This window comes from Gobio gobio, assembly GCF_949357685.1.
Source record: "Gobio gobio genome assembly, chromosome: 4".
Lineage (NCBI taxonomy): Eukaryota > Metazoa > Chordata > Actinopteri > Cypriniformes > Gobionidae > Gobio > Gobio gobio.
Window position 1 is genome coordinate 42412680 of NC_137100.1, and position 144179 is coordinate 42556858.

Genomic DNA, 144179 nt, shown 5'->3' on the forward strand with positions numbered 1-144179 from the left:
AGCAAATGAAGGGGAAAACTGTTTACACTTTCTTGTCATACCCCTGCAGCAAAATCTCCCTCTAATACTGCAGCACCATGATGACACACACACACACATCAATGGGAACAAATGGAGGGCTATTCTGATTGTGTGTGTGTGTGTGAATGCTCTCTCAGCAGTCTGCACGTCACTGAGGAAAATGAAAGGATTGCAGCAGAAGCCTAAGATGGAAAGTGGACGAGTGAAGTGGGGTAAAGTTGGTCAATTCAGGCTCAAATAGCCTATAAAGTTCACATGGGCGGATGAGTCAAAACAGACAGAATATTAGCCCCCCTTGACAAGACAAAAAGTGTCATGAAAATGTCAAACTGGAAGGGAAAACAAATATTGTAGCACCCTAGTAGCCCAAATTCACCCTATAATCTTGCTCAATAATGAGTATTAGAGTGAATCTATTTTATTAATTACTGATGCAGGTATAGAGTGCATTTAACACTGTATTTATTTGTACAAAATATTCCTAAAAAGTTTGTGGTCTGAATTTTTTTGAAACATTGTCTCTTATGCTCATCAAGGCGCAAAGTGACTTTTTTCTATTTAAATATATTTTAAACTATAAGCCGTTACTCCAGTCTTCAGTTACATGATTTCTTATTATCAGTGTTGAAAACAGTTTGCTACTATTTTTCAGTTTTGTGGAAACAGATTTTTTTTAAGATTATTTGATAAATAGAAAGTTCAAAAAAAGTAAAAAAAAAACATTTCTAGAGTAATCAATTGGCAAATTTCTTAACAAAGAGCAAAATCTATATTAATTGATCCAACTATTGAGATCTTTAAAAGTGCAAGGTGGCAACCTTTGTAGGCCGCCGCTTCTCAATTTATCAATCAGCTGGCTGACCTTTGAACTTTGGTCAGGTTCATACATGGATTCTATTAAGGGGTCAAGGCTTGGCTGGTTAGGGCAGTTGCCGTAACTACCGTAACTGCAGTTTCTGTAGTTTCTGCAGGAAACAAAGCTATTTCTTCATTAATGACTAATGTTTTAACAAAACAAGTCTTATGTTTTGTACAAACCATGTCAAACTAGTATAAAAGTATAAAATAAAAAGACCAGCATTTTCAGCACATAAGAAAAAAATATATAAATATTATAACATATTACTATGACAATATTATGATGTAAAACTAAAAATTATGACAGAATTCATAATGACAAATTAAAAATTGACTTTTATATTATAATTATGACGGTATCATTTCACCTTTTAATTTCATTACAATTTGTCGATTTTTTTTCTTATGTGGCAGAAATGGGCTTTCATATAAACTTAGACCAGTGTGGATCTATAACTGACGCTGGTCTAATCTTGCCTTTTTTGTGTGTGGACAAGACAATGGCCTTATTCATAATATATTTACAATTGTAGTGTACATGAGGTCGATCTTTTCAAAAAACCAAGATGGTTTTCCAAAAATGGAAAAGTCACTAATGGTGGTTTTAGAGCACATTAGAGTTGTATTTTTATTCATGTATTTAGCTTACACATTATATACAGATGGTGTCTTTTTCAGTTTATTTGGTAAATTTAATATCTACAAAAAAGACGCTCAGTGCTGTGATGTGCTGCAAATAGCTTCCCACGCTAAGTGGCAAAGTCACACTTTTATCTGAACCAGAGAAGAAACACTCTGTTTGCTTTTCCCTGCTAAATATAACACACCAAGGTGTATGCGCCACCATGAATGAAACTCAAACATTGCGGATAACTCTTCAGGGAACTATCACAGGCACACACCTGGATGTTTGTGTATCTGTCAGTGCTTGGTGTGCATGTGTGTTACTGTTTCGCAACACAGTTGGGTGTGTATTTGCTTTAACAGCACAGATGTGTAGAAGTACATTTTTTGAGATGACAATATCCAAAAGCCAGCAACCAGCATGTGGCCAGAGTGAGACTGTGGAGTCAGATGAAAAAAGCAACAGAAATTGAAGGAGGCAGACTTTCAGATATCCGTGTTACAGTGTAATTATATGTTTGTTACAATGTAATTATACATTTGTTACACTATAATTATACATTTAAGTACTGAGTAATATTAATAAACGACATGTTTTACTATAGAGTTAGGGTTAGAATTAGGCTGTGATTGCGGATTAGTTGCATGTAATTATGCACAATTCATAGTAATTACTAGGGATGCCACAATTCTCAATATAATATTGAACCATTCGGTACGGCATTCACGGTTCAATATGCGCTTGTGAATTGCGGGGTTTTTTTCGGTTTTGCATTTAATACATTATTTTTCTACAAATTCTATAATTTGCCTCCATCCCAATATACTGAACAACGCGACATACATTCACATCACACGTTAGTGGTAGAGTTATACTCACGGAACACTATAGTCATTCACAATCGCAAAAGTTCATTATTTGCATGCGTTTTACAGCCTTGCCGGTTAAACATTTAATTTGTGTGTTTATGCACGGTTTTAACATGCGCTTTTCCAATCGCGCGCACTAAACGCCTGTCAAACACGTAATTACTGGACTAAGTAGTCTTCCTGCGCTAATACTGTCAAATACACACAAGGTTAACATAAACACAGTCGGTTATGTCTTAAGTGAAAGTAAATTCGGCATGTGTCTGTATATTAGATAAATTGACAGCAGCCTAGTGAACACGCTGTCCTTAAAGGGACAGTTCACCTCTAAAATGATGTCATTATTTACTCACTCTAATCATGTTGTTCCAAACCTGTATTCATTGATGACAGAATTTTCATTTTTGAGTGAACTATCCCTTTAATGTTAATACAACAACAAAAGACAAAGAGAAAATCACTCACTGCTCTTGACTGAAAAACTAACACAGTAGCTTTAATAAGAATCAATGTATATTTTATAGTGAAGTCTATGTAGTGTTTTATTTTTACATTTATTCATATAAATTCATACTTAAATACTGCTGTAGGCTACTGCTCTGAGCTGCCAGTGTAAACCTTTATGTTTCTTTTATATTATACAATACACTAGGAATGTGTACAAGGTTTTTTTTTTTTAAAGTAAAGTTTTAAGTTTAAGTAAGGGTTTTCAATTCTTTTAAGTAAAATAAAGAAAGAGTATTGCAATAAAAAATAGTATTTTTTCTCCTTAACCTCTTGCTATTCCTGTCGCTTAAAAATAGAATAGCAAAAAACAGACATCAGAACCGAACCGAACCAAAAACCGTGGTTAAAAACCGACGTATGTATTGAACCGTGGACTAACTGTGTTGTTGCATTCCTAGTAATTACTATAGTACCTACAGTAACGTGCAACAAGGACACTGTTGTTACCAACTGTGTTTATTAGACAGAAGAGAGGAGCAAAAGAGACCATGACCAAACCAAAGAGAAGGAAAATTAAATCTCTGTACCTGCCACAAATTCTATGAAATAAAAAAAAAAAATAGAACATAACGGCCCGGTTTCACAGACAGGGCTTAAGGCTGATTTACTTCTGCGTCAGACCAACGGCGTAGGCTACGCATCGGTTTTCATTTATACTTCTGCGTCGTTGTCCGTGTCGACGTGCAATTACACATGCAGACCGCTAGTCAGCAGTGTCCACGGATATGTTGGGGGTGTAACCCACAGTATCAAGGCAAAAGCTGAAGAAGCAGCAGCAGCTTGTTGTGTATGTTTGTCGGAGAAGCAGCAGCAGTGATGGTGACAAATAGACAGCAACTTTTGTTGCAGCTTGAGTTGTTGTTTTTTTCGAGGAAATGTCACACTATTGCAGATTTTTTTTTGACCTGAGCGCTTGCAGTCCGCATAGAATTGACACGTTATTACATTTTTGGAGAGGTCCATGTAGGGCTACGCCACAAGCTACGCGATCTACACACAGCCCACAACATAGTTACGGCGTCGGTTCGACGCAGAAGTATAAATCAGCCCTTAGACCAGGGGTCTCCACACTCGGTCCTGGAGGGCCGCTGTCCTGCAGAGTTTAGCTCCAACCTCAAATAAACACACCTGAACCAGCTAATCAGTGTCTTACAAGGCCCTAGTTATACATTGATTAGCTGGTTCAGGTGTGTTTAAATGGGGTTGGAGCTAAACTCTGCAGGACAGCGGCCCTCCAGGATCGAGTCCTTAGACTAAGCCAGGATTAGGCCTTGATTCAATTAGGGCATTTAAGTAGCTTTTATTAACATGCTCTAGGAGAAAAAAAAAATCATTACTGGTGTGCATCTTGAGACAAAACAATGGCACTGACATATTTTAAGATAGCCTATGTCATGTCAGTGCAAGTTGCTTTCTGTTAAAACAGCTCAAACACGCATTTTAGTCTCAAACATGCATTTTAGCCTTATCCAGGGGAAAGAATATAACAGAACAGATTTTTACATTTTCAGAAATGGTGCTTGTCCATCCAAAACTAGGATGTTCTGGATGGTTGCCAGGAGGTTGCTATGCAGTTTCTATGGTATTAAGGGGGCAGTCACACTACACTTCTCATTTCATTGACTTCCATTCATACACATACGAATGCATCAGCAAGTGTAAATTTTCGCATTTCGCTGCGTTCCAAAGTTCAAGTTTGGTGACCTGCGAACTCGCATCACGCGAAGACCTGTGACCAGTAGAAGATACATACGTCATGGCGTGACCTCTTGGCTAAATTAAAAGAACAATATTTTTGCAGTAAAGTTGAGTAGATTATTTGTACACGCTTGTTGAATTCATGTTTATAAAAAAGACACTGCAGAGCTTGATGTCATATCACAATCGTTGTATTGTCCGAAGACATTTTTAATGTTCAAAGTCTAGTGTGACCACGACTTTAAGCACAGGTTGTTGTTTTTGTTTTGTTTTTTGGGGGGGGGGGAGGGGCGGGGGGGCTATGCTGTTGCTAGAGTGCTCTAGGTGGTTGCCAGGGTGTTGCTATTCAGATTTTCTGGGTGGTTGCTAATATGTTGCTATGCAGTTTCTTAAGTGGTCTGAGTGGTTGCCAGGACATTGCTGTTTCTATGGTATTCTTGTCACAGTTATGTTCTGTTTTGTTCATGGACTTTCAGTGTGTTTTCATTTGTCACATGTTTCTTTGTTCAGTTTCCCGCCACTCATCTGTTACCCTTGTTAGTTTAGTTCTGTTCAGCTGTGTCTTGTCAATTAACTTGTTTCTGTTTGCTATTTAGTTCTCCTGTTTCCTTCAGTCTGTGTCCGGTCTCTTTGATGTATAGTTGCTATCTACCTGTATGACTCACCTGAGTATCCTTTTTCATTAAACTTTGTTTGAGAATTGTATTTACCTGTCTTCGCTTTCCTGCCTGCACACACCATGACAGTTCTAAACTGCATATAGATATTCTATTGCTATAGGTTTAAGTTTATTTAAGGTTTGACAAGGCAGGATATTGCAGCACAAAACCCAGAAATGTGTCAAACACAACACATTCAGAAACAACCATTATATTCCTGGTTTAAAACAAGCTAAAAAGAAAGTAAAATCAAATAATTCTGACATAAGAAGATATCTGGTGTCGGAGCCACAGACAGGAAGGGTAACACTTTAGAATTATGGTCCGTCATTAATAGGTTACTATGCAGGAAGTAATAGGTACTAGTAGGAATACTAGTGATATGGACCATTATTTTAAAGTGAAAAAACATCTTTTTCACTTTAAAATAATGGTCCAGATCACTAGTAGTTCCTGCATAGTGACTAGGTAACCCTTGAATAACTAGTGATGCATTTTATGACTTTATTCAGAGTAAAAAAGATGACTGATTACGTCTCAGACACACAATAATGTTCTTTATAATTTGTCAGTTAGTAAATAGTTATTAATGAGGCTAATCTCATTCAGTAAGTATTGATTACTTAACAAGGTACTATCTCCTAAATTCGATATTACTTACTGATTAGTCAAGATTTTTTCTATATTAGTTAGTAGTAGTAGCTGAAGTGTTAATGTAGTACTACTCATTAGTCCTGCATTACTTCCTGCATAGTTACCTATTAATGACAGACCATTATTCTAAAGTGTTACCACAGGTGAACTGTCCTTAATTAATTTAGTAAAAGTACGTAAGGTGGCTTCGTCACGTCTCTCACTCAGCGATGGGAGCGTTGATGTCGGAATACCTATTATCCGGCAGCAATGTTTTAGGTGGTTACAAGAATGTGGCTATGCATCTGTGGTATTCTGAGGGATTTTTAGCATATTGTTATGGTGTTGCTAGGGTCTTCTAGATGGTTGCTAGGACGTTGCTGTGCAGTTTCTATGGTATTCAGGGTATTTTTTTAGCATATTGTTATGCTGTTGCTAGGGAGATCTATAGGTGATTGCTTACTGACTAAAGTCAAGATCACTTCATCACGTTTTAATGCAGGTTTTATTCCTGACCATCAGTCGGATCATTTAGAAAAGTAACCAAACATTTATGCCTGTAGCACAAACTGTGAAGGATGAATTACACGTAAAAATGTAAAACTTAGAGTCAGAGGTTCTGTACAGTCTAGAAATAGTCTTAACAAGCAGCACTAATGAGAGAGAAGGTGAAGAACAGCAAACAGAGAGAGAGAGAGAGAGAGAGAGAGAGAGAGAGAGAGAGAGAGAGAGAGAGAGAGAGAGAGAGAGAGAGAGAGAACAGTGTGTCCTCAGTGAAGACGGATGCTGCAGATCTCAGAGCGTGATGAAGATGCCTGTTTCTAGGGAGAGTATATGATGACAGCCGCTTAACGCATCACAGAAACGGCACCACACCCTCCTCAGGGAGTTCTCCCTCTTATACTTGTCTGAAATACAGCGAAATACCTGCATTAAAGACCCTCACACTTGGTGTGGGATGCAGCAAGATATGGGGTCACGCTGTCAATGAAGAGTGCATCTGGTGGTTTATTAGTGATTATGTCAGGATGACCCGTACAGACTGATGCAATCTGTCAGTGTCTAAACGTTCATTCCCTGAGCGAGAGCACTCACTGGTACCCCACAAAACACACATGGTGGATCGTGCTAAAGAACAGATTGCTTCATTCCTCACTGTCCTCAAATCCAGCAACACACACAGCATTGCATAACACACATTGCAGTCCTGGGTATTTACTTTGTGAATTATTACAGATTAAACACATACATAAACTGTATACCAGAGTACGACAGCATGCTGAAGTTTGTATGAGACACATTGGAAGCATTATTATTTCCACAGAGTGAAGAAAACATTCAATTTTGCTGCTCAGTATCACCATCATCATGTAGTGAACTCTTATATTTGGATAAAGAATGCGAATAATTGATTGGATTTATATCCATTTTATAGAGACATTTTTGTGGCAAATGTAAATAGAATGTCATCAATCACCAATCTGATTAATCAAGATGCATGTCACTAAGTGTAAATGGTAAGGATGTACAATATTATAATTCTGGCTGAAACAATATGGTGATGATTATTATTTTCATATTATGGCCAATAAAAATAAACATACAATATTACACTACCGTTCAAAAGTTGGGGGTCTGTAAGAATCATTTTAAAAACAAAATAACACCTGTATATCCAGCAAGAATGCATTAAATTGTTCAAAAGTGAACATTTACAATTCATAAAAGATTTCTATTTCAAATGCTTTTTTTACTTTCTATTTATTAGAAAATCCAGAGAATTGTATCATGGTTTTATTAAGCAGCACACCTGCTTTCAAAATTGATGATAATAATAATAAATGTTTCATGAGCAGCAAATCATCAAATTAAAATATTATTTTAATTTGAGGGATCATGTGACACTGAAGCCATATCAGGAATAAATTACATTTAAAAATTTTTTTTATAGAAAACAGTTATTTCAAATTGTAATAATATTTCACAATATTACTGTTTTTAACTGTATATTTGATTTTGATCAAATAAATGCAGCCTTGGTGAGCACAAGAGACTTCTTTCAACAACATAAAACAATGTTACCAACCCCAAAGTTTCAAAGTGTAAGTGTTAGTGTAAGTCTATATTACTTTGTCTAAATCAATTATAAAACACTAAAAACAAAATCAAAGCAATCATTTTAAATGATACAGGTGAATTTAGGCATCACAACGTTATAACATACAGTATAAAAAAAACAAAACTATTAATTTTGAGATTTCATAAAGACTTTTTTAGAGTTAAAGGTTAAAGGGCTAGTTAACCCAAAAATGAAAATTCTGTAATTAATTCAGCCTCCTCACCTTCATGTCGTTCCAAAACCGTAACACCTTTGTTCGTCTTCAGAACTCAAATGAAGATATTTTTGATGAAATCTGAGAGCTCTCTGACCCCTCCATAGACAGCTATTTAATGAACACTTTCAAAGCCCAGAAAGGTAGAAGAGAAATTGATAAAATAGTCCATATGACTCCAGTGGTTCAACATTAATTTTATGAAGCGCCGAGAATACTTTTTGAGCGCAAAACAACAAAAAAAAAAACTTTATTCAACAATTTCTTCTCATCCGTGTCAGTCTCAGACGCTGTTGACGTAGAGTATAATACGCTGTTGACGTAGTAAATACAGTACAGCGCTTCCGAGTTACGTCAGATACACCAGCACGCCATGCGTTTCACATGAGTGACACGACGTATTCGTGTGATGCTGATACAGGAGCTGACCAACGTAAAATGTGTAGAAGACTGACACAGACGAGAAGAGATTGTTGAATAAGGTTTTTTTTTTTTGCGCACAAAAAGTATTCTTGTCACTTCTTAAGGTTGAACCACTGGAGTCACATGGACTATTTTAACAACCTTTCTGGGCCTTGAACGTGTTAATTAAATAGCTGTCTATGGAGGGATCAGAGAGCTCTTAGATTTCATCAAAAATATCTTAATTTGTGTTCCGAAGATGAACTTATGGGTTTGGAACGACATGAGGGTGAGTAATAATGACAGAAATTTCATTTTTGGGTGAACTAACCCTTTAACTGAGTGAGCATTGGGTGGATGGATGGATGCTCATGACAGCCACAGCTCTCTCTCCATTTCTTCCCACACTGTAAAAAAATAAATCCCCATAAAATTTACAGTAAAAAAAACGGCAGCTGTGGTTGCCAGAACTTTACCGTACAAAATACAGTAGCAATATTATAGGATTTACAAATTTAAGTTAAATTAACTGTATTTAATTAACCGAGATAAAGTTAAATTACCAACCTATAGAAATACTAATATCTGTTATGTCCCGTTGATATATAGGCTACTGCACCACAGTGTCTTTCACACAAACACTAAACACCATCATGGTAACACACAACATTTTAAAAATGCAATAAACATTAATTTCACAACATTAAATGTAACATAAAACCCTAATGTACATAACTGAATAGAAAAAAAACTAAGAAGAAACAGTTATTTAAATGAAAATACATCAAATCTGAAGTGTACGCATGGAATTCTGGGAATGTCAAACACAGTTCTCTCGATAGCACGAGCACGACAGTCCAACTAACGAATATATTACAATTATGACCAGATCAGAGGGTTATATCGATCACGAAAGAGGAACCAAAGGAAACAAACATATATTATTATCTTACTTTTCGGACACACTTTGCAAGCTGACACTTGAAACAGACAGGTGCAGACGATATGCTGTGGAAATGATGAATGGGTAATTATCAAAGCGGAAGTGAACGATCGCAAATGGACAAGCAAGCAAACATGACACATGAGCATATTCAAGCAAAAGCCAGCATATATTAGTTCTGTGAAACAAAACAAAATCAATGTTACTCGCCTATCAAGAAGAAATAAAGCAACCTCGGCCTTCACTCCATGAGTTTTCTCCAGCGCTGGAAAGCTGATACTTCTTGCCTGATCGTAAGCATTCTTTTGTTCCACAGACATCTTCCACATTAGTTTTTTATCTGGCATCTCTCTCTTTCTTTCTGCCCTCGTTCTGCTAATAGGACTTTAAGCAACAGCTGCGAATAGAACGGCTATGGCGACCGGAAGTATGCTGTCACACGCCGTAGCCAAGAACGTAATGACTAAGGCTGTTTCCGAAATCGCCCCCTATACCCTCATTCACTATTCCCTACATTAGTCCACTGATATAGTCCACTTCGAAAACGAGTGAGTGATTTCGGACACTAAGTGCGCCGGAAAGGCTGCCGTTTTTGCAGTTTGTGCTTGCTGTTTTGCAGCTCCAGTAATAATGAAAAGATTTATCCTGAACTCTGCTACGGAAACTAGCATGTAACCATAATCAAACAATATAATAATCATTTTAAAAGGATAATTTATACCTGTATGTATGATATTTGTCATATATTAGAATGATGGTCTGTATCTTTAAGATCTAAGTGCACTATGCATTATGGGACCGGATGTTAAGTGTATGAGGGGAGCAGAAAAGAAGTAAAGTTGCCATGCAGAAAACTGTCAAGTGTGCGACTGATTTAATTCAGTAGAGCTTATCTGAGACATCAGAACAGATACAACAATATTGGGCTGGACCAGTGCGGTTCGGAAGATGGATGGATGATTGATTCAGCTGTGGGCACTATTTGAGGGAACAGCCATTTAGTGGTGTCCGAAACCATAGTGGACGTTATGAAGTGCACTCATTTAATCCCACAATGCACCACAATAACGAGTTTGCAACCGATGTATGCTCGACGACTATAGAATACCCATAATGCACTGTGAGAGTCGCGCCGTGCATTGAATGAATTCCCGCGTTTCGCCAGGAGATGGCATCGACTCACACTTTTTAAGACAAATTATATTGGACCCACTCACTTGTATCGTCTCTAATTGAGCACGTCTGTTTACATACCCTGATAAACACTGATAAACGCGTTAGAAGCTTTATTTTCACTTTTCTAATATTTTCTTCATATTCATAGAAAATAAATTCCTTTCCGATTCTGATATATGATGGAAAAAAGGATCAGTGCGAGTTTGGCGAAAGGCGGTTTCGAACCTCTGATCAACTTGCATCAAATCTGAACGCAATGCGTCTTACCCCTACACTATTGCTGTTGATAAGGATTGTGTATTCCGTATGTGTCTGGTCCTCAACCAGACGTTTAAACAAGCCGATATATTTAAATATATTTTTTGTAAATTGCATCTACTCCAGTAAAATGTTTCTGTTAAAGGACCCACCAAAATTTTTTTGCTTCTGACGCTCATAATATAAATAGTAGCCTACTATAAAGTATGAAATATATAGGCCTACTATACTATACAAATATTATTGTTATTTTTTTTAATTAAATGCTTATTAGTTACTTTATTATTCCCCTTTCCAAGTAAGTTCAGTGCCACACAAGTAAAGAGTTATAGGGTTAACTTTAAGCTTGTTGGCTCGTTTTTGGAGTAGTGGAGTAATGGGGAATGAGGGTACATAGGGCGAATCGGACAGCGGTAAGTTAATTCATTCAGGGCGCGACTCTGTGCGTTGAGAGTACACTGTCTGGTTGAGTGAGAGGAGTGCTGCGTCCCAATTCGCATACTATCCGTACTAAATAGTATTCGAAAAAAGAATTAGTATGTCCCAAATCGTAGTATGTTGAAAAAAGTATTCCAAAGATTCCCGGATGGTTTACTATTTCCGGTCAGAATCCGAAGTGCAGATCGATGCGCACTCTAACGGCTGATATTGCCCACAACCCATTGCGAGATGGACGAGGATTCGATTAGAACTACAAACGCGGATAAAAAGTGTTTAAAAAACTACAAACATGAAGGTTACGCGAGTCTGACGGTTAAGTGGAGAGGATTAGATAAAGTGGTTTGAGTGAGCAATTATCAGTATTTAACCGGACGAAAAGATATTTATTCAATATTATCCACATTATATTTCTCCTTCAGCAGCATTGAGAACTTTTGTAATGATACGTTTGGCCATTAACTTTGCAAACACATGAGAGGAGTCTAAAGACCCACGAAAGGCAGATCAACGAGCGACTACATTTCTCTCCGATACGGTAGGAAATTAAATTGAAAGTGGGGGATTTGAACTGTGACGATGATTGACAGTTTAAACGGTGACGGGACTCACGGAAGAGTGACGAAGTAGTATGTCCCAAAGCTTGCATACTCTTCTGCTACACACTCAAAAGTATGTACTTTTTCTTCACAAAAAGAGTACATACTTTTAGGACGTAGTATAAGTAGGCGAATTGGGACGCAGCCAACGATTCAAAAGCATAAAGAGTTGTTTCTCGTTTGCTCTCGAAATGCTCTCGCGGGACTTTGCTGTCATACGCCGCTCGGGGATCGAACATATGGGGCGCCGTTTGTAAAGCGACTCACGCTGAAAATAACAGCAACATTTTGACACATTTAGCTTCAAACAATGTTTAAAAAACTGGTATGAATTTTTGGGGGTCACTTTTTTAGCACATTTACAACAATATTTATCAACTTAGAGATATTTTAAATAGTTAAATCTAAATGTTAAATCTAAATCTAAATGTTAAATCTAAATCTAAATGCTAAATCTAAATCTAAATGTTAAATCTAAATCTAAATGTTAAATCTAAATCTAAATGTTGAATCTAAATCTAAATGCTAAATCTAAATGTTAAATCTAAACGTTAAATCTAAATGTTACATCTAAATCTAAAATCTAAATGTAAAATCTAAATGTTTAATCTAAATACAAAATCTAAATCTAAATCTAAATGTTAAATCTAAATATAAATGTTGAATCTAAATGTTTCGGGTGAAACTAAATATTTAACTAATATGCAAATTCAGAATGCAGATAACCGGTTTTAAAATTTAGATTTAACATTTAGATTTTACATTTAGATTTAGATGTAACATTTAGATTTAACGTTTAGATTTAACATTTAGATTTAGCATTTAGATTTAGATTTAACATTTAGATTTACATTTAACATTTAGATTTAGATTTAGCATTTAGATTTAACATTTAGATTTAACATTTAGATTTAACATTTAGATTTAGATTTAACATTTAGATATAACATTTAGATTTAGATTTAACATTTAGATTTAGATTTAACATTTAGATTTAACAATTAACATTTAGATTTAACATTTAACATTTAGATTTAACTATTTAAAATATCTCTAAGTTGACAAATATTGTTGTAAATGTGCTAAAAAAGTGACCGCCAAAAATTCATACCAGTTTTTTAAACATTGTTTGAAGCTAAATGTGTCAAAATGTTGCTGTTATTTTCAGCGTGAGTCGCTTTACAAACGGCGCCCCATACGAACAAGCATATTCTCCAGCGCGTACTACTGTACACTCGTTATTGCGGTGCATGGTGGGATTGAATGAGTGCACTCAAAAACGTCCACTATTGTTTCGGACACCACTACAAATGGATGTTCACTCAAATAGTGCCCTATTTAAGGGTATAGGGGGCGATGTCGAACACAGCATAAGTAACCGTAAACAAGACGACGCAACGCGGATTTCATTCATTTATTGAACTACAAAAAATGTCATACAAAAAAGCAAGATAAGGGTTGGTTTTGGCATCAAATAATAATCTATTGTCAGAAGAAGAGTTTTTACTCTTGTATGATGTGAATAAGTCTAAAAACCTAGATTTACCTGGTAAGCAATACTTGCCTTTTAACCTTGATTACATAGAAGAAGACGAATGCCTAAACGAATTTCATGTCAGAAAATGTTACCTTCCAATTCTGGATGATGTTCCAACGAGACCGTTTGTGATCAGAGAAGTGTTGTGGGAGGAGTTGAGGCGCTGTGTATGCCGCTTAAAAGACTGACATACCCATGCCGGTATAGTGATATGAAACATTGTCATTTCCTTTAAAATGGATTAAAAATAAAAAAATTAATTATATTTTAACAGAGGGAAAGAAGCATGACTCAGTAATGCTGACAGAATCTGGACTATTGACACTACTGGAACATCATGCCATGTCTGTAGATGGTCATCCAGTGTGTGTACGGTGACCCAGCATACCCACCGCGTGTGCATCTGCAAGCCCCATTTCAACATGTTCACTCACCCCTCAGATGATGGAATTTAACAAAAGAATGAGTGAAGTCCTGTCTCGTATCTTTTAAATAATGATGTGCACTGAGTGCTCTCTTATCACCGTCTTTAGTAGACACTCCCCTTACTGCTGATTGGCTATAAGTTTGTTTTGGTACTCCGAGACACTTTCCAAAAGCAGTTTTGAAATACTTACCCCAACTTTAACTGTAGCATTTTTACAGTCTTTTACTGTTAAAATCACAATATCTCTTGATTAAGATCTCCAGTTTAAGATTTGTAACGCTTTATTTTTATAGTAAGTTACCTCTCTTTCTCACTTTGCATTCTCCCTTTCTGCTTTTGCATTATGACCCCAGCAGACACTTCCGTGACGCTGAAGCAGAGGCTGTTGGGAGAGCTGCCCACAGATATGCAGCAGGAGACTGACTGAGAGGGATTTGCCGGATACAGTTGAGAGATTAATCCTCTCTAGTGAAATGGAGATGGGAAAAGTTATGAGACATCACAAAAATCTCAGGTAAGAACGAAGGCTAAGAGGGAGCAGCGAGGCTCCTTTTCCCCTTACTCTCGCATGAAAGTGATTTGTATTCCTATAACACTCCCTTAAAGGGATTTATCAGCGCACCAGGTATAAAGTCTACAAAGAAGAAGAAAAAGTGGGTCATGATTAGTCAACCTAAAAAAAGCAAAAATAGTTTTTTTTTCCCCTGGCCAGTCTACGACCTAAAATAATCACGCAAAAAAAAAAAATTCATCCAGTCCATTAGTCTTAAGAAATAGTCAAGTGTCCTCTTAATGGTAGCAGATGTCATAACTTTCAGGGATCGCACTGAAGTAACTGGGCCTGGATTCAGTATAGCTTTCCAATGCTTTTTCTTCTCTCACTGCCATTTTTCCTGACATGTTAATGGGAGGTTTTGAATTACGGCCTTATCTCTGGGACGCTGGAGAGAAACGGAGAGAGCGCACACAACCCTCTCAGACTCACAGACCTTTTCAATTTATATACCTTTGATTTCATCTAACTGCCCAGATTCATCCAAAGCTCTTTTGAGACGGCCAGCCAGTGGCGTCTACTCAATGTGTCTCCAAGGATTATCTCTAATGTTCTCTCCACCATTTTAAAGCAGTCTGCTGTTTTGTTAGTCATGGTTCTTTTTTTTAACAGGCAGACACCCTGTAAATGGAAGGCTATGTTCACTCATGCGGCGTACGGAAACGTTGCTTTGTAACCTCAGACATGACGACGACTACAGGCCCTTCTGCTAAGATTACCCTAAAGAAAAGGTTCACTGTCCATCTATTCATAACACTGTGAATGAATTGACATGTCTTCTGCTTGGTAAGCAAAGACCACACATCAAAACCTCAAGGTTTCTAAATCTCGCTCTGGTTTTGTTAAGTACATACTTGTAAACCATTATAGCATGTGGGCACACTGCTGAAATGTGGATAAGCATCACCTTATGTTCAAAAAATATTTTTTCTTAAAATCTATCAAATTAAAAACAGATAAAAAAAGAAAACATTCAGGTACACATGTACTAAGGTGGAAAAAAATAGAGGTATTCACTGTCAGTACAGTATTAAGAGCTTCTTAATATTGATTAAATACTGCCACCTAGCCAAGTGCTGTAGTACTACAACTGACCAGCAGCAAGGAGCAAGGAAAGACATATCAGCATAAATTAATCTTCTTATCAGTGTTGTTGACTGTTAACTAAATATAAAACTTTAAAATCGTTTTCATTCTTTAAGGCTAGACACTACAGGCAAAACCAATGTTTTTCATGCATCTGTTAATTTTGATATTTGCCTTTTTATTTTTTTATTTTTTTTGATGCTCAAAACAATACACATGTTGTAACAAAAAAAACAACAGAATACGGACAAAACAAAACAAACAAAACAAAAAAATATATTTTGAAAAATAGATATTTTGGCCTTTTTATAAAGTGTTTTCAAACTAGTAAAAAGAAAACATCCTAAATGCACCTTTAACTATCTTTTCAAGCACTTTATCTATTTGTGTCTGTACATTTCAATTACAATATATATCTTTAAAGGCCGTTTTCTCAAAATTATTTTTTTCTCCAGCTCTGAGCCAGAAATCTCCACTTCAGCAGCACTTACATACACCAAACTTTAGTTTTATTCCTTTCTATAGTCTGAAGGTTTTAAGAGATGTATTTGTTCATACATAATTTTCCAGATTATTCATTAAAAAATTGTGAATATTTTTGCTGACAGAATTTTCTGATTTATGGATGTAAAAAGAAAAGAAAAAAGAAACAGGATTTTTGAATCGGACTTCATCCAATGTTCAGATTTTTGTTCTAGAAATGTATGCAAATTAGTACTTATTTAATTAGATAATGCCTCATTTGCATAAGCAACATTTCAGAAACTTGGAACAGAAACAGAGGAAGTATGATGATATCTCTTAGTTATGTTTTATCCTATTCACCTGGGGTGTCTTGCCTTACAATGAAATATAAATATTGGATGAAAAACTTGAAATAAAAAAAAATAAAAAAAGGGCAATTTTGCCTTAGCAATAACTGAAATAAAAATAAATTAAAAGTTAAACAGAAATAATTAAAAATGAATAATAAAAATGACAAAAGCATATAATCTTACTGAAACCTAAACCAAAATATAAAAATAAAATCTAAACACTGCTTCTTGCATGAAAATTAGGATCTATTCATAAATGTTGCCTAAGATTATCACCAATACTAGATTATTTATAATGTTGTTATCAAGATCAATGGTTTCAGGATTATGAAGCTGCCTAATAACAGTGTCATTATATTCATGGTCAAATAGTTTTTATTTCATCCTTTTGGTTGCCATGTTATACAGCCAACAAGAAGAAATTATTTTTTATTCAATGCAAAACATATCAAATCTAGCAATACCAAGTAAAAAATGAAGAAAAAGACGAAGAAAGATGGAGGAAAAAAAACAAACAAACTTGAGCGCATTGACACACTCAATTGCATGAACACTTCTAAGATGGCCCTGCAAGGGATGAGGTCATAAGAGTAAATGGACTTCACAGGAGCGACGAATGACCTTTCACAGTGTCTCTGATTAAGAGGTGTCCATCTGAGGGGATTCTGAAAGAAGAAATAGAAAGTGGATGTTAATATATTGTAAACAGTCAATTTTACACCTTAGTACATTTTTAAAGGGTTAGTTTACCCAAAAATAACAATTCTGTCATTAAGTACTCACCCTCATGTTGTTCCATTTATTATTTATTTATTTATGATTTAATGCCATATCAGCAGCAATGGCTATATTCATGGCAATCAACAGTATCACTTCAATACATTGTTTACAATAATTTAACAATTTTGTCCTAAAAACAATCACTTTACAAAATCAGTTATATATACCAATAACAACAACAGCAATAATAACACCAATTACATAGAATCTTTCAATTTAATATTTGACAGGAATTCTAAAATTACTCCAGGAGAAACCTTTTTCTCATGTTGTTCCAAATCCGTAAGACCTTCGCTCATCTTCGGAATTAAGCTCTCTGACCACTCCATAGACAGCCATTTAATTAACACTTTCAAGGCCCAAAAATGTAGTAAAGACATTAAAATAGTCCATGTGACTCCAGCTGTTTAACCTTACATTTTAAAGGTCCCATGGCATGAAATTTTCATTTTATGAGGTTTTTCAACATTAATATGAGTTCCCCTAGCCTGAATATTGTCCCCAAGTGGATAGAAATGTTGATCGGTGTAAACCCGAGTTCTGGCTGTCTCTCTCTGCCTTTGAGAAAATGACAGGCCAGACGAGCCAATCCTGAAGTCTCCTGGTTTGACGTCCAAGCAGGAACGGTTACCTCCCTTTCCTCCACCCAGAGAATCTGGCACGCCCATGCAAACGCTCGCGAGATCATGGGTTGTGAACGAGTGAATGCTGGCAGTTTCTCAGTGTTTGGATGTACAAATGAAAACAGAAGTCTTTTTTCAGTTCCTTCTGATCTGTGATCAGTGATTTCTGATGTGTAGCTCATTATTTATTATTCGTGCACACAATGCGGCTTCTCTCTCTCCAGACAGAACGGTGTTTTAGTGTTTTCTATCTTGTGAGTCAGTGTTTTTGTACGTCCTCGTCGCGTCTATCGGTTCTAAAATGTGCATACAGTCATGAGTTTCTGCTCAACATCGGCATCACACACGCCGAAGCTCGGGCTGCACTGGCCGGTGGCCTTCAACATCCCCGACCCCCAGTACTGCATCTGGCCCACAGCGGAGGCACCAAACGCGGCGTGAGATTAAGCAGAAGGGGGGTAAGCGTGAGCATATTCGGGCTAGCCAGCCTAGCCCCACAATAAACTGGATTACATTCGATTACTGCTGTTGTGTCTTTGTTTGCGCTGTGTACTCAACGCGCGTCACTGACGCTTTTATTTTATTTTAAAAATAATGCTATTATCAACACTTACTTTTAACTCGTTCATCTCGACAGCTGTACTTGTACTTTGCATGTGTTACAAAGTTGGTAATAATGATGAAGACGGACTCGGTGTGACTGGGACTCGTGTTTATTCAGAACTCTCAGATACAAACACAATAAACTCGCGCTTACTGACAGCGCTCTCATAACTTAGTAGTTACTATAAATAACTTTGTTAGCAATCGCTGAGCTCCGTCTCTGGTACATTAGTGATGTCCAGTTCGCGAACGATCTTTCTTTTGAACCGGTTCTTTTTAGTGAACCGAATCAGTTCACCAAATCAGACTGAATCGTTCTAAACGGTTCACGTCTCCAGTCAGCGCTGATCCATAATTTACTAAAGTTACTAACTTTCTGACATGAGTGACAGTCCCTCCGACTAGAAATAGACTAATAACCTGAAGTATATGCTGTAACTATAACAGTTCAGACATGCTGAGAACTGATGTGAAGTGAACTCAGGTCCAGCCGTCTCTCTGGCAGCAGCTCGTGACTGCTCGTGCTCGTGCCTCGTAGACCTCGTTAAACCACGCCCCCTCCGCTCATTTAAAATGCAAAGATGTCAGCCAATCACAACAGTGGGCGTTTTTACTGAAGTCTCACAGCAGACACGCCTCTTGAAGCAGGACATTCAGCCACAGGGCAAACAGCAGTATAGAAAAAATGCCTTTTATTTCTAAATTATGACATTTTATGATGTAAAAGTCATACTAACAATATAAGTACACCTCAGGACACATTATAAAATAATAGAAAAATGTGCGAAAAAAAAAAAAAAAATTATTCAACCATTTCTTCACGTCTGTGTCAGTCCCCATGCCGTTGACGTAGTAAATACAGTACAGCGCTTCAGAGTTACGTCAGATACGCCAGCACGCCATTGGCCGATTCAGTTCACGTGAGCAACACAACACATGCGCGTGATGCTAACACAGGAGCTGGCCAACGTAAACGGCATAGAAGACTGACACAGACGAGAAGAAATTGTTGAATAATGTCGTTATTTTGGTTTGTTTTTTGCACACAAAGTATTCTCGACGCTACATAAAATTAAGGTTGAACCACTGGAGTCACATGGACTATTTCAACAATGTTTTTACTACCTTTCTGGGCCTTGAAAGTGTTAATTAAATAGCTGTCTATGGAGGGATCAGAAAGCTCAATGAAGTTCTTATGGGTTTGGATTGGAACGACATGAGGGTGAGTAATAACTGACAGAAGTTTCATTTTCGGGTGAACTAACCCTTTAACCCTCTGGGGTTCTTCAGGTCAAAAATGACCCGAAGTGTTTTATATAAAAAATGTAAAAAATCGTAGCTTCATCGGAATGGTCTGAAACTTGGTGACTTTATTGGTACTTGGTATATGAACACCCAAAGGAAATGAATGTGAAATTGGCAAAAATATGAAAATACATTTTTTTTGTGCATACAATCTACAAATCAGCCAGGATGCAGAAACAAAGGACTCAACAGTGAAGGGGTGAATCTCTAAAACATCAAGAGTGCAAAACAGACAAAAAAAACTCACACACACACAAAAACACAATTAGCTGTTGGAATGGCACGCGTTCATTTGTGTGTGCGTGTGTTTTTGTGTGTATAAGTATGTGTGTGTGTGAGTTTTTTTGTCTGTTTTGCACTCTTGATGTTTTAGAGATTTACCCCTTCACTGTTGAGTCCTTTTTTCCCGCATCCTGGCTGATTTGTACATTTTATGCACAAAAAAAACCCTCTGTATTTTCATATTTTTGCCAATTTCCCATTCATTTCCTATGGGGGTAATTTTTGACCTGAAGGTCCTGAGTGTGACTTTTTTTTTACGACCACTTAGACTTTTCAAATCCTGACCGCAATTTTTTTGGGTGTTATCATATACCAAGTACCAATATACCAAGTCATATACCAAGTACCAATAAAGTCATATACCAATAAAGTGACCAAGTTTTGGACCATTCCGATGAAGCTACGATTTAAAAAAAAAAAAACATTATAAAACGCAAGATCCACTATGGTGGTAAAAATGTGCTATTGCGTGATAAAAATGCTCAATGTGTCCACCGGATGGCACTGATCTCATTTTAAAAAAATTGCTTTCATGAGGCCTAGGCTTGACTCTAAAATGAAATACAGCTTTAATAAACAAATAATATATATTTACACATTTTTTATTATATTCAATGGGGGAAAATGGGTATAATTATTGCATAAACATTAATTATAAATCATAGAACTATCTCAAAACACCAAAAAATAAAAGAAAAAACATTATTGAATAAAAATATATTTCATTGATTTTACTCAAACCTTTTTTTATTTTAATCCCGCCCTCCGGGACATTTTGAACCCGAAGGTCCTGAGTGTGACCCATAAATGAAGAACCCCAGAGGGTTAAGCAATATCACACTCACTATTGTGCTTTGCACAGCAGTAATTTGGCTGAGATGAGGCTGACATTCAGTACAACAGCAAGACAGCGAGTGTGATATTTCTTTTATACAACAGTTCTATAGACAAGGCTGTTTGAGAGCAGCTTACATTTTAGATATAAAATGGACATTTCAGAGACAATATGGGTTTTTGTGACTCCACAAATAAAAATAGTTCCAAAAGAACGAAAAGCAAGATTAATTGGGGAATGTAACACAAAGACAAGTGGCATGAAAAGCCCTATTGATGTGGGACTGTATAGTATCCCTCTTGGAACACTGCTTGTTCAATCAAATTATGTACAGCTTCAAAATACCATTACGCATGCTGTAAGACCCCAAGGAATCAGGGGCATGAAAAGCAGAGAAGAATCTCACGTGTTTCATTGAAGAGGAAGGAGTCCTGGTACTCTTTCATGTACTGTGAGGACCGGGACTCATCCAGGAAGAGAGAGTAGACCCTCTTAATGTCCTCCACTTGGACTTCAGTGCCCTGTGAGAAATGTACAACCACGGTCAGACCAAAAATGCTACTTTATTGTATTTGCTTGCAGCACTGGCCATAATATTTGTGTGTTGGCATTACCCGGCGTTTGCGGCACACCAGGCCTGCAGTACTGATGAGCTGGATGGCATAACGGAGCGAAGTCTCCTGTCCGATACGTGTTAAAACTGTGTGTGCCTCATCACTGAGCTCGACATCCTCCTCCTCACAGCTGAAACACAAAACACACGTGTGCAAAATGAGAAGCAAGACAAAACTCTCAAAACTAGATACGATATGATAGGGCTGCACGATTAATCGAAATAAAACCGAAAACGCGATTAGGCTGTGATTTTTAATATAATTGTAATACTTAAATGTATGCACAGCGTTTCACAGTAAAGAGTGGCAGTGTGATCAGAGCGGCTCGATTTCTGCAAACGCTGTGAGTTCGAGTCACTTATGATGTGCATTTGAAAAGCAAAACACGCAAAACATTACGTTATAAAATCAGTCGAGTGCTTGAAATTTGTGATGTGCAGTGGATTTTTATCACAGAATGAGGCAGACAATATATATGATTCTATAATTTTCTATACTGGAATTAATGCTATGTTGCTTAGCACTGCATTATAAATATACTCACCGAATCTTCAGGATCTGCCTAGTCTCTTTCTCGGTGTAGGGAGTGGTAGCAATGATCAACAGACGGTCAAGCATGTCTATGGGAATACCATGAGGACTCTGGTAATTGGTGCCTCTAATACTGTAAAAATGAAACAACAGTGAATGAGGAGAAATTATCCTCAATATCATCATGTATAAATGGTAGTTATTGATGCCGTGTTTGTGTATATACCGGGTGATGCCACGATTAGTGGCCATGACGAGTACAGGTGAAAGATCACTCTCTAGGGCTCGATTCAGGAAAGAAAAGCATTCTATGTCCAACATGTGGACCTCATCAATGAAGAGAACCTGCAACCATAAAAAATGCCTGTACTGTAATGTCTGTACTCTTACTTTTTTCTTAAAAACTAGTCAGGTTGTCTTCAAGAAAAAAAAAGCCTAAAGTAAAAAGTTTGTCACACTTTCTGTGGGCTGGTTCCTCCACCTTATTTTTTCTGGCCTGCTTACCCCAGGAATGATCTCAGCTTTGCCTTCTTCTCTCCACTCTGATACTTTAGCATTGATCTGCTCCCGAACCTCTGACTTAATCTCTCCTGTATCACCTGCAGAACAGACAATCTAACATCAACTACAGCAAACATACAAACATATACAGAGCCATTTCATTCTGAAAGAATAATCAAGGATTCGTTTCTCTGAGCATATCATTCTCTAGTTTGTCAGTTTCAAAAAGCTGTGACAAACCTGAAAATAAGGCCAGGAATCCCTGAGTGCGGCTGTTAATGACGTCAATTTCATGAAGAGAGACGGTGTGAACAACCTCCTTCCGTTTCTGCAGTTCTCCCTCGGGACATTGCACAAACTGTGTCTGAAATAAAAAGCAACAAGAGTATATAAAAAACACTCTCAGGAAAATGTTGTCTTTGATTGATGAATTCATTTCACAGAGAGAGAATGTGTACCTGTGACCCCATGGCATCGTAATCTCTTGCCCGAGTAAAAGACCTTCCCAGCTTGCTAATCTTTCCTGTGGCTTTATCAATGGTGATCACATCTCTACAGAATATGAAATATAACAATGTGTCAGTACTTAGACAGTTTAAGCACGGGAAAAGCTGAAGAAAAAAAAAAGTGGTTTGACTTAAGTAGGGGCCTTTGTATGACTTGTATGTATGGGTAATCTGTTATCAACATTATATACACATTAAAAATTATTAGTAATCATTACAGTTTCTACTAATAAGAGTAATAATGCAACATATCCAGGGCTCATTACTGGAGTCCAGATAAGACCAAACCTCAAGTGTTTTGGTGGTTAAAATTACACACATAATTTTGTGGGAGGAGCTGAAAGGCAGTCCAGTCTGATCCATGTGTTATACAGAAAAGAGGATCACATTTTTCAGTTTTTTAATCTACATACCCAGCTTGTACTCTCTCTTTACTGAGGCTCTCAATCATTTTGGTCCCCAGGTCATAGATGGTTTCCATCTCTGTCGTCTTCAGCGTGAGTTTACCCACTTTTGCACCCTTAACACAAATACAGAAAGGAGAGGAAATTATTCATGTCTAACGGAGTTCACTTAGGGACAGCTTCTATACAAGCATAGTCATATTGAGAACTAATATGTGCCCGGAGCCCTACACTCAACTTATCAAGGTAGCTGAAAACTAATTTCTCACTTTCATAATAACAAAAAGTTAATTTCCTACTGAAGAATGATAAATATCTTTAATAATATTTTCCAGCCAAATAGATGAATTGAATTAGAATGCATTGAGGAATGTGGGTTATGTGGTGAAATTCTTATTTTCTTCAGCTTCAAGGTATTTCAAATGTTAGTCACAATGACATTTTTTTTTTTAAATGGAAAACAGCAGTTTATTATTAAGTACACACAACATTCTTTATAAAAAGGCGCCCTCATAATATTTAATCAAAAACATTACTGTGCCCACCCCCCTCACAACATGATATCTTCTCCACAACAGCTGAGCAATATTCTCTACCCTCCAGAAACCCGTCACTCACATGAAAGGCAGCAAAAATGTCCCACCCTACATTTATTTTTTTATTGTTTATGTCGTTTTACTGAAATATACATCACAACAGGGGAGAAAAACTATCAATATATTCTGTTTAACCCCTTTTTTGTCTGAGTGACATATACAACTTTAAAGACTCATAACTCCAAAACTATAGTAAGGAGAGTCAAATGGTAGGTATCATTTGTTAGCAAACATTTTATATTTTTGGAAAATATAAATTGTATTATATTTGGACAATATATTGCTGAGAAACTGCTGATAAAAGGGAATATTTTAAAATATTTTTTAAATAATTTTATAAATATTTCTTATTTAACATTCAATAACTCAGGAAGGAAATAGGGCAGCAGAAAATTCTTTTTTGGTTATGTTCTCCTATATGTGGTCTGCATCTGGATCAAATTTTGTGGCGATATCATAAAGTAATCAAAAGTTACAGCATTTAGAACAAAGGTAGCCTTTTTGTTCAGTCCTTGACATTTACAAAACTGTTGTTTTCTGAGAGAAATACACAAATTTAAAGACTCATAACTCAAATTATAGCAAGGAGAGTCAAAAAGTATGTATTATTTGTTAAAACACTTTTAATATTTTTAGAAAATATAAATTATTATTACATTTGGACAATCTAATAATGAGAAACTGCTGATAAAACATATTATTACAATATTATGTATTATATTATATATATTATATAATAACACATAATGGGTATCATTTTAAAGCTTAGAATCTCAGCTTTCCAATGAATCTATCATTTTTTATATGCTCTTGACGAGCGCTGAGTTATTCATCTAAACCGGAGTGTACCGCCCCCGGGCGCCCTCTAGCTGCTAAATAACGTAAATGGCCATTTTCTGCCAAACTGCACTGATCACCACATCATCTGTGAGGAATATCTCGTGATCGACGCAATGGATTATGGTGTCCTTGGTCTCTTTTTAATCGTGGGAATCTCCTGCAAAGAAGAGTGTGCCATGTTTAACGATCGGAGAAAGTTTCATGAAGCTACAAGCGTAAACGCGACTTTAAAGCTACTGTTTATTAGCGTATGTGCTCCTGTCAGGCTATAATGTGTAATAATTCAATGAGTGATATTTTCTGATTCGAGTGACGGATTGTGGTGTTCTTGGTCTTTTTTTAATCGTGAGAATCTGCTGTAAATAAGGATGTGCCATTTTCAACGATCAGACCCCGTTTCACGAAGTTACAATGATAAACGCGATGTTAGTGCAACAATAGCTTATTTAAGAGTATGTGCGCCTGTTAGGTTTTAATGTGTAATAATTCCATGAGTCATATTTTCTGATCCGAGTGACGGATTATGATGTCCTTGGTCTCCTTTTAATCGTGGGAATCTGCTGTAAATAAAGGTGTGCCATTTTTAACGATCGGAGCTTGTTTCATGAAGTTACAAGCATAAACGCGACTTTAGCACAATGTTCGCATATTTAGCATATTTGCGCCTGTGAGGTTATAATTCAATGAGTGAGAACTTTGGATGAGAGTGACGGATTGTTGTGTTCTTGGTCTCTTTTTAATCGTGTGAATCTGCTGTAAATAAGGGTGTGCCATTTTTAACGATCAGAGCTTGTTTCATGAAGTCACCAGCAGTGTTGGGAATAACGGCGTTATAGATAAACGGCGTTACTAACAGAATTACTTTTTTCAGTAACGAGTAATCAAACGAATTACTGTTTCTTCCGTTACAACGCCGTTAGCGTTACTGAGAAAAAAAATGCAGCGTTACTATAATTAAGCTCACTGAAGCGTTTTTCATCCCAACAGGCTCGCTGTCAGTCGGACCTGCAACGTGCGTGTGTGTGTGTGTGTGTGTGTGTGTGTGTGTGTGTGTGCGCGCCCCAGACATGCGTGTTGGGGGGTGGGTTGGGTGCTACACATAACTGATGATGATTGGTGGGTGGGAGACAAGGTTGAGGTTGATAGGTTGAGTTCACACACACACACACACACACACACACACACACACACACACACACACACACACACACACACACACACACACACACACACCTATGACGCACACGCATAGGCACAGTCAGCGATGGCAGTCCAACGACTTCAGGTAGTTTTCGCAAACTGGAAGTATAAGCGCTACTTTTCCCTCGTTGAGGTGAAAGGTAAGACATTTTATGTAAAGTGCAGCTTATGCCCAGGAAGAAAGAGTCTCTCCACGTCGGTGGCCAGTAATTCTAATCTAATGAAGCCTCACATCATCACAGCCACAACATTAGTGGCTAAAAAAAAACCAGGTGATAACGTGAGCTCCACTACCAGAGGAGTAGTAAAGAAGTACTGATACTATTTACACAATATTTAAACTATAGTAGTGATTTTGATATTTGTGATATTTGAACATTTGAAAAAATAAATAAAAGTAACACAGTAGTTACTTTCCCTGGTAATTAGTGACTTTTATAATGACGTAACTCAGTTACTAACTCAGTTACTATTTGTAAGAAGTAACTAGTAACTATAACTAATTACTTTTTTAAAGTAACGTGCCCAACACTGGTCACCAGCAAAAACGCCAAGTCTAAGCAACTGCTATTTTTGTACTCCGCTCATGTGCTTTTGTGATGTTTTCTGTGTGCCATATCTCAACGAGGGATATCTATAGATCTAAAAGACAGATTATGGTGACTTTGGGCTCTTTTTAATCGTGAGAATCTGCTGTAAATAATGATGTGCCATTTTCCACGTTTCATGAAGTTACAAGCGAAAAACGCCACATGAATGCTGCATCAGTATATTATTTACATATGGGTCTTGCAGGACTTAACTTACAAAAACTCGCAAAAAGTTTAGTCAAAGCCCAAAACAATTAGGCTTGTTGTATTCTGCTCCACGAGACCTTTCAAATGACATATGACACATGACTATCTGAGCTGTATGATGTGATTGACACATGGCAGAACATAATAATCCCCCCCCCCCCCCCCCCTCCATAAATTATGATTTTTTTTTTTCCATTTTATCAGCAAATAACTCATCACTACTTTGGAGATAATCATAATGGCTACATTCATTGTAAAGTTTAGACTCTAAGCTTTCAAATGACACCTATTGTGTTGATCAATGCAGTAGTTTTGAAAAATATGACAATTAATTTTTTTCACAGCTAGGTGGCGCCCTCGGGCGGTACACTCCGTTTTAGATTAATAACTCCGCGCTCGTTTTGAGTATCCCAACATGGATGGATGCTGAGCATTGAAAAGCTGAGATTCTAAGCTTTAAAATGATACCTATTTTATGTTATTACATTCAGTGGTTGCTTAGTAACCCCCCCCCCCCCCCCCGCGAAAAGGGGCTGGGACACTTCGGGTTTAAGGGGTTAATGCTGACTTTAACCTCTTGATCATTTAGTTTCAAAAAATTATTCTCTTAAAGATTTAAAGCAGTTGAGTTGAGTCTGGTGCCGAAAGAACAATGGTAACAAAACAGAGGTTAATTCAGTGAAACTGGTCAATGGAGAGAGACGAGCAAAGACTCACAGTTCCTGTAGCCGGTCTGTCTATCTGAATCTCTACCACCTCTCCTTCAATGATCTCAGTCTCCTCTCTGCCAGACGACAAACATAGAAAATGAGCAGTCATGCCATACTTTCTTAAGTATTAAACAAACTATATTCTAGAACTGTCAAAAAAAAAAAAGTAAAATTGTGAAAGAATGGACGGGAGGGAGCATGAAGAATCATTTCCACACATGAATTGGCACCTCTGAGTCCTGACCTTAAATTCATTGAAAGTGTTTGGGATATGCTGTAGTACACTTTACAGAGTGCTTGACTCTTGCATTGTCAATACAAGATCTTGACCAAAAATTAATGCACCTCTTGATGGAAATAAAACAACATTTATTTTATTTAAAAATACGCAAAAATCTAACCTTTCATTTAAGTAAAAGAATTGAAAGTGGTGGGTAAATCGCAATGAAACAAATGCTTTTCTCCAAAACACGTTGGCCATAATTATTGGAACCCTTTTATTCAATACTTTTTGCAACCTCCTTTTGCCAAGATGACAGCTCTGAGTCTTGTTCTATAATGCCTGATGAATTTGGAGAACACCTGACAAGATATCAGAGATATCAGACAAACCCTTCCATTATAAGATTTCTAGCAGAGGCCATCAGGTACATTTTTTTAATCTGTTGGTATTTGCTAGAATCCATGATACCATGTATCTGAAGATGATGTCCAGGACCTCCAGCAAAAAAATAGGCCCACAACATTAAAGATCTAGCAGTATATATTTAACCGTGGACATGGGGGGTACTTTTTATCCCTGTTTGCACCAAACACATCTGGTGGGTTTTCTGCCAAAGAGCTCTTTGTTTAGTTTCATCTGACCACAGAACCAGGCCCCTTTTGAAGTTCCAGTCGTATCTGACAAGTGAATATGCTGGAGTTTGTTTTTGGATGAGCAAGGAAGATTTTTCTTGAAACCCTCCTAAACGAATTGTGTTGATTTATAGGGGTTGTTAGAATTGTTTTAAGGCTTTCTGACCCCGAAGACTCAATTAATCTCTTCAATTCTCCATCTGTGATCCTTGGAGAGTCTTTGACCACTCAAACTCTCCTCCTCACCGTGCATTAGGACGATATAGACACATGTCCTCTTCCAGCCAGATTTGTAACATCTTTAGTTGATTGGAACTTGTTAATTATTGCCCCAATGGTTGAAATGGTTAATTATTGCCCCAATGGTCGAAATGGGAATTCTCAATGCTTTAGCTATTTTCTTACAGTCACTTTATTTTTGCGAAGCTCAACAATCTTTTGCTGCACATCAGAACTATATTCTTTGGTTTTACTCATTGTGATGGATGATCAAAGGAATTTTGCCTTTCTGTTTCCTCATATTTCGTAGCTAGACAATTTCATGCTCAGTCACCCTGGTGAGCTAAAAATGTTTTAAATATTAATGGGAATATACTTGAGAGATATATTACTCATAAATTTTTTTAGGGATGCCATTAATTATGGCCAACGTGTTTTGGAGAAAATAATTTATTTCATAATGTGATTTACCCCCTACTTCCAATTGTTTTACTTCAATGAAAGGTTAGATTTTTGTGCATTTTTTATGTTTTTTTACAGCCATCTTTGATCATATTTATGATGGGTGCCAACAATTCTGACCACAATGGTATGCATGCATATATGCATATATACATACAGTGAGGAAAATAAGTATTTGAACACCCTGCTATTTTGCAAGTTCTCCCACTTAGAAATCATGGAGGGGTCTAAAATTGTCATCGTAGGTGCATGTCCACTGTGAGAGACATAATCTAAATTAAAAAAATCCAGAAATCACAATGTTTGATTTTTGAACTATATATTTGTATGATACAGCTGCAAATAAGTATTTGAACACCTGTCTATCAGCTAGAATTCTGACCCTCAAAGACCTGTTAGTCTGCCTTTAAAATGTCCACCTCCACTCCATTTATTATCCTAAATTAGATGCACCTGTTTGAGGTCGTTAGCTGCATAAAGACACCTGTCCACACCATACAATCAGTAAGAATCCAACTATTAACATGGCCAAGACCAAAGAGCTGTCCAAAGACACTAGAGACAAAATTGTACACCTCCACAAGGCTGGAAAGGGCTACGGGGAAATTGCCAAGCAGCTTGGTGAAAAAAGGTCCACTGTTGGAGCAATCATTAGAAAATGGAAGAAGCTAAACATGACTGTCAATCTCCCTCGGACTGGGGCTCCATGCAAGATCTCACCTCGTGGGGTCTCAATGATCCTAAGAAAGGTGAGAAATCAGCCCTGAACTACACAGGAGGAGCTGGTCAATGACCTGAAAAGAGCTGGGACCACCGTTTCCAAGGTTACTGTTGGTAATACACTAAGACGTCATGGTTTGAAATCATGCATGGCAGGGAAGGTTCCCCTGCTTAAACCAGCACATGTCCAGGCCCGTCTTAAGTTTGCCAATGACCATTTGGATGATCCAGAGGAGTCATGGGAGAAAGTCATGTGGTCAGATGAAACCAAAATATAACTTTTTGGTCATAATTCCACTAAAAGGGTTTGGAGGAAGAAGAATGATTACCATCCCATTCTAGAGTACCATCCCAAGAACACCATCCCTACTGTGAAGCATGGGGGTGGTAGCATCATGCTTTGGGGGTGTTTTTCTGCACATGGGACAGGGCGACTGCACTGTATTAAGGAGAGGATGACCGGGGCCATGTATTGCGAGATTTTGGGGAACAACCTCCTTCCCTCAGTTAGAGCATTTAAATGGGTCGAGGCTGGGTCTTCCAACATGACAATGACCCGAAGCACACAGCCAGGATAACCAAGGAGTGGCTCTGTAAGAAGCATATCAAGGTTCTGGCGTGGCCTAGCCAGTCTCCAGACCTAAACCCAATAGAGAATCTTTGGAGGGAGCTCAAACTCTGTGTTTCTCAGCGACAGGCCAGAAACCTGACTGATCTGGAGAAGATCTGTGTGGAGGAGCGGGCCAAAATCCCTCCTGCAGTGTGTGCAAACCTGGTGAAAAACTACAGGAAACGTTTGACCTTTGTAATTGCAAACAAAGGCTACTGTACCAAATATTAACATTGATTTTCTCAGGTGTTCAAATACTTATTTGCAGCAGTATCATAAATAAATAGTAAAAAAATCATACATTGTGATTTCTGGATTTTTTCTTTAGATTATGTCTCTCATAGTGGACATGCACCTACGATGACAATTTCAGACCCCTCCATGATTTCTAAGTGGGAGAACTTGCAAAATAGCAGGGTGTTCAAATACTTATTTTCCTCACTGTGTATGTATGTATGTATATATATATATATATATATAATTATTAATCTATTATATAAAATTAAAGGAAGTTAAAAAAACATTTAAAAATGAAATGAAAATCATTTAAATCATAACACTGTTTGATTATGACTATTTCCAATATAATGAAAGCAAACTGGGAACAACATATGAGGGTAAGTAATTAAGTAAAGAATTCCTTCAAATCTATAGACCGTCCATTGCCCTCCTTAATTGACGGATTATAAAGACAAAGAAACAAGCATGTTGATATTTGTGGAGGTTGGTGACCATGCTGCTTCACCCATAAATCATCCTCACTCACTTTATCCTGACTCCTATGGCTTTACGGAAGGCCTGGCTCAGAGCCTCTGTCTTGCCCATCTCCAGAGAGAAAATCTCACTCCCAGCCATAGCAGTGAAAGGTGTGTCAGGGCCAAGGGACTGAGCAATACCTGTACAATAAACAGCTCTCAATCATGAGTGGGTCTTGTGCTGTTTTCAGAGTTTGCTGTAATGTCACATTTCCATATAATATTTTATAATGGCGTTGCAATATAATAAGCAACATAATGTCATATATATATTAGGGGTGTAATGGTATACGTATTCGTACCGAACCGTTTCGGTACAGGGCTTTCGGTAAGATACACCTGTGTATGAACATCTGAAGGTATGTTGAGGATACATTACAACTTACTAGGTGTGTTTACATGGAGCACTGCAAATGCTTCATATAAAAACCTCAATCGGAATAAAAATGGCCAAACCGAATAAAATTGTAATCAGTTTGAGAGGGGTGGGATAAACCTTTTCATGAACTGATCAAACGAAAAATTCCCCCATGTAAACGACCTGATCCGATTACTTTGAGTGTACGTCTTTCTGTGACGTGATATACAGCGCGCGCGCCGCCCTCACACCAGGCTAATGTTGACAAGAGAGGAAAGTTAATTTTTCTGAGGTATTAAACTTTTTATTTTGTAACATGTTATGAACATAATGTTGGAATAATTACACAGACATAGCCTGGCTACATCTCATCTTGACAGCGTTTGTCCTATAGGCTTCAACTGCGCCTGACAGAAGATTTTTTTTTTCTGAGGTGAATATTACACTTTACAACAAATAATGAATAGCTTTTATAAAAGTTTTTTATAAAAGTCCTGGTGGCCATTGACAGTTGCCATTTCAACGGGGAACATTCAAGCTGCTGGAGAGGAGGTGTCGACATTTCTCTGTTTCTCGTAGCTAAGTTAGATATTAAAAAAAAGTTCAACAACTGCTTCAAATTGGTTAAGTAACATTACCCAGTCTACTTTAATTACTTTTGTTAATATTTATACCTTTGTGATTATGGTATCTTTCCTTAATCATCTGAAATATCTATGCGTTTAGTAATGATGCGGAGCACGTCTTGAATGCTTTCATTCATGTTTCACCGTACATCCTATGTTTTTATTAATAATTTGGGTGCATTTTATTGTTAATTTTGTGCTTTTCAAAATAAATGAATTGAATTCATTTTGATTCCGCATTCATCATTCACAGCTGTTGAAATAGCCATTATATAGGACATAAATTAGTTAAACTACTGCATGTCTGCCCACAGAAAAATAAATAAATATAAAAACGACCAACACAGAGCTATTGATCCACGATACTAACGTTACGAATCTGATGCGGCAGACAAACTGTGTGCGCATGTCACAAATTGATTCCGACTGAAAGTCAGCACATGTAAACACCAGATCGGTTTAGATAACATCTCATGTAAACAGTCCCCCGAATCTTTCAATCGGAATTACAAAAAAGTGTGCATGTAACCGTGGCTACTGTCAGGTATCGTATGTGGTGTAATCGCTCAATCAGTGTTTCACTGACGGAAAGACGTCAATATAACTGCTTGTAAACTAAACAATGTCATGTAGCATCACATTTATCTCAGAAGTCATTCAGTGTCCACAGCTGAGAGTTCACTAGAGAAATCAACTCTTTCACTAAATATATGCACTAACTATATTAGCCTATATATTCATTATATTCTACTTAACCTGTTAGTGATTATTTAATGTATGTTTAAATAAACCTGTAATGAAAATGACAGACACTGTGTATAAATGATTATATTTCAACAACGAATTGGAGAAAAAAATATTTTATCATTATATTTAGAAGTTATTGCAAAAACTGCCTTATGTGAAGTTTACATGTTTGCGTTCTGTGTTATTTGAGTGTTGATTATTAAACCTAAAAATAAATAGCAACTGAATTTAGGCTAATAGTTTGGGCTCTGTTGTTAACCTTTGATATTAATATGCAAGTAAGGGCTCCCTATATAGTTTACAGCAATATCTTCAATAAACTTTTAGTTATAATTAGAGATGCTCCGATCAGCATTTTTGGGGCCGATCACCGATTACCGATCACCAAGATCATTATCTGCCGATTGCCGATCACAGAATGGCAGGGGAATGGGAATCTTTTATCTATAATCTTGCAGAGTTTGCACCATTTGTAGAAATGACACTAACTCTAAATTAACTGAGTCAAGATCTTGAAGAATCACCAAGTGTTTATTTTAGAAAATGAGATAACTTAAGGCTACTGTAGGCCATCTTTCCCAAATAAATGTAAATAATAAATGTATATAATTATCTCACCTAAATATTTGATCATGCAGTGCATTTTTGTTTTTAAAAACAATTTTTCAGGTAGGTCTAACATTAGTATTGAGGTAAGAAATACTAAAGACATTTAATAAGAAATAAAATGTAAATTAATATTGGTCTTCTCTGAATAAATTAAATTAGATTAATCCTTACACTTAAGGTTGCAAAAGTTAGTCATTCAAGAGCAGTGAGTGTCATAAAGGTTCATCAAACAACACAAGACAAAGAGAAACTCAGAGACAGCAGCAGTTTATTCGACAGCTGTCACTTTAAGAGCAAACACGGATACAGTTACATGCAGTTGCACAAACGTTCACTCGCGAGTCACGACAGGGTTTACGTGCATACTCGTCAAGACGGTAATTTAGTACATACATTTGTGTGTATCTGACCATTTCAGCGCAATTTGTACTCGCAAGCTTTTTGTGAGATGGCCTGTGTGTGTGTGTGTGTGTGTCTCTCCAGACCGTGCGCGCGAGTGCTGAGCGGTTTGAACACTGGCAAGACTTAAAAATAAATGCACATGACAAACTTTAGTGACGATGCGACACTGCCTCGATTGTGCAAAGTGGCAAATCCTGTGTCAACTGTGCAGCTCGATTTTAGTGCAGATGCGATGCGCTGATGTGAAGCCATTTAAGCATTTTGAAAGGGAGAGAGAGAGCGCGCGCACGCGGTGATTCACGCGCGCTGTTTGTGAAATTACGTCCCACAGAAAGTTTTCAAATGACTGCGTAAGTTATTTAATATAGAAATATGAATTGTACCTCACCTTCAGCATAATAATTATTTTACCTGTGCTGGAAAGAGAATGAGACTGTGTCGCTGCATATCATGCCCTAGCTCTCACGGCAGGTGCGGGTTTTATGTGTCGTCAGCATGCGATCGGTTCATGAGATCGGCCTTTTTGGAGACCGCTGATCAATCATCCCAAAGCGATTATCGACCGATCGAGATCGGTTGCCGATCGATCGGAGCACCCCTAGTTATAATTTAATTCATTTAAGGACAGACACTTTTTTTCAGTAAACCACTGTTTAATAAAAATAAATAAAAAGCAATTTTGTAAAACTGCTGTACCGAACCCATACCGATCCGTGACTTCAAAACCGAGGTAAATACCGAACCGTCAGTTTTGTGTACCGTTACACCCGTAATAGATATATATATATATATATATATATATATATATATATATATATATATATATATATATATATATATATGTGATAATCATGATAAATATGTATTCAAAAACTTACCCATAGCAATAGCAGTCTTGCCCGTTCCAGGTTGGCCAGCAATGAGGACTGCACGACCAGCAATTTGGCCATCTTTGATCATTTCAAGAATCAGCCCGGCTGCCCTCCGAGATGCCAGCTGACCCACCATCCCCTGAGACACCTGGGAGAGTGAGGTTCACCAGTTTTTGTCATTATGTGTCAAACATACTGTGAGCAATATTTAAGGCAACGACATGTTGTCACTGACAAATCAGTCATATACATTGAACATTACCTGTCGTGCCTCCAAGGCATCATCCAACCCAAGGCCACGAATGTGAGAGTGTGCACCTGCGACAGAAGTCAACATTTAAGGCATTTTTACTTCCATACATTAATTCTGTAAATAAAATGAGCTGTCTTGAGCTATATATAAAATGTATTGTAATTATGTAATTAGTTTCTCACCAATCCTCTCAATGCGAGTGATGTCTCGCACTTCCGGAACCTTCGTGGTTGCAACCTTTCATAAATGAAAAGGGTAAACATAATTTATTAAACAAATATCAAGTTGTGATTTAATGCTTCGTTTTTGTATGTTTAATGCTTAGTTTTGAACTAATTTGATCAGTAAACAACCGTTAAGCGCGTGCGTTGCCATAGTGACACACGAGCGCAACACAGTTTCCAGATAGTTGAACGTTTAGCAATGCTACAGTCAGTAATGTGTAAACTGTAAGATGCGGCATCGTAATTTTACTGCCGCGTTGACAATTTGTCGCAAATGGGCAAATAATTCAGTTTACATGCTGGAGTTTCATATTCCCAATACAACAGTGATATGGAGGCTAAACAATAACATTAAACACAAGCTATTGTCGCAGCCTAGTAAAAAAACAGCAACTAAGAGGATATCTGAGTATCTGGATAAAAGCCATTTTCATGAATGCACTTTAAAATCTCAAAGCTCTGGATTATATCTGAACTATTATTGCAATAAATTGAAGCACATGTGCTAAAAAGCGGTAAGCCCACAGACGTAATGTTATTCACAAACTATATCAAGGCCTTGAAGACAGGTCACAATAGTGGTAAATACATATATTATATTGTATATAACCTGAGAAAATCGCAAATTTGTCAATAATTATAAAATAAAACGTTATATATTACACTTACCTGGGCTGCCATGTTCTCTCCCGTAAGGCGGTTGTATCTGAATGGGTGCGCAGTGGAAATCAGTCCGGGTGGAACACGTGACCTCGTGCCTGGGTTCTGTGTGTTTGCATGTGCGTGGTACCCGTGGTACCCGTACCAGATAGCTTGTCACCATCAAGGTTATTTAATTTTCTCTTTGTTAATATTTTTTGTTTATTTATTTTATATAAATTTTTGTTATGCTGCTGTTTTGAACTTTGGAATTTGATTAAGATTGTTCTTATACCTGTTCAATTGGCTTTTTGTTTGTACTTATAAGCAATAAAATAAAAATAAAAACCTTGTCACCAAGGTAAAATTAGCTTGTGAATAGGCCTAGGCCGTTACTCAATACTAAGTACGAAAACTTCGGATTTGCCATGTTCAACAGGAAAACGAACTCCCGAGGACGGGAGGACGCCGTTAATTCTGCAAATGGAACAGAATTAGTTAAAATGGGCTCAACGTCATAAACAAATCAATAATGTTTTGTCATGTACGCTATAATTTTCAGCACAAGAGAATCTATGACTGTCTATCTAGCTATTATTTCAGATTTCATTTGCATTACATAACTATACTTAGTCTAATGTATGACGGGGAAAAAAACGTTTCTTTCTTTCTTTCTTTTCAGTTGCATTGCAGCTCGCACTACTAGATTATCAGTAAGTAAATGTGAGTGTAAGGGGGAAATCTGTAAAAATGTATTTGTTGAACTTGATGCGGATGTGACTGCAACCAGAAGAGGTCACTCTTGCAATATTTCTGAGGTTACTTGTCATTAGGACCATGACATCTTTATAATAAACTAAAATGTTTCTGTTCTATGTATGCAGCATCTGTACACCGTTTTTCCAATATGTCAAATAAATAATTCAACAACGATTTAAACAAGACTTTTATTATGTTATCATTAATGCAGACAAAATGACCCACATAAATCACATTAAAGATTTACTGTAAAAAGAGCCAGATTAACCTTCACAATCATTAAACAGTACAATCAGTCAAATGTAAAAACAATCAGTTAAACAGTAAAATGGACAAAACATTACATTAAAGATTTTACTGAATTTTTTTACTGATTTTAATGAACTATAACATGTTTAAATATTTTTATAATTTCATATAACTTTTATTTTTGTAATTCATACTTTATATAATCATATTCTTTGATATGTTAAAGATTATACTTTCAGTATAAATGCACTAATTGTGATTTGTCAACTTTATCAGAAATTAATTCAAAAACACACAAGCAATTAAAAAAACAAAAGAAAAGAAAAAGAAATAATGCCCTCATATCCCATCCAGTTAAGCCATTTACACCTGACAAATAGTAATAGCAGACTCATACCACACCCAGAAGCCAGGATATACCGGCTCACTGAAAGAGGCTTTAAACTGATGAATAAGTGACATAGACTCAGACACATTGTAGAATGAAAGAGTGCCTCCTGCACAGTCCAGGAACACCCCGATACGGGAAGAGTAGGGTGCATTAATCTCAACCTGGTCTTTGTTGTGTCGGGCTGAGTAGCTGGAGTTGGAGCAGAAGAGACTCCAGGACTTGCGGTTGTAGCCAATACGAGCTGAGTCCCCATAACCTGTCCTCTTGATACCTTTAAAAGTGACACCAACGGAAGCGCCTTCTCCGCTCCACTCCACCTCCCAGTAGTAAGCACCTCCTGAGAGAACCTCTTTACACAGGACCTGAGGCAGGCAGTCAAATCTCTGGTTGCTGTCACTGTAAGACTGAGGGTCTCTCTTTAGTGCTGCTTTCCTGTTGTTTCGGGAGATGTAGAGCTGTCTGTAGGCTGTGTTGGAGTCGAGAGTTAGCTGGCAGGCATCTTCAAAATAAACAAGATAGATGAGAGATGATCAGGATGGGTGAATCGAAACTTGAATGTGAAAGTGTAAAGACAAAACAAAGTTTTGTTAAAATTATGAAGACACCCCCGTTCAAAATGAATCTCTGCCTACTTTGTATACAAGTATCTTGATCCATGTACATGTATGCTGCATTTTTGTTCTTTAAAAGCTACATTTTTGTTTGAGTCTGGATAAGTGATTTTGTATGCATTCAAAATACATTTGTGCATGGGTGAAGTTAAGACACACAAGACCAAAAGTTTTATAGGACTATAATGAATTGTAAAACGTAAAATAATGAGTTAAAAAACCACATCAATCATGTTAGCAGTATCTAGAATCAAAGTTTGTTTTAAAGAGAAACACAAAATGACAAGACGGACATCACTGTACGTTTATCTTAAGCTACTAGGCTAGGATTGCTGATCTTGGAACAGTTTTGCAAATTATGGTCTCCAAATATAGATTTGAGCAAAACTGATCCTTGGTCAGCATTTGTGATGTTAGGTGACGCATGTATGTGGACAAATCACCTGCCTAGTGGTTGAGTCTGCACATTGGCTCTCAGAGCTGGTTGGACATTTGGTGGTGGTTTCTGCCAGAGGTGCGTGAACGTCTCTGATCTAGAGGGCCGAGAGTGTCGATACACATTTAAGATACCCTATATCAAACCATGTAACTTTGCATAATAATTAGTTGTCTTCTGAATTACACTATAGTTCAAAAGGTTGGGGTTGGTAAGAATTACATTTTTTTTTTTTTAAATAAGTCTCTTATGCTCATGAAGGCTGCATTTATTTGATCAAAAATACAGCCAAAAATAACTCTTTTGAAATATTATTAAAATTGACCACAACTGTTGTTTTGGACTGTCTATTTTATTATATTTTAAAATGTAATTTATTCCTGATAGCAAAGCTGAATTTTCAGCATCATTACTCCAGTTTTCAGTGACACATGATCCTTCAGAAATCAGTCTGATATGATGATTTGCTGCCCAATATTTTTTTTTTATTACCATTATAAAGTTTAATTATTGCTATTAATATTATATTATATTATTATTAGCTTGAAAACAATTGTGCTGCTTTATTTTTTGATAAATAGCAAAAGAACAGCATTTGTTTTAAATATAAATCTTTTGTAACATTATAAATGTCTTTACTGTCACATTTGATCAGTTTAATGCATCCTTGATGTATGAAAGTATTAATTTTTTAAACATCGTAATGACCCCAAACTTTTGAACAGTGGTCAATGTAGAGTGTTTCTGTCCTCTAAAAGATCACAGCTGACTCTTCTTAGAAGAGAAGACGAAATGTCTAAAAGTTTGAAGGATGGCAGTTATCGTGAATCACCCATACACCCACTCACTGAGCAGACTAAGCCTGTTCTTAGAATATGGTTGGACACAAACTTAGTATGTAAGGAATGATGTTAGACTACTCCCACTAGAGTTTGACTCCCATTTAACAGGACAGAAGCCAGCAGGTTTTCTTAGCACTTTATGCAAGGTACTAAATGTATAAAAATTGACATAATATTTTGATTAATCATCATCAGAGGTGAGAATTCTGCTGACCTTGAACTTTACATCCTGTTCATGTTATCGCTACGACAATGTCCTCTGGTCTTGGGCATACACGTAAAAAGGAAATTCTTGTATGAAAATAAACTTACACTGGAGGAACTCGTCCCTTGTCCGGGGAGTGTTGCTGGGGCTCTTGTACATGTCAACATCATCAGCTAGAGACACAATAAAGAGAGTCAGAATAATGTCAAACATCTAATCGTTTAATTAATCTGATCATTTACAGCAAACATATTATGTTACTGGAAAAAAAGGAGGGACCTTTAGGTACTTTCTGGATAGGTACTTTCACATTAAAGGTGAGAATACAATGACAAAGAGGTTACACTTTATTTCGATTGTTCACTAGACATTCTAACTATAAGTTACTTTAACTATATGTCAACTACCAAACATTAGAGCTTTAGTAGACTGTCAATGCTTAACATCTGCAAACACTTTATTTTGATGGTTCCCGAACAAACATTCTACTGACTAGAAGTACAACTGTGCAAGTACACATCAACTTATTCTACTTACCCGAACCCTAACACCTCACCCTAACATAACAGTCTACTAACAGTATAATACAGTCTATTAATATTAAATTAAGAGATGAGAGTTAGTTGACATGTAGTTGCAAAGTTACTTAGAATATCTAAAGTAGACTATTGAAATAAAGAACTAAGTTTGAGGTCTAAGATTAAAATAATAATAATAATAATATTACCTTTATTCAGCAAGGATGCTTTTAATCGATCAACAGTGACAGTAAAGACTTTTACATTGTGACAAAATAGTTCTATTTCGAATAAATGCTGTTTTTTTTTTTTTTTACTTTCTACTTATCAAAGAATCCTGGGAAAAAAATGGAGAAAGTTAGAATGATTTCTGAGGGATCATGTGACACTGAAGACCGGAGTAATGATGCTGAATAATTATAATAAATTAAATTTTAAAATATATTAATATCGAATAAAATTTCCTAAAATGACTGTTTTTATTATATTGTTGATCAAATAAATGCCAGTACCTTCAAATACATTAAAAATCCCCAGACTTTTGAACAGTAGTGTATGATCGACTAAATGGGAAATTAAAACATCCATGATGTGTGTGCATTTCATAGAAGAGATCAGCTAGTAAATATGTATTTTAATGTGATGTCGGTCTTAAAATCATTGCTTAGCAACCAGTCAGCAATTTCTTGGAGCCCAAAACGGACTTTTGACAACAGGACAGCTAAAATTTCCCATTTTCATTAACTTACACTTCATAGACTTTTTCTTCTTACGGTCCTCTAGCTGGCAGAATGGCATCTTGTTCACTGGAAGAGAATTGAGAGTTATGAAGGAAGTCAGTTTAAAGATTAAGAAGAACCATAATGAACTGATTTGTTTAATCATTCTCATGGAACAAAAATGGACTTCATAAAGCATTTCAAAATGGGTATGAGACAGCTAATAAAGCAAGGATGTCTCTGAAATGTTTTAGGTACTAATACATTGGATTACATTAGACAAAAAATCCTTTCAGACTGGACCATACCTGTCTTTGCCACCTTGACCAGCTCTTCATTGCTGAACTCATTTAGATGTTGTTTCATCTCAGAGACGGTCTTAGTAACAGCGCCGAAGGAGAAGTAAGGGTTCACAGTAACAGAGGGCAGCTCCTCGGCATCAGTCTGGGCAATCAGCATATGGTAACTCTGCAACGACAAACAGAAGAAATCTTAGTCTTATTTTTCCTTACACTAAATTGCCCATGGCTGTGTTTCTCAAAAGCATTGAGATCATTAGTGTCAATGGTTCTACGATCTACTTAGGCTTACGATGCATTTGAGCACACTTATTTTCTCACATACTGATGGCTGTAGTAGAAACAAAGAATATTTTGCACAGTATTTCAATTTATCATCTGTGAAATAGTAGAAAAACATTTTTTACTTGTATAAGCAATAGATCCTGTGTGAAGTAACACTAACATCTCTCCACGTATTGCGCTGCTTTAGTTTTGCGAATGTTTATTGTGTTCGGCAGACTGCGCCTCAGTCACCTGGATGAAATGGATGTGGTCCTCAGTGCGAGAGAGCTGTGTCAGCTCATCGTCTCTCCTCTTCAGGTCAGCAATTTCATGCCCCAGGCGCTCCATGTGGCCCTCAGCAGTGTTAAGTGCAGCCTTCTTATTGGTCGAGATGAGTTTGACCATTTCCTGTTGCATTCTTTCAATGGAACGAAGCATGTCACCGAACAGCTTTTCACTCTCCTGCAAGGCCCGTTGTGCCGAACTCTGAAGGAACAATTGTAATCAGTATTCCATTTCTAATTCTAGTTCATTTTCTTTCTTGGAAATTCATAACCTATTGTATTTTACGCACACTTCTATTTACAAAACATTCCTAGTTATTTCTGAGTAAGAACTCGTCACACCAGAGCAAAGTAGACCAATAAATATTTCTGCAACATATTCTTGCTTACCAGAGATATAATATTGATCTTATTACCTTACATTTTTATTTATAATTTATTGATTACAATTATTATTACACATTTCCGTTCAATCTCCAGACAAACCTTAAGTGCATCCACTGCTTGTTTTAACTCTTCCATTTGCTTCACTCTGTCATGGATCTTCTCCTGGATTTCAGCTTGGGTGGCGCCCAACCGTTGCTATAGACATTTTAAAACAACAAATTCATGACAATGAGGTGTAAAGACAAAGGAATGTTGGAAGTACAGCATCCTACCACACCTCAGCCACTTCCACATGACAATATAATCACTTTTGGATACTCTATTTAACTCTTTGTGTACTCAATATGAAACATTCTAGCCATCTTAAAGCATATTAATTAAATGAAAACCACTTATATCATTAATATGTGAACTGATGGTTTGTTTACTAAAATATTGCTCTATTCTTTAGCATTTACACCCAACTTTGCGAATAATGTCTGTGTAGAAGAATTGTTTTCTTTACTCTTAACAACGTAACCCTTCCTCACTAGAACACTATAAAAAGGTTGTAAATAAAACAAAGATTACAGGAGTATGTTTTACATGAAAATACTATTTCAGTCTTTCTCATTTATTTTATTCAGTGTCTTACTTGCCTATTCTTTATTATTTGTGAAATTTAACAATTTCTGAGTGAAAAATCTTTCTACACCATTTTTTTTAGTGTAGGCCTACTACTACTACTATGTTTGTTTTCAGGGGTTGGCTAATCTTATACTCAATCTAGCATATTCAAACTTTTTTTTTTTTTTTTGCATGAATAGGTGCATTGTTGCATACAGGAGGTGAAAGGTCGAACAGCCTTTCATAATGTTACTTCTGCTGGTGATTATCACCATTTAATCTGTTGTCATAACAGCTTCACCAGTCTAATATTTCCAAAGATAAAAATATGATCACACTTGCAGTTTTGTAATGCACATGATGGAATCTTACCTGCATTTCCGCCCTTTCCTGTTCAGCGGACACCATGTCATGGCCCTTGTGCTCTTTCACTGTGCACAACACACAGATACACATCTGGTCCGTCCGGCAATAAAGCTCCAGACCTTTCTGGTGCTGAGGGCAGATCTGACGATCCAGGTGTCCGATCTCATCGACCAACTTGTGCCGTTTGAAAGTAGATGATTCGTAATGGGGCTTCAAGTGCTTCTCGCAGTAGGAAGCAAGACACATCAGACAAGACTTGACAGCTTTGAGCTTCTTGCCGATGCAAATGTCACATCCCACATCTTGGGGTCCGGCGTAGTTGTAGTCGGGGGCCGGAGGAGCCGGTGGGAAAGAGTCTGAATCCCTGTTTCTCAGGGATGACGACGAATTGCGTGAGGACTGAAAGCGGCGTGGATTAGGCCTCTTGTTGTAGGCGACCCTGCACTGGGGACACAGGTATTGTCCAGTGTGGTCTGCATGGTCCCAGTAGGTCTTGATACACACGGAGCAGAAAATGTGACCGCATGGGATGGAAACGGGCTCCCTGAGATCTTCCTTGCAGAGGTAACAGAGCTCCTGGTCAAGCGACATGGTTAAATCCCCACAGATCTCAGAAGAAGAAATGTGCGTTTGAGTGCGAGACAGGAAAAGTGAGTCTAAAGTGCCACCACAGCAAGTTATATAGAGTAAACAGGGAGGGAGGCTAAACTGGTTATGCAGAAACCAGAAAATGAATGGGGGAGTGGCTGTGGCACAGGTGAAGAGAGCGATTGACAGAAAGAAGAAACATGTATCATCAGATGTCAATGTAAATGATAACAGTGAAGAAGAGAAACATGAATGAAATGTATGATCTCAGGGCATAAGATTGTTGAAAATTTGCTCTTGCATCACACACACTTGCATTTCTTGCACATGCATTTCTTTTATCAAGTTTGTCTTGTGACCACTGCTTTTCGATCTCATCGGTTGAGTGTTTATGGGCAGTTTTTGGAGCCTCATGCTGGCAGACACCTCAACGTTGGGTATACTGCGGAGGAGCTGCCTGATGGATGAGTGCTTAGAGACCAAGCATACAGTGACCTTTGGCACATGCCATCAAAGCTGGAGGGTAATTTATCTGAAGGGAGGATAGTTTGGGGTTTTTTTCCTCCCTGAAAGATTTTTGAGTGAGAAGAAAGTATGTTTTTTATTTAAAGTCCTTTAACCACCAGACATTTGAGTTGTGTGTATCTTAGTAGGTGAAAGCTGGGATAGATAGCATTAGGAGAGTCACTATCAGTTTAACCATTTAGAACTTAGTTACATTCCATCCTCCTGAAGTGAGTCTCAGTGAATGGATATAAAAGGACAAAAAACATTTCTGAGATATAAAAATCAACATTTCACTTCTGTGCAATAATTTGATTTGCAATCTTTCAGGTTAATGCTTGTTAAAACACTGAACATGTATCATCTCAGTAATTACAGATAATTGATATAAAGCATCTACTTAAAACTTTTACATAAATGTAAAATATATATATAATTTATTGATTTTTTTTCTGTGAAGGTATACAGAAACACACTGTCTGTTATACACTGTAAACCCTAATGCTCAACATAATTAATTGGTTTGAGTAGGTAAACTTAAATTAAACATATTAGTTCAATTAACTTTTATGAGTATATAGAACATTATTTTTCTTTTGAGTTCACAAAACTGACAAACTTTAAGTAATCTGGATTGTTTCATTCATTTCAACTTACTCCTTTTAATTTAGACAAACTTAAATGTAACTGAAACTGGGCTGGGATCTCTATTTCCCAGCATGCTTTGCCATGAGACTTGAAAGGGAGAGTAAATGCTTAAATTAAGTGTTATATAATGTTTTTTGTACAAGATTAATGTTAAGTTGGAGAGTTAGTGTTTAATGTTTAGCTATGCTAATTTAGAAGAGTTTGTTATGTTGGTTTTTTTTGGGGTGTTACCATCATGACAAGTGGAGCATTAGCTTAATTTGAGTTGAGTTAGCTTACTTAAATATTTCAAGGGCAATTAAAATGCACAAGTACAAAATAAAAATCTGCTAGTTACTCAAACTTTGAATTTCTTAACTTAAAAATGTTGATGTAACTTTTGCCAACTTATTCGGGTTTACAGTTCATATAATTGTAAAGACCATGTTTTATGTATTTCTTCAATCGTTTATTCACAGTTTTAGATTTTTTAAAATACAGTACAGTGGAGTTGAGGGAAGGGGTTGATCTAAAAATAATTCTGAACAAGAAATAAATTAATGTAGAAAATTTTAACTCTGTATGGGGAAGCTTGTATGACCAGCTTTCTTATATTAAATTTACACAGAAAATGTGTATTTTAAAATAACTGCAGAAGTGCAGATTAATTTGGGAAAATGTTATCAAAGTTCGATAAACACACACAACACACACACAGTTACAGATGTTAAAGCAAAGAGTGTTACACAACCATCCTAAGCCTGGCAGTGAAACCCAACTGACATTTCAAATGTATTTAATAGCCTACTGCAAAAAAGTACACAACATATCATACATTTTTAAATGTACAGTAACAGCTATAACTGAAGCAGCAGCTGCTGTTTCTTCCAGCAATGGCAAATCCATTTTCCTATGAAAAGGCGTTTATTCCTGCTCAAAGAAGATGGAAATAAGTGTTTGTTTTAGATTAGCCTCTCTCATCTCTCTAGAGCATACATCCTCTGTACAGCACAGTCCACAAAGCACCAGGAATCTCTGTTGCAAAACAGGAAGTGGAAGTGAGTTTTCCGTGGCTCACATTCAGTGTGATGAAAAGCTAATGTGAACATTTCTACTGGGATTGCAAATCCACCCCTATATTTCTCACAAGATCTGATTCCTTTCTTTCATTTTACCAATGGCAATTGTTTTTTTAAACATTATTTTATGATTTTTTAATTTAATTTGAAGTTTTTATTTTAATAGAAACCTACATAATTAGATAATATCCAAAACCAAGAATGAAAACTGACATGGGAAAGAGCAAAGATGTATGTCCATCTCAAACTAAACTCAAGATTCCTCTTACTTAAGACGGTTACCGACTTGTAAGTTCAACAGCGAGAGCAAAAATGTTGCCAGGAATGCACTCTGACCTGATAAGTGTGATAACAGCATGTCAAGAGAGGCCTGCAAAGGTGAAAGTTTCCACTGTTCGAGAGAATAGCCAGACTTCAGCAGGACATGTGGTCTGACAGTGTCGGAGAGTCTGCAGCCAATCTAATGACGTGTATCTGACTCCGGATCATTGTCTAGTCTGTGGTCATAGTTCTAATGGACTTCAGCTTAAAAAAGTTGATCAAATTTGACCTTTATATGACAGAGAAAATTTGCAGTCTTAAAATAAAACTTTAATTAATAGTTATGATGGGTCACTTTGAGAATAGCGTTTCAAATACTTCGATATAAAAAAAGAGCTTTTATTTATATTTACATTTGTTAAAATCCTCTAAAAACCCCAAAAGGCTTTTCTAATAGTACATTTATAAAATATTTGTAAAATAGCCAACAAAACCCTTGACCTAAATGGTGTGCAGTGTGGTCAGTGTGCACTACTGCATGTAGAGTATTTTTAGATGGCGGATCTTGTCTTTCCTGATCGCTCTGTAACTGAAACTGCCTGTCATGCCACAGTGACACGTTTGTAAAGAAATGTGTAGATGTGAGTGTAACGCAATAATAGAGTGGCATATTTTCATGTCTCTCATATTTGTTCAGCTGCAAAAGCTGCATGTTCAGAATACATTTCACAAACCTTTAGTACATCAGCATAGTGATAAGATTTTTACAGGAAGCAAAAGAAGAAAAGCAATATTTGGGCTTCAGACATTATTTCAGTTATCGTGTGCTAATATATAATCCCGTAACCAGACATTCTTCACAGTCAAGCAAAGGAAAAGTTTTCACTGTCTACAGTGAACTCACACGAGGCTAAATAATATTTTTTACGATTGCTTTCAATGCACAGGATTCACTTGTGAAGCTCCATGCATGCTTTCTTTTGAATGGTGGTATTCTTTTGTGGTTTTTGAGAATTTCGTTCTGCACAGCCTGTTCAATTTTACCTGGCAATACGCCAGATGAGCAGCCAAACAAACAGACACACACACACAGTACACTCAGCCCTTCAGCCAAGACTCACAAAGGTGACCATTGTTCATGGAAACACTTGTAAATACCTTGTTTCCACGCACTTCATGCACTGACCAATCAGATTGACATAGGCAACCCCTTGGTTTTTACAATAACCACACACACCTATGCAAGCTCTTTTTTCTCTGTCACCCTCCATCGGGCACACTCCCCTTAATCAGGTAGTTTAATGAAACTTGTCCTTTGACCCTTAATATACACAAGGAAACACGAGACCTCTGGCAGGCTTACTCAAGTATGCAGCTCCTTCAGTAGAAAAAAGGTCCCTCATGAACCAACGTGAACTCAGTGGGGTCAGCATGAGGGTGTGGAGAACAATAAAGGTTGTGTTAAAGGAACTGATTTCTTTTGTATGGTTTACAACATTTCCTCTCTAAGAACTATGAAGACCATGAGAACAATATGAGGACCGACACTCCATGAATAGGCCCGTTCCTCCATTTTAAAATCATTACTTCATGCTGCTGTTGAAGATAACTGCAAAAACTGATGTCAAATGTGCAATTAGAGGCCTAAACTAGCATGCTAGCCGAGTTAATGAGTAATCGCAGCCTATACCTTGTACTGTAACTTCTGGAATCTGATCAAAACAGGGAAAAGGGGAAGAGAAACTGGCTTATCAGAGTGCAGACCATATAAGGAGAGAGGTGAAACTATTTATGAAGTGATGCAAGATTTGTGTTTGGGGCAGAGCTGATGGCAGGACCTTGTGTAACCAATCAGCATGTAATAGGTGTTGGTTTCTGTCACTGTGGTGTCACCTGGGCTCTGGCTGGACCAATGGCTTTTGGTCTTCATCTAAAGCAAAAATAGGTAAATAGTTTAAAATAAAATCAACCACAATGCATGCATTTTCCTCTCAACCATAAATCTGATTTCCCCCAAACAACTTAAAACGCATTTAGGAAAAAGAGACAGAAAAGGCTTCTTTGGAAAAAGCTAATAAAAACAAGTTGGTTGCATAATGTCCTGTACATCACCAACATTGCAGGTGGTGACAAAAGTCACATGGAAGATCACATTCTACAAAAACTTGGCCTAAGTTCATTCATGCCCTGCCCCTTACAGACTCACAGGATATTTAGATTCAAAACATGTGAAACTAACTCATCCTAAAGCATAAAGAACTGAGACTCTTGAGGTGAAAAGCACTTGAGACCAGGGTGCAAATTACTACGGGGTATTGGGGAGGGAGGGAACAAACAAAAACAATTTTAAGATACAATTTTCAGAATCACTAAAATGGGTCATCCTTTTTTCTGAACATTGTTGTGCATAAGGTGACAGTTGACCAAAAAAAGTAAAACATAAAAGATATTTTGAAAAATGTATTTTTCTTTACACAAACAATGGAAGTTGATGGTCACCGAAAACTGTTACCATTGGTTACTAACATTAATTTGACTAACAATCAAATATTATCTTCTATGTTCCACAGAAGAATGAATAGCTGCGTATCTAGTACCCTTGAAATTGCGCAAATTGAAATTGCGAATTGAAAATACGGCAAATGAAAACATTAACATTTTTGCAAAAACTCCCATATATCACAAAAAGTTTTTACGTTTACAAAAGGGTTTTTTCCAGGTGATTGAGAGTTCTTTACTAAACTCCTAAAAGAAAAAGAATTATGGGAATACTGGAATCTGTAATGGACACCAGGCTACAGTTCCTCTTTGAAATCGTGTATATAACCTCCAAGAAACAACTCATTTGTGGCCGCTCCCAAGTATAAGGGGCTTTCCTTTCATTAATGCTTGGATAACATGTCTCCGCCTCCTTCGATTAAAAATAATGGCTAGTGCGGTGTAAACATACCAACATGCATCACCATGATTTTTGGAATTACTTATCGCGAGAGGAAAAAATTATGTTTTCACAATAGTTTTTTTTAAATTAACATTTAGAAAATATTATATATATATATATACCAGGCTAGTATCATACAGGTTTGGAACGACATGAGTGTGAGTAAATGAATGATTTATCCCTTTAAGTAGTATAATTTTTTAATTACCCTGCATGATGTATTATGGTGTTATAAAATAATATAAAATTATAAATTATATTATTCTGCTTCCAAGTTGTACCTGTAACAGTGCTTAAAAGAATTTAAAAGAGGTGTGTGTGATTTCACACATAGGCCTACTGTAACTCATGCTCTCATATTATTGCACACTTTTCAAAAAAATCAGGTTTAATTCAATTACAGTTCATTAGATAACTTTAAATATTGTCTTCAACCTTTATATTTATGTTCATGAAAAACTCTGTATCACCTCTGGGACTTACAAAGAGTGCCTATTTTATGTTAGTGGCAATTACCTGTGCAGATAAATATAGTAGTAGTGTGTCAAGGATAGTGCCAATGTGCAAATATTTGTAGCTAGGACAAACTATTTTGATAATGTCAACTGTTACAGGTTTGAAATATTCTTAAAAAAACTGAAATATTGTTCATTCTTTTTTCTAACACACCCATCGAAAACAAACTGATGACGTATTTTCAAGTCTGCAACACCCAATCCAGTTCTACTGGCCTTAGTTCATACATTCAGATCAAACTCACCTCGTAGCCTGTCTGTTACTATTGTTTGCTTAGTGCAGTGAGCAGAGTAGCACATGCCTTGGTGTTGTGAAAAAGACAGTTTCAATGCAATACATTTTACAGTGGCAACTTTATATGCCAGATTACATACTGCTTTACAGAATGACTTAAGCATTTAAATAAACACATTTCAAATATTAAATCTGAAAATTCAAAAGCTCCATTATTTATCTAAGCTCAAGTAGCAGTATTGAACCAAATATCATTTAAAGAATGAAAGCAAGCGAGTATCAGGCGATAAACAAACTATGTAACATATCAAAGCCAACCAGGAATGGCCAATTATTAACAGACTGTGGTTTTAGTGTAACTGATGCAAATGTCCTTCAGCCCCTCAGCTAATGGATAAGCAGTTTGTGTGTGTAAAACAGAGAGCTTTTCATGTTTAGGTTTCATCCTGGATGGCCTTGCTTTGTACTACAATTCATTCATTCTCAACTGTACCTTTTTTCTTCTGTCTTTCACTCCACCCCTGGTCCCTCCCTCACACTCTCTCTCTCTCTCTCAAGACTCCTGGCTCAACCTGCTTATCTGAGCTGGGTTGTGCTCTAAACTCACTCTCTCTCTCTCTCTCTCTCTCTCTCTCTCTCTCTCTCTCTCTCTGTCTGTCCGTCTCCCTTCCTTCCTCTCTTCAACACACACCCTCAGTACAAAGGGGAGGGCTTTGCTTCCTTTAACTAATAACCTGAGGAATTCAGAAACTCAAGGCTGTCAGTAGTAAAACACCAGCGACGCAGCGTTTGGCTCCTCTTTCTCTCTCGGAAACATTTCAGGTGTTTGTTTTTGAATAGAGAACAAAAAATATGGCTGATCAAATGTCTTCAGATTACTTTAGCTGCCCTCTATGTACGGAGCTCCTGAGGGACCCTGTGGCGATTCCGTGTGGTCACAGCTTCTGCATGGACTGTATCAGCGGCTACTGGAATGAGGCTGATTACACTGGCATCTACATCTGTCCCCAGTGTCGGATCACGTTCACCCAGAGACCTGTGCTGAGGCCAAACGCCACTCTCACCAAAGTTGCGGAGAAGATTAAGAAGACCGGCTTAAACTTAATGCCTCCTACTAATGGAAGCTATGCTGGCCCTGGGGATGTTCCTTGCGACTTCTGCACTGGAAAAAATTTCAAGGCAGTCAAGTCCTGCCTCAACTGTCTTGCCTCTTACTGCGAAAAGCACCTGAAGCCCCACTACGAGTCTGCCACCTTCAAGAGGCACAAGCTGGTGGATGAGCTGGGGAACCTGGACCGTAAGATCTGCCCTCAGCACCAGAAGAGCCTAGAGCTGTTCTGTCGTACGGACCAGATGTGTATTTGCGCCCTCTGTACTGTAAGCGAACACAAGGGTCATGACATAGTCTCAGCCGAAGCAGAAAGGAGTGAAAAACAGGTAAGGAAAATTGACTGTTTGAGTAAACTTAACTGTGATGATAGAGTGGTGGCTGGGAGGGTTACAAGTTGAATTTTTAGGTATATGATTTTATTAATTCATAAGAAATGTTCTTGAGATTGTATAACATAGGTCTTCTTCAAAAAAAGCTGCCAAGAAGTCATGTAGATACACCGTATAACCGGTTCTGTGTTATCGCAAACACGCTGATCCAGGTCTTTATTAAAAACTGGGAGGAGATGATGATTAAACCGATAGAAAGGTAGCGTGGTTAGTGAAACTTCTATCCAGATAAAGTTTTTCCAATACAACTTCCAAACTATAGGAGTCACAAAAAGGGTGTGTTCCCCTACAATGGACAACTCAGAGGTAACTTGATTTAAACACTGTCCTAACCTGGCCGCCTTTCTGAGAAGATCTGTTTTTGTGCAAGAAAAATAATTGTTATGAGCAACGAGGGATGAAAAACAGGGCAGGTCTGTATTCTTTTGTGGGGAGAGGCAAGGAATGTGTATTCTAGAAAATCAGGCGGGAGCTTACAGACCATCCCCAACCTCCCACTACGCACTACGGGCGAGAAAAAAAACAGCGCACTGCCTATTGTACCTTGACCCAAAGTCATCATAAACTTCAGCAGATGAGTATAGCTGAAAGAAATGTGAACAACCGCCTCTTCAAACTTAAGTTTCACAAGAAAAACTGCTCAATCAAAACTGCGTCACTGCATAAAACTATTGTGAGGACAGTGAAAACATTTCAACCAAAGCTATTTATAGATACTGGCCAGATGTTTACCTTTCCATCTGGAGTGTTGAATGGAAGGAAGACCTTCAAAGGTTTAAGATTTCAAAGCTTTTCCTTCAATTCATTAGTACTGAACAAGCTTGAGACAAGGAGGGAGCATAGCAGTTGATGTGTTTTGTACTGTTTTGACTGAACTGTCACGCGTGCTGTTTAGATACAGTAATTATATCTATAATCTAATACTTATAGCAGGCACTAATTGCAAATGGTTTGTTTGTTCTGTTAAACACAGAGAATTCCAGATTTAAGTCCTCATGTCCCATGGCACACACCACACACACATACACACTTTTATTCACCCCCTCCCCAGATTCTCCACATTCCTTCAAGCTTATCTTGAAGAATGGTTCGGTGAGCTTGGCAAGGGGTTGCTCTGAAGCCCCCTCCTCTTTCCCTAAAGAATTGAGCGTGTGCACCTTGAAATGTCTCTCCGGCAAGCAGACCCAGCTAGTTTTACATTCCTGGAGTGATTAACATTCCCCCTCTCTTTTCGAAGATAAAGGCATCCATGTGAAGCAGGTTCTTCGAATTCTAGAGAAAAGCATAACATACAAATATCATACGTGAAGATCTGTGACGTGAAAGTACATAGAGTTGCTGTACATTCACAGAATTGACTTAAAGATGGTGATCAATAACAAAAAGAGTTTGTTTTGTAATTGAATCTATGTCAACAAAGACTAAGGTATGTGTTCTCTTGTTTCATGGAAAGAAACTTCTTGGAGTGTCCCAGGCGGAGATCAAACAAAAATGCCAGCAGAGGACCAAAGAACTGGAGGAGCTGAAGACAGCGGTGGATTCTCTCAAAGTAAGTTTCAGGCTCACTTGTAACAGTTCATTTTATCGCCGCGACTCATCATATCGAGGACACACCGTAACGCATTAGACCAAATGAGAACAACCTAACTGCTTTATCTGGGCAAAGGTGATATGGCACAAGACTGATCTGTTAAGATCTGTTAAGCCAGTGTGTAACTGTTTCAATCTGGGAAAGCAAACAGTCCTTGTAAGTGGCCATAATTGTTCTTTTGTTCTTCAGGGGGCAATCTAGATGCTCGCTCTCTAGATACATGCTGATACATGGCTATTTTGTTGTATTAACAGTCATTTTAACGAGTTGTAAATGTTATCTGGAAGTTGTTCTTGCACAACGGCTGCACTAAAACAGACACTGTTTCCTACTAAAAGAATTGACAATGGACTCTTAAACTTGACTCATTTTTACCACAGAGCTCAGCACAAAGAGCAATGGCCGAAAGCAAGAAGATGTTTGATGAGATGATCACCTCCATTGAGAGGATGAGGTCAGAGGTCACCAAACTGATCAACATCAATGAGAGGGCTGCATTCAGTCAGGCAGAGGGACTGATGGAGAGACTGGAGCTGGAGATTGAAGAACTGAAGAAGAAAGAGACTGGACTTAAACAGCTTTACAGCACTGAGGATCACATTCACTTCTTACAGGTACTTTAGGAGAGTTTTTCAAAAAATGTTTTTCTAAGATTTTGATTAAAAATAATAAAAAAACATTCTCCTTGTGCAGTAAAAATGGCCCCTTATATACACTATACATACACTATATATATATATATATAGCTGCTTTTATATTTCAGGAAAGGGGTTCCCCACACGGGGATCATGATATTTGACACCAAAAAGACTTTTTGGCATCACTCCTTATTCACATTAAAAAGTTTCATAAGACATTAGATAAAAGGCAATTACCCTTCAGTAATCAAGGCTTCCACCACTATACTACACATTGCATGTACTGAGATTTCTCTCCTTTTAAACAGAATTTCAATTATCTCTGCACACCGACTGATGACGGCTTCATACCCAGAGTGTCCCTGAATCCAGACTTTTCCTTCAGTGCAGCCAGGAAAGCCGTGGCTGAGATCAAAGAGAAGCTGGAGGAGCTGGGCAGAGATGAACTGCGAAAGATCTCAAAATCAGGTCAGAGCACACACTGCACCGCACATCAGACACAGGCATAGTTGTTGGGTGAAGTTGCCCTTGCTTGCAGATCTGAACACACTGCCCTCTATTTTTATGAGTTGGAGGGTACAGCTGTGTAATTAAATAAATAGATCAGTCTTTAACTGTGATACATTAGGCCTTTTGGTAACTACTACACATGACTTTAGCAAGGAAGTCATGTTATTACATGGAGAGTGTAAACAGGGTTTAGAATTATTCGACTGTTTCCAATTCACTGAGCAAAGTTCAAATGATAAAAAAAGAGCTATTCAACTCTATTTATAGAGTTTGAAACAATAGGATTTAGTGCCTTATTCAGATCTGCTTGCATAAATCAAGCATTTCATGTTTAAAAAAAGTAATGTATTGTAAATGCAAGTTTTCCTACTTTTTATAACAGTGAACGACGTACCAGTGTACACTGTGGAGAATCGCACCAAGGAGAAAAGTACCAGAGGTAAGACATAAATGAAATACTTACTTGTATATTCATTTACATTAATAACACATGGCTGGAGACAATACAATCTACAAACATGGTAAAGAAAAAAGAAACATGACAAAATACATTACCGTTCAAAATTTGGGGTTGGTAAGATGTATTAATGTTTTTTGAAAGAAGTTTTCAGCAGCCATTACTTCAGTGTCACGTGATACTTAGGAAATCATTCTAATATGCTAATTTGATTATCAAGAAACATTTATTTATTTTATCAATGTTGAAAACAGTTGTGCAGTTTTTATCATTGTGCTGTTTGTGGAAACCATGATATTTTTGTTCAGGATTCTTTGATGAATAGAAAAAGAACAGCATTTATTTGAAACTTAAAGGTCCCATGGCACGGCATTTTTCTATTATTTTATAATGTGTCCTGAGGTGTACTTATATTGTTAGTATGACTTTTACATCATAAAATGTCATAATTTAGAAATAAAAGGCATTTTTTCTATACTGCTGTTTGCCCTGTGGCTGAATGCCCTGCTTCAAGAGGCGTGTCTGCTGTGAGACTTCAGTAAAAACGCCCACTGTTGTGATTGGCTGACATCTTTGCATTTTAAATGAGCGGAGGGGGCGTGGTTTAACGAGGTCTACGAGGCACGAGCACGAGCAGTCACGAGCTGCTGCCAGAGAGACGGCTGGACCTGAGTTCACTTCACATCAGTTCTCAGCATGTCTGAACTGTTATAGTTACAGCATATACTTCAGGTTATTAGTCTATTTCTAGTCGGAGGGACTGTCACTCATGTCAGAAAGTTAGTAACTTTAGTAAATTATGGATCAGCGCTGACTGGAGACGTGAACCGTTTAGAACGATTCAGTCTGATTTGGTGAACTGATTCGGTTCACTAAAAAGAACCGGTTCAAAAGAAAGATCGTTCCCGAACCGGACATCACTAATGTACCAGAGACGGAGCTCAGCGATTGCTAACAAAGTTATTTATAGTAACTACTGAGTTATGAGAGCGCTGTCAGTAAGCGCGAGTTTATTGTGTTTGTATCTGAGAGTTCTGAATAAACACGAGTCCCAGTCACACCGAGTCCGTCTTCATCATTATTACCAACTTTGTAACACATGCAAAGTACAATTACAGCTGTCGAGATGAACGAGTTAAAAGTAAGTGTTGATAATAGCATTATTTTTAAAATAAAATAAAAGCGTCAGTGACGCGCGTTGAGTACACAGCGCAAACAAAGACACAACAGCAGTAATCGAATGTAATCCAGTTTATTGTGGGGCTAGGCTGGCTAGCCCGAATATGCTCACGCTTACCCCCCTTCTGCTTAATCTCACGCCGCGTTTGGTGCCTCCGCTGTGGGCCAGATGCAGTACTGGGGGTCGGGGATGTTGAAGGCCACCGGCCAGTGCAGCCCGAGCTTCGGCGTGTGTGATGCCGATGTTGAGCAGAAACTCATGACTGTATGCACATTTTAGAACCGATAGACGCGACGAGGACGTACAAAAACACTGACTCACAAGATAGAAAACACGAAAACACCGTTCTGTCTGGAGAGAGAGAAGCCGCATTGTGTGCACGAATAATAAATAATGAGCTACACATCAGAAATCACTGATCACAGATCAGAAGGAACTGAAAAAAGACTTCTGTTTTCATTTGTACATCCAAACACTGAGAAACTGCCAGCATTCACTCGTTCACAACCCATGATCTCGCGAGCGTTTGCATGGGCGTGCCAGATTCTCTGGGCGGAGGAAAGGGAGGTAACCGTTCCTGCTTGGACGTCAAACCAGGAGACTTCAGGATTGGCTCGTCTGGCCTGTCATTTTCTCAAAGGCAGAGAGAGACAGCCAGAACTCGGGTTTACACCGATCAACATTTCTATCCACTTGGGGACAATATTCAGGCTAGGGGAACTCATATTAATGTTGAAAAACCTCATAAAATGAAAATGTCATGCCATGGGACCTTTAAACTTTTAAACGGTAGTATGCATATGGGATATGGCATAATAAAGTGTGCATTTCTCTTTGTGTTCAGTTAAAGAAGTTCATACAGTGGACAGTTCACCTCCTGCAGAACCCAGGACCAGATCTGATTTTCTAAAATGTAAGTATCTAAACAATTCTCAAATCCAAATGTTTGTCACACCTTGTGTTTCTCACAATTAGGGATGCACAATATAACAGTGCCATATTGGTTATCAGTAGATATTAAAAATATACTGGGAATTGAATCATACTTGCATATTTTCTCTATTTTTATATTGAGATCATCTAACTTTTATTATTTTATATTTACACAATTAAAATGAATCTTTAAAACACTAATAATTTAATAACACCTTTAGCAAATCTCAAAATGAATATACATTTTTCATAATGCACATTATGATGTTGTGATGCCTAAATTTATTGTATTTAAAACTTGGCTGATTGTAGATTTTAGCAGGGTTTTTTTTTTTTTTGACAAAATAGTATAGAATTAATATTGTACATTTATTTGTTGTCAGCCAGAACATGAAAATAACCTTCAGCTTATCTGTATTGGTCAGAATTTATTATTATTGATTCTAGTCCCAATTACTTTTTTTTAAGTATTTAAATATGTACCAAGGAAGATATACAACGATCTGTTAAAAGCAACACATTAAAGCAACCTTTATCTTTCTACTCATCTCCAGACTACTGTCAGCTGAGAATAGACCCCCACACGGCGCATAAGGAGCTGTACTTATCTGAAGGAAACCGGAAGGTGATTAGAACCCGGGACCTGCAGCCATACTCAGAAAACCAGGATCGCTTCGATAGCTTTGCCCAGGTGCTGTGTCGTGAGGCTCTGTCAGGTGGCCGTTTCTACTGGGAAATCGAGTGGAGTGGAGAATTCTCGATTGGCGTGGCCTATCGGGGCATTAGCCGTAAGGGTAAAGGCTCCCTGTGCTTGCTGGGCTACAACGATAAGTCTTGGAGCCTCCTCTGCTCTGACACAGGGTACTCGGCCTGGCATAACAGGGTAGACAAGGCTGTTAGTGGTCCTCACTCTTCAAGAATAGGGGTCTTTCTGGACCACTCTGCAGGGGTGTTGGCCTTCTACAGTATTGGTGAGACTATGACACGTCTCTATCGTTTCGAGACCACATTTAGTGAGCCCCTCTATCCTGGGTTTGGGGTTGGAACGTCAGTCAAGATCTGTCAATTAAAATAAACACTACAATAGTTGTGTGCTTTTCATGAAGAATTTGAAGTGAAGGACAGACATTTTTGCTCTTTGTTCTGATTTTTTTTTATGTCGAAAGCCATTTGTCAGCCGTTTAAACAATTTTAACAGGTTCTGAAAGAATTTTTAACTTTTCAGTAATTATCCTATCTGCAGAATATAAAAGATTCTCCTAAATGAAGGCTTAAATGAAGAAAAACTCTTCAAGATGCAAAAATCTTCTTAAGTTAATATTATTTTAAATGCATGTATCCAAAAGCAAGAGCTATTCTCATTGTCATTGTAAAGCAACATTATACAGAAATGACATCTTTATATTTCAATAAAGTTTTAAAGTTGTTATACAAACTGGTCTCTCATTAAATAATCATGTTAATGTGGTCTTGTGTTTTTGCTGCTGAAACCACCAATTCACCACATTTTAACAAAAATGATGGCAATAAATTACCAAGGACAGAAGATCATCTTAGTTTAACAAAAGACACATTTACAGTATGAAGACACTACATTACCAAAGCTCATCTGATTTTCACATTGTGTGATCAAGTTTTAGACAATCATTACAACGTGGAGATTTTGAATGATCATAATGACTAAAGAAAATGCTGTTTTAAATGACTCACAGAGGATGTGCATTGTAGAAAGCTGTAAACAGGCCAAGCAGTACCTACTCATACACAGTCCTCTGGCTGCCATTATACAGCCATTCAAAGGGTTTTTGTAGCCTGTAACATAAAACATAAAATTAACATACATTATTTGTTCCAAAAACCTACCTAAAAAGTTATTGTGTTTTTCTAACATAATAACTTTTGAACAGTGCCAAACTGATTCACAGCTCTAATAAAAGTATAACGTGGTCACGTACTTATAGAAGTTTAACAATTGCTGGACGTCAAAGGTCGCTGTTTTGTTGGTCATAGTGGGCGTTTCCTACTTCTGGATGCTCTGACTTTACTGGTAAGAAAAATATAATGACAAATGACATGTATTGGCAGTAAAAATAAGATATCATTTATTTTAACAAGACGTGTTTGTCCTGCTTAAATGACCTAACATGGTGGGGGTGGGGGTGAAAGTGTCTGTATATAAACTGAATCCCACAAATTAAACAAAAACACTCAATAGTTACAATTTCGGACACGCTTTTCAAAATATCATATCCCTCTCCTTTATTTTGTTTGGGGGGGGGGGGCTATCTGGAAACTTGTCAATGTTAAGGTTACTTTATATTAACTTACCCGATTTAGTTTTAAACTTCCTTCACTTGGGCGTAGGCCTACGTGTTATTTTTGAAGACAAAAACCTGCTCTGCGGGACAGTTTGTTTTGTACGCATGGCCATGGTATGATGGCAGATATCAACAGATGTGTGCTGTCCTCATGTGGCTATAAGAAGAAATACAACTTAACAACTAGCCACTTTGGGCTATATCTGGAAATCACTTTTTAACACCACGTTTAGGACATGGAATTCAAGTCTGGGTTATGATCACATGCTACACACGTTGTTTTTCAATAGCCAAAGCTGGTTCACAAAAACAACTGAAAAATTCAGATTTTTCCAATTTTCCAATATTCCAATATTAATGAGAATTTTTCATAAATGCCGAGTAGGGGCAAGCTGTCACGTGTGTTTTATAAGTTGTAATTGTATACAATAAACAATCATTTATGTCCAATACAAGTTTGGTTTCTGTTTGCCAGGGGTTGTCTTAAAAAGTTATTTATATTTCCTGACAACTAATTGGAAAAAATGCGGCTGTTATTTTTTTAATTGATCAATGAATTAAGAAATACATTTCTTAATTTTTTATTAAGAATTTATTTTCAATTAATATGAGGTTTGGCGAATCTGCGACGCGTGTTTTATAACTTCTGCATAATCGCCTTGGAAACGAGTTGTTTACGTTAGCCATTATGAGCTAACCCCCTAACCCACCATGCTCTTCACCTAGCTGCCTATATATTGGTAGAAATTTCGCGCTGATTTGACACGTTAATTAAACGTTTTGTATTTCGTTTCTTTTTTTTTCTTTTGTGCACGTCAAATTGTTATCTTTGTTAGTAGCTAAGTTAGCTCCTAGCTAGTTTTAGAAAAAAGGGTTTCTAGTCAAAAATCTCTCCCTTGTCTTTTTATTCTGTCGATACGTCAAGATGGTGAAGGTGAAAATATTAGTCATTGGACCAAACGAGGTAAACCGTTTGATTGAGTGTAGAATGCGGTGTATGTTTTGTGTATATCACTACATTTTAATATTTCATGTCGACAGTGTGGAAAAACAGCATTGGCCAATTTTCTCTCCGACACAACGGAATCAATTGGAGCTGATTATTACAGCCCAACACAAGGCGTAAGGTGGGTTGATTTTAAAGATTTTGTTGCAATAAATATAAATGTTTTGGCTGCCTGGCCAAACGTTTTGTTTTTGTTACATACTCAAATATGACATTTAATTCCCTTTGTTAGGATACTCGAGTTTGAATCACACAGTTTAGTTAATGGCAACAAAAATTCAGCATGTGAAGTGGAACTATGGGATTGTGCGGGAGATTTCAAGTAAGTTGACCAAATGTAGACCACTTTCCTGAACAACTTCAAACAATTATTTTCTTTCTTTAGTGAATTCATTCAGTATTGTATGTGCACAGGTTTGAATCATGCTGGCCAGCTTTAATGAAAGACTCCAATGGTGTAGTTGTTGTATTTAACCCAGATGTGCCCAGTCATCTAAAGGAAATCGAGACCTGGCACTCTACATTCATCTCCTCACAGGGACTATTGGAAGCTCAGTGTCTGCTCATAGCACATCATAAACCAGGGAGCGGAGCGGACACTACCCATCCACCATTAGGTAACTTATCCTCTCTGCAGTTTTAATGTGTCAGTATTTAAGGAGTCTAGGAATAAGATCTTGATTCTGATGAAGACCTGGGTGCAATTCATGTTAATGCAGCAGATTGTAATATGGTGCTGGCATTTGCTTTTTTGTTTGAAATTGTTTCTTCTTGATCAACCCTTCAAATACAGCTGATGGTTAAAGTTTGAGTGCATATGACTTTCTAAAAAAAAAAAAAAAAATGTATTTTATCCTCTGTGTAGCCCCACAGTTAAACAAGCTGCCTCTCATTCACTCAAACCTTGAGGAAGAGCCTGAAGATGTCCGACAGGAGTTCCACAAATATTTGGGAAATGTTATGCGGATGCTATCAGAAAAACAGGAGCGTGAAGAGATGTCAATCATTACATAATTGTATTTTTTGTATATGCCAAGATAAATCTATATTCCAAATAATGTATACAAAAAAAAGTTGTTATCTACGTCTCACTCTAGGAGACTGAATCTCACACATCGGTCAACACAAGATCCATCCCACAATTACATTTTCACTCATTTAAATCAAGACGAGAGGAAACATTTTGAAGGTTTGTCTACAAGTAAAAGTCATCAAGAACTAAACTGTGATGGGAACTATTAATCATCATCCTAGAATTCAACAATATTGTAATTCAGCTTACCATTATCCTGGTTGCACTGACTACAATATTATTAAAAGCTCATTTGAATTAAATAAGCAAAGCTGTTCTTTAATAATATTCATTTATTTAGTTCCTGGATTCCAAGAATTCTGATAAAGACAAAACTTAGCAACGAGAACAAGCAAACAGTACAGTCCACATTTATACATCATAGCCAACAATGCCTCTTTTCCCGATGATCTCCCCGATGTAGAACCACATCAGAACTTCTGTGGCAACAAGTCCATTCCTCAGAGCATCCTGTGGCAAAAAAAAAGGAAATTAAAGTAATGAGAAACATTACAAACATTCTTGGAACTATTAATAATCTGGCTTGCCAAACAATGATAATGAACAGCTAAATCTTACTCTGTCTCTGTGACAATGAAATGTATCTACAGTTTGGCAATTTAACAGGCTTAGTCTGATACAATAGCTAAATCAAGTTTGCATTTATTAGAAAATATTGAAGTGCTACTCAGTTGAAAGTGCAGATAGGAATTGAAATCCAGAGGGCTCGTGCCAGGGTTAGTTCATCCAAAAAATGAAAAAAGGTCAGAGAGCTCTCGGATTTCATCAAGAATATCTTAATTTGTGGTACGAAGATGAACGAAGGTCTTGCGGGTTTGGAACGACATGAGGCGGAGTAATTAATGGGACAGAATTTCTATTTACACAGTTACACACACAGCTGTGTATTGGCTTCAATGTTTTATTTAAAATGTTTAAAGGAGCAGGTTTAGGGCAACGTTTCTTAAAATATATGCATGCTGCAATGTAATTCCAAAGTCTTTCCGAACATGGTGTCTGTGTAACAATGCACCATTTTTAAATGAATACATATTTAAAACAATCACATGACAATTGTCACTCAGCCCAAGCAGATGCGTTGTGAAAAATACATTTAAGTAATTATTTTGTGCCGACGTTGTCGGGCTTCACTATAAAGTTCAATTTGCAATGCAACCCAGAATTGATCCATACTAGTATCCATACTAACCCTGACTGTGGTCTGACCGAGCCGTCCTGACTGGAAGCCCTTGAGGAGATCCTGGAAGCCGCTGATGGCCTTGGGGATCTCGGCAGGGGTGGGAGGCACAAGCTCCACACGGGCGTAATACCAGAATGTGGATAGCCGGGGCTTGGAGTAGTTCACAGCAGCTGCAAAATATCAATATCAAAAGTAAACACACAATATATATAAGACATATTCAGATTTAAAAAGAGAAACATCACAAAGCAAAGGTCAAGTGAACGATAAACATATGAGTTGAAGGCATCTACATATGTTGACATTGTGCGACTGTTCTGCCACTGTCAACCTCAGCATAACTGCTGTAGAGGTGCGAGCTAACTATTCAAGAATTATGGCCGCTTTAGACAAGACAGGACACCAAAACATTAACTAGCACAATTGGTCATTTGCTGGCACAAAACGCCAGCGAATTAATCACACGTGTCGTGTATATAATAAATGCATTGTTTGATTCATCTAATGCATGATTTGCTCATTTACGGGGCCTGTTCTAACAGCTGCGGAAACCAGAAGTATTCAACTCGAAACAAATGTTACAAAGAAATAAATCTTCTAACGTTACCGCTTAAGGAAAAGGAAATTGTTCTTACCGCCGACCAACGTTGGCACTTTAGCCACAAATTTCTGTACCGCCTGGGCCATGATTTCTCTGAACTGTGAAGATTTATTCGCCGCTTCTCTCCACAAACCGGGGCCCTTCAATGAATGTCACCTCCAGCGAAGGACCCTTCAATCGAGGCGGCAGAATATATGCCTGACGGAAATTTCGAGGATGCCTACAAATATATTTATATAGCCTACATGTTGAAATAAATATAATGTTTATATGAATTTTTATAAATGTTTATAAAAATTGGCTAAACGTGACAAAAAAATTAAATACAGTATTAAGTACGGATTTTTTTTTTTTTACATAAATAAGACAGGCATAAGACGCCCGACTAAGTGCGACTGCACTACATAAATGGGTAAATGGGTAGCTATATTATCTTCATGTATCAGTGTCGTGAAAGCTAATAGTGTATAGTTATTCTTATTAATTAATGTTGTATTTATCAGTAGCTTAGATCAGTACCAGAACACACAATTTATTGCCTGAATCATTCATTGAGAGACATTTATTTACACTTATTATTTTTCATTTGTAATCTTAGTTTATTTAACATTTTTATTCGTGGAAAAAAGAAAAAGACATCTGACCCCGTTTAAATGATAATTGATTCAGGATGAAAATAACACAAAAATGGCAGATTCATAAGTCATAACCTGAAGATAGGCTATAGCTAGTGAGCACATATTAAAATACTGATGCTATAGATAATGGGCTACTTCTCAGAAACAGAAATTAGCAATGTTAATGTCTTCCTGCTATGCATTCTGGATTTTTACTTCCAGACAAAACTTAACCTTTTACTGTATTCACAGCACAGAGTTTGGATCATGCCCAAATTTCAGGCAGTTTCATATACAGAAAATGTTGTTGAAGTGCAAATAGAGTTCAGAGACAGATTCTCAAAGTAATAATCTCATTAACAATATCAGGACTGTTTTATGGCTATCCCAACTATAGGACTAAGTTCCATCATCAGACAAGTCATCAGTCTTCAGTGTTGGGGGTTCAGCAGCACATGAAACACTTTCCTCCACCTGTAACAAAGGGTACATGAATGGATATAATAAAATAAAGTTAATAAAGGTTGATGTTTTAGCTTGGTTTTTTTGTGTGTGTTTGTTTTTGTGTCTGTGGTTTGTGTGGTACAATCATGCAATTAATATATTTATATACATTATTGCATACCTCAGAGATTGTTGTTAGTTTGTTCACAGTGATTGGCTTGCCATTCTTCTTCAGCCAGTTATAACCTTTCTGATCTACTACTAGTAAAGAAAGAGCGTCTTCTCCTCTCTTCACGTGTAAGATCACATCCTCCACAGACTGTTTCTCCACATTCTGTCCATTCACCTCCACCACCACATCACCCTCAAGGAGACCTGAACCCTCTCCTGGGCCTCCCACTGCTACCTAAAAAATGAAAAGTATATACACACACTATCATATTTTCTTGAAATTACATATTTTACTTGTAGTAGGCTATATATCAGAGTTTGTGACTGGGTTGTATAGCCTATACTGTTCTTTTATGAACTGTAATGTTTATAATTCTATAATTTCTAACAAATGATGACACCCTGGATAGTTAGTCTATAGCCAAGGGCTGATTTTCCAAGAGAATACTTTTGTGAAGAATTCCCACAGATCCAGAACAAAGGTTCATTTCTGTCCAGTCCTAGCATCTGAAGTCAGTATCGTCTAAAGGCTGATTTGTCAGTGAATGGGCTTCATTGTAGCTACCTGGCTGATGAAAGTTCCAGGTTTCTGTTGGACGCAACCCAAATGGAAGCCAAAACCAGCCGAGCCCCTTTGCAGTGTACAACGTCTAACATTAGGATCAATCTGCACATCCTCCTCAGGATCAACAGGGGGCACTGCAGGGTTCAGCGTCATTGGGATTTCCTTTTTCTCCTCAGGGCTACCAGAGGTAACATCCACACAGAACAGTAAGGGGGAGAGGCCCAACTGAGACAAGTACAAACGGGCATAAGTAAAAAGATGATCTACCTTTTTATAAAAATGTGTGTTTTACAATAATAACGATGAACTGTTTTTTGATTAATTCATCCTATTATTGATTTATTAATCTGCCTATGGTTGATTCTGCAATTAGGTGAACATAAAGAAAGAAAATAAATATCAGTTTAGTTTAGTTCTAGATTTTTTTTTAACATTAAAGGTTTTTATTTTTCTTCACTTTTTTCCTTGTTTTTAAGTGTCAATGGTTTAAATCAAATTAACTTAAAAAAACCTATATTTCCTATATATTCAATACATATTTTCAAATATCATTCAATATTTATTTATTTATTATAACAAAGAACTGTTGTGCTGTCATTATCACAACACAATTTTTTTAAAGAAAACTTTTTTATAGTAGATTTAAGTTCAAAGTGAGTTTATTGCTAAGTAGTTGTTTTAAGAAAATCAAGGCTTGTTTCTCCAAAAAGCAGCACAAAGGGTCCAATTTACCACCACAGACAATATTAAATATCCACACCACTTTGGTGGATCAAGGCCATAATCAGAACTTTATTCCTGTGATTTTTTTTAAACATTTGATAAATGTAATTTGAATTAGCTTTTTTCAAGAAGTCAAAAGTGCCCATAATTGTAACTTTGTATATTCACCTTAGTGTAGAAGTCTTGGCCCTGAAGTGGGATAGTTGTGAGGGTGACCTGCTGCCCACTCTGTCTGATTTTGCTGACAACTTCATCATGTCTCAGTGAGCCTGTGGATTCTTCATTCACTTCAAGAAGCATCTCGCCTTCTTTAATGCCTCCCAGTTCAGCAGGGCTGCCATTATCCACCTCTCTTACCATGTGGACTGTATACCAAACATACATGTATATTGCAATCCATTTGTGTAGCTGTACAAATAGATTGCAGATGAATGAGTACATGTCAAAGTGTGTGTTAGCTTCTCACCAGTGCGTCCTGCTCCAGCCTTCTCCTGTCTGAGCAGGAAGCCATACCCTTCCGGCCCCAACACCAAATGCAATCTGCGGGGCCGATATGGCATGTTCTCTGCATCAGCCATGGCTGGGAGAATGGGCATTTTCCTATTTGCATATCTCTTCTCACTGTCACTGTCAATCACTAGCACTGTCATGTGATTACTGCACTTCTTCACCTGGAAAATCACCATTACCAACATGTGAGTGACAAAAGGTCTACAAGCTGCCCATAACATAAGTCTGACACAGCAAAGACGCTCAGAAGAGCTTTGTACACTGTAAAAATGTTTGCAAGAAAAAAATATTGTAACTGTCAGTTACCATATACAGTGAAACAATGTAAATGGTTTAACATTGCATTATATGTAATTTTACTGTGAAATAATACAAACTATGAAATGCCATATCATTTACTGTGAAAAAATAGTCACATGATGATATTATTTTGTTTCTTCTTATTTTTGTAATCAGAGAGCAGTTGGAACCGAGCGACACCAATGTTCCTGGAGGCAGAGCCACAGCGACGAGCATCCGAGGTGGAGCAGGGTGCCTAAGCATAAGGAGGGATCGGGGAAGATCCCACTATGGCTTTGGTCCTCGAGGCACTGCTGCTCCTGTTCCAGGCATGCCAGTAAGTCCATTGTTTTGGTCCGTTATTCTGTCACGCGTGGGTGTATTGAATGCGCACAATGCAGGATTATAAACAGAAAAGTCTTTAATAATAAATAAAAAACAAAAAACAAAACACACAGGAGATTATCAGGAATAGAGTAGGCCTAACACAACCAGAGAAACTTAGGACTTATAGAGAACGTAATCAAAAGAGAAACAGAACAGGTGCGTGGAATTAGGAACTTTGGAAACGAATTAACCAAAAAGGAAACTAACGAGGGAACTAAGGAGAACGGAACAGTGCAAACAGAGTGAAAACTAAATTAAAACATTACCTTCCCATTACAGATATATAATTTAACAATTATATAATGATATTTTAACATTATATCACTTGATGAAATAAATGGTTATAAGTACCATCCTGTATTATCTTGAAACATAGTCACCATATGGCATTATTGAAGTGATTATTACGTTTCTAGCATGTTGTTTGGCAACAGTTCTTCTAACTCTAATTGATTGAGTGTGTAGCTTTTCTTTTCTTAAACAACCATGTAGGAAGGCACATCAAGGCCATATTCCAGGATGACAATATCAAGATTCATCCGGCTCAAATTGTGAAAGAATGGATGGGAGGGAGCATGAAGAATCATTCTCACACATGAAAGTCTTTGGGATGTGCGGGAGTAAACTTTACAGAGTGCTTGACTCTTGCATTGTCAAAACAAGATCTTGACCAAAAATGCACCGCTTGATAGAAATAAATGTTATGATGTTAACCATACAATCTGGTAACCACAGCTGCTGTTTTTTTTAACCATTACAGTGTATCTAAAGGAAGTCCTTGCTTACCATTTTGCTGATGGCAGAGTGTGTGAGTTCAGAGGCCATGGCACCATCCATCCAGATCAGCTGGTCACCTTTCCTCACTCCTGCCCTTTCTGCGGCACCTCCTTTCACTGGGCTTACAGCGAATTTGCCTTTCTCACCTACACCACAGATAAACCAGAAAACGCACATTTCACCTTTAACCTCACTTTTTGAAAAAAAGGATGTTACAAACAGCATTACAGAAAGAATGCTTATTTTAAATTTAGGATTCTGTGGTTCTTACCTTCCAGAGGCAGTATGTTGAGGCCCAGGCCAGGTGCATCTTTCTTGATGTGGCAGAGACGTGGAGGCCTCCATCCTTCTCCGCGGTTGGCTTTAGCCAACTCTCTAAGGTCACGACCCTCAGAAACAGCCTGGTCGTAGGCCTTTTCATCTAGTACCAGGAAGCAGAACTGTGCTCCACTCACTTGAATCCTACGGGCCACCTAAGGTAATAAAGTAGTCTGTTACAAAGCCTGACACACACACACACACACAAAAAAACCTATGTTCATAGCTTGTACAGTAAAAAAAAAAAAAAAACAGTAATTGTAAAATAAAGGTCATGACCTCTCACCTCCATGTGTTCCACGTTGTCAACAAACTTCTCATTGACCTCAAGCAGGCGGTCCCCATCCTTAAGCCCACTCCGCTGTGCCACACCCAATGAATCCAGCTGCCTGATTATATGACCCTGCCGCCCTCTTTCCACACACAGATGGAAGCCAAAGGTTTCTCCTTCTTCCCTCCTCAGCACACACACACGTGGTGTGGGACTTGACACATGCTCTGTCAGCACTGCAGGTGGGAGTTAAATGACAAACTGTACACTTTACGGTATACTATAAAGCAGTATATAAAATTTGTATTATTCTGTTCTGTATTTGTTAAAATATATATGGTATAGAGCAGGCATTCCCAAAACTTTTTTGTTAGCCATACTACTTAGTATATTGTACTTCAAAAATTTAACAACACATTCATTGTTTGTTTGTGATTCTCTGATGTTGGTTAATGGTCACATGACATACATGTAAACAAATAAAATACTTAATATGTTTAGTAGATATTTTATTTTTAATTATTTATATTATTTTTTAAATATTTATGATTTAATTAATTATTAGCTTTCCATCGACTCAAGTTTGGGAATCCCTGGTATAGAATGGACATCTAAAACCTGTCATTGTGGTATGAGTAAAAAACAATGAACAAAAAAATAATAACATATAACACAATAAAATATATAAAATCCTTCTAAATCTCAAAGTATCCGAAAAAAAGACACTAATAATACCCAATACAAAATCTCACTAACCTGTATCATCTGCAGTCACCATGGCTGGATTGTCTATTCCCTCCTTGGGATTGAAGGTAAACCTCCTTAGTGAACATAAGAACAGGTTAAGGAATGAGTATTTTCCCTCTGATAAGTTCTATATGCAAGCAGCCAATGAGATTCATTGCGCTACCATAAACAAGTCAATATACTCTCTGCAGAGGTACTTCATTGACAGTATTTTAGATGGTACACTCTCAGAGATCTGATGAAGCCATAAGGTGAGGCGTGTTCGTCCATGTGCACGCTTATCAAACCAGAAGGCACAAAGTCAAAAGCTGTACAGCATGAGTGAATGTGTGTCTGTGAATGGACACAAGCCATAAAAACATTACTTACTTTGTCAGCTCCATGACATCCTGCAGCACTGCAACTAAAAATGAGGGAGATAGAAGAACTTGAAATGGTGAAAGGTCAAACACACCTCAAATTCCTGGACAAAAAACACTGAGTCCAGTCAAAATCAGTCATTTTGCTTTAAAAATTGCACTTAACCTCTGGATTTCATAAACGGATCTTGACAAACAAAATGTGGTTACAGCTCATCTCTGACTTCCCCTTCATACTTTAGATTGGTCATCCATAGTGAGAACATGTGATGTTTGTTATAGCTTAAAATAATCAAAATAGTGTTTGCCTTCGGTTGATAGGTTTTGATTAAACACCTTAGTTAAATATACTTTGGAATGGATGTTTACCTTGTTGGCAATACTGGCCGCTATATATATTGCCAATCAACTAAGGATTTTATATTGTTGACAATCACAGCTTTATATTAAGTACAGCACATGGCAAGAATGGCAAGGTAAATCATGTCACCACATTCTGCACATTATTTGGTTTATAGGCTTTATAACCTTTTTTCATGGGGCATTTTGTTCTCAACAATGTTAAATAAACAGACCCCATTGGCCTTTAGTTCACACAAACATCAGTGACCATGATTTACTTTTAACCTAATCATTAAAACTGTTTACTTTTCCCATCAAAGAAATAAAATAAAATAAAATAAAATAAAATAAAAAAATAAAATAAAATAAAATAAAATAAAATAAAATAATAAAATAAAATAAAATAAAATAAAATAAAATAAAATAAAATAAAATAAAATAAAATAAAATAAAATAAAATAAAATAAAATAAAACAAAATAAATAAAATAAAATAAAATAAATAAAAAATAAAATAAAAACATAAAACACTTGTGACCATAACTAACAACTGTGACCATGCATACAAGAGTTTTTGCATAAAGCTAATTCTGTAAATTCCACCCAGACTAAAGCCTTTTTGGAAACACTATTTAAGGTGACGTAGTTACACATTACTACATGTACTTACTATAGTAACAGTAAATTATGCATAATTACAACTAACTAACCGTAAACCAGATGCTAACCCTAACCGTAACTCTATAGTAAGTATATATAGTTAATTAATATTACTCAATAAGTACAATTTGACTACGTCACCTTAAAATAAAGTGTAACCACCTTTTTTCCCGGGCTTACACATTTTTACAATTAATGATTTATTATTGGCTGTTCATATGGATAAATAAGCAGAGTTAAAAACACAGTACAATCTTTCAAAACAGAAAAAAAAACCAATAGTAAAGAGAGCCAGAGGTACCTGCAGCTGTCTCAAATTGAGCCAGGAACACATTGAGCTAAAGTGGATACACTTCTCTCATGTGTTCGTCATCCTGCTGCACTTTTAATGATTATTTTGGCTGCATGCTCACAAAGAGGGGCATTCTGTAAAACCCACACACAGTCATTCTCTCTGTAAATCTCACAGCTGCACTGCATCAGCACTCAACACAACATCCCTCATACAACTTCACTGCATGGCCTGTTGCAAATACTATAGACTTATGCAATTGCTGTTAAAGAGGCTGAGGATAATAGTTTTAAAACAAATACATGTAAAGCAAGAACAGCAAATTGTGAATACATTTTTGTAATATAACAGGTAATATAAAAGATGGAAGAGGGCCTATGAGGGCAAGCAAGATGGAATTAAGGATACAGTGCTAGCCTGCTAAGTTTGTATCTTTTCTGAGAGAGTGTAATCAGGATAATTAGAGGAATAATGAAACCAATGTAATCTGAGGCAGGCTCAAGTACATTCTGAGACCAACCTAATACAATTCAGAGGTCCTGATGGTAATATCAATGAGGTATTGACTAGGCATTGAGAAAGTTCATATGTGACTGACTGAAACATTTGCCACTTTTTTTAAAGCAGTGGTTTTATCTTGAAACAGGTGGTTCCCCTTCTTTGTTATAGTGTGTAGGCTTTTTTGAAGTTTCACTACTTGGAGTTTTTGGTGCGCCAATACCAACCATTGATAGCAATACCAACCATTTAGATAATACACATTATTTACACAAAGATTTATCTATACAGGTTTTGGTTCATAACAATACACAACAGAAAAAAAGTGTAATGTACACTCTGGATAGTAAATGAAGTACAATATTTAAAGTTGGCATGAAACAGAAGTTGCAAGAGTCTTTTCTTCTCTATTGTGATGTGTATCCGTGTGAAATATCCTTCTCGAACAAGAAAAAATGTAGGGCGGGACTTAATTTTATCCATTGGGAATTGATTGGATGGCGCCATTAAGAGAAGAGATGTCACTGCAAGAGGGAGGGGAAGTTATTTTGATTAAAGATTATGAGAGCACATGAATTAAAAAAAAATAATGATGTGCATGGATAAATCATTTATAATAAATACTGCAATATTCCATAAAAAATAAGCATTATCCATTTTGATTTCATGGTGACTTTAAGCAATCCATCCCATCAAAATAATAATTAAACAAAAAATTTATTTTAAGGAAAAAATTGTATACTAAATTTCTAAATATGTGACTTTGAAAATAGAGCCAGTAATCATGAAGTGTAGGTAATATATAAATGCATTTATTATAATCATTTGAACATGGTTTAGCACACATAACTTGCATTTCTGATGAGGCAAACATAATAATTATGCAGCAGGGAAGCTAACAACTGCAGTAACTCTTGTTCTCTGCACATCTGCTGTGCAAGCCAAAACCTCGCAGAATATTTTCATACATAAAACTGAATCAACAGAAGTCTTTTTCAATATTTCGAAAATCGATTTGCACTTTACCTGCTTATCTTTTTTTAATTTTCTAATCTGAGAGGGAACTTTCAAAGGCTTTTTATTTGTTAAGGCATGCATGCTGCGTAACAACGAACGTGATTTTGCTTAAAGAGAAATTACCGTAATTAATTATGAGTGAGTGAATTGATCTCATCCGGGTGTTTCTCAACATCCACATACAGAAAAACATATTGACACAGGCCTACTAATGACACAGACACGCAAAATGATTTGCACACAATAGAGAATTGACAGACGAGCAGTGAAAATATGTTGAATATTCAAGGATTAGATAGGAAATATCACTCACTAGGCACAGAACAATACTATTGCTATTAGAAACAGGTATTACCCAACTCTCTACACTAGATGCCTGTGTACCATTAGAAGACAGATTCTTGATGGTGAACATTTCCTTCTAAACCTCTCCAATGACTCTAAAGGAAATAGAACATATAACACTTTGTCTAAGCGACTGCTGATTGGTTAGAGTCAAGCAATTCTGGATTGTTGACGGTCGAGCAGCTAATAGTTTCATTGATCCCTTGCTCTGAACAGCTCTTCTGAAAATGGAGCCTATGCACCGAAAGCATCCACGACCAAGAGCTGACCTAGTTTTCCCTGGGTATATTATGGCAAAAAAGCAAAACTGATTTTAGAGCAGCAATTCTTCAATTGCAGAATGACCAAAAGGTCATCTTTAAAGCTGTGTGCAATGTTTCAGCGGACAGATTGTTCTAGAAAAAGAGCAATCGTACCTTACAGTACTATATGTTAGAGCTAAATGCTACTGACTTTTCTGAGGGCCACCTTCCCGTCTCAAAACCTGTATATCACATTTTTACAACTCACATGGCAATTTGCCAATGGCAATAATAATTGCAGATTATTCCATTATTTCGGGAGTATTTTCTGGATTACAACACATGTGCAACATAAATTCTTCAGTCACAGCACCTTGTGTTTTGATTCCAAATTCATCATGCAGTTTCCCGTCACAACACTCCCTTTTCCAGAATTGCATGTCATATTTACGGATATAAAAATAAAATTAATTACAAACGAATGTCCAAAAAAGTTCCAATAAAACAACATCAACAAAAGTGCATACATGTATTTACAGTCTTGCTTAAAGCATAACACATATACTTTTCTTTGTGTATATACTCAGATTATTAGTAGTCTTCATTATATAAGGAGACATAACACATAGCAGGACTTTCATCGAGTCAGTTGTGAAGAAGTTTGCATTGCGATATTGAATATCCTGGTTTCTGGGGGGAGAAGCAGGGAAGAGAAAGTGTACATACAGGTGCAAACAAGAGGCATAGATTTATCCATCCAGAAAAGCACATTGAAGATGCTGGATGCGTTCATCCAGCGTGTCTATCCAGGTATATGATCGTGTCACTTGCAACTCACTGCAAAGGTCCTGATGTCCTCAACAGTGCAGATTAAGTGTCCAGAGAACAGTCGCAAAAGAAGCATAAAGAAACAGGCCATAGGGTCCAACTTGAACAGTAATGGATATTCGCATAAGATGTTCAATATCAGACATTAGGATTGCACATGTTTTTCTGACATTTGATATGTGTCGTTTCTGGCTAAATGCAATCAATTCAGTGGTGCTTTATGATTAGCCCCAATTCACATTGAGTTTTTTTTATTATCTTTTTGGTCACTGTAGGGTACAAGTTCAAGGTTTGATCCCTCCTGATGAAAACGAGAGAGCAAAAGCCCACACACTATTGTTCGTTTCTCTCTCAGGATACCAAAGAGGCAGTTGTCAGAGATTTCAAGGTAACAAGACAGATGGATACTGACAAAATGCCAAAATGTTTATCAAACAAGATTTCAGATCCCCGTCCGAAAAAAATGGTAGGCAGTTCACATCAAGGGCACTTGCTTCAACATTGCTCAGACGGATATATTTAGGTTGACATGGCTTTGCCCAGAACTGCCTTGGGAGATCATGAAAGTCTTCAGCAGGCTGCAGAGTATATTTTTCACCTCAAGCTCAGTGTATTGTGGGAAGACAAAAATGGAATTGAAGATACGCTGGTTGGACGATTCTTATAGTCTGTGATATCCCGAACACCTGCTGCTTGCATGTCCTAAAGTGCCCCAAGCATGCAGCGCACTCTCTTCCAAAACACACATTGACAACATTCTTCAGCTTGGTCTGAATGAAATGCCTTAACAGTGAGATAATATGATGATCCTTCAATCTGGTATAAAGAGACTTGTTCACATGTTGGCTGTTGGCCAATCCACATGCTATTGGGAGCTGTCATGAGATTGTCATTGTAAATACATCCAGTCCTGTCAACAGACTCATGCTTCAATGTTCAGTATTGGGTAAATTTACACAGTTAAACTGCATGGAATACATTCAAAAATTAAAATTAAAGTAAAAAAACCCCACCTCTATTCATTTACTATTCTATGCTTAGAGAATTAAAAATATTTTTCAAGTAACAAAAACTGAGGATAAATCTTGCACTGCCAAAAAAAATGGCCCCGGAATCAATGTGCATTGGTTTCTGCGTCCATTGCAAAAAAGATTGTTATGTGCATGTATGAGTTTATGTGTATTTTAAATAAAACATAAGTCTGAAGAGGAGCTTTGGCCCTAACGCTCTGACTTGACTTTATACCGCAAAACAAGGTATGTGGCAAGTCTCAGAACTACGAAAAAGACACCCAGCACAATGAAGTCCACGTAAAGCTTAGCATCCTCCACATCCAGCAGCTGCAGCACCTCTTCTGGTTTCTGGAACTTACACACCACGCCGGGACACTCCAGCTCTGAGCGGTTCATGCCATAGATGGAGAGGATAACGCCCTCAAAGCCATACCTGCAGAGGAAGAGATCAGTGTGTGGGTGAGACATTTTTGTGATTAGGGGATGAATGTCTGTTTAGGATTGTTATGGTTATGTTTCTTGACTGACCTGACGTATGACACATAGGAGCTCCATTGAAGGTATTTGGGGATGGTGTCAAAATTGACAAAGAAGCCAGAGAACAGAAGGACTGGGATGGCAGAGACTGGACCTATGAATGTTGCAACCTGAAGATGCGAAAGAGGAAAATATAAAGAGTAGTCAATGTTAAAGCCAGGGATCCGAGCACTGAATGTATTTTTTAGTTAAAATATTAATTCAATGTTAAATGCAATATTGTCTATCAGATTTATTTAATTATTACAGTATTATTGAGTGCTCTAAGGACTGTTGGGAATTATCAGAAAATAATCATTAATCAGATCAATTCTTTTATGTTTGAAAACTCCTCTGTTGTTTATTTTGTATAAATTACATAGGCTACAACAGATGAAACAACACATTTTTATTGATATGTGCATGTGCAGTAACTGCCATGTAATGACTCTGACATGATATTTAAATGTATTAAAATCTCATAGCAAAAGTATATGCAGTACGTTTTACATACACTGATGTACAGTACAGTTCAAAATCTGGGGTCAGTACATCTTTTAATGTTATTGAACAAAAAAAGCCTTATGCTCACAAAGGCAGCATTTATTTGATTGAAATTAAAACAAAAGCAGAGACGTTGTGAAATATTCTTACAATTTAAAAGACATTTTCTATTTCAATACATTTTTCAAATGTAATTTATTCCTGTGATGTCAAAGCTGAATTTCCAGCAGCCATTACTCCAGTCTTCAGTGTCACTTCAGAAATCAGTCTAATATGCCGATTGGGTGCTCAAGAAACATTTCTTATTATTATAAAATTTGAAAACAGTTGTGATGATTAATATTTTTGTGGAAACCTTGATATATTTGTCTCAGATATTTGTCTCACAACGGGATATCACAGCTCTTACAACAATAGCAACTTAATTTACATTTGAGGTGGTAAACTGTAACAAGATAAAAGGTTTGAGTTTAAAATGTTCAGGGTTAATTTTGACGCAGACGAAACCCAAGGTGCTTCATGTAAGTCTTCATACTTTTTTCTTACACCATTTAAAACCACGTTATTCACGTTTATGCGTCTTTTCTGAATAAAAGTATTAATTTCCTTTAAAAAAAAAAAACCTTACTGACCCCATACTTTTTTCACCACTATTCAGTCCTCATACCTGTAGTGAGGTGGATGCCGCTCCAATGAGAAGCCCCAGAGACTGAGCCACTAAGGCAGTGGAGGTGGACAGAGCCATAAAGAGCAGATACCTTGCTGCCTCTGGAGGCTGCTTTGTCATCCAGTACACAATACTGCAGTACATTATCGGACAAATGACCTGGAAGAGAGAGAAGAGCACTTGTAAAATTGACCTGAGACACAGGAACGATTTGAAAATTGGGGCATTGAATGACGTCCCCCAACTTTTAGAAATGTCTGTCCCCTCAAATGCCAATTTCTCAAGCTCTAGCAAACAGTTATAATAGTGGCTACATGCTTTGATTTAACATTATCACATGAGAGATGTAGAAACAGAAGTACCTGAAATGGAATGTCAGCCATGGTCTTAGCCAGGTAATACGCCTTTAGACTGTACCAGTAATTAAGATGCTCCCTTAAGAACACTGACATCTCCAGTGGAACTGCAAGGAAAATGCATCATTGCATCAGCGCTTAATTCAATTCGATCCACTGATTCTGTAAGGACCATAACTCTCAGATCAAATCTGTTTTCCATGCTCTTAAAGAATTAAGCACACACAACCAAACACACAGATTTCCTTACATGTAAGGACGGTGGGCATGAGTGCAGCAAACATGAGAAACAGCATGGAGAAGAACAGGAACCCAGTGTTGTTGAACACTTTGCTGGCATCATTCCCAATGTTCAGGTACAGCAGACCAATCAGCACGCCAATAAACAGGTGTGACATCACCCTCAGGTGGGTTAATACCTAAACATACACACAGATGTTGGTCTTGTTTTTCTATTTCTTTAACATTTAATATATTAGACAATAACAAGCGAGGATTTTTCTTACCGTGTCCCTGCATATTGTGATAAAGGTTCTCTTGAAGAGAATGCAGAACTGAGTGAAGGTACTGGTGGCAAAAGTGTGTTTCTCAATGTAGCCTGAATCCTGTACGAATACACAACAAAACAAGAGGTAAGTGGGTCTGTTAAGAAGACTTTTGCGTGCGAGAGTGTGTTCATTACTCACATTATAACACTGGGAGGGGCAGGATGTGGTGGGGTCATTCTTGTCAATGGAGTTCTTCTTGCTCTCATCTGAACACAGGCCTCCCTGAACAGCCTCAAAGAGCACGGGGTTCAGATCACCGTACTCCCCTGAGGCGACCTCGATTACTGCCAGCAGAAAGACAGCAGAATTCATACACATGCTGAGTGACTGACTGACAGACAAGAGGAGCTGAAAAGACTGATTACCTCTTTGAATACACTGACATGATGCCTTCAACAACTCAATAACACTGGATACAATATACAACTAATATTACAAATAAATAAATAAAACTAATAATAACAAATAAAAGTAAATTAGGAGATACGCTATCATAAAAAAACAGGGGGTAGTATGCTTTTTACTGTTTAAAATTTTTCAGCATCATTACTCCAGTCTTCAGTGCCATGATCCTTCAGAAATCATTCTAATGATGATTTTCTGCACAAGAAACATTTATTATCACTATCAATGTTAAAATCAAATCAGTTTTGCTGCTTAATATTTCTATGAAAACTGTGACGATACATTTTCCCCCCAGGATTCTTTGTCCTAAACATATTGGCCAAAATATTACACATTTCTTTAGGTGTTACATTTTTAAAGGCATAGTTCACCCAAAAATGTTGTCACCAATGTTGTTCCAAACCTGTATGGTTTATATTTTGTTGAACACAAAATAAGATACAATTTTTTTCCTACTATGAAAGTCAATGGCTACTGTCAACTGTTTGATTACCAACATTCTTTAAAATATCTTCTTTTGTGTTCAACAGAAGAAAGAAACTCATACAGATTTAGAACAACTTAAAGGTGCCTGCCCTGCCACACAAAACCTTGTATTTTTACTTGTATTTTTAAAATATGTTAGGTCCATATGTGTTTGTGTAATGACGTGAATGTGAAAATGAGCTGCTACCTCCTCTGTCAGCTCTAGCCACTGAAAAGAAATAAGCGGAGAAATCAGGCTGATTACAAAAGCTGGTCAGTCTGACATGGTGTTGCCTGAGCTCATTACTATTCATGAGCTCGCCCAGTTAAGACCGTGCCCACATTTAGCTCAGAGTTTTCGTATGAACTTGGTCGGTGTCGTGTCATAGCTGGGGGCGTGGCGTGGGGGCGGAGTCGGCGTGGGGGAAAACAGTCCATTCCCCCACAATGGAAAAACATGGCGTTAACCCAGTATAGCCTGTGTAGAATCACTTCTGCCGCTCGACAGAGCAAGATATATAGAAAAATTGCAATGAATGAAATCTCTTTTTTTAATCTTTACAATAATACCAGCATCATGTACTGCAAATGTTTACTTGTAATGGACGTATTGGTTTGTTAAGTCTGACGTCACGCGGCAGCGCTTCCAGGTCCCAACACTCTATCTCATACCACAAGAAAAACAACAAACGGTGCTAATATACACACACAATCTGGTATAATACTACAAAAAAAATTATAATCATAACCTTTATCTCCATACCAAAATTCCAGATGGCCAGACATCTTTTATAACTTGTTAAAATATTAATGTCGGTGACGCTGTGAGCACAGAGACTTTTGTGTAGACTGTAAGTATTTAAAATGTTTAACTTTTTAAAATGTTTGATGTTTAATATGAATAAATAGCACTCATAAACGGTCGTCGATGGCATTCTCAAGTGAAACGAGTTGAGGCTTGGACCCAGAAATGGCGTTCCTTACGCCATGAACGTCATCAACAAGCGGATTGCGCAGGCTTTCGGAATTGACGAACGGCTCCGTCTGTTTATTTGGTAGTATAAAACTTCAGATCAGGGTTTTTTTTTTTTACTTACTAGAGGTGCAGAACGTCACATGGCAACTTTTCGGCATTGCACCAAGCAAAAATAAATCGTAATCATTACAAAGAGTAAAGATAAAGCGTCTAACAAGATCTATACGAATTAATTCGAATGGCTGTTTTCCCCCACGGCATAAACAGATATGATGTTTTTGTGGGCGTTCCCAGTAATGCCGACCAAGTCTATACAGCAAGGATGGCTGAACGACAACGGGCAAGATTTACGTACTTATTTTCCGATAATAACCTGATGACAATACATTTTCCCACTTATTATACGGCTACTTGCCAAAACGAGAAAAGAAACTGTAAAAATGATTTTGCTACCATTTCGTGGCTTACGCTGGCAAAATAAGTAGTTTGCTATACAGATAGAACTTGACAGTTTCAGGTGTTGCGTGGCACGTCTTACTAGCTGACTTTCACTTTCAATGAAATTCCATTGCAATAAGCGAATGGACTTCTTGCGAACGTTGGGAAGGCCCATTCATGTGAATGGAACTTTCTGCATCACTCTGAAAAGCCATGTAATAAACTATAAGAACATGGTCTAATTATCATTTCAAATGGCAAAACTACCAGGCTCAAACCATCTTTGCTTCTGTAATGCCAAAATTACAATTTGTCTTTGAATGTCTATCTAAGGTTATATTTGTCTTTGAATCTGCAGCAATTCCAGACGTTAGTAAACAAAATTCCTCAACTTGTTGCGCTGGGTATAGGATGCTGATAGCCAGGCTGTCATTGGCTAGCTGTTAGCCAATCAGAGTCAAGCAGCTTAGCTCGTTGAATATAAATGAGAACTGGCGCAAATCGAGTCTTCCTGCAAGCTTTCTATACCACGCTAGAATGGCTTGAAACAAGATAACCAAGGCATTTTTTTCCACAAAAAATGTTACAGAGTCCATGGTAGAACTTCAGACATTACCACAAAAGTAATGAAATACGTGTGGCAGGGCACCTTTAAGGGTGAGTAAGTGATGACAGCATTTTCATTTTTGGGTGAGAACTATTCCTTTAAAAAAAAAAAGCCTTTTAATATGATTTAATACATATCAATTTATAAACATTAATTTGTTCATCCATAATACCTTTGACAAACTACGGCAAACAAATGAGGCTGAAAACTCTGATATAGAAAATCGTACATTGTTACATCAGTGTTGTATACGTTTCAGAGAAAACACACAATGATCTATTTCTATCTCTGACGAACGCATGCACGCACACACACACACACACACACACACACACACACACACACACACACACACACACACACACACACACACACACACACACACACACACACACACACACACACACACACACACACACACACACACACACACACACACACACACACACAAACACACACAGTAGACCTACTAAAGTCTGCAGGATTGTGGTATGTGGGGCAGTGGAGTCCAAGGTTTTTCAGGTAGGGGATAAGGTACGGTACTGTCCCCTTATATATACACTGACCTTGACTCAGGATATAGAGCTACAAAGAAGAACATACAGAGTATTAAAGAACATGAACACGTTAACATCCTCACACACTGCTGGTCCTTCAACCCAGAAACACATTTTACAGTACGATATAAATTTAGAATATAGCAATGACCTTGTCAAACATTTCAAATAGTTTTGCACTGGGCTGGTGGATGGTGCAGATGATGGTTCTTCCCCCCAAAGCCAAAGATTTCATCAAGGACACCACCTGGAAACAGGACGCGCTGTCTAGACCACTAACATACAGAAACAAACACATGTAAGTTTGGGGATATTAAACTGAAAGGTTTCATAAAGGAGCAATATTAATGCAAACATTGAATTTTGAAAGGATTATGGTTAAGAATAAGGATGTGTGTAAAACTACAGCTCTAGGTACCTGGTGGGCTCATCAAAAAACATGACAGGAGGGTTGTTGACCAGCTCCAGAGCAATAGCCAATCGTTTACACTGGCCACCCGACAGAGAGATGGTGCGAGTTTGGGCGCACTCCAGCAGTCCTAATGCTGTGAGAATCTCATTCACCTGTCACACATTATTTCATTACTTAACTAACAAAAACACAAACACAATGTCACCATTCAGCTTCATAGTTTTTATCATTTTTCTAACATAACACATTATCTATAGTGGTGCCGCAAAATCTTACCAGTTCTTTTTTCACATCCATATTTTCATTAAGTTTAAGGTTAGCTGAAACCTAAACCAAACAAAGAAAGATTACATTAAAACAGGGCTAATGTATAATCAACTATCATTATCATATAAACTATATAAATAATTGAATGTGTTTATGTACAAAACCATTGATCATTGACATATGACAGAAAACTTCTTGTTCTCACAGACGTAGAAAGGATCTCACCATCATCGCCTCTCGTGTTGTTAGGTTTGGCAGTAGCATGTCATCTTGCATGATGTAACATGACATTTTTCTAAAGGTGCGGAGGTCACGGGGTCGCCCGTTTACCAGGATCTGACCTTTCATGCCTGTCTCTCTGCAGAAAGAGAGGGACACATGACATCTTAATGAGTCTATGAAAAGAAAGGCTGGGAAGTGATAAACAGGAAATTAATTATGGAATATTCTTTCTCAGTGCATAAATGCGCGCTCACCTGTAGCCGGCAAGAATGTTCATGAGAGTAGACTTGCCGGCCCCTGAGGGTCCCATGATTCCGATAAGCTCTCGACTGCAGAACTTTCCGGACAAACACTTCAGAAGGGCCTTGAATCCTGCACACAGCATTTTGGGTACATTATGTTTATTCTGTTTTATGAGAGTTACCAGCTTGCCAAATTAAATGCATGACAGATTTAGCTGGCATCAAAAAAAAATAGGCTTGATTAAACATTGCATTATATTAATATACTGTATACAAAATCTTAAACTGTGAATTTCAATGAAGTACTTTGTACTCAAAGTACTTTAATTATGCAGTTTAGAAAAGTAATCAAATAATGTCCAATAAAATTATTTAAACTACAAATGGCAGAATACAGTTACGATGTACCATCATCCAATTATGCTGAAAAAGCAATGAAGTTTAAAATATATTATGTGACATGATATAATTATTATTAATGGAATCACTTATATTATTAACCAGATACACCACGGACTATTAAACATCATGAAAATAATTAAAAATTTTACATTTACACTAAAACTGTTTATTAATAAGGGCAACAAAAGAATGAACAAGATAAACAGTTGAAAATGCCTTTAGTTTGATGGATTTAAATTCTTCCACAAAAACTAGACCCCCATGTTAGTTGACTGAGTCATACCAGTGACTCTTATCTCTTCCTCAAGAGGGAGACAGAAACTTGTACTGCTACTGCCACTCATTGTTAGCTTCTTGTTTATGTCAGTCACCTTTTTCAGGAAAATTACATAGCATGCAATGTTGACTTGTAAGCCTGGCACTCTTAAGAAAAATGCATTTTATATTCAAAGGTTTGGGGTCAAGATAAAAATAAATAAATAAATAAATTCATACTTTTATTCACCAAGGATGCATTAAATTGATCAAAAGCGTCAGTAAAGACTTTTACATTGTTACAAAAAAAACTTTTATTTTGAACTTTCTATTCATCAAAGAATCCTGAAAAAGAATTGATCACTGCCTATCACTTTATAAATGTAATGTAATGAAAATCCCTTTATAAATTCAGCTTTGCAATATTTTTTATGTTCAAAATATTACAAAAATCCATTAAAATATTCATAAATGATGTTGAGTCTCTGATACTTGTACATTATATTTAAATGTTATTACTGCACTTTGATGTAGGAAGGAATAAAACATTTAGCCAAACTTGAACTTCTCCAGCTTTAGTTTAATTCAACTAAATATTGTATTTATGTTTATAGGGGCCATGAAATGAGAAATCAAATCTGCCTTGATCTTTTGAGATATAAGATGAAAGTTTCATAGCTTACATCATAAGTGAACCTCAAGAAACATATTAAAATAATTTTTAAAAATCCATGTCATGACCCCTTTAATGTATTTTCCCCCGACAAAAAAAGTTAGAAATTAAACAGGACCTGTTACAGTAGTATCCAGACCCCCTCAGGACCACAGATGCCTTACTGAAGATCCCTGGTTTTATGTAATATGTGTTGTCTTTCCACTTTATCTCTATATTTCAGTCAGATCCTTAAGTAATTAGTGAAGTGCTCTGATTGCTCTCTTTCATTTCCAGCATTTCTCTCTCCTTCTCTCCATATGCATCATGGAGATTGATGTATGATAAGTGACAGAATGAAGAAAGACAAAGAGAGCTACAGGGGCAACACCCTCACATCGACCTATAATTTCCTGTATGCTTCTCTGCATACCAATGATCTGTGGCGTGCATGAGTATTAAATGCTAACAACTCCTCCACAAATGATATGCCCTGCATCCTGTTGTAACTAATAATTCATCTTAATATTTTTCTACACGCTGACGATGTGTAACCTGAGCATTAATCTGCTCATGCATTCATCCTTTTCTCCATCTACAGCACGAGTTAAAAACCAACAGCACTGCGTGAGATCACTTTCATAGGTCTCACTCTGCACCATAGTACGGGCTGAACTGGGATCAGCCTGAGAGCGCTCTTGGAAAGCTTAAACACGTTTAATCAATAGATGCATCCATGCAGTTTGTGGTTGTGTGCTGATAAGGAAGAAAGCATCCTTCAATCTGCAAGCGATATAGTCTTGTGTTAGAAACGTACAGACCTACAGATTGTTGGGAGGGTTCCTAAAAGGAAATTAAGATTAAAGTCTGTATTTATATTCACAATCAAAATATTTTTACCGAAATATCTAAATGTACTAAATATATCGAAATATATATATATACACACACACATGGAGCAATTTGTTGGCATGTTTCATCATCTTTGCCATGTTTTATAATTTCTTTCAATTGTTTTAATCTAGTTAAATAGTTCAATCGATTTCATGAAAATAATGGAACGAATTAGTACAACATGGGCATGAATACCTTAAATGTGGAAACAAATTATAATATGATAAATCATATCTTGTAATTGTGCAGGGTTGCGTAAGTTGCCTTTGTGGGGTCTGCCACATGCATTGAGATCACATGACCAACCAAATAATAATCACTGTGTCTTAGGAACCCTTATTATCAGACACTTTCACTCACTGAATAAATTAATTATGTCTAACTGTTAAGTGTCTGAGACAACTGTCATATCGGCCAGTGTTTAAAAATGTGTACTTTTAAATATTAATAATTTGCTCATATAGGCAAACACGATTTTGTGAAAGAAAAGCTGTAACATTGCTGTACAACTTCCGGCTATGAGTGCTAAAAGTTGAAACACCGAATGAGCTGTGCATTGACAGGAAATTTACAGTTCTCTAATATGTCAGAGAAGACATTTTTTGTGCTAATATTGTTTTAGTGCCATATTGTGCTAATTTACAAGTTTACAATTGTAATTTTGAGGTATGCTAGAATACGTTTACATGATTTCAAGTTCAAAAACTACATTATTTTTCTCTTACTGTACATAGCTGTAGCACCTCTTTTCACCATCAGCCTGAAACGCTCTGTTTTAATTCCTGTCTCTTTAAAGCCCACCTTTTCAAAAAGTCCAGTCTGTGAAACGCTTATAGCGTGTGTCGGAAATGTAACACCGTTTAACATAGTCAAGTTTCAGCTCCGGAGGCTTTGAGAGTGGCTGTAAATGATATTATAGCTATGTTAACAATGGTGTCAGTAAAGTCCATACAATGTATTTTGCCCCTAACAAAAAACTGTATCACCATGACAGTTTGGTTTGAAGACGAAAAACATCTGGCACAATATTCTCTCACCATTACTGATTTCTAACACACACTCACTGCGTTTGGCGTGCTGTCAGAGCAGAAACGAAAGCGTATGTTTTTCCTTCGTCTCATTTCACGTTGATCGAAAGATCTGAAAAAAAACTGTACATTTACCCGCCCATAGACCTTCCCCTCAAAGAAATCAGGACAGAAGTGATTGAAAGTGGACAAAAGAGATGGATTAAAACACCAGGTATAAACGGGAATGTGTCTCCCTCGACTACTTGTAATTAGATCGACAAAAATACATCTTAATACCAGCTGTGATTTACAGAAATAATGGCAGGACTAGAAATGAGGCATTTCAGGCAAATATTTTTCTGTTGGAGAAATTAACTCCCTTTGCCATGGACTTTGTGCTTTGTACCTTTGCAGATCGTTTGCACAAACGGCTATATTACAAACTGAAGGAAAGGTCAAATCAAAAAAAGCACAACAGGTGCCCTTTAAGATTAACACCGTCGAGCAAGAGCACAAAATCTCATGTTCCGCATTAGAACAAGCCAGCAAACCGTTTAAAGGTGGAAAAAGGATATGTTGAATTCAAATTGAAAGAAATATCTGGTGCAATACAAGAATGTATTTGGGTAATTTAGGTGCTATTTAAGCACAGAGACAGACCCCTGGAGATGCAAACATATTAGCATATTAGTCACAGTTGTTTGCAGCCCTGTGCATTACCCATAACTCTAACTTTACCACTGGGCTTATTTGCATATGCACTGGTATTGTATAACATCTGTGGCAGCCATGTATGCTAGTTCCCACAGCTTCAGAATCTGATCAAGGCGACCATCCAAAATTCAGCATGTTTATGACTCAACACGTTCTAAAAACAGTGAGAGAGGAGGAACAGAACAAGGGATAAGAAATTGCTGGAAGATAAAGAAGATAAAATAAGACAGATGAACAGGAGTCCAGAGGGAAGGACAAAGTGGGGAGAGGGGCCAGGGGTAATACAGAAAAGCAAAAACAACAGAGATCGATCAATAAAGATGAGAGGCTAGGAGAGGGAAGAGGCAGTATGACATCTAAGAGGAGGGTTAAATGGTGGGAAGGCCACATAGCTTCTATTCATCAATCAGAAACGAAACTATCAGTCTACATAACTATTAATCTATCCGCTCTGCCTTTACTCACATACATTATCATTCAAGGCTCAAGGCAGTACTTATAGAGGAACAATATGTCCTTCACAACAAAATCTTCCACATGCTTACATGTTACATTGACTGCACAGCAATGAAAGGGTGAGAAAAACAACAAGGTAAACCTGGATCAACATGTACTGTAAATCATGCAAGCAAATACATTTGCTTAAATGTACCAGTTTGAACTGAATTTTAATGCATATAAATTTCAATGCGGGCAGTTGGTGCAGTTTTATACTTTCTGGTTGGTGGACCATGCTGTTTATCAGCAAAAAAGCTAAATGAACAGCATGGTGTGTTTGCTAAAGGTAGTTATTTTATTTTTCAAAAACTAAAGTGGCAAAAAATGACAGTAAAGACGTTTACATTGTTACAGAAATGTCTGCTTCAAATAAATTCATCAATGAATCCTGAATAAAAATTGGCCACACTTTCCTCAAAAATATTAAGCAGCACAACTGTTTTCAACATTGATAATAATAATAAATGTTTCTTAAGCACCAAATCAACATACTGTATTAGTTTTTGATTTCTGAAGGATCATGAAACTGGAGTAATAATTCAGATTTGTCATTTCAATATTTAATTATATTTTATACAGAGGGGTGGGAGAAAACCTTGCCCCGTAATTTGAAAATATATTAAAATAGAAACCAGTTCTTTTAAATTGTAATATTTCACAAAAAACATTTGTTTTATAAATCCACATAGACTGTAAATACAGTTGTTGAACAATTAGGTCTCATTTCCAAGATGATTTGAAGTTTGAAATGGTTTGATAAGGTTCTCAAATTTGCTAAGACCAAAATATTTTTCAGCATCTAAAACTGCTGATACATAAATTGCACATGAAAGAGCTTGTTTCTCAGCAGATGGAACAACAGAGGGACTGTATAATGAGGTATGAGGTAATAATGAAAGAATGGCACACTAATGAATGAGGTGCTAATTCAGCAAAAACATAATGCGCTACACCATTTAATCATATACAGTACGTATAGAGTCTCAGGAGCTGCATGCTATCAGTGTCATAGAGATCACCACTCTATGATTCACCGTCTTCCATTTAGTAAGGGAATATGTGTGCAGGGGACCTTATGATACATCTGTCGTGTGTGTGTGCGTGTGCTTGGTTTGTGCCGTGTGTATGCGGGTATGTGTGGGTGGAGCTCAGCATGCTGGAGGACATGAAGCTATAGGAGCTGCTGTGTGTGCAAAAGCCATCATTCACCAGCATTAAAACAGCACTGCAACCTCTCAATGAGGAATACTGGCTAAAATACATGGAGCAGAGAAAGAAGGAGATAGACAGGAGAAGGCAAAGACAAAGTTAGGAGATATGTTGTGAAGCGATCTGCCGATATATAGCGAGAGATGCTTTTTGCAAAAGGCAAGTGTACATATGCAGTGTAAATAGCAACAAAAAGTATTTTCTTTGCACTGTTCAAATATCGATACATGCTGTTTACACTAAGTGAAAATAGCAGTATACAGTATGCAGTAATAAGAACATATTCAATATATATGATTATATTTATTAAAATCCATAAATGGGTGATGCTTTATTGGGACATTACTTGTAGGCCTTCTTGAGATTAAGCCTACCTCCGCTACACCTACTCCTAATCCTCCCCGTTAAACACTTTATTCCCACTATTAAATAGGCACTTTATTACTACTTTTAGAATATTTTCTTATTTAAAACAAAGGCCTCTCTGAGCTGATATGCAATGTCAAAAGGGAGAATAAATTCGATAAAAGGGTCAAAAGCTAACGCAACCTGCCTAACTCTCCGTTCTACTGATTATGTCATCAGTGAGATATCATTTGTCATTTTGTCTGGCTCAATCAAACAATGGTGGGTGGAGTTGGTGTAAATAGATTATGCCAACAATGCGGGCTATTTGCACATGTAAATAGACACTCTGCACACATAAAGCATATATAATAATCTACTTATTCCTTTAGTTTAGATGTGCAATGATTGGGCACATCTAATTTTCTCAAAATGGGCACATTTTTGCATAAGTATTTTTATTAAATATTTATGCAAAAATGGTAAATATATTAAACAAAATCTACTTTTATATACTACTTAATGTAGGCTACTCAACGTGTTTCGAGGACGTTTCATAGCGAAAAAAATGAGAGTACAGTGTGAATATAACATGATTTAAAGATAAAATCCAGCCCAGTTCAGCACATACACCCAAAAGAAATTTCTTTTTTTTAAGAGCATTTAAGCACAAAACATTTCTCCTGTAATCAAGTTCTCCATACACCTTCTTAAGCCTGTTTTATCTCTTATCTTATCTCATGACCTACACAGAATGTCAGATAAACATATCCAGTCTCATGTGTCCATCAAAAACCAGCCTATGTTGCAAAGCAAAAAACACCATCTACAATGAATCATTGCAACCAGATTTTTTTTTTTTTTAAATGGGCGGTGTAGACGAAGATTGTCCTTATCAGTAAAGTGTGTGTGAGCATTCACGTGTGGGCTGAGCTCATCCTGGGTAGGTTTAGCTAGGCTAGGCAGCAGACAGAGCAGTGTGCCGTCTAAGGAAATGAATTATTTACTATATCTAAAGTCTGCTGAGAACAGCACTCTACAGCCCAGGACACAGGGTGGAGTGTGTGTGTGAGGGGCTAATAGTATACGTCAATGTATATGTGTGTTTATGTGTCGTGAGTTTGAAATGATAAGGGATTATGTAGCTATTCTGTTCATATCACAAAATTATCCCCGACTGGGTCATCATGACACAGATGTAAATAAATAAGACGACATGAACAATTTTAATAATTTTATAATCTTGCCAGTACATTAGATAAAAGCTACCATTTAAAAAACAGTGCAACAATATTACGATAAAATCCTTTTAATTTTTTACTACCGTTGATTACTGAGACACAAGATGGCACAAGTTGTGTTTGTATGAAACAAAAAGAGTTTGAATCCGCGGTGTGAAGGTAGGTTTCAGTACTAGGATGAGCTGATGTTGCCATGGATGACGGGGATCTGACGGCAGCGATCAACCAATCAGATTTGAGTATTCCAGAAAGCCAGGTAATAAGTTTAATTTATTAGCAGTATCTTGAGTTCAGACACAATAAATGTTTAGCACAGGACAACATGACAAATAAGTTGTTAATGTCAGCACAGTTTTATGTTTGATTTGTTGCATAATTCCAGTTCCTGTTTCTTGGCTACTAGTATTATATCTGCGCATATGTTTGTAGCTTATCATATCTGGAAAGTTTGTCATGGGTTGGGAGTGATAAGCGCAGTAAATCGCAGGATCACTTTTGTACTCATGGGCAGTAAAAGGAAGATAACTGTCAGCGTCTTGATCGGACGCAATCTCACAGGTATAATATGTAACCCACTAATACTATTACCTGAAAAACAATCTATAATCACTCATTTTGAGTTATTTTCATCCAAGTTTAAGTTTCATCATACTGTAATCAGCACACAAGCTTCATCTTGAAAATTCAAGCAATACCTCGCCTCCTCCAACAGGGGCCCTCACGGATGGTGTAGGAAATCTCTGTAAACTCCAAGTCCACCGCTGAACGCCGAGGCAGATGAGAAAACCTCTGTGCCTCTGTGATATGGTTCTCCACCTTCTTCAGGTGGGTCAGCATGGCAGCATCTTGAGGGGTTCCTCCCGCACGCTTAGTCTCCTCCATGGGAATGGAAACTGACCCCGGCTCTGAGGGCTTCGCAGCCATACCAAGAGCCTGGGAAATGTGGGAGAATGCAATGATGAGAAAATCGTTATAATGTGTAAATATGGAACATTTGTACAGACTCGTAATAACACATAATCACAAAACTACTTTCTGCAATCAAATCTACCTCAATGCAATCACTTCACACATGCACTTATGCAGAGGGAAATATGTCTTTGATGAGTTGTGTGTGATTTCACACTCATTAGAGTCTGTGATACAAACAGTATGTGAGGTTGAACAGAGGGAACAGAAAAGTAACAAATTAATTCTGTCTTTTGAAAAGGAAACATAAATGAATCATGATGGTCATCATTCTGGATAAACACTGCACATGCTAACCACATTATTTTAACATATATTTTAATGAAGTGTAGGCCTATTCAGTTAGGCCAGTTGAATGGCATTAGGGTGCTAACTATATTATCCTATGGCCATAAGATATTTTGAGCATGTGACAGAGGAAGCATCTGCTCAGACGTGAGGGTTATGCACTTGTAGACTTGGTTTCAGATAGTAGTGTAATTACCCTTGAAGCCTATGGAATTTGATGCCAGCATCTGAAGCTTTGATGGAAACCTTTTTCCAGTTTTGCGTGGGCAGCTTTCAACGAACAAGCTGACATGAATACAACTGACCAATGGGTCTCTCTCTATTTCAAATAAGTATTTCTGTAACTTTAAATAGCAATGCAGAACTTTCCTGAGCATAATCTGTTCTTTTTTTATAGATAAGCTAATATATTTTTTATAGAATTATTCCAGATTTAGTAGGATTCTCACGTTTTCCTGCTGGATGTGGAAGGCTGAGATTGTAATTCCAGAACTGTTATGAGGAGTAAGGATCCGATTACAGCCTGACAACAGTATAGTGCTGATTCATACGAACTTTCTGAATGACATAGAATATGAAAATTCTACACATACACACACAGGTTAGGTTTTGCTATCTTCGTGGGTACTCTGCATAGACATTCAATAATGATTTTTATACTAAACAAACCATATAGTCTATCCCCTACACAGAAACTACCCACAGAAAACTTAATTTCTTAATTTTAACATTTTCAAATAAGCATAATTTAGTATGTTTATTTAGGACTTATGACTGTTGACTGGGACATTTTGTGGAGCTGCTGCTGTTTTAACCCAGCGGTTGGGTTAAATGTTTGCCTAAAACAACCAAATCGCTGGGTTAAAACAACCCAATTGCTGGGTTAGTCCATTTTCAACCCAACTTGGGTTGTTTTTAACCCAGCATTTTTTAGAGTGTAGATAAAAAATAATAACTTCCTTAGTCCATGGCACATAAGAATTGCATTACACAGAACACAAAAGTGCATTTCTGCAAGAATAATAGACTTTTAAATATAGTCATATCAGCATTCAATTAAAAATCACCACTCGTATTCAATGACACTGACATTGTAAAACTGAGCTACAGAGGTACAAACAGTACTGACAGCAATGAGAATGTGGAATCCATATGAGTTATTGTATTTCACGTCAATATAGAATGCACTTAGGCTGCAGAAGCCTCTAAAACCAGTTCCTGTGCTTGATAAAACCCTGCCTCTCCAAAGAACCAATGTTTTCACTCTTGCCAGCTAGCAAATTATACTGTGTAAAGTGCTTGTCAATATGGTATCTTGCTTCCATTAAGAAGTGCTCAGTTTATTTTCCATTATGTCTAAAGGCACAAGACAAGAGGCTGAAAAATTGAACAAAACTACATTTCAAAACATACCACTGATCTAAGACTGCTCTAGAGCTCTATGTATTGTACCCTCTGTACTACCACTTGACATAATCATTCTATCACTGCTGAGGCTGGATGAACAACAGTGGAACAAAAATCTGTAAATTAACCCAATCCTTTGTGCTCACAGATAGACCTGCACTTGATCCTCTTCATCTTGAAGTGATTCATCTTAAAAAAAAAAAAAAAAAAAACTTAATATAACATTTTTTCAATTTAATATATTCCAGCCTAATCTGGAATTCTGGTCTTTACTGGTTTAAAATGGTCCCCCAGCCTGACCAAACTGGTGTTAAGCAGGATCAGCCAGCTGGTGCCCAAGTGCCTAAACTCCTTCAAAACCAGAGAATAGACCAGGTTGACCAAGTGGTAGGCTATATGAGGCATGCTGCATATGAATGATTATGACCTGACTCTAGGTCTTTTCTGGTTAGGCAGAGAAAGGTCATGTTCTATCTGTCAGAGATAGGTCAGGGTATATTCTGGCAAACCGTTTGCCAATCGCGTCTAGCAATGGGCAAAGCAAACTGTTGTACACGCCATATACGAACACGTGATGGATAACTCGCCAAGCAAATCATTCGTTTACCTTTTCCCAGCGCGATATTGATGAAGGAATTAAGTATAAGAGAATGAAGCAGCAGGAGGCGTGTCAACAGTTAACAATTTCAAAGTTAAAGTTCGTAACTCAGCACTTGTATATCCTTTATGCCACGAGAGTGTGCAGCTGTAGCCTGTAAACTGTACATTATGTGCAAATATGTAGGCTACATAACTTAGGCGACCATACGTTCTGATACAGGTGTGTGTGTATGTGTGTGTATATATATATATATATATATATATATATATATATATATATATATATATATATATATATATATATATATATATATATATATATATATATATATATATATATATATATATATATATATATATATATATAATCTTTCTGTTCTATTGTGTCATTCATGTATGCATATACACTGAGCTCCTGAAAACCACAACAAATTCCTTGAGCTCATCCCCTCCTCCCATTTACATTTAAATTGTAAGTTTTAAGTTTAGCATGTAGATGGTGATGCTGCATCATCAGCCAATGTATTAAGTGAAAGTATTCATTAAAATAATAAATAACAATGAAGAGCTATTCTGTTTACTCCATTTATGCCCATTTTTAAATACCCATACACTCTAAAAAAAAAAAGTCTCGTAATCATAAGGGAACCTTTTTTAGTGCTATATAGCACCAATTTTGGTGCTTCAGTGGTTCTTCAGAGGTGCTATATAGCACCTTAGTCAAAGAACCGGTGAAGAACCTCTGAAGAACCGCTGAAGAACCACTGAAGAACCACTGAAGAACCGCTGAAGAACCACTGAAGAACCACTGAAGAACCGCTGAAGAACCACTGAAGCACCAAAAATGGTGCTATATAGTACTAAAAAAGGTTCCCCTATGATTACGAGCCAAGAACTATTTTTGGTGCCATATAGAACCTTTTTTTTTTTAGAGTGTACTTTAATTGGAGATATGTAATAACAGCAACAGCGATTTAAATTGAATGATTTTACTCAAGTAGCCTAGAGGTTTTAATGAATATGTAGCTAGATATCTGTAATGTACAACTTTCTTATTGAATTATTTAAATAACCCCATGAACTACAACAGAGTGAGTTCCGGAAGCCATCCGCTCACATTACAACAGTAAAATTAGCAGAAAATTCCAGTAGTTCCAGAGTATAAAAAGGTAACAAAATAGCTCTTTAGCTCTGCCCTCTCCCATAAAGCACTGCAAATGACGTAATTGAGTTGATCTGCCTACGCTCACAAAATAACTACTGTAAATGTTTGTATGTATGTGCATATTTTGCAATATATAAATGTATTTTGTCTTTCAAATATGTTTTTTATATTTGTATTGTGATTCACATCGTAGCTGTTAGCTTGGTTCATGGCTTTTTTTTAAATGAGTGGAAAAAATACTTCCAGAAACCAGCATTTCTGAAAAAGGGGGTGGTCACTATAATGCACTCTGTAAGTATTATACATTTTAAAATAAAAACAAGTATTAACATGCCACTTTGTCTTCTGCCAGTTCTTGGCATTTTCCACAAATCAAATCCAAAAACATTAATGTGTCCACAAATCCCTCATTACCAAAAACCTATTCAGCATATTACAATGTCTTAAATTGCTATTTTCCAGAGACACAAATTTGATAAATGAACAAAACTGTTTCGAATGACTAAATCTCACAAATGCTGATATTCAGATGAAATTACAAAATTAAAAAGAGCACAGCCATTCATTAAAGGTGCAGTGTGTTTTTAGCAGCATCTAGTGGTGAGGTTGTGAATTGCAACTGCCCTCCGCTCACCCCTCTTTACGGTGGCCAACACAAGACAAAGATGTGGTCGTCTGAGACAGCAGAGAGTAGCTAGCACTCTGTAGAGAAGTTTGTCCGTTTAGGGCTACTGTAGAAACATTGCGGCACAAAATGGCGACTTCACTGTAAGGGTGATGTAGATATATATATAGCCTATATATATATTTGTTTTTTTTTGTTTTTTTCGCTTTGGTACTATTTTCACAAGCAAGGTGTACATTTTCAAAACTCAGTACTAATATCACAACAGGTCAACAAAAGTGAACTTTTTTTCAAACATTTCAGCATATTTTCAATTGCGTTAGTACAATACACAAAACCACAAAGTATCCTTTTCACTACACAAAATAAGTGTTTCATTTACAGTAACTGCCTGCCTCTCTCTCTCTCTCTGTGTGTGTGAGAGATTTTCAATTTGTATAAGGGAGAGAAACATCAGACTGATCAGAAATCAGAAGAAGGGAGACAAATATAGCATTTTACATTACAGTATGCCATGTGATACTGTAAACAGATTACCATGGTATAGACTGTCACATTATTGTAACTCACCCTTATAAAGCTCAACTACAGTAGATTCAGTCATATGGTACAGTGAGAAGTGAGAACATTTATTGGCAGCAAACTCTGTTATAGCACAGAACCTCATGGCTGTGTCATAACTTTATCACACCTTTTGATAACACACGGAATACTATCACAAACATTATGGATTCAATTACATAAGTTAGGTAATGTAAGTGTATTTTCTAATTAGGCATATATAGCCTGTGTTACTGTAGATAATTCAGCAAAAAGGGTGATTTGAAACATGTATCTTGCATTGTTTGCTGTTGGATGAACTGATTGTTTAAAGTACTAAACTGAAAGAAGATCACACTGTTGTGTTTCGGTGATTAAACCAAATGTTCTCATTACATATTATAATAATCTTGTGATTGAAACAATGATTATGTGGACTGAAAATATGTGCAACTGAATGAAAGCATGAGATCAGGTTGTGAAAGAATGACGAGCTGTGTTACAATTGTGATCAGTTTGGATTTTTGTACTAAGAGTTTTGAAAATGTACTCCTTACTTGTGAAAATAGTACCAAAGCGAATAAAAAAAACTGTAATAGAAACAATTGCCTTTATATATTGAAAACTTGGTTTATGTATATTAAACTGCATTTCTGTCAATAGATCCTCATAAATACTACACACTGCACCTTTAAATTATATGAGATTTTGTTTCATCTATGGTCAAAAGAAAAAATGTGTGATGTGAGTGATGGATGGATGGAGTGATTGATGGAGGGAGGGAGGAAGGGAGGGAGTGATAGAGTGATGGATGAAGTGATGGAATGATGGATGGAGGGATAGATAGATAGATAGATAGATAGATAGATAGATAGATAGATAGATAGATAGATAGATAGATAGATAGATAGATAGATAGATAGATAGATAGATAGATAGATAGATAGATAGATAGATAGATAGATAGAACTGAAATAATGTTTACGTTATTTCAAATAGTTATGCACTAAAATAAAATTAAAAAGTCAACAGGATTTTTTTGTATTTATTAATAGTTAAATGTATACATTTTTGCATTGCTTTAAAAAAAATATTTACTAATAATTAGGAGTTTTCCTATGTGTTATGATACCATAACTAAATAAAGAAAAAAGTGTTTTGTATATAAGTATGTATATGAAAACGTTTCAATTAAATTACAAGAAATAAAATGTACACTGTAGCCTATGTAATATTTACCACCAGCACAGTCAGGTAGGCTACTTATTTTGTTTATATTTTATTTATTTAAATTGAGACATAACATAAGGACGATTTGGATGCTTAAGATTATGGAATAATCAAGTCATTTTTAAAGTAGAGGGCAGTTTATCTGCCAGTGAGTGTTGAATTCGGATTAAAACTAAATTCTATTATTTTAATAGTGCTTACACATTTATTTAAAACCTAATTTGCAGGAACTTTAACTTTGAAATTGTTAACTGTTGACACGCCTCCTGCTGCTTCATTCTCTTATACTTAATTCCTTCATCAATATCGCGCTGGGAAAAGGTAAACGAATGATTTGCTTGGCGAGTTATCCATCACGTGTTCGTATATGGCGTGTACAACAGTTTGCTTTGCCCATTGCTAGACGCGATTGGCAAACGGTTTGCCAGAATATACCCTGACCGAGATAGCTCACTGTCTCCCTTCACTCACTGATGTTCCACTTCCCAACACTGATATAAGACGGATCACACAATGAGCAATTATGAGGGAACAATATTAAGAAATAAAGACATGTAGCCTATGAGACTGAAGCTGAGATGTCTTTCACATATAGGCTACGTGTTCTCAGCCTATTTTTTTTTTTTTTTTGGTGAACCGAGACAGTGTTTAGATAACATGATGCATCACATACCGTCAATGACATCACACATGCAAAACACAGGCTATAGTGTGTTTAGGATATCCTCTAAAAGTGTTGTTGCACACAGAATCAGACTGACATGATACCTACTTTTTTGACGCGTTGAGTTAATCAAACGTCTCTCTGGCAGTGGGTTTCCTTATAAAAATGCCCAATTCATTCCTCTAAGCTCAAGAGAATCATAAGTACACACAGGCTTCAGCAACAGGAGCGGCCCAGCACTAGTCCAGCTGAGAGAAAAGATGCTCCGTTACACGCCCGATCCCGCTCACCGGTGACGGCGAGGATGCTCTTCTCCTTCAGAAATCCGCTGCACGTCACATTCATATCGTTCCTTGAAAATATACCGAGACAGTTCCCATCCAAAACAAACATAACAGTTATAAATAATTAAACCGATGCTGAATCCGTGTTAAACCAGGAGTTTCATTTACGGAAGGGCAAACAGTGACTCGATCATTGCGCATTTACTGTCATCCAGAATGCGTATGGAGATGTGTAAAGAGAAGTAGTTCTCGTCATGCCCGGTCCTCCGGATGTTGCTCCGCAGTATGATATAGCGCGCAGTGGACAGGGGAGCCCTGGCACGCCCGGCGGTCTGTGGTACTGGGCGTATCTGCTCTCCTCCGAAATAAGCCTGTGTTAGCCAATACTGGAGGGCGATTCAAATTGCAGTGATGGGCTATATTTGGTTACTTAGATTATGTTTGCAGGTATTTCCTAAATAATTACGGGTGAATTTATGGTAAAAAAAAAAATCTGGCAGCTGAATGGTTGCGCTTTTGCCATAAAAATACAATGATGATGTTACAGACATTTTGGTGACAGTAGCCTATATTTTTTACTTGTATGTGGATATAATATTATTAAAACAACATTAAAGTCTGTACAAAAATAAGACATAAACAAGAATATGCCAAAGCATATTTCATAGGCTAAATAAAAGTTTAGTGGTTCGCGCAGGGAATTTTGGGAATGTCCATAAATAAAAGGATTCAAACTCGTTACTGATATATTTAGAGTTTTACAACATAATTGTAACAATATTTTAGACTAGTAGGCCTAATATAGCTATATATATATATATATATATATATATATATATATATATATATATATATATATATATATATATATATATATATATATATATATATATATATATATATATATATATATATATACAGGGTTTTTCCTGGGTCAAAAATGGTCTTCGGTGGTGGCTGACAGACATGGTCATCCATACACACACACACGCACGCACAGTAAAAAAGTACCCTACCCGCGTGATCTGCAAGCGCAATACTGACAATACATTTTAAATAAATTCAAAGAAAGTTTGTAACTTTTGCTTATCTTATTTTGATCCCACATGAAAAAATACTATAGTATATTATAGTAAAATTACTCTAGTAAATACTATAGTGTTTTTGAACCGTACTATACTTACTACAGTAAATTAACAAAGTGTAGTAAATACTATAATATACTATAGTATTTTTTCATGTGGGATACCTTGATGTTTGTTTTTGTTCCTCATTTTTACACTATTTACTGATAATTGTTTTGGTATATAATCATATCAATATTAAAAAGTAGTAATAAAAAAATGAACAAATAGCCAAATAGCATTTTCTGCCATATACAATTTCATAAAATGATCAGCTAGCTAACAACAACTTTCTTCTGGGTTCACCTCACTCCAGTCTAAACTAAGTGATGTATAGGCTATTTATTTTACTACACATTATGAACATAAATAAGCTGAAAGACTGTGGATAATTAAAACTAACTCTTACACCCACTCTTGCTAAATTGTGTAAGCACACTTGTGTTCTCATTTCAGACGTATTCAGAGTAAATGATTAAACTGATTCATTAGTTCAGTGTTGGACAGATCAGTTGTTCTATGGTTCTAACCAGTCGTTAAAATGATTCGGTTCAAATGAGTCATTAGGTGGCGAATCGGACATCAGCAGACGCGTTGTGTGCGAATCCCGTCTGTTAGAACATCGCGAAAGATTTGTCAACACACAGAAAACACTTCATAACCGTTCATAATCGAATAGGATTTGTTTCCCGTTTATTGAAAGTATGGTTTATGTCAGCTGGTCAGAGAATCAGTCAATGTTTTTTGAGCGCATTTCACACCCAGCGGTAATGAAAGGAAAGCATCGTCTGATAGCGCCACGTGCAACATGGATTCGGTCTTCCGACCTTTTGATTTTGATTAACGTAATATGTGAAATATTAGAAAGATAAGAATGCTTATTTTGAAGACCGAGAGCGTGTGAGCGGGGGAGGAGCTTTGATCGTTCTCTCTGACATTCAGTTACAAGCGCAGCATCTATTCTACATAATTCATAAATCACAATAACTCATCAAATAAAGCTTTGGCGGGACAAAAATTTGTTTTGGCGGCCGCCAAAAAATTTTCAATGTAGGAAAAACCCTGTATATATATATATATATATATATATATATATATATATATATATACATATATATATATATATACATATATATATATATATACATATACATATATATATATACATATACATATATATATATATATATATACATATATATATATATATACATATATATATATACATATACATATATATATATATATATATATATATATATACATATATATATATATATATATATATATATATATATATATACATATATATATATATACATATATATATATATACATATATATATATATACATATATATATATATACATATATATATATATATATATATATATATATATATATATATATATATATATATATATATATATATATATATATATATATATATATATATATATATATATATATATATATGCATTAGGCTACACTGTTATTGGCCTATTTTACTCGTTAAATATTTTACTATATTGAACTTAAAATGTCGTGCTCGTTGATATGCATTAATTATATAATTAATTCTTCCATCGGTTAAATTACTGATATTGTGCAATGTGAAAGAGTAAACCTCAAAAAGAAAAAAAAAATAGGCCTAGGCTATTTATTTATCTCAGTGCGGCTACAGTTCTTTAATACAACGTGATGGCAGATTCACATGCAACTGCTTATTGGACTGTTGTGGGGTGGTTTACATTACAAACCTCTGCAGGAAAGTGAGGACAGCTGGCCTAGTGCCATATACGGTCACGGGACGTGGGGATCTCGGTTTACTCATGATCCAAGAGAAAATGCAACTGCATCTTCATATATGTCCATTTAAATATAATAACATAAGATTTTATATGCATATCAAATAACCAACATTAGACTATTAGCTTTTCGTGATCACCAGCAACAAGGCTGTTTTCTTTTTTAGTGGGGCAGGAGGAGGAAAACGTATGTCAAACCTATTTTTAGAACCACTTGCTTATGAGACTGCTTTGGGGAAGAAGGCAAAGGAACGGGTGGGGTTGGAGATGATGGAGACGAAAAACTTAAACAAAGGGAAATTACAGCACGGGAGAATTGAGAGCGCGGTCTCTTTAAAGGCGGCACCTGCGCATCGGCTGCTGCTGGTGCTGATGCTGCAGTGCTCGGGTTATTCTCGGTGAAACCATCGGGGTAACTCGCGTTCAAACGACGCCCTACATCATCCATGGCGAGTACACACTACGGTTGCTGTTTTGTGTTTTAATACGCTTAATATCATATTCACTGTTTCTACGTCAGGCTAATGATGTCGGGAATGGAAAGGGAAATATAATGCTTACCCGGTTGCTTTGAAGAATCTTTTCAATTATATTTTTGCTGAAAGGGAACATTGTGTGCATGTAAAGAGACAGACAGATAACCCACACACATTATAACGTGATTCATAGTTTTTACTTCTAAAATATTTCTTAAAGTATTTTACAGTAAACAGTGTGCATATAACAATATAAATAAACAGTATTTTAGGGTTTATTGTCCTGTTAAATCAAATCAAATTGACACTGTATATGGTACATTATAGATATACGCACAGACAGATAGATGGATAGACAGACTCACTCACAAGGTACTTAGATGGCACCTGCACATCAGAATCAGAATTTATTTAAAGTGCGCAAACACAAGGAATTTTTTTTTTTTTAGGAGCTCTTGGTACATACACATACACGTAATACATAAATAAACAATAAAAATAATACAAAACACAACAATAATAATAATGTGGTATACCTCTGGAACAGAAGACCTATGTACAGATTTGTGCAGTATGTACAGCTGTGTAAATAAAAATATGTAGGTTATATTTACACAATATCTAATTATTGCCTCTCTCTCAAGTACTGAGAATAAATTAAAAAAGGTGGCAATTGCTGTGTTAGCTGTTTAAGCTGGAGATCGCATGGGGGAAAACTATTTTTGTGCCTAGATGTTCTAGTGCACAAAGATCTGTAACGTCTGCCTGAGGGGAGAAGTGCAAACAGGTTGTGGCCGGGGTAGGAGGGGTCTGTGATGATGTTACCTGCTCATTTCTTCACACTGGAGATGTCCAGAAGTCCTGAAGGTAGGGCAGGCGCACACCTATTATCCTTTCAGCTGTTCTAACAATCTGTTGCAGTCTTCTTATGTATTTTGTTTTGCTAGCTAACCCAAACCAGACAGTTATAGAAGTGCACAGAACCAACTCAATAACAGCTGAGTAAAACGGTGTCATCTGCAGTGTTGGGGAAAGTTACTTAGTTACTTTTTAAAAAAAGTAATGCGTTACGTTACTGTAACATAGATCCACTGGAGGCGAGTTGCAGAACCCAAGTGCAGTTTTATTCAATATATCAAAACATAAAAACCATAAACAAAAAACTTGGCTTGGCTAACTTAACTAAACTTGACTTGACTTGGCATGACCTAAACTAGAACAGATAAACAGACTCACCACCAACGGGTTACAACGTTAATAACAGACAAAGACACATGGCAAACATGAGGGCTTAAATACACACACTAATGACAAGACAAGTGACACCTGTGAACAGTGATTAAACAATGAACCAATGACAGGACAAGACACAAGATTACATGAGGGCATGGGAGTCACATGACAATGAAACACATGACAAAACCAGGAAACTGAAAGGACAAGACAAACTAGAAACATGACAGTAAACTTGATGAACTAAACACATGAAACATGAACCAACACCAAAACACCATGTGACAGATCCCCCCCTCTATGGGCGGCCCCTGACGCCCAAACAACACCAACACATCAATAACCTAACAAAGAGTCTTAACAAAAAGTCTTGGGGGGCGGTCTTGGGGGAGGGATGGGGGGCCAGGCCCGTGCAGGGGCACCGGACCCAGACATGACACGGCCGGGCCTGGGAGCGTGGGCGGACCTGGACCCTGTGGCGTGGGCGGACCTGGACCCTGTGGCGTGGGCGGACCTGGACCCTGTGGCGTGGGCGGACCTGGACCCTGTGGCGTGGGCGGACCTGGACCCTGTGGCGTGGGCGGACCTGGACCCTGTGGCGTGGGCGGACCTGGACCCTGTGGCGTGGGCGGACCTGGACCCTGTGGCGTGGGCGGACCTGGACCCTGTGGCGTGGGCGGACCTGGACCCTGTGGCGTGGGCGGACCTGGACCCTGTGGCGTGGGCGGACCTGGACCCTGTGGCGTGGGCGGACCTGGACCCTGTGGCGTGGGCGGACCTGGACCCTGTGGCGTGGGCGGACCTGGACCCTGTGGCGTGGGCGGACCTGGACCCTGTGGCGTGGGCGGACCTGGACCCTGTGGCGTGGGCGGACCTGGACCCTGTGGCGTGGGCGGACCTGGACCCTGTGGCGTGGGCGGACCTGGACCCTGTGGCGTGGGCGGACCTGGACCCTCAGGCGTGGGAGGCCATGGCGGCAACGGCAGTTCATCAGGCCATGGCGGTAATGGCGGTTCAGGGGCCCACAGAGGCGTGGCCTTCATGGCCTCCATGTACCCCCTGCCCCCCCCCAAAATTTTCTTGGGTGGGACAGCGGGGCCGTGGGCTGGAGCCTGGACGGGGCCGTGGGCTGGAGCCTGGACGGGGCCGTGGGCTGGAGCCTGGACGGGGCCGTGGGCTGGAGCCTGGACGGGGCCGTGGGCTGGAGCCTGGACGGGGCCGTGGGCTGGAGCCTGGACGGGGCCGTGGGCTGGAGCCTGGACGGGGCCGTGGGCTGGAGCCTGGACGGGGCCGTGGGCTGGAGCCTGGACGGGGCCGTGGGCTGGAGCCTGGACGGGGCCGTGGGCTGGAGCCTGGACGGGGCCGTGGGCTGGAGCCTGGACGTGGGCTGGAGCCTGGACGTGGGCTGGAGCCTGGACGTGGGCTGGAGCATGGACGTGGGCTGGAGCATGGACGTGGGCTGGAGCATGGACGTGGGCTGGAGCATGGACGTGGGCTGGAGCATGGACGTGGGCTGGAGCATGGACGTGGGCTGGAGCATGGACGTGGGCTGGGCTCACTGGGGTGGAGAGTACTGTGGGAACGTGGAGCTCCTCATCCACCGTTCCCACAGTAAAAGATGAGCCACTCAACTGAAGTGCATAGTCAATATATCCAGCTAGAGTTCCTGGAGAATTGCTCTCTGGCATCAAATACCTTAAAAGGTCATTAAGTCCATTTAAGAAAATACCCTTGAGGGCAACATCATTAAAGTTCACCTGGTAGCAAAGTCCACAAAACTCCTCCACATAGTTCTCTATGGCTTGGTTTCCCTGGCGTAGACGAAGCAAGGATACAACTGCTGGGTCCATTTTGTAGGTCTGTTATTCTGTAACATAGATCCACTGGAGGCGAGTTGCAGAACCCAAGTGCAGTTTTATTCAATATATCAAAACATAAAAACCATAAACAAAAAACTTGGCTTGGCTAACTTAACTAAACTTGACTTGACTTGGCATGACCTAAACTAGAACAGATAAACAGACTCACCACCAACGGGTTACAACGTTAATAACAGACAAAGACACATGGCAAACATGAGGGCTTAAATACACACACTAATGACAAGACAAGTGACACCTGTGAACAGTGATTAAACAATGAACCAATGACAGGACAAGACACAAGATTACATGAGGGCATGGGAGTCACATGACAATGAAACACATGACAAAACCAGGAAACTGAAAGGACAAGACAAACTAGAAACATGACAGTAAACTTGATGAACTAAACACATGAAACATGAACCAACACCAAAACACCATGTGACAGTTACTTTTTCTCACCTGGGCTGGACTTGTTTTTTGTTTTGTTTTTAATAGCAAAAAAAGTTATATTTTTGTGCAAATGTACAGACCTCTTCATACCAAAATTGAAATAATAAGCCCCAGGCTGAGGTAAAAATGTGCTGCCATTCTGGATAATGGAAGAAAAGGACGCAGGAGAAAAGTTTTACCAATAAAAACAAAAAATCGAGTAATATTTGCTCATGGTTTAACTGAATCATCGAAGGTCAGCAGCAAGACATTAGTCAATAAAGGTAGATTAAATGCATAAAAATATTTGTTTTATTTAACATTTATATATTTGAGGTTTGCATAGTACTCTGATTTTGCATTTGACTGATTTTATTAATTTTGAGGAGTATTGAATCTTTATTGTGCAAGTGAGATGAATAAATGCTCACATTTAGTCTAGAACTACAATAACACATTTACACACAACGCCTCTGCACTTACTCTCGATTTTTCTCAACATGGGGACAGGAGAGCTGTCAGTCAAATAAATGTGAAAAAGTAACTTGTGTTACTTTTTTTGAAAAGTAACTCAGATATTTTGTTGTAAATTTGAAAAGTAATGCGTTACTTTGCTAGTTACTTGGAAAAAGTAATCTGATTACGTAACTCAAGTTACTTGTAATGCATTACCCCCAACACTGGTCATCTGTGCCTGTGGCAGGTTGAACTTTTTCAGTTGATGAAGGAAGTACAACCTCTGGTGGGCCTTTTTCACAATGGAGTCCTGAATGAACCTGAATAACTCCACTGCTGCCACAGTGCTGGCCATGATGGCGAGTGGGGGGAGTGCTGGGGGGGGGGGGGGGGGTGGTCTCCTGAAGTCCACTATCATCGCTACTGTTTTGAGTGTGTTCAGCTCTGCTGCAAAAGATGTCCAGCTCGCTCAACCTCTTCTTTGTATGCAGACTCATCACCGTCTTGGATGAGGCCGATGACTGCGGTGTCGTCTGCAAACTTCAGGAGTTTGACAGAGGGGTCTTTGGAGGTGCAGTCATTAGAGGGAGAAGAGTGGTGGGGAGAGCACACAACCCTGAGGAGCACCAGTGCTGATGGTGAGGGTCCTAGATGTGAGTTTACCCATCATCTCTGGTGATAAAGCAACAATGGTTGGGTTATTTTGTGGTGGTTAATAATTAATGTTCATTGTTCATTAATGAAATGTACACAAACATTAAGGAGGTAAGAGAGGTCAGTGGTAAATGATAACGTAACAACATAATCCTCACCCTCTACAATATATTTGACATGTCATATTTCACAACATACAAGAAAGCCATGCCAAAAAATTACTTCTTTCAATGTTATCAGTTCATACTCAACGATTCTCAGAACCAAGCATCAAAGAACAGAAATAATTAATCAATTGCAAATTACTCCTTTGTAAGGTAAGAGATAAGACTTCCCCATAAAACCAATAATTTATGATCTAGAAATTGGCATGCAAAAGAAAACGCAGTATATAAATAGAGTGTGCAGTTGAGAGAGACATTCAGATACACTGAGTAGAATGGCTCTGACTGCGATTATTCTCCTGTGCTTTGCAGCTTTGCTGCCTTTCCCTGGGCTGGGACTGCCTGCAGACTCAGGTGAGATGTCTTCTACTAAGCTGTGATTTCTGTGATGAATGTTAAGGAGACACTTTTGTGAAAAAAAGGGAAAAAAAAACAGAGCAAAGATCAGAAACATTAGATTGATTATTCACAGATTACCACTGTTTTTGCAGTGTTGGGTAAGTTATTCTTAAAATACAAATGACATGTTCAGCAGTATACTGTACTAATCTCTTTAAAAAGTATTGCATCAATTATGACTAATTGGTTTCTAAATCCCATTCAACCTCGACAGTTGAACAATACAAGAATAGAAACTGCTCTTTTAATTTCAATTTCAATTTCAAATAAATATAAAATTGCATGAATTATTATTGAACTGACAAAAATATTTAAAGGGAGAATGTTAGCAGCTATGGCTAATCTGTTAGGGCAGTTGAGGGCAGTTGACCAAAATATTCATCTAAAACATTGACCTCTATAAACTGACTCAATAATAAATTGTAAATGTGCTCAGCCTCAGCCTATAGCAAATCACACTACATTAGTCTACTGTCGTTCTCAACCATGTTGTGCATAGAGGTTGATTTAAACGGCACCTATTATGCAAAATGTACTTTTAGATGGTGTTTGAACATAAATGTGCGTTGGCAGTGTGTGTACACAACCACCCTGAAATGGTAAAAATCCACCCACTCCTTTTTTTTTTAAATAATTAAGTGACCAGATTTCTGAAATGGAAACCGGGGACATTTCTATTTGAGTGGTCGAAATATCACAAAAAAATCTAATTTGTTATTATCTATTAATTAAAAACGGGGACAATATATTTTGGAATGTTTTTTGTTGTCGTTGTTGTTGTGGGCTCCCTATATTATTATTAACATTAATAATTTTTGGATTTAGTTTGATTATTACGATTTTTGGTCTGGTTTTAATATTCACCGCACCCACAAAAACAAAACAAAAAAACAATCAAACAATGAAAACAGTTAATAATAACCACTGTAAATCACAAGCCGTTCAAAAAAAATATTAATTAAAATTAATATGATATGATGAATACAACTATCTAACAAATATAATTGTATTTTATACTTTAATTTTCACTGTATAAATTACTTTTTTTTTTACTTCAAATGTTTTGTTACATTTGTGCTTGAAAATAACTCTTACTATCTTTAATTGGTCTTGTTATTTTGCATTTTAGGCTTATTTTAAGCATGTTTTTAAGTATGTGTATTCTGCACATGTATTTGTAGCAAGTGTAATTGTTTAGGTTTTTTTATATTTATAGTTCAGGTGTGTGGTAATCACTGCGTTGTGACAGCGGAACTTTTGGGGACAAAACAAGTACTTTAATTTAACATGAATAGTTAGTAACTATTAATAGTTACTACCATGAAAGCTGTGACTTACCGCCACCTAATTGCGTTTTTAGTTTAATATTTAAAAGTATCACTTCATTTTTCATCATCATTACATATTTCTCTATTGAATATTTTTTATTTATAACATTATTTATTTTATAAAGTTATTTACAAAACTGGAAAATCAATTTAATGGGGCAAATATTGTCCCTTTATAGAAAAGGTGTGACAGCAGTCTAAGTGGAAGAGATTGGGTAAGCAGAAGGATGTTAAATGCCTCTCTAAAATGTTTGGGAATCATTTATTATGATACTGTGGCCTGCGGAGCTCTACTGGGGCGCTGTAGAGCACCCCACAATTTTCCCAACTCTGGGTGAAAAATGGAACTGCACTGCTCTCTTATTGAGAGCCAACCGGGGCAGATTTCTAACGGCTCCTTGCTCCAAATGATATCAATCCATGTCAGCTATGTCTGAATCAGGTCAATTGTTTGCACGTCTGTTCTGTCTCTCTCAGAGAGAGAGAGAGAGAGAGAGAGAGAGAGAGAGAGAGAGAGAGAGAGAGAGAGAGAGAGAGAGAGAGAGGATATATAATAGAATATAAAACTTACTAAATGTTAATTGAGGTTGTATACCTCAATTTACGGTCAGGAGCCACTATTTAATGTTACATTAAAAACATACATTTTAACATTAGACGGTATTCTGATTTGAACTCTGCTATTGTTTTATAGAATTGTTATCTATACACTATTTAATGCAATTACATTAGAAGTAACTGTAAAGTATATTAAATGAGAGAACAATTAAGAGTATAATCCCTTACTTTTAATAAAATGAATGAATAAATATGGTGTCATAAAGGAGCTTTATGTTCTGTTGATGAAAATGAACTGCACTTTGCAATTTTTGTACAGAATTAAGATGTTTGTGTAAAAGTGTTTTGGTTTGATTTTATGTAAATAAAGTTTTTGAAAAATCAAATCTCTCTCTCTCTCTCTCTCTCTCTCTCTCTCTCTCTCTCTCTCTCTCTCTCTCTCTCTCTCTCTCTCTCTCTCTCTCTCTCTCTCTCTCTCTCTCTCTCTCTCTCTCTCTCTCTCTCGCAAACAGGCAGGCTGGAACAGGTACCTGTTAAGGTGACTGTCATTAATGATTTCACTAATGAGCAACTTTCCTACTCCACCACTGTGATAGAGGAAGGGCTGATGTTTGGGGCCTTAAATCAACTGCAGGACACCAGCAACGACTTCAAGTATATTTCTCAAACTGTTTCTGAATTTAATGAGGATAAGTGCACTTTACATGCAGAAATTCTGCTAGTATAACTGATTAACTTACTGATTTAATTAACTTGACTACTGGTTGTGATGACCCACATCATTTGAAATCATCGAAATCATTTGTAATAAATGAATAAGGTTGAGAAAATGGGGCATCTTTTACCGCTGTGACCACTAGGGAAAATAGATTTCAATTCTGAAATCCATTTCCAATAAGACCATGACGCATTTACAGTCAGACCTGAATCAACGCTTGTCTTTTCAGTCAACTCAACAAGGCCAAGGGATAACAACATATTTAGAAAGCAGACTTTGAATGGAATGTTTTTTTTGTTGCTATAATTCTGCTTCCTTCATTTCTGTTTTAACCATAGATTCTCATACACTATTCACAAAACCTTTGGCATAAATCTGGAGAGTGTGAACGGGTTGGCTGGATCTGATAAGGACCAGACATACTGGGAGCTTCTGTCTGAGAAAGCAGGAGTTATAACCCGACTGGATGTGGGTAAGGGGCATTTTTTTTACTGCTGTGGAGCAGGAATCTTTTATTTAATTTACAACACAAAATAATTCAAATAGCATTCAAATCTACAAAGTATTATACTCCGGAATGCCTCAATCTTTTGCAGGAATTGGCTGCTACCAACTCCAGAGAGATGAGAATATGATCCTGAGGTTCACCACTTGGGCCAAAAAATAGATTGGTTTAATCATAAATTGTATTTAGTGGCTTAAATGTTACTGCTGATTAATTGGTTCCAGGACTACAAAAGTGGCTTAACGTTTTTGAGTAATCAACTTAAAAATTGTGTTTATGCTACAAATTATTAATTTCCTCTAGCTCTATATAGCTTGTTGGTTGAACATAATTTCACTCAAAGTTGCCATAACTCAAAAATCAGTGCAAACTGTTGAAGGTTTTTTTTTGTGCAATTTGCAATATTTGAATTTCAATTTGAATTTGATGAAATTTTGTTTGATTAAAATAAAGGATTTTAAAGTATAAATGATATTATGTGTCTTGAGCAAGAACAATAAGACAATCGACTTAAAATATTACAAATATTTTAGAGCTGAGCATAAGTGGAAAAACATTCAATTTTTACTAGATTATTTTATATTTTGAAGGTTTTTATTTCTATGATTTTTCCTTGCCTGGAAATCACAGTTTTAATATTCCCTGAAATGTCCAGGTTTTCCATGACCTGGGTACCATGAGTCAGTGAACCAATAAACATACTTACACAATACAATAAACATAACATAAAATGTAACTACAATCCGCTTCCTCAAGGTCTCATGTGTAAATAAAAAAAGCAAAAAAAGCCCCAGTCCTTAGAAAAGCACAAAGGTATAATTGTTGTCAGAGCCATTCTACCAGTCTGTCCAGTGTGTCTGACACCATACCTTAGAACAGAGTGTTCTGTAAAGACTTTGGCCATGGATACATTTAGATTCCTGAGATGTTTCACTGATTGTGTCACACTCTCAGAAAAAAAGGTACAGTGGAGGTACAATTTTGTTCCTTTGTACACAATTGGTCCTTAGGGTATACAATTATACCATTGTTTTCTTATACCATTGTTTTAATTCTACAAACAATACCCCATAATGACAACGTGAAAGAAGTTTGTTTGAAATCTTTGCAAATTTATAAAAAAAAACAAAAAAAACATCACATGTAAGTACTCACAGCCTTTGCTCAATACTTTGTTGAAGCACCTTTGGCACCAATTACAGCCTCAAGTCTTTTTGAATATGATGCTACAAGCTTGGCACAGCTATTTGTGGGCAGTTTCTCCCATTCTTCTTAGCAGGACCTCTCAAGCTCCATCAGGTTGGATGGGGAGCATCGGTGCACAGCCATTTCAATGCGAATTTTCAGAGATTTTTAATCGGGTTCAAATCTGGGCTCTGGCTGAGCCACTCAAGGACATTCACGGAGTTGTCCCTTAGTCACTCCTTTGTTATCTTGGCTGTGTGCTTAGGACCGTTGTCCTGTTGGAAGATGAACCTTCGTGCTAGTCTGAGGTCCAGAGTGGTCTGGAGCAGGTTTTCATCAAGGATGTCTCTGTACATTGCTGCATTCATCTTTACCTCGATCCTGATCCTGAGTAAATGTATCACTAATACTAAACTGTCAATAAATTAAGCCACTGGGAGAGTCATTCACTGTATTGCATTAATAGAAAGCCAGTTAATATAAAGATTTGTAATACAAAGTATTTTTCAAAAATTAAGTTTTAATAGTATTTTCGTGCCATGACCATGGGGGCGGGAACATGTGTGACGTAGCCATGCACACTTTCTAGACTACTACTGGACGTCTCGTTCTAGTGTTTAATTGCTGAGGTGGACACTATCCTACAAACCTCAGAAGGACTGGACTGGGAAGGATGAAGTCTTCCGTTTGAGAAACACACGATATATCCTCGCTCCCTTAAGCGTCACTTAAAAGCGTCGTCAATTAATGATGACTCTACACCGCTGGATTTAGTATGCACATTAGGATTCTTGGACATTAGAGATAGTTATTTATATTGTAATAGTTTCAACCTCCACAAAATACCTCATTGGCCATATATATATATTTTTATATTAGTTATTATTAACAAATAATTATTCCCAGTTATTAACTGCTTTTTATTTGTTGAATAGTATTACAGTTTGTTTAATTTTCTTTCAGTTTCTTGTATTTGATATAATTCTGCAACTGTCCTACTACAGTTGTTGTAATTTGACATAGGCCTACATGTGTGTCTTGTACACAATAATGATAATTATAATAATTAATAAACTGTGGCAAGATGTGAAGGGGGAGGAGAATTTATGTGTGCCACGTTTAGTCGATAAAACACTTCCGCAAAGGATACATCCGTGTATCCTCGCTCATGACTCCTCAGAAAGCCTCCTCACTCCTTGCCTCCTCACGGTGCAATTCGAGAATTGAGATGTCCTGCAAGATGGCTGAGCTTGATCGGTTTCCGGGTCATAGGATGGAGGACGGAGGAGCGAGGAAACGATGAGGGATATTGAGAAGCACCCTGGGTCGGTACTTCCACGTACGTCACAAGTGTGACCTTTCCGACGTGATGACGTCATATGCAGTGAAGAATAACAACACAGGAAGTTGCGCATTTGAGGTTAAAAAGTATATAAATGTGTTTTTTTTTTTTTTGAAAATGGCCGATGGTTTCACTATAAGACCCTATTCCTCAGCTGTGATGATGCAGAGCCCTTTGAAATCCTTCAAAGCCCTTTGAAACTGCATTGATTTGGACCTTCAACCTGATGGTTGCCATTGAAAACCAACTTAATTTCTTTTCGACTGAAGAAAGAAAAACTAACATCTTGGATGAGGTGAGTAAATTATCAGGAAATTTTTATTTTGAAGTGAACTAATATTTTAAACGGTGCCAATCACAACACACTAGGCCAGCTAACCAATCACAGCACATTTCGTATTTCGGAAGTGGCGGCATCATCGAAATCAACGTGTTCGAGCCAGACTGGGGAGAGTCTATGTTCTGTAAAAACATAAAATATGTGAAAAATAATGCATTTTTTTAACAATCGATCATGAAAAAATATTCTAGTACACCCCAAAAACAAATTCAAGGCATAATAGGACCCCTTTAAGTCTAGATTTTGCATTTTCACATCTATGCTAAAAAAGGGTGTTACAGTTCTGTTAGGGGAATAACAGTTTAGGACCGAAGACCAGGGGTCCGTTCTTCGTACCTTGCTTAATACATCTGAGATAATTTGACAGATCCCATATCTTCTAATCGTGATAATTGATGTCTGGCTAATTTGGTTCTTCAAACGAATTTGCGGATTGGATTAAAATATCTGGATTAAGTTTATTTAAGATTGCTTGTGTTGTTCTTGTGTTGCCTGAAGAGGGCAGATGTATCGATATTCGAAACCACGATCAGCCATGCTGCGATTGGCTGAAGGCAAGAAAGCAACGTAATGACATCATATAATAAAAAATAAAAAAACACCTGGCAAAAAACTTGACAAATAAAAAAAAAAAAAAAAAAAAAACTGAAATTTCTGGATCTTTATAAGGAAACAGCCAAATGACCAAACCAACATAAAAGTTATAATAGATATATTAAATGTGCACTGTTTTTTTCCCCCAACATGATTCCCAATTATTTATTTTCACAATTTTATAGTATTTGTACAACCATTACATTTTTATTTCAATGTTGTAATTAGCAATTCATTTAATTTTTAATTCAATTTGAAGCAAATTTGTTACGTGGCAGCATTAGTTAAAGTTTCTTAAGGGTCAAGATCAAGTTATCTGCATCTCCTGCGCTGTATCAAGAAACACCCATAATATCTGTCACCACTGAAATCAATGCACGGCTCAGAGTAACTGTACAGCATGTGAGTAAGACTGCAATAACATTATAAAGTAATTATTCTATCAAAAAATAAATCTCTCAATCAAGTGGCTGTGTCTATACACTCACCTAAAGGATTATTAGGAACACCATACTAATACTGTGTTTGACCCCCTTTCGCCTTCAAAACTGCCTTAATTCTACGTGGCATTGATTCAACAAGGTGCTGAAAGCATTCTTTAGAAATGTTGGCCCATATTGATAGGATAGCATCTTCTCCATAGCAGTTGATGGAGATTTGTGGGACACACATCCACGGCACGAAGCTCCCGTTCCACCACATCCCAAAGATGCTCTATTGGGTTGAGATCTGGTGACTGTGGGGGCCATTTTAGTACAGTGAACTCATTGTCATGTTCAAGAAACCAATTTGAAATGATTCGAGCTTTGTGGCATGGTGCATTATCCTGCTGGAAGTAGCCATCAGAGGATGGGTACATGGTGGTCATAAAGGGATGGACATGGTCAGAAACAATGCTCAGGTAGGCCGTGGCATTTAAACGATGCCCAATTGGCACTAAGGGGCCTAAAGTGTGCCAAGAAAACATCCCCCACACCATTACACCACCACCACCAGCCTGCACAGGGGTAACAAGGCATGATGGATCCATGTTCTCATTCTGTTTACGCCAAATTCTGACTCTACCATCTGAATGTCTCAACAGAAATCGAGACTCATCAGACAAGGCAACATTTTTCCAGTCTTCAACTGTCCAATTTGGGTGAGCTCGTGTAAATTGTAGCCTCTTTTTCCTATTTGTAGTGGAGATGAGTGGTACCCGGTGGGGTCTTCTGCTGTTGTAGCCCATCCGCCTCAAGGTTGTGCGTGTTGTGGCTTCACAAATGCTTTGCTGCATACCTCGGTTGTAACGAGTGGTTATTTCAGTCAAAGTTGGTCTTCTATCAGCTTGAATCAGTCGGCCCATTGTCCTCTGACCTCTAGCATCAACAAGGCATTTTCGCCCACAGGACTGCGGCATACTGGATGTTTTTCCCTTTTCACACCATTCTTTGTAAACCCTAGAAATGGTTGTGCGTGAAAATCCCAGTAACTGAGCAGATTGTGAAATACTCAGACCGGCCCGTCTGGCACCAACAACCATGCCACGCTCAAAATTGCTTAAATCACCTTTCTTTCCCATTCTGACATTCAGTTTGGAGTTCAGAGATTGTCTTGACCAGGACCACACACCTAAATGCATTGAAGCAACTGCCATGTGATTGGTTGATAAGATAATTGCATTAATGAGAAAGTGTTCCTAATAATCCTTTATGTGAGTGTAGCATTATACACAACATTATAATATTATTTTCAAATACATTTTTATATTATTATTAAACTTTATTACAATAGTTCCTTACTGAACCAGGGGCAATAATAATTTTAAATAATACTATTATTTAAAATTATTATTGCCCCTGGTTCAGTAAGGAACTATTGTAATAAAGTAGCAGTGGTTGCGACACATTTTAAGTATCAACGCCGCTTAAAAAGGTGCAATCTAATCCTGTTTAAATGAAATAAGCCTGCTCGCTGGCAGGTTTAAGATTCAGGACCCAAGATCATGCCAAATCATCAACAATCAAATCCAGCTAACTGGGTTAGCGATGTACGAAGAACGAACCCCAGTTGTGAAGAATGAAGACCAAGAGTTAGGAGTGCAATTAATTAAAGAAGAATTTACTGAAGAATAATTTGCCGTTTCATCAGCTTCTGCAGCTTCATGTCTCACAAGGAGTTTGTAGGCTGCACTCTCTACCAGTTTTTCATACATACAATTTCTCATCAGTTATACTCTTTTCAAGGTCTAGCCACGTCATTACTGCAGGTTGAATGATTCTGAGAAAAATAGATAGTCATAGTAAATTGTCACACATTGTCAGTTAATCAGATTCACATGTACAGATATCACTTGTTGACGTTTTCACCCCGGAATTAGGCACGTAGCGCCAGCTTGTCCAGAACAACACCCTGTCACTCTCCCTATATGTCCGTTGGACACCTTCAATACTGAAAGACAAATCCATATTTCATCTCTGGAAGCCGGGCTAAGTGAATAAGCACTGTTACTGCACTCCTGGCATGTTAGGGGTGTGTGATGCCTCCAAAATCCAAACACACGACAACATGTTCTGCTATCAAGTGTTTAGCGACAAATCATACATCCCTAGGCCAGACCCTCAGTCACTCCTCAGACACCAAATACAAACTTTAGAAAACATATATGAAGAAACAAAACAATCAGTGGTTCTACTGATTAAGTAATATCATAACTGAAAAGATAAAAATTTAAAATCATTATAATAATATAGGAGGATAAATAGTGATGAATGCTTTGGTTAAAAATTTCATTAAGTTACTGCAACTAAATAAAAAAAAGTAAATTAATGCAGAAATTTTAAATTACACACAGTATTACGTTGATGTAATGATCAACGTTACTGTCAACAGGACTGCAACTTATGAAGTTTAATTAAAACAATATATTAGAATTTTTAACTTGCAACCATGCATTTATTTAATTTGTTGTAACAGGACCCCTAAATTACTTTTTAGAGTCAATGATAGAATAGTATAGTGCTTCAAATTCATTTTAATGTGATGACTGAATAATTTTATGACAGAAGCAATGTAACTATAATTATTTCATAATCTCTGATGAAACTGAGATGCTTGTCAGACCTGACTCAACCCTTGTCTTGTCAGTGTATTGCACTTTTTTTTTTTTTTTTAGATTTGTTTGTCATGTTTCCTTGTATTTCTTGGCTGACCAGTTCTTTTTAATGTATGCATTTCCTTGAAACAATTAAGAAAATGTGCATACAAGAATATATAAATAGGGTGTGCGTTTGAGAGAGACATTCAGATACACTGAGCAGAATGGCTCTGACAGCGATTATTCTTCTGTGCTTTGCAGCTTTGCTGCCTTTCCCTGGGCTGGGAGACCATGGACACTCAGGTGAGTTTTCTTTTATAAAGCCATGAACTCTGCTTAAAACAAATATACAAATGACTGAATTCAAATCCTTTTAGGTCTAACTTCCTAAATAAAATTTGCAAAGTATGTAGGAGACTGAAATCCAGGTTTCATTACAAATTGCCAAAATATTTGTTATTAAGCCAGTTTGTGCTGGTATTCTCAAAACTTGCTTGCTTTGGTCTTTCACTTAAATGCGGTCATTTAAATACCACCTGTAGCAACCTTTCTATGTTTGTTACTCTCTTCTGAACAGGAGAACTGGGCCCGGTGTTAGTTAAGGTGGATGTCACTAATAAATTCGCTAAGAATATGGTCTCCTACAACACCACTGTGCCAGAGGGAATGCCAATGTTTGGGGTCTTAAATAAACTACAGGACACCAAAAGATTCAAGTATGGGACACACCTTTATCAAATTATTGTGGTTTAATGCACTTTACATGAAGTAGCCCTAATGCAAGTATAGTACAGTATAGTCAATCATGACTGAATGAGGTTATGGGGAAATGGGGTATCTTTGACCACTGTGGAAGACAAAAACAAAGAATCCATGCAACTCTATAATATACAACTTTATATGACTAAGATGCTTTTACAGTCAAACCTGACTCAAGGCTTGTCTTCTAAGTCTATTGTACATGGCTTAAGACAATTAGGAACTTTTTTTGTGCTAATTCTGCTACCTTTATTTCTATTAGTTTCACATACAGCATTAGCAAAAGCTATGGCATATATCTGGAAAGTGTGAATGGACTGGCTGGGTCTAATGAAAACCACACATACTGGGAGCTTCTGTCTAAGAAAAGAAAATCTATATCCCGACTGAACGTGGGTAAGTGTATGAGTTTAATTATAAAGCATGCGCTTATATACCATAGTCTGAGAATGAGTGTAAATTCAATTGAGCAAGAAAGTAACTTTTTCAATTCATTCAGTATTATGGTTTCATTTTATTTACAACATAAATATATTTTTTCTTCTTCAATCTTTTGCAGGAATTGGCTGCTACCAACCCAAGAAAAATGAGATTTTCATTATGAATTTCACCACTTGGGGCTAAAAATAGATCAGTTGTATTTTGTGGTTTCAAATGAGACCACTCTGATTCTATATGTCAGTATACTATATCAATCCCACATCTTGTGTCAATCATCAAGTGAATGAATAATCTAATATTTTCATTGTATCTACAGTATAATACACTAATAAAATTACTGAGCACTGCTGGAATTGTTTCTATGATCTTTCAACAATTGTGACTAATTAAGGTACAATCAAAAAGTGTCTCCAATTTCATAGATAACCAGATGCATAAAATGCCCACTCATTTTAATTTGAGTTTTGCATGTCAAGCTTATCTCTACATTCAAATAAAGATACATTCGGTTGTTTCCAGAACTCATATGAACAAAGTCTTCATAGAAAAGGATAAACGGATTCAGTGTCTTCTATCCTGTAGAAGCTGAGAAAACAAAGACAAACATTGATTTTGCAGCATTATTTGTATTACTGCTGTATTTGCCACTGTTTTAACTTTTAACAGCAATTTAAATTACTCTATGAAACTAACCACAGGGAGTGAAGCAGTCACAGTCGCAGTAGTTGCAGCGTGTAAACCAGCGTTTCCAGCCTGATTCTTTAGTCCTGCAGTTCTCAATGCGACTGCACTCGTGGTTCAGAGGAACCGCATAGCTCTTAGCATCAGGACAGGTGGACGAACACGTCCCGTCAATGTCCTTCTCATTGATCTCAACCCGGCCACGATGACACACTCCTAATATGACATACAGGAGAAGACTGGGAATTGAAATTCACAGCCAATGAAATTCATTTTAATGCAAAATGTAACCGACCACAATCATTGTGTTTTCACCACAACCCAGACTTTGACTTAAAGTAATGTTTTAACTATAAAATTTAGCCAACATGAACAAACTTAATAGATGTTTAGTAAACTTTTCAAGAAAAATGTACACGTATCAGTAGATATTTTAAGTTATAGATGATGACTATAAGAAAAGTTTGTAAAAACATGGCCCAATAATGTGTGTATATGAAAGATTTTTTACCTGCATTTTGAATTACTTATTACATGGTGTTGTGTTTTTAAGTTAAAAGAAATGTCTAAAGTTAACAGATAATAAATGTCCTAGCAGAATCTTTCACTTTTTCACAGTGTGTGGTCATTCAAACACCTCTAACAGTAACAGCACTGACTAATAAAACAAAATTAGTTAGTGTTCAATCTCTCATATACTGGAAATATATGAACCTTAAGACAAAACAGGTGTAGTATTCATAATCTGTGAACATTTTCTGGGTAAATCTGTAATTTGTGTGCAGCGTTCAGCCAGACAAGGACTTACTGAGGCAGGACGGTTTGGGAGTCCATTTCCCATTGGACTGGCAGGCTCGAGCAGGATCTCCAAGCAACACAAATCCTGGCCTGCAGTCGTACCGCACCACAGAACCCACCCACCAATCACTCCCATACACCATCCCATTAAAGTCCACATCAGGTTTTCCACAATTCACTAGGACAAAGGTTTATTGGAAAAAAACCTCATGAAACACATGAAAAGTTCCAGAGTACACAGAATAAATCAACAGAATAAATCACAAAATATTCTGAGTCAAAAAATGCAGTGCATTTCATTAAAATGATGATTGATTGTACCTCTACAGAGGGATTTGTATCCCACCCAGCAGCAGTCTGAATCTCCACATTTGTCTCTCTTTAGCTCCCTGTGTCTGCCCTTGCACCCTCCAAAACAAAGCGGGGCTGTCCCGGACCAGTAAGTGTCTCCCAGGACATCCTCCTGTTCCACCTCTAACAGACCTGAGGGACATAATGCAGTCTTCAGTGCTCTGATTCATACATTTTCAATGTACAATATTTCTGACACTAGGTCCAATTTGTAAGCTTAGTTTACATAATTTGTTCATTTACGAATAAATCAAATGTTCCTCTTACCACTTCCTAGATCTTCCTCCACAGCTGTTTGTTCAGTAAATGCCGTTATAGGCACTTGCGTGAACACCCCATGCATGGATGCCACAAGCAGCAGAAGAAGAGCTCCTAGTTTCATTGCGTTTTGATGGTGGTAATTCTTCTCTAATGCAGAAAAGTCTATATCTGTTCAGTTCTCCTCGTCTAAAAATCCTCCACTCATTCTCTTCTCAGCAATCCCTTGTTCTTATCATGGAAGTTCTTATTATTTTAAAGATACAGAAAAAACATTTACATTAGTTATTCTTTACAGGCTATTTTCAAGAACCTATTTTCCTACAGAGAGACAGATGGAAAGAAAGGGGAAGTGTTGCATCTACACTAAGCTCCTAACGCAAACTAATCTTTTAAACTCTGCTAACACACCAGCGATTATCACCAGAGCAGAGAAAGAGATTATAGAGAACGGGAGAGCCACGGGAAGACTGATTTGCAGTTTAGCTTAACTTTCAGTTGTGCTGATTCTAAATGTCATGTTTTTTCCCATTTGAACAATGTTAGAGATTAATCTTGTCCAATGTGCCGAGTGTGCGTGTAATTACTTTAACAACATAGATCTGTGAAAAGCGCTCAAACACTGACCTCTGACTGCTGCAGTAATGCATAAACTTCTGCCTAACCCAGCACAACCTTCCTGCTGACTCCTGTCCTGAGAGATTCAAACAAACAGGACTTACAAGTACCGTACTTACAGTCACACACAGGATCACCTAAGAACAAAGTGGATTATCCCACAAATACACTTATCCACCTGAATATGAACTGAACACACCTGTATAATAGGAGTATACACACTACCAATGACATTTTGGGGTTGGTAAGATTTTTTTAAATGTCTTTGAAATAAGTCTCTTCCTTGAACACAGTACAAAAAAGAAATTGTATTACAATTTAAAACAACTGTTTTCTATCAATATATTTTAAACTGTAATTTATTCCTGTGACGGCAAAGCTGAATTTTTAGCAGTCCTCAGTGTCACATTATCCGCCATGAATTCATTCTAATATGATTTGGCTTTCAAGAAACTTTTCTTATTATCTATCATACAATGTTGAAAACAGTTGTGCTGCTTAATATTTTTGTGGAAAGCTTGATACATTTTTTCAGAATTTGTTGATGAATTAAATTCAATGTAACAGCATTTATTTGAAAAAAAAATATATCTTTTGTAACATGGTTTGTCTTTACTTGATGAAAAAAAGTATTACTTTCTTTTTAAAAAAACTTGATCTGATCGGAAACCTAATGTAAAGCAAATGTAAATGTTTAAATTGAAGAAAAACAAAACAAATAGAACAAAAATGTACTGAAATAACTGCCATTGTTTATTTCAAATAAAATTAAGTCATTTAGTATAGTTTGCCATTTCAATTAGATTATTAGGACTCAACTGCAAATAAAAGTCCTATGGAAAAAGTGTATCTTTAAAATTAAAAAAAAAATTTTTTTTTGAACTTTTAAGCTACTTTTTACTTTGATAGAAAAGCGTCAGGAATAGGTAGCTTCAATCAGAACTGGCAAATTCTCTCCATATAAAGTTGAAAAATAAATTAAACAGGGGTGTTGGTCAGTTTGCAGTTCAGACGCACTTCCGATTCAACTTCAAAAGAGAAGCAATTTGCCACATTGTATAAAACTATACACTGTAATGATTTCTCCACGGAGATCCGTCCTTCTCCCTTCACATTAACACTGAACCTGAAGAGTCAAAGAAAGCTGATTAAATTGTTCAGTAGGATTAAAAATTTCCGTTCTCCTTTACCCTCTTCTCTCTCGCTTCCTCACACACCCAAACAGTCAAATGTAAAAGGGTAGTTCAGCCAAAAAATGTGTCATTTAATCACCCAAATGTTTTTTCAACCCTGTATTTTCCTTCTTTCATGAAACACAAAAAGATATACGTGTTTGTGTGTGCATTTTCCTTACAAGGAAGGTCATTTACACTTCCAAACTCCAAAAAGGAACACGCCACTTTTAACGTACAAGTTATATGGACTGCATTTAATATAATTTCATGAATCTTTTTTGCCTTTTAGAGTTTAGCAGTATAAATTACTATTCATTTTCATTGAATGGAAAAATGCAGTTCAAACACTCTACTTGACATCTTATTTTGTGTTTCATGCCAGACAAAAGAACATAGTGTCAGAATGGCATGAGGGTCAGTAAATCATCACAAAAATTGCCCTTTTTGAGTGAGCCACCTCTTTAAGCAATCCCCAGAGCTAACTTGTGATTTAGCTTCATCTTTTCTGTTCAGTGCGGTTTTCAAGGTGTTTTATGATGGCAGCATTGGTCCCGTTAGTCTCATAGTACAGTGAGTTTTGTCACAGAGTTAATAGGAATGTCCTAATGTCACTATTTATTGTCTGACACAGCAGTCTTAGGGAGGTCCAGTAATCCGAAGTGCTGTCAAACCACCTCCATGCCCAGCTGCTGGGCAGTGTCCTGTAGCTGACACATCACTGACCCCTCCCTCGTAGAGTCTGTTTCTGAGGAGGTGCCGGCCATCAACACCAAGAACACACTTTCAGCATTTTCTTGAGTCCTACAGACCTCGGCTCCCTCCTTTCTTATTCCTGCCTCTGTATTTCCCCCCATGGTGCCGGGGGGCGCTGTCTCCTCCAGTTCTTCCCCGGATTGGACGTTCTGCTGGCTGGACTCACTGCTGTCTCCCTCCCCCTGCCGTTCCCGTATCAGCTGTTCTGTTAGCTCCACGCTCTCGTAGCGGATCAGTTGCAGACGCATGAATCCATCTTCATGCTCTTTATACCTGAAACGAGTGATTGGCAAAGGGCAAAAGACCGTAGTCAGGTTAGACAGGGTTTATTGACCACTATAAACAAATCAAAACAAACATGAATTTAATACTAATTGAGTAGCACCCATGGGATCTACTGTTAGTTACACTACTTTTTTGAGTTTTGGAATTAGTATGATCTTTTTAAAGTGACAGCGAAAACTTTTATATTATATTAGATTGCAAATAAATGCTGTGCTTTTGAACTTTCAATTCAAATCAAAGCATTCTGGATTTTTTTTAAATCATAGGCTGCATCCGAAATCGCATACTTCCCTGCTATATAGATGAAAAACAAAACTGTGACTATAGCCCTATTCGCACGGGATTAGTATTATCTGGGGATCTCGTGTGATTTAGAAATTACTCCCCCACATCTGAATTTTGCGTGGCGCATTCGCACGGGATAAGCAAGCCTGTGATTTTACACGAATTTACTGACTTATCTCCCGGATATGATGTCAAGACTTGTAAATGTTTTTTCGTTATAGATATAGCTGTATGAAATTATAAACAGTCGTATCGATATCATTTTGATTGTTTTATAGTAATAAGAAAATTTTTGTTCATTTAGAGAACAGACGCTACAATTAAAAACTGAACTGAGCAAAATATATGGCGGAAGATTCAGTTTCAAAGCTAAATGTAAAAGCGCCCATTTAAGCGAGTTTGTCATTGTACTGGTCTGTTTTTGTGTTTTTCATTAAGAATAATATTAAACGCATTCAAGCAATTTACTCCCAAATTGGTGCTCATTCTTAAGTGAAAGTATAATCCATGCGGCCGCACGGGAATTCATAACGGTGCGCATTATATGCAGCCGAGCTCCATTCTTCGTGAAAGATAAAGATAGAAATGCGCACAGGGAACAAAAACCTTGCAAAAATTATATACGATCCACCTAATCCAGGCCAAATCACAGAGATGCCGATTTGCACGGAACTGATATTATCACAGGACCTCTGTGTTTGGCGAAATATGGTAGGTAATTTGCGGGGGAATTTTTACTTTACAAATTACAGACATGGCCGATTCACATGGGATTAAGATCACAGACATTCTCTGCAATTACAAATCACCAGAGGTCCCCAGATAATACTAATCCCATGCGAATAGGGCTAAAGGCAGTATGTCAAAATTCACAGTATTCATAAAAGTGTAGGCAAAAAGTACCCAGATGACCAACTACGTCTGGCGAGATTCTGAAGTGTGCATGTGCCATACACTTTTAATATCCCATGTGGCCACAGGAGAGGTTTATTGAATGGCAATGAAGAGACGCAACTGAAGCTGGTGGGTCACATGACAGTGACAACATGGCGAATGTAGTACGTCCGGATTACATTCAGACTACACTAAGTTATACTATATAGAACATACTTTAACGGTTGCAACGTAATTGCTTATTCAAAATAAGTACCTACACAAGAGAGCATGCGATTTCGGATGCAGCCATGGTTTCCACAAAAATGTTAGGCAGTACTACTGTTTTCAACATTGATCATATGCATAAATGTTTCCTAATCAGAATATTAGAATGTCTGGAGAATCATGTGACACTGAAGACTGGAGTAGTGCTGCTGAAAATTCAGCTTTGCCATCAAAGGAAAAATTACATTTAAATATATGAAAATAGGTAACAGTAATTTAAAATTGCAATAATATTTCACAATACTAAGGTTTTTGACTATATTTTTGAACATAAATCTTCTTTCAAAAACATAATCTTAGAGATCCCACATTTGGTAACAGTATGGTGGTTGAGGAAATAAGTAATGAAAACTAAATAGGTGGCAAACTAATAAGGAAGGAGGAAGTCTTCAAACCTGAATCTTGGGTGCCCTGAAGGCCACTTGAACTGATGTTTCTTGCGTAAGTGGGCAGTGAGGTTGTTCCCCCGGGTGAAGCACTGCTCACACACGTGACACTTATAGCGAGGAGTGTAATCTCCCTAAATGCAAAGTAGAACATTAACATTTTTAGCTACTCTGGAGTAGTGGTGTAACAGTACACAAAACTGACGGTTCTGTACGTACCTCGGTTTTGAAGTCACGGTTCGGTACAGCAGTTTTACCAAATGTATTTTTTAAAATTTTTTATTCAACAGTGGTTTACTGAAAAAAATTGTGTCTGTCCTTAAATTAATTCAATTATAACAAAGTTTCTTAAAGATAATGCTGTAAACTATATAGGGAGCCCACAACAGAGCCCAAACTATTAGCCTAAATTCAGTTGCTATTTATTTTTAACTCAAGCTTCACATAAGGCAGTTTTTGCATTAACTTCTAAATCGAATTATTATTTTTCTTTAGGAAGAGATGATCGCGTTCACTCATGCTGCCGCTTGAAGTTGAACTGACGCGTCTATACAGCGCCTATACAGTCACATTAAAGAGCGTCAAAACGGCATTTATCATTTGAATTTCATGATAAAATGGACTGAATACTTAATATGTTCGTGTGGGAACTCGGATTGAAGTGTGTTCCGCGCTTACAACAAGTCGACTATTAACTGTTAAAGAATGCACTCGGAAACCGTTCAGTACACGCGTGCACCGAACCGAAAGCCCTGTACCGAAACGGTTCAATACGAATACGTGTACCGTTACACCTACTCTGGAGCAATGAGCTGAATATGAATAACAGTACAGTTGAAATTATGTAGAATTGAATTCACTTTTTGATGCACGGTTAGTTTGATTTTGTTTGCTCACATTGTTTATGGTCTCATCATTTTGTGTTTTTGGCTGTATGGTTAAAGTTACATCTATTATTCATCAATTATTTCCAGATTAGATGGATAATTTTATAGATCAAATCTCATTACAAGAGTCCTTCCTACTTACAATTCTTCAATTACAAGCTAAAAATAAAACACATTTTCCCGTTTGCATTTGAAAAAACTAAATCAAATCAACCTCATGGTAAAACAACATTACATATAACAATGTACTAATCTTATATATTTCAGTTACCTATTGCCTACCCTTATTTATTTGAACACTTTATTCTAAGGTGACGTAGTTACACGTTACTTCATGTACTTACTATAGTAATTCATGTACTAACTATAGTTAACAGTCAATTATGCATAATTACAAGTAACTAACCCTAAACCAAACCCTAACCATAACTTTTTTTGAGTAAGAACAACCATGTAACTACGTCACGTGAATCTCTATTGCAACATATTGTTCCAAACCTCAATGACTAACTTTATTCTGTGGAACACAAAATATTTGTGTTTTATATTGTTCTCATTGGCGAATGTTGCTGAAATTTTCTGAATGGCTCACCTCATGAGCACGTTTGTAGTGGTTCTTGATTGAGTAAAGGGAGCGGGTAGAGTAATCGCAGTCAGTGAAGTCACATCGATACGCTGGCTCACTGCTGTGTGTGTCTAAATGCTTCCGCAAGTCTATCAGGTTTTTGCAGCTGGAACCACATGAACAAACAGACAGGGCATGTCTTATATTCCAGACAAAACAAATTATGAGTCACTATTATTGTAAATGAATCAGCCTTACCTGTACTCGCAGTAATCACAGCTGTAAGGCTTCTCATTGGAATGACGAAACTTGATGTGGTTTCTCAGCGAGGATGGTGATGGACAGGTCATATCGCACAGTGGACATTTATAATGGTTGACTTTGAACAGAGAAGAAGGAGGAACAACCAGGTCACACCGTACTAGGCAATAAAGGCCTGTAAGGTCCAATACAGCAGAACAAAGTACAACCTTTATGAAAGTTAACACACGAAAAGACCCATACCATGGTTCCTCATGTGGTCTCTCAGCAGCCGCTCCGTGGCGAAACGTTTAGAGCAGTGAGAACACTGAAATCTTTGACCTACAAACAAATAAACACACAAATACATGGGTGCAATGGCCCTTAGTAGATTTTAATTTCTTCTATTATGTTTTATGAAATTAGTCAAAAATAATTGATACAGAAGGTTTAAAGATTCTCTATTATTGCGGCTGCTGCTGCATCTGTACCACCTGAAATAAAATTACTCACCTTCTATAGAGGTCTGCCGTCGAATGTGGTCGAAGAACTTTGTGTTGTTGGCGAACATTCCTCCACAGGTCGGACATGCCACCAGCTTTTCCTGTGTGTGACTACGCATGTGCTCTCGCAACTTAAACCTGCCTTTGAAAGAGGCCTCACAATCTAGAAGTCAAAATAAAAAGTTAATGTTTTCTCAAAACTGTGCTGAACTGAAAAAGCCGTTGTGAGAAGGGAAACCTCTCAGGAACATTTTTACACTCAGTAACATTCAACTAAGATATTTTCTGCTATGGGGTTCACTCTCATCGATAGTAGAAATATGGTCCCAAATACAAAACAATAAATCAATTTTAGCATCAACACAAAAGTCTGGACTACTGAAATATAATAATTGGTCTTTATCTCACAACTGACTTGCTGCATCAACTTAACACTGTAGTTCTCAACCAGGGGCCCAGGATCCACTAGGGGGCATCAGCAAACTTAAAATGATTTAAATAAGACAAACAAAAAAAAAACATTTAAAGGGTTAGTTCACCCAAAAATGAAAATTCTGTCATTAATTACTTACCCTCATGTCGTTCGACACCCGTAAGACCTTTGTTCATCTTCGGAACACAAATTAAAATATTTTTGTTAAAATCCGATGGCTCAGAATGGCCTCCATTGGCAGCAATGACATTTCCTCTCTCAAGATGTTGTAAAAAAAGTCCCTCTCACTACAGTGGTTCTACAATAATTTTATGAATTGATGAGAATATTTGTTGTGCGCAAAAAAAAAAAAATCAGAGGAAGAAGCGCCATATCTAAGCTGTTGAATTCTACATTGATCGGTCTGTACATCAAACAGTCTTCGTAAATATGTCAGCAGATTTTGAGACAAAGAGGAGGACTTGCATTTTGTAAAAACAGGCTGTGTCAGAAAGCTGGCTCTACATCATATTCTCACGCATGCGTTGTGGTGCTTCGTGAGTTCACGTTTTAGGCCTAGACGGAAAGAAATTTTGTTGAATAAAGTCGTTGTGGACAAAAACTTCTTGTCGCTTCATAAAATGATTGTACTGTAAAATGTGTAACCACTGTAGTGAGATGGACTTTTTTACGACATCTTTAGTACCGTTATGGGTCTTGCGAGAGGAAATGTCATTGCTGCCAATGGAGGCCTTTCTGAGCCATCGGATTTCAACAAAAATATCTTAATTTGTGTTCCGAAGATGAACAAAGGTCTTACGTAGGGATGCACCGAATATTCGGCCACCGAAAAGACTTTTATCACCGAAACAACATGGCCGAAATGTTGTGATGACGCAAACAGAAACCGCGACCTGCACGTGCTTGTCTGAAGCAACATGTCTGCGGTGTGGTCGTGTTTCAGTATATCTGAGAAACACCCACGTCTGCTCCATGCACAAGCACTGACAGCGAGAGCTCATGTTCTCGATGAGAAGAGGACCAGACTTCACTGTGAAACCGAACGCAATCTTTAACAGTGGGCATGTTTTAAGCGCGGAACACACTTCAATCTGGCGGCAGCGCGCGCGCGTGAACGCGATCCTCTGCGAGCGCGATCGATCATCTCTTCCTTAAGAATAAACATGAATGAACATCTAAAGTGTGTTGAGGATACATTACAACTTACTGTCACGTATCATATATGGTGTAATCGCTCAGTCAGTGTTTCAACGGCAGAAAGACCTCTATATAACTGCTGTAAACTAAACAGTCAAGTAGCATCATTTACCTCAGGCACCTCAGTATCCACAGCTGTTAGTTCACTAGAAAAATCAACTCTTTCACTAAATATATGACCTATATTAGCCGTTATATTCATTATATTCTACTTTACCTGTTAATGATATCTTGATTATTTAATGTATGTTTAAATAAAATGACAGACACTGTGTATAAATGATTATATTTCAACAACGAATTGGATAAAAAACTATTTTATAATTAGATTTAGAAGTTATTGCAAAAACTGCCTTATGTGAAGTGTACATGTTTGTGTACGATGTTATTTGAGTGTTGATTATTAGACCTAAAAATACATAGCAAGCAACTGAATTTAGGCTAATAGTTTGGGCTCTGTTTTTAACCTTTAATATTAATGTGCAAGTAAGGGCTCCCTATATAGTTTAGAGCAATATATTCAATAAACTTTTAGTTATAATTTAATTCATTTAAGGACAGACTTTTTTTTTTTTCCAGTTAACCAATAAAAATAAATAAAAAGCCATTTTGTAAAACTGCTGTACCGAACCGTCAGTTGTGTGTACCGCTACACCCCTATTCTACAGTTAACATATGGGCTATGGCAGTCTTTGCTTTGATACACTATTATGTTAAAGGCCTACAGAGAAAATAGTTGTATCTTTAAGCAGTTGCACTTGTTCTGAATGCACTTTCTTGTAGTAGTCCTACAGAGAAAATTTTTAAATGCACTAGACCTAAATGCACTTTGTTTTTATGAGAGAACGTTTAATTTAAAAACCTTTCGGTAGGCCTGTACATTATTATTTAATGTACAAATGAGTGGGGTCAAGTTAAACATTTTAGTTTGAATTTTATTTTATACTGTGCATTGTTGCAATGTGCTAAATAAATATTGGCATAACTTGTAACTGATTTATTCTTTGAAACTTTAATATTAATATATGCAATTGCAATGCCTTGATTTTAGTAAAGTTAGTACACAGTCATAGCCATAAATGCAATGGTACTAATATTTGGAATAATTTATTTTGGTGTTTCGGTTTTCGGCTTTCGGCCTTGGTTTCCTCTTTTTCGGTTTTCGGTTTCGGCCAAGAATTTTCATTTCGGTGCATCCCTAGTCTTACGGGTGTCGAACAACATGAGGGTAAGTAATTAATGACAGAATTTTCATTTTTGGGTGAAGTAACCCTTTAAATAAGGTTCAAGTCTGCATGAAACTGAAGTTGTGATAGTCTTTTCTTTCCTATTGTGACATATTCAAGTGAAACAGCAATAAGTTATTTTGATCAAATATTATGAGGAAACAATTTTGAAAAAAATTTATAAATAATTTATTATAAATACTGCGATGTTCCGTAAAAAAAGAATTGTCCATTTTGATTTCATGGTGACTTTAAACAACAGAAAATGCAAGATATTTTAATTGACCCCCTCAAAAACGTTTTTTTTTTTTTTTTGAGTTTTCTTGAGTTTCCACTGGATATATGAGGTAGCCTACTTTTAAAAGTGTGATTTTTAGACCTAGAAAAGTCATTTTATAATACATAACCATATACAGTTGCAATAAAAAGTATGTGAACCACTTGTGAATCTATGAAAATGTGAATTTTAAAGGGGTGATGAATTGAGAAATCAACTTTCCTTTGAGCCTTTGGTATATAAAAGTTCATCGTGATATAAGAATATCCTGCCAGTTTCAGAGCTCAAAACGTCCTTGTTAGTCAAAGAAAAGCTTTTATAGACACCAGGCCCAGAAAACGAGAGATCTCAGAATATGTCGACTACTGACCACTAGTTTTAGAAAATAATTGTTAATTATTCTTCAGTAAATCACAAATAACTGGAGTAATTATAGGGCCTTCGAATATTGCTGTGGACAATGGGGAGTTCAAAAACGTTGAGAACCACTAACTTAAAGTAAGTGGTTCACATAAACACAGCATGTAAGAGTTTCACATACAATTCTGTCCCCATTTACTCACCCTTAAGTTGTGAATTTATTTCTTCTGTTGAACACAAAGAAAATATTTTGAAGAATGTTGGTAACCAAACAGTTGATGGGCCCAATTGGAAATGGAAAAATGGTATGAAAAAAAAGGAAAAATGGTCCATTGGTATGAAAAAAAAAAAAAATACTATAGAAGTCAATGGGGTTCATACATTCTTCAAAATATCTTCTTTTGTGTTCAGTAGAAGAAAGCAATTAATACAGGTTTGGAACAACTTGAGGGTGAGTAAATGATGACAGAATTTTCATTATTTGGGTGAACTATCCCATTTATGTGCATAATATTAAAAAAACAAAATAATTTCTTACCTTTCCAGCCACAGAATAAAACATTCTCTTCATTAGCCTCGAGACAGTGTGCATGCATCTCCACATGTCTGTAGAACCACTCTGGATTATCCATAGACATCTGAATACAAACATACTTATAAGCGGAGTACTTGACCAAATTTGACTAGCTACATGCAATTTATCATCTACTTGAGGAATATGTTATTGCCTTCGTACCTCACAATGCTCCCAAAGACAGAGGAAGTTCTCTTGGACCTCAGGCACAATGTTGCGGTTGTGCAGGCCGACCGAGCAGGCACCCATGTCACTGTGGCCCTTGAGGATAGCAAGTCCCCACTGCTTCAACTTGGTGTGGTAGCAATGGAAGAAAATGTGTCTGAGAAGCTCCGCATCTCCTTCCACTGAGCAGAAACCACAGTCTCGCCATAGACAGTTACGCTCCTCATCTGTAAAGCATACAGGCAAGCTAAGGCCTAATTGTGGACCAGGGTCTCTGCCTGCCAGAAACCCGAAGAAAGCAGATACGCTTGCTTAACACTCAGAAACAATCCACTGCTGATGATGTAACATTGATACAGACAAATGAACAGTGCATAAATGTGTGCCAGTGACTGTTGGTGAAAGAGATGAAGAAATGTCATGTGTTCCTGGCCCATTCTCAGCACTAAAAGGCTCCTTGGAACACCTTAACAGATTTGATTTTGTACACTTGCCCTGGTATATTCTTGTCTATTTTGTCAATGTATGGTGTGCTCACACTTGTAACTGAAACCTTACTCCTCCTTTTTACACTAAGATTTCTCATTCATTGCAACAAGAGGCAAAGCAGTTTTTTGGAGTTATGTATATACTATTATAGTTTTTATTAATATGTTGAATTAGCTTTCATTTTAATATTTTCAATTTTCTTTTTAATTAAGTTAATTTTTTTGCTATTTTTATATTGTCAGACTTCATTTTAATTAAGTTTAATTTTTAGTCATTTTTGTTACGTGCTTTTGCCCTTTTTTATTATTTATTTTAAATATTCCAATTACTATTTTCAGTTTATTACAGTATTTTTACACATATTTCCGTAAGTTGTCAAAGCAACATTTTACTTTTGTGATTAGTTTTTTTCCCTTCCATTTTCTATTTCCATTTTATTTTAGCTTCATTTTAATCAAAAACATTTTTTTATTTTTTACAGTTTTAGTTAACCTCAACAATACTGAAGCTGAAACCTGTTTGACTTTATTTCTTCTGTGGAAATAAAAAGAAGATTTATTGAAGAATGTCCAGTTAGTTTTTTTCCCCATGTAATGACAATGAACGGTGACACATGATGTCAAGGCTCAAAAAGAGCCAAAAATAAATTAAAAACAAAATAAAATAAAACAAATCACTAATAAATAAATAATATTATATATATATATATATATATATATATATATATATATATATATATATATATATATATATATATATATATATATATATATATATATATATATATATATAAAAATGCAGAATTTTCATTGTTCACAGTTTTTTTTGGTGAAAAAATAAGTAAATAAACGCTTTCATTACAGGACAGATCAATGCTGACACTTCCAGTGACTGGTTGCATAAACCGCTTAGACTTGTTGCGTTATAATGACTTAATGACTAATGACATCTAATGACTTAAAACTGGTCATAACTTTTTATGTCAGTTACATAAAAAAAGTAGATTGGTATATTTTAAACTCGAAAATTAAGACTAAATACCCTAACTGCAAGTTGGTCAGAGTGGTTCTTAAGATAGTGGCTATGATTATGCAACTGGGCACAGGTGTTAGACGCACCTGGTAAGTCTGCCTCACTGTCCACTGTATCTTTATAATGTTTCTCCACGTGCTGGCAGAAGTCCTGCATCCTGTCAAACGTCTCCTGACACGAGCCCCACTCACAAGCCAACTCCAGCAGCAGCTCCTCTCTGCGCGGGGCCCGCTTACCCGACGGGGGCATCATGAAGCACTGAATGTAAAGCACAATATGTGGTCCTCCAGTCCTCTGAAACACACAGTAACGAGTCACACGTGAGATCGGTATTTGTAAGTTAGTTCTGCTCGAGCTATCAGTCCATAGCTGTCAGTTTGTTTTTTAAGGCAATAAAAAAGCTTTTTCCATACATGAACTGCGCCAAAATGTTTACCTCCAACATATGAAAACTTCTTAATTACCAAATGCACTGCTAGTAGTTTAATAAAACCATGGACAAAGTTGTTATCCTAGCATGAAACATAGCTGGTTAGCAAAACAAAAAGGGAAATTAACATTCTGCCTCCATTTTGTTGACTAGTAGCCTTTTTGTTTAGCTTGGGTTGAGAATAATTAAATGTGGTTTTCATCCAAGGATATTATGTGAGAGAATGCATCGAGAGTAGTTAAAATGATTGAGAATTAACTCACCTTTAGCAAATACTTCAAACATTTCCTCAATATTTTCCCCACGAAATAACCAAACCAATCAGATTTCAACTTTGCGGCGTCGCGTTCAAATCTAAGCCAATCAAATTGCAGCCTAGCAGTACATCACAATAAACATTCCCTCCGATATATAAACCCTTTCAAGTGTTCCGCGTCGCACTTTGTATTCAGTGGCAGTAATGCCCGTCTCTAACAACCATAAAAAAGAGTTTTACTTGCTATAAGGTGCTATTTTAATCAAACCTGCTTTGGAATCACTGTACTATTCAAATAGATCTGTATGGAAGTGAAAAATTGTATTCTTATTTTTTAAAATACGGAGTAGAAAAGGCTGTATTATAAAGCTAGTATTTTTTATTTTATTTTTTTTACCACATTATATTTTAACAATTTGCTTTCATTTTACTTCAATGAAAAATAAAAGGCAGTTATTTAATTTCGGAAACAATTTTGTCATAACAATAACCACATGCACAGTATAAAAAGGTTTTTATACATGAAAATAAAAAGCTGCCTTTGTATTTTAGGAAGGGATCATTAAAGTTGGAAGCTAAAAAAACAAAAGGCAAAACCCATGTTAGATGACTACAAATATTGATCAGGGTTAATGTTTGGGTTATGTTTGAAAATACACTCACCTAAAGGATTATTAGGAACACCTGTTCAATTTCTCATTAATGCAATTATCTAAACAACCAATCACATGGCAGTTGCTTCAATGCATTTAGGGGTGTGGTCCTAGTCAAGACAATCTCCTGAACTCCAAACTGAATGACAGAATGGGAAAGAAAGGTGATTTAAGCAATTTTGAGCGTGACATGGTTGTTGGTGCCAGACGGGCCGGTCTGAGTATTTCACAATCTGCTCAGTTACTGGGATTTTCACACACAACCATTTCTAGGGTTTACAAAGAATGGTGTGAAAAGGGAAAAACATCCAGTATGCCGCAGTCCTGTGGGCGAAAATGCCTTGTTGATGCTAGAGGTCAGAGGAGAATGGGCCGACTGATTCAAGCTGATAGAAGAGCAACTTTGACTGAAATAACCCCTCGTTACAACCGAGGTATGCAGCAAAGCATTTGTGAAGCCACAACACGCACAACCTTGAGGCGGATGGGCTACAACAGCAGAAGACCCCACCGGGTACCACTCATCTCCACTACAAATAGGAAAAAGAGGCTACAATTTGCACAAGCTCACCCAAATTGGACAGTTGAAGACTGGAAAAATATTGCCTGGTCTGATGAGTCTCGATTTCTGTTGAGACATTCAGATGGTAGAGTCAGAATTTGGCGTAAACAGAATGAGAACATGGATCCATCATGCCTTGTTACCACTGTGCAGGCTGGTGGTGGTGGTGTAATGGTGTGGGGGATGTTTTCTTGGCACACTTTAGGCCCCTTAGTGCCAATTGGGCATCGTTTAAATGCCACGGCCTACCAGAGCATTGTTTCTGACCATGTCCATCCCTTTATGACCACCATGTACCCATCCTCTGATGGCTACTTCCAGCAGGATAATGCACCATGTCACAAAGCTTGAATCATTTCAAATTGGTTTCTTGAACATAACAATGAGTTCACTGTACTAAAATGGCCCCCACAGTCACCAGATCGCAACCCAATAGAGCATCTTTGAGATGTGGTGGAACGGGAGCTTCGTGCCCTGGATGTGCATCCCACAAATCTCCATCAACTGCAAGATGCGATCCTATCAATATGGGCCAACATTTCTAAAGAATGCTTTCAGCACCTTGTTGAATCAATCTGCCATGTAGAATTAAGGCAGTTCTGAAGGCGAAAGGGGGTCAAACACAGTATTAGTATGGTGTTCCTAATAATCCTTTAAGTGAGTGTATGTTTGGGATGTGTCTGAATAATGTACAAATTAATATCTTCCTTCTCAGAAGCTAGTGTGATCCATTGTCACATTGGTTTATTCAAAAGTCAAAGGCATAATATTAGATCTGACACAGAAAAATATAAGTACATATATCAAGTAATCTTTCAGAAATGTTCTCAAAAATTTCACCAACTGCCTAAAATATCCCTGAATGTAAGTGTTTCACATAATCTTTCAAAATAGAACCCTCTGCTTTTCAGGTCACCCCAAACTATTGAAAATCCTTATGCGTGAGCCATCCTGTCCCAATGAAAATTAAGGGCATATGTGTAGACTGTCCCTTTACATGCAGATATTTAGACAGAAGTGCTGAAATACACTGTATTGTAGTTAGATTCCATCATTTATAAGTGACAGGCAGTAAATTCAGTTGATACAATTTGTTCTCCAAATGAAAAGCAGCAGGTTGTAAAGTCTCTCAGGACTTCAAGTTTTCTAGACGTCGTAGAACAGACGCACAAGGTGATACCGGATTCCAAACGCGACAGCACTCCCCAAGACCTAAGAAACAAATATAGTAAGAACTATAATATAATTTAAAGATTCACACAGTCTTGGAAGACCTGCAAATGTATGAAATGTATGATTTCTAGACTTGAAAAAGTAATGTAAATTAATTAGTTTTTATAATGAATATACATTTTACTAGTTATGCTAATCTCAAAAAATCAGTAATTTTAATTTGAATAATAATTATTTTAGTTACTTTTTTATTTTACAGAAACGGTGCCTACACATTAAAATAAGTTTTGAAAACAAATCTAGGGCTAGGGAGCCTTTGAATAACTGAATAACTTTGAACCACGATGATAATGATCTATAGATGCTTTCTCATACATTAGTGATGTTGTAACATATCACAACCTTCTTTACTGTTTCAAGCCATTTTGAATTGAAATAACCATAGTATAGCACATTACATTACCTCTGAACTCTACAGTACATTTAAGGGATTCACCTGTATTAACAGCATGGTTGCAGTAAGGTTTCTCTCATGGGTAGGTCCCAGTACTTTTAGAACGAGGTTGATAAGGGTCATGTTGTTACACTCAATAAACTCATCATCTCCTTCCTGCCCTCTACGCACATCCAGAAGCCATAACATTTCTGCCACCTGCAGGATAAAAGAGGAATTCACATTCAAACATCATTTTATACAGGGAATACCAAATAGGATGTGCTCCTAGATCTTTGGTTGGCCAGCAACAACATTCCCCTCAAACAGAGTTCTATAATAAATATTGATAGTGGCATGTGTGATTTTACCTTTAGAATAAGTTGTCCTAATTTGCCTAGGTCCTTCTGTTTGAACTTGGAATAGCTCATGCCAAGTTTTCCCGTGTCAGGCTGTAACCTGTAATGTATATGTAAGACTTTGACTACAAAGAACTCATGAGAATTTTATTAGGTCAAAATAAATTCCACTGCAAATAAAAAAAAGAATATTCCTTATAGTATGATTTTAAAATGTTAGTGTAATAACCCACCTAGGCAGGCGATGTCTGGGACAGGGAATAATGTGAAACAGCTGAGGCAGGGAGTAAATGAAGTTGATGACTTGGGGGATAAAGAAAAGCAGCATGGTCTTACTAAAGTGACCGAGTATCCCGACCACTGCAAACGTCATTCCAGCAAAGTAACAGAAAGTGTCTCCCACAAACACAGAGGAAGGGTACCTGAGAGGTATTCAAAGTCAAACACAAGTGGTTGAGGTTAAGATTATTATCAGTATTGATTGACAAATTTAATAACTTATAGGCCTGGTTCCACAAACCAGGATTAGGCCTAGTTCAATTAGGACATTTAAGTTGCTTTTATAAAAGTGCCATAGAAAAAAAACATTACTGGTGTGAATCTTGAGACAAAACAATGGCACTGACATATTTTAAGATATTTCAGTGCAAGTTGCTTTCAGTTAAAACAGTTCAAACATGCAGTTTAGTCTGAGACTAGCTTAAGCCTTGTCTGTGAAACCGGAGGATAGAGTTTTTTAAAGGCCTGTCTTAAACTAAAGCACATTCCACAGGTCAAGATAATCAAAAAGCAATAGTTTTTACAAACCAGTTGTGGTAGAAAAGGGCTAATGTGGTGAAGAAAAAGGGAATCATGAAGTACAAAGAGAAAACATGGTCATCCCTGTAGTCTCCTGAAAGAGAAACGTTGATCAAAGATCAATTTAACAATATATAGCTGCAGACTGATTTAAATAAACTCGAGCAACGTCAGTGAGGTTTTAACAAGAGCTTAAATAATTTCTATATATAATGGTCAAAAGTTTGGAATAATTCAAAATGTTTAATCTTTTTAATAACTTTTATGCTCACCAAGGCTGCATTTATTTGATCAAAAAATACAATAAAATTGTGAAATATTATTACAATTTATAAATCACAGTTTTCTATTTTAATATATTTTAAAATGTAATTTCTCTGCTTGATGGCAAAGCTGAATTTCCAGCAGTCTTCAGTGTCACATGATCCTTCAGAAATCATTCTAATATGCTGATTTAGTGCATCACAGGAACAACTAACATTTTAGAACATAGTCAAACAACAACAGTTATTTTAAATTGTAATAATATTTCACAATATTACATCTGTGTACTGTATTTTTGATCACATAAATGCAGCCTTGGTGAACATTTAAAAAACTGAATTATTCCAAACTTTTGGCCAGTCATGTGTATATATAAATTATGCATATTTTAAAATGGCTTAAAATGGATTTGAATCTAGGTGGAAAAACTGATAAAATATGTGGAAAATAGGACCTTCTCTCACCATTGAGCTCCAGTAAATTAAAGAGGATGATGGAGCCAGATATGAAGAGAGCTTGCCCAGACTCAATGCCATTGATACCGGCCAAGATGTTGATGGCATTTGTGCAGAACACAGCCAACATTCCCATATACACATAATACAGAATGCCTGAAACATATATAAAAACTGCTTAGAATATCAACAAAAAGGGCAATAAAATCAACCCCTCTCTGTCAAGACACAAAGAGCACCAGACATTTAAGCAGATTGTCTGACCGTCAAACTCACCCAAGTCCAGATGCATCCCCAGCAGGACACGGAAAGGTTTGGGCACAACAATGAGAGTGTTGCCGAAGTTAGTAAAGTAGACCATGAGGAGAGGCAGGGAGGCAATAGTGGGCAGCAATAGCTTGTGTCTCCATCGTAGGTTCAGAACATCATCAGCAAAGCCCAGGAATATCATGCAGCAGATGGCTAACAACGCACCAATCAGCTGCACAAACTACAAGGACATATCATTGATCAAGAGATGACAAAAATACAAAAACAAAGTAAAAACATTTCAGTACAGGAAATGTTGTTATACTGTGGTGCACAAATGTCACAGTGATGGTATCACATAGTAATACCATAGAACTTCAATATATACCTTGCAACAGAATGATTGCCATATTATATTATTTTTATTTATTTCATTTACTTTAATTTAATTTATATCACATTCATATTTGGGAACATTATTCAGCAAGGTTGTCCACAAATGCACGATTTTACCACTGTATCTATGGCTGTGAAGTTTCTCAGGTAACAAGGTAATTTGAGACTAAGGTGCAAATTAGTTTGTACTAATACACACTACTGTTCAAGTTTGTTATGCTCACCTAGGCTGCATTTATTTGAAAAATACAAGTTATATTGTGAATAATTATTCAAATTACATATTCAAATTACAACTGTTTTTTTATTTCACCGTATTTTAAAATGTAATTTATTCCTGATATGGCAAAACTGAATTTGGAGCAGCCATTACTCAGTTTTCCGTGTCACATGATCCTTCAGAAATCATTCTAATATGCAGGGGCTAATATGCTCAAGAAACATTACTTATTATTCTTATCAATGTTTAAAATAGTTGTGTTGCTTGATATTTTTTGTGGAATACATGATTTTTTATCAGGATCCTTGATGAATAGAAAGTTCAAAAGAACAGCATTTATTTGAAATAGAACTATTTTGTAACATTATAAATGTATTTACTGTTACTTTTGAATTTTTTAATGCATCCTTGCTGCATAAAAATATCATCAACATTCAACATAAAACATGTTACTAACCCCAAACTTTTGAACAGTACTGTAAGTGATGAGTTCTTGAAATGTGTTTAATTAATTTGATTAGGGAATCATTAGCTCACCTCATTGTGAGGGAACCGTTGACACTTCTCTCCCATAAAGCACTGAAGAAAGGGGACAGGGATGAAGAGGAAAAGAATGATGAGGAAGACTGTGCCACTGATTACACCTTGCGATTCGGGTCTAGTTAATAAGGAAAGAAGCACGTTAAATTCATCTTTCAGACATCAAATTGCAATAAATACTTTTGATGCACAATAATGTAAATAAAGAAAATCAACCACTTACACCTCTTTCTTTATAGTTTTATTTAGGTCCATGCCACAGAGTCTCGCAGCTATGAAATGTTGCTTAAAAGCAGGAATAAGCTTGACTGTTGCAATGCACCCCAGTGCAGACATACAACAGTTGATGATAAGAGGAAGAGTAGGAATTGGAGACATCTTCTCAATGGACTAACACAATATAAAATAGCAATACACTGTATTATACAAGCAGTTATATGTCGACAAATCTAGTTGAAAACAGCGTTTTTTTCTGTCAGCAACATTCAATACATTTATATTGTATACTCATAGTGAAGCTGTCATAAATTGAACATGTTTCGAAGTTGACAAATAATTTAATTACATTTCAAATACACCACATTGCTATAGACACCACTGCACGAAAGCGCACGCATAAATTACATAAAAGGCTTATTTTCGAATCGACCGAACTGCTTTTTTTTTTATTATTATTATTCAAAAGCACTGAATCAATGAATGGCAGTTTAACTTAACGTTGACAGCTGGATTTCCTTTAAGGTAAGTTACGAGAATAAGAACCCCTGCCCAAATAACTAACGTTACCGGTTCAGGTTATGAGTTACGAGTCACTCGTCGGAATAATGTAAGCAGCTTTTGCGTCAAAACATGATATATATGTCAGTGTACAGTCTATGCTCGACTCTCATCACAAAATCCACGTCTACTTCCGTCAACATAATCCGTCCGCTGACAGGTTACATTAATACGACTCGCTTATTATTCTCTTATAAACTGTTGGTAGGACAGCAAAAGCTTCGAAGCGCAACGTTGCTAATATAAGTTATGTACGTCACCAGGTATGTGATTTATCAGAGAAATATATAAGTATATTTTTTGTCATCTTGGTTTCAGTCGAACCTTTGCGGTTGTAACACAACCGGGAAAAAAAGAGAGAAAAACGTTAAAGGTCCCATTTTCCGTTTAGTAACTAATAATTTATAGAAATACCAAATGATGCTACTACTACTACCACTACTTCTAATAATAATAATAATAATAATAATAATAATAATAATAATAATAATAATAATAATAATAATAATAATAATAATAAGTCATTGTTATTATTTGGTCTTTCTAAAAAAAAATCAATTTACGGTATACTATTATATCCATACATTTTATTATTTGCCAAACTATAATGCTGCATTTCTATATTTTGATAAAATATTAATTGTATATTTTGACAGTTTCTTATTTCAAAACAAACAATAAACATACAAAAACATATAATTTTGAGGTGTGAGTATTATAAGAAATGTCAGACAAGGTCTTGGAGCAGGGATATCGCAGTTTATGCTCTCTCTATTTCAATAGCAATATAACAAACCTGTCTGTGAAATTCTGAAATGAACTAAAGTGTATTATTTTGTTTTATAATCGTTATTGAAGTATTACATTATAGACGAATCTTACAAGCAATTGATTTTGAGTTCATACAAATATCAAATAATCAAAATAAATAAAACATATAAATAAAACTATGAATATAAAATTTTGCAAGGAATAGTAATAAAATAATTGCAAATTCACCAAAAACACAAATTTTGGCTCATACAGAAGATTGGGGATAAAATAATTTTTACAAAATTTGAAAAATCTGTCTAAAACACTACGCAGTCTCTAAACTCTACGCAATAAACAATTGCAAAATACGTGGATAACCGTTTCTTCATAACGCTATCTTTATGGCACAATTTAAGTCCTCATAAACGTCAGTTCAGCCAGAGATGCTTCCCCTCACTGGGCGTAATGGGTGGTGCTTGAAGGTTCAGCTACACCCTATCCCTAAACCTAATTAGGTTAAGCTTAGACTAGGTCAAGACGTCATTTGGCTCTGCAGTGAGCCGCACCACTTGCATTTGAGGAGCACAGGCAGGGAATGTGAGATAGTGCGCAATGCGCATGCGCATCGGCAGCCCGAGAAGTGTGCGTGTCTCTTTAAATTCGTGCACGGTGTGGGTTTGTGTTGCTACACTCTTTGACAGCTCGACTGTTCTGTTCCTGCGCATTACCATTACAGACTGTCAGACACCGAGGTTGGGAGGGGGGACACATTTTTTTCTTGCGTTGACAGCACATATTATAAATGTGCGGTTTTATGTAGCATGCTAAAGATTCTCGAAACGGAGGCCATGATGCACCGATCAACTCAGGTTTGATCGTGGAAGATGCTCGGACATGAAGACTGGTGCTGGAATTACGAAGACATGATGTAGCCATTGAGCTGGTGTCCTGCAGCTAGTCAGCGTCCAAAGACGGCGTTTCTCATCTGTTCGGTAATAAATTCTTTCTTTTGCTTTTTCTTTCAAATACTGGGAATACATTCGTATGCGTCGTATGCGCGTGCAGCATTTTTGTTAATCGTAGGCGCGTTTAGAGTCAGCTGAACTGATCAGATCCCCAAGAATGCTGTCTAGGTAGGCAGCTCACTAGGGTTTGAAACAGCTTTTCGAATGGTGTCCATTGAGGGTAGTTAAATAGGAATGGTTTGATAAGAACACCATTCCATTATACGCTGTATAAATAAGTACAATCTTAGATTAACTGTCAAGGAATGTAAATGAATCGCTTGATTTGTCATGATGAGCTAGTTCGACGTTGCAATGCAGCACTGACCCAGAACACATCTGCTATCATGACTTCTGGACTGTCAGTAATTTGACAGAATCGGAGCGGGTTTGTATGAGACAGACTTCAGACTGTGCAACCGATCTGAGTTTTCTGGAAGAAGTTGGGCACTTCTCCGGTTTCAGGACAGGCATTGAATGTCACACTTTCACCGAAATGCTTAGTCAGTTTGCTTAACTGCTTAAACTTTTAAGCACAGGTGGAAATACTAACACAAGACATGCACTTGTAAATCTCTTTGATAAGAGCACGGCTTGTAACCCTTGGTAACAATAGTTTACCAAATTGTGTTAGTAACTACAGTTATTGTGCAGTAAAAAAGTTTAAGCAGCATGTGTGGCATTTATATATATATATATATATATATATATATATATATATATATATATATATATATATATATATATATATATATATATATATATATATATATATATATATATATTCCTTCTGGCTTGTTGGCTAAGAAGACATTGGCTAAGAATATATAAAAGAAAGAATAGCTGATTTTCCCATCCGTGAATAAAAATGAATTTTTAAATGAAGGCGCAGTTCACCCCCAAATTCTTTCATCATTTATTCACCCTCATGGTGTTCCAAACACATATTACTTTCTTTTTTTTCTGTGGAACACAAAAGGAGAATGACTGACTAAGTCACTTTTTTTGCTATAAAAGAAAGATGCAATGAAAGTGAATGGTGACTAAGATAGAACACGTTTTTGGATATCTGCACTGTTTTTCCATTGTTTTTCTATGTATGACGTGGTCATGTGCGTCTACACAGCATTCAACAGTGCTTAAGTTAAAAAAAAAAGTTAAAGGGATATCTTCTTTTGTGTTCAGCAGAACAAAGAAACTCATACAGGTTTGGAACAACTTGAGGGTGAGTAAATGATGACAGAATTTTCACTTTTGGGTGAACTATGCCTTACGGACTTTGAAGAACATGACTGAGTAAATGACAGAATTTTTCGTTTTTGACAAATATTTTCATTTTTGAGCTAACTGTCGCTTTAAAATGTCATTGTTGCCTATGATATGCTGGTAACGTCTTGTCGTTGCTGCGTGGCTGTATATCCCTGCATCTGGTCTTTTTCCAGTCTACTTACTCTCTTCTCTGTCTCTCTCTACCCTTTCCCCAGAGTTCCAACCTTCGTGAGTCAAGATTTTCAACCCTTCGTAAAAATGAGACTTAAGTGATCAGCGATTAGGGAGATGACGACTTTCCAGGACGTGAGCTGGCTGGTTCAGGTGGCGCTCTTCTGCGCCTCACTGCTGGTTGTACTAGCCTGGCTAGTTCAGTTCTCACTGCCGTTGCTGCGCCCTAGGTGGTGTGCCAGGGTCCAAGGCAAGAGAGAGACCTCATGGAAGTTGCCCTTGAGTCTCACCCACCAGACACTGACGGGCGGTGTGTGGGGTTCACTTTTAAGGCTGAGGCTGGGGCGAGATGGGGCAGGGAGTGACACGGAGGCAGGTGTCAAGGGTCTTTTGTCCTCGCTCTTTGCTTTCAAGTCGTTCAGGGAGCACTGGCAGAGAGCCTGGGTGCGGGCACTCAACGAACAGGCCTGCAGACAAGGGGTGAGTAAATTTATTTTATCTTGAGACAATACAGTGTAGCAACATATGTAGGAGGTTACGTATATATACACACGCATGTGTTTTCATGGAGCAATGTATGTTTATACATGTGTAAGAGTATTTTTAGGCTGTGCAAGTGTGTGTGGGCATAATATCATGGCCTGGCTACTTGTTAGTGAATGTGTGGGTGTGAGAGTGTCAGGGGATGCAGGTTCTTGTGTAACAACCACACACTTGCTCTCCTCCCAGAAATCTGCTCCGCAGTGAGTACTACACATGACAGGCCTCAGTCTACTCTACTGCTTCCTCTGGGGCTTTATCTCATGGAACCAAATTGAGATTTAGCAGATATTGTGATAATCTTGTTGCCTATGTGCATGAGATGTAGTTTTATATTTAAGAGTTACAAGCCACTTTCACACATGAAACCTGTGAAATGCTAAAATCAAAGAGCTTCTCTCTATCCGAGTGGATGAAAAATGAGTCAACAAAGTACCCTATAGATGTGTAGAATGATTTCCTTAATTCGGCTTGGACAAAGGAAAGGAAAGACAGTCATTTCAGTGACTGTCCAATTTGTTCACTACCATTTAAAAGTTTGAGGTCTGTACAATTTTTGTTTTTTGCACAAGAGGAAATGAATACTTTTAATCTCACGCAAATGATCTCCTAATCAAAAATAAACACAAAACAAACCCATCACACTACTGCAACTGCCAATTTGTTAAAAAAACTGTGTGAGAGCGCTGACAGACACTTAATTTTTGACATTACTTAAATGATTCAATATAATACAGCAGTATTTTAACCGTTATTTATGATGATTATTATCTGTGAACGACTCTATGTATCTCATGTATCTCATGGCCAATCAGAGACTCCGCAGTTCCTCAATCAAAAAGTTCTCTTTAACAACTGCTTTCCTCTGTAGCCCCTCGTCTGGTTAAGGGTGTGTTTGAGGGCTGGTGAGTTGTGTAAAGGTCTCCATTCCTATATTTAACTGTATTTGATCTGTGTCTATATCAAAGCTCAGTCTGCCCAGCAGGTGCACTTAGAAAAAACGTCCAACGTCCATCCGTTCCCTCTCTAGTCAATTTCCTCAGTGAGGTCAGGCTGAAAGGAAAAAAAATGCTTTTACTAGAGGATGTCTTTGAGGATCAGTTCATCAGATGTCTCATCATCATTTTAAGCGATGGGGATCTGCATATTTAGTCTGATGAGATATGAAAAGAATGTAGAAATGGCATTTTCACCCGACAGTCACATCTGGTTGGGTTTTACAGCAAATGAAATCCTTCAAGGGATTTATCTTCAATACAGTGAACTTTGTACCAGCACCTGAGCTAAATAGAAAGTGGGAAAAAAAGAGAAAATCCTTCCATCTCATTTCCTTACCAAGGTCTCCAGCCGATAGTTGTGCCAGTTCAGCAACCTAGTTATTTTCTCAGGTTGTCAAAGTGGGGGAAGGGAAGACTACAGAAAACAGTTATGCAATTGCTGTCCTTTAGCTAAAATTTCTGTACAGTCAGTGCTCTGGGAAAGAAGAGACCAAGGCTAATAAATAACCATTTATTAGTTCGATATTTAATTTAAGTGGCCATTCTGGCTGCATGCCATAACCGCATCTCTGATTGTAATGTGGTCAGCTGATTTAAAAATTAACTCAGTTGTCCTCTGACCAACGGACAAACATGGTGTAATTATGATTCAGGCTGCATCACAAGGCAGAATTCAGATCGGGATCGGTTGCATTCAATTTAGTGCTGGACCAGAATATTCGTATATTCGTTCGATGGGTTGGTATTCGATTTTCAAATTTGGGATTTGAATATTCAGGGTTTTTTTGTTTTTGTTTTTGTTTTTTTCGTGCACACCTGGCATCCCCCTCGAAACGGTTCTCATTTGCGCTTGCATATGTTTACACTATAAAATCTGGCGAAATACAATACTCTTTTTTTACAATTACTTTATAGCATAGCAGTTTTTTAAGCAGCACTAGGTAGGTTTTGCTCTCGGGGTCCCCCTACAGTTGGGAAACAGTATTGTCCTCTACTACTGTCGTAAACTCTGTCATTCTACATCAGCGGATGCATCGCACGTGCATTTATTGACATGACAACTATGATAGCCCTGAACACTGCAGGAGTTCACATGCAGGTGTTCTGCTTGCGTCGCGTGTGAAATGTCTTCATCCCAGGTACAGTGGCATATGTTTCAGCATGTCATATGAATATAATTTCATGGGTTTTATTTTTTTTCAAAGGCCAAATGATCGCGATGCTCACGTTTACAAGCCAGCGTCATTATAGTAGCCTAGTCTATTGGTTACCGTTTTACAGAATCTATATGATACTTCAATTCAATGTTTGAGGGGTTGGTAATAACCATATATCGTCAATATTATAATATCAAGCTACCATAGATGAATCTGCAAATTTGAAAAATCTATTTGCATTATAGCTTGAGGCAAGACAAATAAACAAATATCACTTTCTCTTTTCCTCTTTTTGCTTTCCTCCGACAAAACCTTTGCTTTCTTATTTTTCTGTGCTGCTCCGGCCATGACTATAACATTCGGCAAACAAATGATAGTTG

The 144179-nt window shown here is 37.1% G+C and overlaps 12 protein-coding genes across 20 annotated transcripts in view; 4 read left to right on the plus strand and 8 right to left on the minus strand.

The window, feature by feature from the left end:
• Positions 1 to 15819: 15819 nt before the first annotated feature.
• On the minus strand, positions 15820 to 35993 carry ruvbl2 (RuvB-like AAA ATPase 2). Its single transcript, XM_079814143.1, has 15 exons — positions 35946 to 35993; positions 35235 to 35289; positions 35062 to 35117; positions 34806 to 34947; positions 31197 to 31326; positions 27572 to 27638; positions 23431 to 23537; positions 22970 to 23063; positions 22752 to 22875; positions 22515 to 22609; positions 22237 to 22355; positions 22024 to 22143; positions 21480 to 21609; positions 21272 to 21386; positions 15820 to 17102 (listed from the first exon to the last, which is right to left on the minus strand). Exons 1-15 carry the CDS (start codon positions 35955 to 35957, stop codon positions 17077 to 17079), a joined length of 1392 nt encoding a protein of 463 aa, XP_079670269.1. The 5' UTR covers positions 35958 to 35993; the 3' UTR covers positions 15820 to 17076.
• An 858-nt stretch (positions 35994 to 36851) lies between these two features.
• On the minus strand, positions 36852 to 43822 carry ftr83 (finTRIM family, member 83). Of its 2 annotated transcripts, XM_079814217.1 has the most exons (8): positions 42858 to 43503; positions 41979 to 42074; positions 41461 to 41694; positions 40954 to 41113; positions 40676 to 40732; positions 39516 to 39581; positions 38369 to 38458; positions 36852 to 37813 (listed from the first exon to the last, which is right to left on the minus strand). In XM_079814217.1, exons 1-7 carry the CDS (start codon positions 43440 to 43442, stop codon positions 38400 to 38402), a joined length of 1257 nt encoding a protein of 418 aa, XP_079670343.1. In that variant the 5' UTR covers positions 43443 to 43503; the 3' UTR covers positions 36852 to 37813; positions 38369 to 38399. The 2 variants fall into 2 exon arrangements, with proteins under 2 accessions (XP_079670343.1, XP_079670342.1); XM_079814216.1 differs by lacking the exon at positions 38369 to 38458 and having other exon boundaries at positions 42858 to 43822.
• A 6357-nt stretch (positions 43823 to 50179) lies between these two features.
• Positions 50180 to 57877, plus strand: ftr82 (finTRIM family, member 82). The gene is made up of 7 exons (XM_079814986.1): positions 50180 to 51038; positions 52555 to 52650; positions 53073 to 53306; positions 53639 to 53798; positions 54223 to 54279; positions 56322 to 56390; positions 56965 to 57877. The coding sequence occupies exons 1-7, from the start codon at positions 50454 to 50456 to the stop codon at positions 57483 to 57485; spliced, it is 1722 nt and encodes a 573-aa protein (XP_079671112.1). The 5' UTR covers positions 50180 to 50453; the 3' UTR covers positions 57486 to 57877.
• Positions 57878 to 59395: 1518 nt separating this feature from the next.
• ift22 (intraflagellar transport 22 homolog (Chlamydomonas)) lies at positions 59396 to 61066 on the plus strand. Its single transcript, XM_079814177.1, has 5 exons — positions 59396 to 59692; positions 59770 to 59855; positions 59967 to 60056; positions 60149 to 60351; positions 60600 to 61066. The coding sequence occupies exons 1-5, from the start codon at positions 59654 to 59656 to the stop codon at positions 60746 to 60748; spliced, it is 567 nt and encodes a 188-aa protein (XP_079670303.1). The 5' UTR covers positions 59396 to 59653; the 3' UTR covers positions 60749 to 61066.
• Positions 61067 to 61081: 15 nt separating this feature from the next.
• atp5l (ATP synthase, H+ transporting, mitochondrial F0 complex, subunit g) lies at positions 61082 to 62783 on the minus strand. Its single transcript, XM_079814178.1, has 3 exons — positions 62643 to 62783; positions 62017 to 62177; positions 61082 to 61277 (listed from the first exon to the last, which is right to left on the minus strand). Exons 1-3 carry the CDS (start codon positions 62692 to 62694, stop codon positions 61179 to 61181), a joined length of 312 nt encoding a protein of 103 aa, XP_079670304.1. The 5' UTR covers positions 62695 to 62783; the 3' UTR covers positions 61082 to 61178.
• A 343-nt stretch (positions 62784 to 63126) lies between these two features.
• Positions 63127 to 70106, minus strand: nherf4b (NHERF family PDZ scaffold protein 4b). Its single transcript, XM_079815231.1, has 11 exons — positions 70079 to 70106; positions 68787 to 68820; positions 68427 to 68491; positions 67686 to 67906; positions 67353 to 67554; positions 67091 to 67227; positions 65595 to 65799; positions 65297 to 65493; positions 64406 to 64630; positions 63851 to 64075; positions 63127 to 63699 (listed from the first exon to the last, which is right to left on the minus strand). The coding sequence occupies exons 2-11, from the start codon at positions 68798 to 68800 to the stop codon at positions 63625 to 63627; spliced, it is 1566 nt and encodes a 521-aa protein (XP_079671357.1). The 5' UTR covers positions 68801 to 68820; positions 70079 to 70106; the 3' UTR covers positions 63127 to 63624.
• A 1251-nt stretch (positions 70107 to 71357) lies between these two features.
• Positions 71358 to 96485, minus strand: abcg4a (ATP-binding cassette, sub-family G (WHITE), member 4a). Of its 2 annotated transcripts, XM_079814733.1 has the most exons (15): positions 96011 to 96485; positions 89110 to 89347; positions 81207 to 81324; positions 80956 to 81088; positions 80740 to 80790; positions 80470 to 80615; positions 80203 to 80326; positions 79965 to 80079; positions 76742 to 76887; positions 76562 to 76660; positions 76306 to 76474; positions 76062 to 76162; positions 75700 to 75858; positions 74541 to 74659; positions 71358 to 74445 (listed from the first exon to the last, which is right to left on the minus strand). In XM_079814733.1, exons 2-15 carry the CDS (start codon positions 89336 to 89338, stop codon positions 74220 to 74222), a joined length of 1935 nt encoding a protein of 644 aa, XP_079670859.1. In that variant the 5' UTR covers positions 89339 to 89347; positions 96011 to 96485; the 3' UTR covers positions 71358 to 74219. The 2 variants fall into 2 exon arrangements, with proteins under 2 accessions (XP_079670859.1, XP_079670858.1); XM_079814732.1 differs by lacking the exon at positions 96011 to 96485 and having other exon boundaries at positions 76562 to 76887; positions 89110 to 89341.
• Positions 96486 to 99518: 3033 nt separating this feature from the next.
• tcnba (transcobalamin beta a) lies at positions 99519 to 108377 on the plus strand. Its single transcript, XM_079815567.1, has 5 exons — positions 99519 to 100461; positions 104072 to 104752; positions 107196 to 107337; positions 107740 to 107873; positions 107998 to 108377. Exons 2-5 carry the CDS (start codon positions 104674 to 104676, stop codon positions 108066 to 108068), a joined length of 426 nt encoding a protein of 141 aa, XP_079671693.1. The 5' UTR covers positions 99519 to 100461; positions 104072 to 104673; the 3' UTR covers positions 108069 to 108377.
• A 6779-nt stretch (positions 108378 to 115156) lies between these two features.
• Positions 115157 to 118436, minus strand: LOC307125095 (complement receptor type 1). The gene is made up of 5 exons (XM_079814716.1): positions 117741 to 118436; positions 117444 to 117605; positions 117133 to 117300; positions 116337 to 116540; positions 115157 to 116228 (listed from the first exon to the last, which is right to left on the minus strand). Exons 1-5 carry the CDS (start codon positions 117853 to 117855, stop codon positions 116215 to 116217), a joined length of 663 nt encoding a protein of 220 aa, XP_079670842.1. The 5' UTR covers positions 117856 to 118436; the 3' UTR covers positions 115157 to 116214.
• Positions 118437 to 118858: 422 nt separating this feature from the next.
• Positions 118859 to 131127, minus strand: hinfp (histone H4 transcription factor). The gene is made up of 10 exons (XM_079814881.1): positions 131036 to 131127; positions 130429 to 130636; positions 128819 to 129048; positions 128621 to 128720; positions 124600 to 124752; positions 124351 to 124428; positions 124105 to 124225; positions 123874 to 124012; positions 122404 to 122528; positions 118859 to 120550 (listed from the first exon to the last, which is right to left on the minus strand). Exons 2-10 carry the CDS (start codon positions 130592 to 130594, stop codon positions 120190 to 120192), a joined length of 1473 nt encoding a protein of 490 aa, XP_079671007.1. The 5' UTR covers positions 130595 to 130636; positions 131036 to 131127; the 3' UTR covers positions 118859 to 120189.
• A 296-nt stretch (positions 131128 to 131423) lies between these two features.
• dpagt1 (dolichyl-phosphate (UDP-N-acetylglucosamine) N-acetylglucosaminephosphotransferase 1 (GlcNAc-1-P transferase)) lies at positions 131424 to 138243 on the minus strand. Of its 6 annotated transcripts, none has more exons than XM_079816062.1 (10): positions 137917 to 138062; positions 137354 to 137438; positions 137128 to 137248; positions 136002 to 136215; positions 135735 to 135881; positions 135016 to 135100; positions 134442 to 134630; positions 134221 to 134308; positions 133913 to 134068; positions 131424 to 133455 (listed from the first exon to the last, which is right to left on the minus strand). In XM_079816062.1, exons 2-10 carry the CDS (start codon positions 137383 to 137385, stop codon positions 133390 to 133392), a joined length of 1098 nt encoding a protein of 365 aa, XP_079672188.1. In that variant the 5' UTR covers positions 137386 to 137438; positions 137917 to 138062; the 3' UTR covers positions 131424 to 133389. The 6 variants fall into 6 exon arrangements, with proteins under 6 accessions (XP_079672188.1, XP_079672186.1, XP_079672187.1 ...); XM_079816060.1 differs by having other exon boundaries at positions 137354 to 137520; XM_079816061.1 differs by having other exon boundaries at positions 137354 to 137520; positions 137696 to 138062.
• A 1101-nt stretch (positions 138244 to 139344) lies between these two features.
• Positions 139345 to 144179, plus strand: part of c2cd2l (c2cd2 like) — a 52308-nt gene continuing 47473 nt past the window's right edge. For both annotated transcript variants that reach the window (XM_079816210.1, XM_079816211.1), the window contains exons 1-2: positions 139345 to 139652; positions 141149 to 141584. In XM_079816210.1, coding sequence (XP_079672336.1) covers positions 141222 to 141584 — 363 coding nt within the window. In that variant the 5' untranslated portion in view covers positions 139345 to 139652; positions 141149 to 141221. The remainder of the gene's footprint in view (positions 139653 to 141148; positions 141585 to 144179) is intronic.

Bases quoted from the DNA above. Each gene is read 5' to 3' on its own strand.
- ruvbl2 (XM_079814143.1), bottom strand. The intron at 34,948-35,061 runs GTAATGTTCAAT...TCACTCTCCCAG, and splicing joins ATGCCTTGGAGGCACGACAG to GTGTCTCAGGGGATGGTGGG. The intron at 17,103-21,271 runs GTGAGATTCTTC...TTCTTCTTTCAG, and splicing joins CTTCCTCTTCAATGAAACAC to AATCCCCTCAGATGGACACC.
- ftr83 (XM_079814216.1), bottom strand. From the start codon at position 43,442: ATGTCGCTTGACCAGGAGCTCTGTTACCTCTGCAAGGAAGATCTCAGG. The intron at 41,695-41,978 runs GTTTGTCTGGAG...TTGTTCCTTCAG, and splicing joins AAGCAGTGGATGCACTTAAG to AGTTCGGCACAACGGGCCTT. The intron at 37,814-39,515 runs GTAAGTTTATTT...TTTATTTTGAAG, and splicing joins AAGGGACGAGTTCCTCCAGT to ATGCCTGCCAGCTAACTCTC.
- ftr82 (XM_079814986.1), top strand. From the start codon at position 50,454: ATGGCTGATCAAATGTCTTCAGATTACTTTAGCTGCCCTCTATGTACG. The intron at 52,651-53,072 runs GTAAGTTTCAGG...TTTTTACCACAG, and splicing joins CAGCGGTGGATTCTCTCAAA to AGCTCAGCACAAAGAGCAAT. The intron at 54,280-56,321 runs GTAAGACATAAA...CTTTGTGTTCAG, and splicing joins CAAGGAGAAAAGTACCAGAG to TTAAAGAAGTTCATACAGTG.
- ift22 (XM_079814177.1), top strand. From the start codon at position 59,654: ATGGTGAAGGTGAAAATATTAGTCATTGGACCAAACGAG. The intron at 59,693-59,769 runs GTAAACCGTTTG...TCATGTCGACAG, and splicing joins TAGTCATTGGACCAAACGAG to TGTGGAAAAACAGCATTGGC. The intron at 59,856-59,966 runs GTGGGTTGATTT...TCCCTTTGTTAG, and splicing joins AGCCCAACACAAGGCGTAAG to GATACTCGAGTTTGAATCAC.
- atp5l (XM_079814178.1), bottom strand. From the start codon at position 62,694: ATGGCCCAGGCGGTACAGAAATTTGTGGCTAAAGTGCCAACGTTGGTC. The intron at 62,178-62,642 runs GTAAGAACAATT...GATATTTTGCAG, and splicing joins AGTGCCAACGTTGGTCGGCG to CTGCTGTGAACTACTCCAAG. The intron at 61,278-62,016 runs GTTAGTATGGAT...TTTTTGCCACAG, and splicing joins TCGGTCAGACCACAGTCAGG to GATGCTCTGAGGAATGGACT.
- nherf4b (XM_079815231.1), bottom strand. The intron at 67,555-67,685 runs GTGAGAGGTCAT...TTATTACCTTAG, and splicing joins ACAACGTGGAACACATGGAG to GTGGCCCGTAGGATTCAAGT. The intron at 65,494-65,594 runs GTGAGAAGCTAA...TTTGGTATACAG, and splicing joins GGCTGGAGCAGGACGCACTG to TCCACATGGTAAGAGAGGTG.
- abcg4a (XM_079814732.1), bottom strand. From the start codon at position 89,338: ATGGCTGCGAAGCCCTCAGAGCCGGGGTCAGTTTCCATTCCCATGGAG. The intron at 76,163-76,305 runs GTAAGGAAATCT...TTTTCCTTGCAG, and splicing joins CATGCCCACCGTCCTTACAT to TTCCACTGGAGATGTCAGTG. The intron at 74,446-74,540 runs GTCAGTCAAGAA...CTTCCTCTGCAG, and splicing joins TCCTATGTGTCATACGTCAG to GTATGGCTTTGAGGGCGTTA.
- tcnba (XM_079815567.1), top strand. From the start codon at position 104,674: ATGGCTCTGACTGCGATTATTCTCCTGTGCTTTGCAGCTTTGCTGCCT. The intron at 104,753-107,195 runs GTGAGATGTCTT...TCTCGCAAACAG, and splicing joins GGGACTGCCTGCAGACTCAG to GCAGGCTGGAACAGGTACCT. The intron at 107,338-107,739 runs GTATATTTCTCA...TTTTAACCATAG, and splicing joins GACACCAGCAACGACTTCAA to ATTCTCATACACTATTCACA.
- LOC307125095 (XM_079814716.1), bottom strand. From the start codon at position 117,855: ATGAAACTAGGAGCTCTTCTTCTGCTGCTTGTGGCATCCATGCATGGG. The intron at 117,606-117,740 runs GTAAGAGGAACA...TATGTCCCTCAG, and splicing joins GGAGGAAGATCTAGGAAGTG to GTCTGTTAGAGGTGGAACAG. The intron at 116,541-117,132 runs GTAAGTCCTTGT...ATGTCATATTAG, and splicing joins TCCCAAACCGTCCTGCCTCA to GAGTGTGTCATCGTGGCCGG.
- hinfp (XM_079814881.1), bottom strand. From the start codon at position 130,594: ATGATGCCCCCGTCGGGTAAGCGGGCCCCGCGCAGAGAGGAGCTGCTG. The intron at 124,429-124,599 runs GTGAGTAATTTT...ATTTGTTTGTAG, and splicing joins ACGGCAGACCTCTATAGAAG to GTCAAAGATTTCAGTGTTCT. The intron at 124,226-124,350 runs GTATGGGTCTTT...CTCTGTTCAAAG, and splicing joins AGACCACATGAGGAACCATG to TCAACCATTATAAATGTCCA.
- dpagt1 (XM_079816059.1), bottom strand. From the start codon at position 137,508: ATGTCTCCAATTCCTACTCTTCCTCTTATCATCAACTGTTGTATGTCT. The intron at 136,216-137,127 runs GTGAGCTAATGA...ATGTCCTTGTAG, and splicing joins AACGGTTCCCTCACAATGAG to TTTGTGCAGCTGATTGGTGC. The intron at 134,069-134,220 runs GTAAAATCACAC...TTTATCCTGCAG, and splicing joins TAGGACAACTTATTCTAAAG to GTGGCAGAAATGTTATGGCT.